This window comes from Toxotes jaculatrix, chromosome 21 (assembly GCF_017976425.1).
Source record: "Toxotes jaculatrix isolate fToxJac2 chromosome 21, fToxJac2.pri, whole genome shotgun sequence".
Taxonomy (NCBI): domain Eukaryota; kingdom Metazoa; phylum Chordata; class Actinopteri; family Toxotidae; genus Toxotes; species Toxotes jaculatrix.
The window spans coordinates 16,664,602-16,808,780 of NC_054414.1; the positions used below are offsets into that span (position 1 = coordinate 16,664,602).

The following is a 144,179-nucleotide window of genomic DNA, read 5'->3' on the forward strand; positions in this document are numbered from 1 at the left end:
CTTTCATGCCAAGCCACACGGGAGCAGGACACGTGGTCTTGGGACCCTACCTCAGCATCTTTAGGGGATTCCTTTGCTGAGTAAAAACAATCAGATCCAATCTCATGTTTGCCCTGAAATTGAGCTCTGAAGACAACAAAGGGATAAATGAGTGGGAGAGGCATACGAAGAGGGGCACAGGCATCTATGAGGGTCCCAACTCAGTGTGACATCCTTTCTAATGATCGGCATAGCAGATGGCAAGAGATAGACGCACATATGTGCCCTGTGCATCTCAGGCTTGTGTCATTGTCACCCGCTGTACCAGCGCTCTGTTGGTTGGCTTCTGAATTTATCCGCAGGATTACACCCTGTTAGGCCTGCACAACAGGAGAACACTTCCACTATCCTATCCCATAATTTTCTACTATTTAGCCGAGACTTTAAACACCTCCAGTAACCTCCATCTAAGCACGAAAAGGTGAAAAGGTATGATAGTTGGAAATAAAATAATTTAGTGTTAGAACATGGCAAAGCTCAATGCAGTGTAAATTAATCGTCGGTGAAAATGACCATTAGCTGCAGCCATAGAATCAACATCAGTTTCATCAGAATCTGAAATGAATATGTTTTGTTGTTAACGTTATTTGGTCTCTTAGGAGAATAGCTGCTGTTAAATATAAAGGGTAAGGGTTAATAGACACAACACACTCACACAAAAACCAGATAGCGCACAGAGCAAGGCACTGATTTGTTTTGGAAAGCCGACTCGTTCTTTTTTCTTTCCCAGGAGAATCCCTGCAGCACATTTGGCGAGAGGGAGGGAGTGAAAAGAGATAATTCCTGCTGAAGAAGAGTTGGGGTAAATGTGGGGAGAATGGGACGACTGTCTTTGAATGGGGAGGGTAAGAAAGGCGAAGATACAGTAGAGACAGTGAATGTACCAAAAAAACACGGTGGCCAGACCCTGCACCTGTCCCCTCTCTGCTGGCGTCCCTCTGCCACTGAGGGAACAGCAGACGGAGCCTGGAGAGCATGGGGGTAAACCCCACCAAGCCCCCACAAAACCCCAACCCCCCATACCACACACACACACACACACACACACACACACACACACACACACACACACACACACACACACACACACACTCAGACACACTGAGTGGCAGCTCCATCTGGGTCAACAGTGCACCCTTTGACATTCCAGTAGTGAGAGAGATATGGAGGTGTCAGCTCACCTGGTTTTGGCTGTGTGGCATAGCAGAGGACAGTAGGGGAGCAGTGGGGCTGTCCACAATATTTGTTTAGCTGTTCGTGGAATCAGTGATGTTTTAATTTACCCTCCTGTTTGCAGAGCCTGCAAGTCAGGCCACAGCCAGCACTGAGGGGGTAAGAGGGGGGCTGATGATGTAAGATGGGGGTAAGTGTTTTCAATCACTGACAACCTCTCCAAAAACACTCAAAAATTCTATGGATGTATTTGGAAAAGCAAGTTGTGTGTGTTAGAAATTGCGGCCTCGTGTCGACCATCAACCATGACTTTGACTCTGTCATCTTAAGTTGTAGAGTGGCTGTGGACAGAGGGTTTTACAAATCTTGATGAGTAATTTCCACATAATCTCGAGTCCTAACTCTTATGTGATCTGAACTTCCTGGTACATTGAGTTCTCTGTTATTGCTGAGTAAATAAAAAAAAAAGAAAGAAAACAGAAAAACACTTCAGAAATGGTGGAAAGCCTCTTGTTGGGGCATGACATGAAGTAGATGAACAGTCTGCACAAAATTCAAGTGTTTTTCTCCTGTACCAGTATTCAATGTGGACAACAATTTTCAGGGCATTTTAAAAGGATCTACTTTATAAAACCGTATGAGTACAGGAAATCGATTTTTTAAACAGCATTTTTAATCTGCATCGCCGTGGACATGGTTTTAAGCGCTTATATATTTGCTTCTGACAACATGTTACCCCACATATTCTGAAGTCCTTCGTAACATCAGTGGTGCTTGTCTTCAGAAATTACAGCAGCAAGTAAGCACATGAAGAGCGAGAGCAGTTCAGTGAGATCAGCTGCATAAAGTAATAGAAGGGAAACTAACAGAGGTTGTACACAATTACCCAGATACACAGAATATGATGATATTTCTGCTGTGATCTCAACATCAACACAATCATAACCTCCTCAGTGTTTAGCTCGTTCTCACTTTATCCGCCGCCCGATGTACATGTTTTAATCAGGTACGACATGTAAACATTAAAATTGTGTATATTTCCCCCTTAAATGTACACTGTTGCTGTTAAGAGTGAAAAACAAATGTGCATTTTTATTCATGGTACACTGTAGGATGGGTTCTGTTTTTTCTCCTGACATACACACATCTAACCCCTTCACGGTTCCACTATTTGCTTAAAATACACTTAGAGCTATAGTTCAGATAACTGGATGGTTGTCATGGCACCACACTCTGATCTTCTCCTCTAAAGAACGGGTTTTTGTATTAGACACGTCCCTTTGCCGGTCCCCCTCCCCCCGATTTACAGACACAAGCACTCCCAAGTTCCTCATCTTGTCACAGAGAGCTTATAGTCTGAAAGCTGAGCAGACACAGACGAGCACTGACATCAACAGAAGCCAGAGTTTATACCAAACGCTGTGCCCTTTAGTTACCCCCCCCACAAAAGTGCAATCCAGCTTTAACACCAACAGTCACGACTTTATTTGCCTTTGCATGTATCGATCTATTTATTTATTTACTTCCAACTTGATTCCTCCTCTCGCCTTCTCCGTTCTTTCTCGTCTCCTCTGCTCCTGGTCCAAGCACCCAGGGATCCCTCTCTCGGTTTAATAATTCATGAATGTTCGGGCTGCTGCCGTAATCCTGACTGACACTAAAAGTCTGTCTAGATTTAGCGTCATGAAATTTTCATCCGTAAATGTACAGTCAAGCTCCGTCTTTCGCCTCCCTCTCCTCTCTTTTAAGGGGCACTCTCGCTTTTACAGAGAGTCTCTCTCTGCCAGCGAGTTTGCAAGGCTAGCCTCATTCTCTCACTCACATACATGAGCATAAACATACACTTACACATGCATGCACACGGCGACAGGTAACACACTGACACACACACTTACAGAGCAATAAATATAGAGCCAGACAGATAGAGAGAAAAGAGAAAAGGAGAGGGAGAGTTCCATCTTGATGGGACTATTTACCGTGTTACATCTGGACTCATTTGTTCATCTCTCTAGCAGCTGAGGAGAGCCGTGGACCCCAAGAGTACAAAGTGACTTACAGAACCGCAAGTGGATGTTTAAGTGTGGATGTTCCCAGTGGAAATCAGCTGTCACGTTTTAGCCAGTGAGCAACACTGAAACACAAACCCATCCTGATTGACTCATGAATTAGCAGTCCTCTCCTTCAGAACTGTCTGAAGGACAGGATTGTCGCTGCTGTGTCAAACCATTGGCAGCATCACAGCCTGGGTTTTTGCTATTTGCAGTGTTAACAGCGATAATCACAAGCTAGTTCCTGAAATTTGCATCATATTCACGGTCGCTCTGCCACGCTGAACTTGCACTTTAAAGCAAGAAGCAGCTCTGAAACACAGCTGATCATTTTATTAGTTGGAATTTTTTTACTTAAGCCTCATAACCAACAGGCACAGTGACAAGAACTAAGAGAAGAAAATAACTTATATTGTGTATTTTTCCTTTAAGTAGTAGCACAGATATACTGTAAAACTGAGAGTGTGTGTGCACGTATCTCCAGTCTTCAGTATGTATTCATGATGTGTGCTAAGCTCACTAAAGTCTACTCGCTCCTGTGAGCACAAAACTATTGAATTTTTCACTGAAACAAATAATTGGCGTTATATAACTGTGGAACTTTACTAAAAGCCTGTGCAAGTAGAAAAAAGCTGAATAACATTTTTGGGCATTTTAGGACACAATTATCGAAAATGTCTGTCAAACGCATGTGAGAAATATGCTTTGACGTTCTTTTATTGTGCTGTTAGCATTTGGCCTGTGCCCAGTGCTCGTAGAGTTATGCACACTCCCACACACCCTTACTTCACCACAAAGAATAACTCAGAGGAAGACATTTAAGAGAAAGTCTTCAAGGAGACAGCTTGTTGAAGAATCCTGTCCTTTCCTGGAGGGAGGGAAAATCCTTCACTGTCTCTCTCACACAGACACACACACAGTGCCTTAAACTAGCCATTTGTAGGAGGGATGAGATTAAAGATCCACAACATGGTTGTTAGAATTTATGACAGGACTCGTACATTGTTCGACCGGAGCTGTTTTTATATTTCACAGTGGAAACTACTCCTTCCTTTTTCCATTAAAATTGCACTTGATGGTTTTAGTGAGTAATCAGTTGATAAGATGCCTGGAGCTTAGCCCCTCACGGTATCAGTTAATTCTCTCTTTCTGGTAAGAAAGAGCTGGAGCCCAGGGAGGAGTTGATAAACTTTCAATGCTCATCGACAGGCATTCATCGCCGGTTAAGTGCCAACCGTTGCTACAGTATTAATAGCCCTCTTATCAGGAGGAGAGAAAAGGCCCTTTAATTGGCTGCCGGGGTAATTTCGCTCTGTAAAACTTGCCAGTATCAAAAAACGGACCAGCAGGAAAGATAGACAGATAACCCTCAGATGACAGTAATGTTTCTAATTACCACCCACCTCTGCCTCCATCACTTCCATTTTCCTCTCCATCTACTGCCTTCCCCCTACTCAGGCACGCTTCAAGAGGGATAAGTCAACCTGAAGGGAGAGGTAACCACAGCGTGGAAAAGCACCACTCCCACTAATGGACAGAATATGGCAGAGTGAGGAGGGAAAAGGGTTTGCAGACTCTCTCCTCCAAACTCTCACCCCCAATTTCATATTCCTCTTTTTTTTTTGCACTCTCTTTAATGTCGTCCTTTTTCTCTTGGCTTAAGCACTTCTCATACTATCTACTTCACCCTGGAAGAAAAAAAAAAATCACGAGGCACCTCTACCACATCTTCTGACCACTTTCACCCTTGTAAACTCTGTGCACTCTCTGGCAGCTGTAAAATATTCATGGCAACGTATCTTTGCTCATTGGTGATTTTTTTTTTTTCTTCTTCTTTTTAGCCAGAGACACATTTTATGCAGGTTACAATTCCACCCTCTGACACCTATAAAAACAAAAAAGAAGATCACCCACACTTTTGCTATCTCCCCTTCACCTCTTTAGCAGTCCTGGAGGACAGTCCAATAGAAGCTGTTATATCAGCAGTCTGGCCATTTGCTTTTATTGGCACTCATTAAAAAGGACATGGACTTCAGTGGCATTGAGGTTACTGTAGCCTACTCTCCTTGGAGTCCTCTCAAAGTTTTCTGCTGAACTATCCCAATTGTTCTACCCTGTATACATTTACTATTTTATGCCAGTTTTTATTCTTTATTTACATTATTCCATAAATTATAAATGTTATACTATTAGGCTCACAAAACATTGAACCAAAGCACATACTGACATTTCGGAATTCACCGCTGCTTCATAGCAGTACCTCTGTTTCCTTTACCCAAGAAGCTACACTATATTTTCCATATCTGTTCGTTTTGCATAACCTCAGCTGTCACGCTCACATATGCACAGTGACATGATTTGATTCCCTGTGATGTTGATACTATCAAAAGCGTGCTAATCAAATGCACAATCCCCATCTGATTTCTTTTTGTCTTTGAATAAATGTGAAGAAGCCATAGCCCTGAAGACACAAAAAAAAAAAAAAAAAAACATTTTTTTTGAACCGTGCTTTTTTTGAAACTGGGGTGGATAAATTTAGTCTGGTGAACTATCCGTGACTCTCATCATTTGCTCAGAATGGTAACTAATGATACAGGGGAAGGAAGAATGGCCTTTTATCTGCGCTCTTCACATGTAGCCTGCAAGCTTCTGCTCTGAAACACTGCCTCCAGCGACCATGCAATTATAATGGCGGAGGAGAGCAGCGGAAAAATGGAGGATGGAAAAAATAGAAAAGAAAAAAAAGAGGAAATAAAATCTACCATGTAATGAAGTGATCGTGTGTTTCATATGACTTGTTGATGGTGAGTTACATGTGTGCCTCCTACAGCGAAAAAAAAAAAATGCATTAATATTCAATACCATGGGAAGAACCAGCAGTCACATGGTGACAAGACACTTAATACAGGTATGACTCGGTATGGGTGGGAAGCTGCTCAATGACACGAGCTAATGTGTTCATTTCATTCCTGTGTTCATGGTGCATTGATGGCATGCAGCCAAATACCTGTGTGTCTCACTATGTGTGTGTTGTTTGCAGAAACAATGACAAACACACACACACACACACACTCAGGGTCTCTGGCCCCCATTTGTGGAAGATGACGCTCAGTGGGCAATCTCAGCAGACAGATGTCAGTGCCTTATTAAAGAAGATGCCCACCAGCCCTTGGGGCTGGGAGAAGGCTATGAATAAATTTATTACACTAATGTACTGACCTTAAAACTGTAAGTGACGTTCAAACGCTGCAGTGATGCAGGCAATTGATGTAATAGTCATTAGGGAGAGGGGAAAATATATGCAGGAAAAACTGCCTCACTCTGAGATACGTCTCCATTCTTCTCTCACTGACCGTCTCGCTGCACACGCATCCACACTGCCACCTCGTCTGCTGCGTCCACGCGTCTCCAGAGGAAAAACCCCAAACGGGGCCCATTTCCATGCCAGAACCGGGAAGGCATGGTGGCGAAGGAGTTTCCACCACCTCCATCACCAGCAAACCACCTCAAACGGCCCCCCCCAGCCATGTAGAACACTAGGCGGTAGGCTGGGCCGCTCTCATCAGGGCCTGATTACGGCTGTGAGTGGGCCGTCGGTCATGGACCAGTGGGAGGAAGTGGCAGGGCAATGGTTTCCAGACTAAAGAGTGGTAGCGATTGACAGCGAGGCACTGGAAGCGTTACCATTGAAGTCTGAATGTGACATCACCTAAACAAAGATGAAATGTAGCTCTGTTCTCCCTGAGGCAGAGGCAGTGGTTTACGGTGATGCCAGCACGGCCGCATGTGGAAACGCTGCTGTGCGCACATACACATGTGCCCATGCGTACACACACACACACACATATGCAGACATGCCCACATTTTTTTTTCCCTCTTTTCTTTGATGCACTGACGCACACAACATGCAACCACAGTCAAGTTTGTCAAAGGAGAGAAATATCTTTCAGGAAAAATAAAATCAGCCACACAAGTTTAGCTTCAGCCACGTCTGACTTCCAAAATCTCCTTTCAAATGATTTTTATTTTCATTTTAACATCAGATAAACTCATAATTCCCGATGACAGAGTGATAACCGTTAGATATGAAAACCACTGAAGCTGAAATGATGTGTTGAAATACAGAATCTTTTTAGATTTTCTACACTCTGATCACCAACAAATCGACACCCCACATCCCTGTCTCTTTCTCTGTCTCTCTGCCTCCTCCTCTCACAGCATACTTCTCTCCCACACATTTCATGCCAACAGCTGGGCCTGGACCCCCACTGACAGACTGTGAGATATTGTCTCATTTGTTAGTGAATGCTTAAACCATTATAAAGACCCATTTCTCCAGCACAAACACCCAGGCTGTCTCATGCAGAGACCTAATGTTAATAATCAGGCATTAGAGGGGACAATCATACTTACTCATAGACTTGGGCCTGGCTAGTCTGACAATGGAGAGTTTTTTTTCTTACTTTTCTTCTTCATCAGATAGGAAATTGAAGCCATCCGTCTGTGGAGATGGAGGCTTCCAGCAGGGACAGACCAATTGTCCCTGATGATAACGCGGGTTGCTGGATCCTCCCGCCACGTGCATTATTGATGGCCGTCAGTCGGCGTGTGTCTGACCACATTTAAGTGTCTCAGCAGGGGGGTGGTGCAGTAATCAAAATACACATACACACAGCACTGTCTCCTGCTCGCTCACACCCTCTCACAGAGTCCATCATCAAGTGTGCATCGGCACATTGAAACTGGCACTCACAAGTGATGTGTTCATACAAACAAACACACAAAAGGACACAGGATACACTGTACGTAGCGCAGAGTGTTTGCTGACACACACTGTACTGTAAGCACATTATTTTTTTATAGCGAGCTAATTCTCCTTTTCCTTTTCCTTTATTTGTCCACGTGCCATCTCATGTTATGCTTCCATTAAAATGCTTAAGTCTTAAATTTCCACGACATAAAACGGAAATCAGCGCGTTCCCATCAGCTACTTCAATGCAAATATATTCCAGAGGATGTGACAGGATTACATAATTAATGTGACTCTGATGCACTGTGGCGTCTCATTGCTGCTTCCCACCTAAAATAACCTTTGTATTTCTTTTTCGTAAATAACAAATTTGTCTCATCTAATGCATGTGCACCCTGTGGAGTTTTTATCAGCAGCTGTGACGATACACACACGGATACACACAACAGTCCAGGAGCCAAAGATATTCGATTAGCAAATATATAAAACAGAGAAAAGCAGTAGACTGAGAAAGTAAAACCAGAACTAATTATCAAAGTAGTTTCCAACTGAATCAACTCAAGCTTGTTTAACTAGCCACCAAGTTCATTTATTATAGAGCACTCAGCATTAATTCGGCCTTAAACACAAAATTAAATATCATAACAATGAGACGTGACTATATTCTACAGGTTGATGAAATTTAATCTGAGTTTACTGTAATTTTCTACAGCATCAATGTTTGTGTGTTATGTGTCGAAGAGGAATTTTATAACCACACTGTAGAGATGTAGAGAGCTGCGCCATCCCCTGTATGTGCAGCATATATAAACATGAACAGTACAACAACATTACTTATGGACTTGAGCAGCACACTACAGCTGACACAAACAAGGCAGCAGCTATAAAATGCTTTAAAGGCAAATAAATCACGCATCAGAAAAAGCAATCCTTTCTCCTGGAGCTGCTGTGGTCTGCACAGTGAAGCTACACATACGAACAGGGAACTATAAAATTATTCAAACACAAATAGAAAACCCAAACACCATGAAAATCACTAGCAGTGCTGATCACTCACATACTGAGGCAGCTCTTGCAGGCGTATCAATGCCAGCCAAAACAACACACACATAAGTGTAACATACACTTATTTTTAGTCTCTATACCATTCGTTAAACCCTTTAATCAGTGGAACCCACCTGCCTTCTACTCCACCTTTACATTTCCTCATTAAAAGAAAAAAAAAGACGACGCCCCTCTTGGCCACCATGAGACAGGCAGGTGTGGGAGCCAGCTTGCTGCTTCCTGCATCTGCTGGTAATAGAGACACATCTATAGAGCCAGCGGGGGCTTCATGTGACCAGAAGGGAGGGTTTACACTTGTGCAGCACACAGTATTCCTGTCAGATATCGTGTCACGAGATGGAACAGACATCGGGCAAACATGACGCTGAATCGTGAATGAGAGGATATGACAGACTGGTACTGATGTAAGACGTGAGCAGGTTTTCAGTCTGTTCTCCTGGTCTCCCAAACACGCGAATACAAAAATCGATTTCATCAGCTCAATCTTCAGTTACTGTATTTAATATCAGTGAGCAATGTGATGTATTACAAATAACATGACACCTGAGTTTCCTGTAAACAGGTATCTAAATTCACCTTGTCTTTCTGTAAGAAAGGAGTGGGGCTGGAAAGGGGGCATAAGAGAGAGCAAGTCCAAACCTGAGCTTGGCTTGGATGAAGGCGACGGAGGTGAGGTGTAACTGACTGATCTGAGGAAAGCAAAACTGATAGGACAGCTGTATAGGGCCCTGCTGCAACACCACCTTTGTTTAACCGGTCATTACCCCCATGTAAACCAGCACGGGCTGCTCCTCAGGTGCGTCCCCTAATCTCCTTTTATACCTGCGGTGATAAGATAGACTCCCTCTTGATCCCTATGTTTCCTCCTGCCGTAACATCTCTGGGGCTTAGCCTGTCGCAGCATGTCTGACATCTGTCAGACAGAGGAAACAGTGGAAGGGGAGGAGGGGGACTGGGTGAAGGGAGGGGAAGAAAGCATGATCCAATGAGGCCCCAGATGTAGGAACTATATTTGGCATGTAGTGGTCCCTACATCCTCCTGAAATCAGTTTAGTCAACTGTTTCATTTCTGAAAGAGTTCATTTAATGTAGCACTGTATGTGTTTATGATCTAAATTCGGATTTAAGTTCAGTATGCAGCAAAAAATACGCTGATTCCTCTGAAAACTGGCTTCATATATTTTTCAGTGTAGCAGTAGGTCACTTTTTGATGTCTACCTCTGTTTTGTAGACTGTGGGGAATTCCACTGAGACGATCCTGCCTTTTAAGATGTGTGCAGGCTCCTTTTTCATCTTCCCTTCTCACCTAATTCCAATGACACGTGTATATGTGCATGTCTAAATTTACTGTATGCTACTTCTATTTTTTGAGGAAAGTCATTTATTCTTGTGCCAATGTCCCTGACCCTTTCGAATATCTGCTATAAAGGGATAATGTTGATTTAGTTTGTTCTTTGTGAATCATCATCAGTCAGATATGACCAGTAAACCAACAATAAGAAAAATACCAGAGAGGCAGCACACACACAACACAGGCAAACATCACTAATTTAAACTAAGCAACATCAGAACAGGTCCACCACACTAGGTCCAGGTCCAGCAATCATCTTAAAGAGTCAGTTCACCTAAACTATAAAAAACATTTTCTTACTTTTCTGTAATGGTTTTTGTTAATGCAGATATTTTTGTTTTCAGTATCCCTGATTTTGAGTTATCCATCCTCTGCCTGGCCCAACACGAGTCCTAGACAGACCCCAAACCAGAACACTGTTTCTGGGTGTCAAACACAATTAACCTCAGAGACCAATATCTCAACACCAGGGGAAAAAAAATCTAAAATCTCTACTGGGCCATAAACCAGTACAAGTGAGTGAGAATTAGTTTTTTAACATAGAGTTATTTTTGTATTTAGGTGGACTAACCGAACGTGCACAGGTGCAGAGTCAATACGGTCTTCGCGTGTCTAGGGCTGCCAGGTGTCTGTTCCCATCCCAAAGCCCAAAGCAGCAGCCGCCTGTACCCATAACAGCCCGGGAGGCATCTTCGATGACAATAAGACATCATCTGCAAACGCTACAATTACCCCCTGTCATTCTGCTGAGCTTCGCTGTTAATTACACAAACCATTTCCTTCAAGATGGCTCACTTGGCTGCCAGCCCGGAAATCTATCATTCCTGTATCTGCGTCTGTCAGATCTATGAACAGGTTAATCAGGTTAGTCATGAGTTAATACAGGTGGCTTGGATTCAGGGGACAAGCTGGGTGCTCGCCAAGAGAACATGCTCCACTTCAACCTGCCAAGCTGGAGCTTTTTTTTTTTTTTTTTGTCGTCATTCACACCACATCCTGTTTGTCTTGCCTCTCCGGTGTGTCTTTCAGGGCTCCAGCTGAGTAATTATCTAGCTCCAGACTTGTAAATATCAGCAATGATTTCTGATGAGAAACAAGTCACTACCTGTATGTGGACTGGGAAGGGGGCCCGGGCTAAAAAAAAAAAAAACACATGCTGCTTTACTTCAATAGATCCTGATAGCTCTGTTTGCACTGTATCATATTGTGCTGTAATACGGACCGCTGTTTACTTTGAGCAATACATTTTCCACTGAGGTTAAGTGGCTCTGTGGAGAAGCGGTGCCACTAGCATACACCTCCCCCACAGCGGTATTAGTCGATATTTCCAACTGGCAGTGTCTCAGCCGCATCTGTGTCCTTGTTTGGACATCATCATTGCCTCTTGTGGCAGACTTCATTCTTTCTCCCTGTAGAAACTCAGTTGGCATGTTGGCATACAGACAATACTAATGCCAGTTCACCCATTGCATGTTTTCAGCCTTAGATGCATCTTTATATGTAAAATTAACCACACTAACACTAGGTAGTATCAAACTAGTTTAAGTTGTGAGGACAGTTTGTTTTAAGGGAAATATTATAAAGTAATTCTTATGTGGAAATACCCCCGATACCCTTTTTTACTGTATATTAATGTCTTTAATCCCTTAGGATTATATCTGTGACTGACAGGAAGGAAATAATTTCCCCACCTTTTTATTTGCCACTACATCACAGCATGCTCACCGTGGGGATTTCTGCTATGTTCCACTCATTACAGCCCACCTCTTCCTTAGGGGTTGGAAAGCATGAACAAGACTATCTGGTGTGTTCAGCCAATACAAATTGGGATGGGAAGTTTAATTGCATTTAAAAAATGTTTTATTCCATCTGACTCTGCCCCAGTAAAGTGAATTCGGACTTGAAAGTACAGCATGCTGCTGCATATTGGTTACATTACAAAAATACTTCAACATATTAACTCCTCCTTATTTGAATAAGCCCCATTTTGAGTTGTGTGTTGCAGTGGGGATCTTTTGTTGGTTTTGTTTACACAACCTAACAAGAACACAAACAACTAGCAGGATGTGTCAGTCAGATATAGAGCATCTATACCCCAGAGAACACAAAGAGAAAACAATGATTCTGAGCTAATTTTAACTTTAGAAATCTAGATCAGTCTGAGTACCCACTACTTTAGCTGCTAGAGTAAAAATACTGTAAAATATCTGAGATACCGCTTTACAGATGCAGGTCGCAGAAAATGTTAAAATGACAATATAAAGTTTCAAATTACACTTTCAAATGTGAAAGGTTTCAATTTCCTTCCTTGTTTTGTAGGTGTGTGCCACCGTATTCTAAAAAATAAAACTGCAGCAAACAGGGAATCAATGACAAACTGCACTTTTCTCAGTAGTGTAGCACCACATGCCACAACTTGATATTAGCTGTATAAGTGTACAATCGAGTATAAAACTATGGCATAACTGATAACACAGCAGAAGTCCTCCGCACTGCACCATTTTGTTGTTGTGACTCGGTGTGATGTTTACCTGTTGAGATTTATTGCAGCATATGAATTGCCAAAATCCCCAGGACCATGAAAACTTCACCCACAATTTGCTGTGGATGTCAACATCCCTGTTTATGGACAGGTTTGTAAATACATCGCCTCTGATATTGTGAATGGGCACCCTGTTAATACACAGAGGTGTTTCAGAGCCTTGTAAATAAACAGGCCCTGGAGGTGTATCTCATTATGGGCCATAAGGAAACACTGGCTGCTTTTACAGGGAGTGAGGGTGTGGGTAGTGGGAGGAGGCATTTCCGATAGGCAGGCAGACCCACCGCTACCAGCAACCAAACCTCCCACACAGCTATGGGTCACCTGAAACCACACAGACCCCCCACTTCCATAACCACAGTGCCAGGCCAGGCAGGAGACAGAAAAACAAAAAAATTAGCCAGGACTTTTTTTTTTTTGCACCCACTCCACAGAAAGCCAGGCCTTCACATCACACACCGCCTGCCTACACCATTCACTCACTCACACCACATGTATTTAACAGGAGGTCGGCAACAAATCTTGCTTTAGTTTTTTTGCACACTTCACAAGAAGTGTAAATATTGAACTGTCAGATTGTTATACTGTTCTCACCTAAGTGTGAAACACAAGAGGCAGGATAGAAAGACAGATGCAAGTCTTACAGGACTCATTCACACTGTTAAAATTATAAGGCTCATATTCATCCAATATGAAAACCAAGCACTTTAACTAAAATCACTGTTAAATTCAAATGATAATGTATTTCACGTTGTTTACTGAGGTAGGTCTACATGTCACCTCACAGTGTGCACCATGATTCTTCCTGTTTGGTGGAAAACATACTGTATGTTTAGGGGCACTTGTTGCATCAGCATTGCACAATTTTGTGCACAAGCCACCAGCCAGGTTACTGTGTACAGCACGGAGCTGATGTTCTCATCCGCCCCAGCAAGCACAGCAGAGAACAGGGACAACAAAACTGAATAAGAAACAGAATCTGATGGCAGCCTATGAAGAGTTTAGTATGATATGGTAAGGTAAGAGAATATACTATGTACTGAACTGAGATGGAGCTTCACCTGTTGTTCAGCAACAGTCAAAGATACATTCAAAATCACAAGGATTCATTGCTTGGAGCAGACAGATGAAGTGTTGAGGACTGTACATAAAGCCACCTGACACACACAACCAGAGCATACTTAGCAACCAGCAACCTGGAGTGCAACCAGTAACCTGGAGACCCAGGTCACAACCACAACAATCAACAACAACATATGTCACACAAAACACTGCACAGCTCATAGTGTGTCATACTACTGCACATAGCTGGAGCCATGTTTCTCCCAAACAACGATACAACGCAGCCAACTCAAAACATGCGTGCTGCATGTTAGCATAAGCACTTAGCACTTAGCACTCACCTGACCCCGGGTTTACTGAGGCACCTGAAGTCTCTGGATCCCGGCCAGGAGAGGAGTAAAACCGGCCAGGAGAGGAGTAAAACCGTTTGGGAAGAGTGTCCAGGTAGCAGGCTGCAAACATCTCTGACGGAAAAGCAGCTTGATGTTTGCAGATCACCTGTGCGGCCTCACAGTAGATGCGGCTCAAAGCTGAGGAGTCTTTCTGAATCCAAGCAGCAGAAACAGCGCGTCGAAAAAACAAACACACGAATATTTCCTGCACAAACTGGTCCTGAAGCGATATAATCGGGCTGTTAACGTCCATCTAACCGCTTGTTTATCAAACGCTGGATTAGCAGAAGCAGCGAAAAGTCATGCCCTGTTTGATTGTAGCAGCTGGTGGACTGCTGACGTCCTTCTGCTAAAGGGTCATTTCACCTAAATTCTCCCTTCTAGTGGGATCTAGTCAGGCAGTTTTGGTTTTAGTTGCCAAAGTTTTAGGATATCTGTCCCTAAGCCTTATTCCTCCACCAAATGCAATGAAGGAGAACGGAATTTAGTCTCTAGTGTTTACAGCTAAAATAAATTTTAAAATGTCAGCAGCAAAGTTTCTTTCCAGAAGCTGCATCTCTTTTACACTAAATAATCCCCAGAATACTCTGTGACAGCAGATATTTCCAATAAAACTGAGTTATCCAGAAGCTGCATCTCTTTTACACTAAATAATCCCCAGAATACTCTGTGACAGCAGATATTTCCAATAAAACTGAGTTATCAGAACAATTTTAAGTCTAAATGTAATTTGGCACCACATTTGAGTGTGTTTTGTGTTATTTGTGAGAAACAAATTGAGGCAAGTAAATGGACACACTCAGGTGAATTGTTAGGTCTCAGCTCAGTGAAAGGAGGAGATGCAGTATTTTGATTTGTGTCCCTGAGCAGCTCCCTGTGAAAAAAACTGAGAATCCTAACCCAACAAAGAAACAGTTAATGCCTTCTTTAGGGAGAGTATTCATGAAAAAAATTTGAGTGTGGACTTGGATTACTTGTTGTGGATCAACCAAATAAAAGCCAGACACAAAAGGTTTTGGTAAAATATATACTTTTTTATTTATTTCTTCATACAAAGAAATATTATGAATGCTCAGTATTTAATCATCTAGAAACATCTGTTCCATTTTGCTTTTGCATTGTGTAAAATTAATTCCTTTGATGTACATACCACAAAATACTTGATTTACATGTCTTTCTCATTTTTGTACATACAGATCTGCTAGTCTAAATACATATTATATGTGGGTAAGACAAACATTTCTAACATTTTAGATCTCAAAACAGGTTGAATAAAACTCAACCATAACCGATGCAGCAACATGGAGCAAACCCATGAGTGCAAGTTTTTATTTTGATTTTTTTTTTTCAGATATTCCCTCAATTACATGAACTTGACCAAAATTCAAATGCAGTACTCCACCAGTTACAGGGAAAATGTCAGACTTTCCTTCTTCAACGCAACAGCTCACTTAGACAGGTCACCGTAAATGCTATTTATAAACAAACATTGCACTAATGAGAGAAGGGGGGATGAAGGCTTAAAATTCCCTCTGGGAGAATCATCGCTCAGGTAGAGTGAAAGGACAACATGACAAAAAGTACAGTGTAACAAGCCTCCATCTCCCCTGCTACCATTGGTCTGAGGCTAAACCAGGCAGCTGGTTTCAACGGGAAACTAAGAGAAAACTGAATTAAGGTCATTATCTGTTTTAATGACAGGAGCAGGCTAACTGTGTTGGATAGGATAGTTAAAGAGGCACAACATTTCCTTAACTTCAAAAGGAAAGAAGGACAATCAAGTTTGACTTTAACTAAAGCTGAGTGACAATCGGACCTTTGAAACTGGTTTGAGGGATTATTTTGTGTGAGGATAGGTTGTGTACATTCAGTCTGGGCCCCGCTTAAACACATGAAGCCCTCCTCTGGACGCTGATAATCGCTTCCCGTCATCCCTGCATTTTCATTATGGCCACCACATTGAGCATGCATAGCATAGAGTAGCACAGCATAACGTATCATAGCATGGCCGTCTCCCTGTGCCCTTAAAATAGCATGCCACCCGCTGCAATGAGATGGGGCAGCACATCAAAGAATGATAACTACACAATATCTCCCTCTTGCATATCAAGAATTCAAGCAGAAAGACAAAAACAAAGAAGCAGTGAAGGGGGGTAGCGAAACATGATATCAACCCAAAGGGTTTTTTTTTTTTTGGCAACAAGTTTAGAGTTGAGATCTGTTGTGGAGAGATGCGACACGTGAGGATGATGACGGTGAATAAGGCATAAAGTATATAGGCCATGGACGATGGCACATGAGGTTTTCTGATGACACTAGAGAGGTTAGACAATGAAACCCTGCCTGAGGCAATTCTTGCTGTGCTGAGAGTGCTTCACAAAAACCTTTCCTCTTCCTTTGATCTCTTTAGTCTGGGATCTAAGATGGGGCCTGGTGGACTTCTGTTTGAAGGAGCGCTATTTCAGTGAGGTGAAGCCTAGTTGTTGTTTGTCTGTCATCTTTTCTATCTTCATGCTCCATTTCTGACCGATACGCCTCTGCTACCTCACGCAAAGATTTTCCATCTTGCCATGAAAACAAGGCACATAGGCACCCTGACCTGCTGTGCTCCAGCTCTGCTCTCCACAACAAATCAGATGCCGCTCAAGGAAATTTGATTGAGACTTTGTGTGACCTTTGAACTGAATGGATAGGGCAAGAGCCTGGCTCTGAGCCAACACTGCTTCTAATGGTGAGTTAGAGAGCGGAGGCTCGATCGATCTTCCAGTTACCTTTACCCAATTAGCATAATGTTAACATGGGCCCTTATGTGGTCCGGGATAGGATTTAACATTTGATGGATGGGTCATTCATTAGAGCAGGCAGCAGGAGCACTGAGAATGAAAGGGCAGCTGTATGCTTTAAGCACGAGTGACACAATGAGGATCAATTAGGCCTATTGATCTAACTGTTATTGAGTGGAAAGGGACATGAGATCTGCAGCTTAGGCCGATGCCAGTGTATGAGGGGAAAAAAAAAAAAAACTTAAGTGGAAGGTTTGTATTTTAGTGAAACACTTTATAGAAGAATCACACTCAGAATGACAGGGTTTGAAAAAGATGAAGGTAAAGGTGTGATGCATTTAGAAATGAGGATGCACATGGATAGGTGTTCTCCACTTCTCTGTGAGGACTCTGTACCCGTAATATGGTGCTTTTACATGTTCCACGCCAGTTTCCACTTCAGTTACTGCTGATTATCTGCATTATGAAGCACCAGTAAATCCATTGAGTTTACAGGACCACGAGAGAGGAGCGACAGAATTCAAAATTAAGGAATGTTAGAGACAACATGTGGGCCAGATGTTATGTACAAATATGGTTAGGCAGCTTAGTGAATTAATTGCTTAGAAATAAAAATAAATTATTATAAAATAGATTTCTGTACATTTTACATATATATAGCAATATCTCCACATCTTGCCATTGAACTACAGAGGAAAAAAAAATAACTTCTCAACAAATTAACAAAAAAACAAAAATGTCTCTCATAATTTTCACATCAATCCCAACCAAAGTTATGTCCTGTCATCTGGTAGAACTTCATGTTGAAGGGCCTGTAGAAGTCCCGTAGCCTCTGCACCACCTCAGGGTCAATGTTCGGATGGGTCCTCCCTTTGGTTTTGCCCAGGCAGTGGGGCTTGCTGCTGCCCTCTGCCTTCTTGAGGCACGGGAAACCCTTGGTCTGGTTGAAGTAAAAGTGTTTGTCTGTGATGATCCTCTTGAGCCCCAGGAAGTCCTGCACGCGGCCCAGCTCTCCGGCCGGGTCGCTGATCAGACGCTCGCCGCTCACAAACAGGATCTGCTCCATGGGGAAGTACTGCAGCCAGTTGTCCAGGTGCTTGGCGTAGATGCCGATCTGGATGGCGCTCCATGAGGTATCGATGAGCCCCGTAGTCCTGTTTTTGAAGGTGAGGCTCTCGAAAGAGGGAATGTCAGGCTTCTTAGACAGTGTCTGTGTGTAGTCTGAGATAGCCCTGGTGACGGGGTCCCTCACTACCACGATCAGCTTGGTGGCCCGGGACATGGCGGCGATCCGGGCCGGAGCCTCTCTGGTCACAAAGTAGCTGGGTGTTTTCTCCATGGTGATCTGGCCCTCCAGGGTCTTGGGCATCAGCTCCCTAAGAAGAAAAGTGAATGAGGACACAAAAAGGAGGTTAAGAGAAGGGTAAAGTGGAGCAAGGTCTTGCATAATGTAATCAAGTTGATGGAGTGTAGTGTGTTCTGTAATCACTGACTCACTGACTGTGTTTAGCCTTATTATAGGGCTTGAAAACCTATTAGTGCAGGCAGCTCTCCAACATCAACAAGCTCACTCACTCATAAGATATCTCACCTCTGACAAAAAACCCTTATTTACTGCATAATCAAACACTGGGGAACATTTTCAGAAATTTCCAAACATGACCAACCCTGAATTTAACCATATTAGGAATTAGGAGCTGGGTTTTTCCCACCTCAGCTAAATCCCCCCCTCTTCTATTATGAGCTACCCTGCTTTGTTACCCCTTAATGATTTTCATTATGAATAATTTGCATCCTCTCTTTCAGTGCATTTTTCTATGATTTCGCTCTCAGCATGTGTGAATTCTATTATCTGATGTGTCTTCCCAGAGCTCATCTTTCCTCAAATCTCACTGCAGGATATAATGTTCCAAAGTGGTCAGACTTAATCAGAATCCACCTCCCTCTTTGTGCCATTGGAACAAAACAACAAAACCACACTCAATCTGCCTTGCTGACTCAGGCATAGCTGTGCCACGGTGCCCCGCCCCTTTATCCGACCTGCAAAAAAAAAAAAAATGCTACAGCACTGAAAGATGATGAGGCTTGTTTCCGAAAGGGAATCTGGTTTTTGACAAGAGTGGGTTTGGTTTTAGGTGATGGACCTTACACAGATATGTTACATGCAGACATATAATCAAGAAGTGCTTGAGAACAAATGGTTTTGAAGGGAAAGTAAATGCGCTCTGCGCTCTCAGTGTTCGGTTTCAGAATTGGTGGCCAACCACAGAGTCTAGATTATGGTGGAGGCGATAAGAGCGGTTTGACTGACACTGGGACGTGGATCACCTTTCCCTCTTTGGCCCCCGCACCAGGAAGAAAACTCGCCTGTGTGATGCACATGGGATCAAATGTGTTTCTGGTACTGGCTGGATGGGAAGGGTTCGGATTATGGACTAGAGAGAACTGCTCACTGCGTTTTGTTACATTAACCTTCAAATGGAAAAGAAGATTACAGACGCTGAAGAAGGAAAAATCCAAGGGAGACACTGACAAAGCAAAAAAAAAAAAGCAAATTATCAGTTTAAAGCACTAAAAGGAGGAAAAAATAAAGGAAGGGAGAGATAACCAGGAGGCACTGGTCTATCAGGGTGAACCCACTCTCACAGATAAGACTGCTGTTAGCCTGTTGTATCCTGAATCTTCCCTTTGTTGTTAAGTCTAGAGCACTGATACACCATTGTGTAGATAGTTCTATTGTAGTGGATCCCATTCAAATACTGTGTAATCCTACACAGAGTATTTACACATTGAGAAAGGTAAAAGACGTCAAAACTACAATGTTGTACACATTCTGTGCACTCAGGAGTCTGTAATTCCCGATTCTTCCCCTGAGCTTCAGCAGAATACTGTACACTCTAAAAGCTGGAATCTGGTTCATGTCCATCTAGCTCATGGCTAATTCATGTAACAGCAGCTTTCCATCAATGCACATATTTGTGTGCAAGAAACAGGGAACGGTGAAGGAAAAGAGAAAATGCCCAACGTCAGGTAACCAATAAAATGCCTTATGGAAATGGTGCTGGCAGATTTGTGTAATCCTAATGCAGTGCCAGTGATCTAATTATGATAATATCTTCTTGATTGCTTACACATCAGAAGGCTGAATGGAGTAGACGGAGGGAAAGAAAGGCTGCTTCCAAAACCTCATTAATAGCCTACTGGAATCAAAACAGATACAGCATGTGGTTTTATGCAAGAGCATGACAGATCTTTCCGCCAGCAACCCATTTCTGGAGATATGAACGCAAACAACACATTATGAGCACACGCACGTTCAAGATTCTCCGCCACAATTTAAAACTGTTTATACAGCACCTCTTGAATGTCTTCAAGGAATATAAACCGAACATGCTTGACTGAAACTGCACGCTACTCGTCATTTTCTCGATGCACAATGGTGATACTGCCTGCGAGCTTTTTGTCATTCCTTGTGCTAACAAACACAAAGAGTCCAGAGCCAACACAGAGGAGGCAAATGGCTTCCCATCTAATCCGATTTCAACATGACAATGGAGCATGGAGATAGGGAGAGGGCCTGAGTTACAATGTGCATAGTGATAGATTATGCTGATCCAAGCTCAGGGAAACCTTAAAAAAAAAAAAAAAAAATCAAGTGTTGGGGGTTGCAGGAGCATAAAACAAGGGGATGGTTGGACGGCGAGGGAGAAAGAAAGTGGTGAGGAAACCCCTAAAAAAGCGCCAAATCCGCAAGAAGAGGCCCCCCTAATAAAAAATCTCCACCTCTGACTTTGCCCACTCTTTCTGCCAAAGAAGTAAAAAAAAAAAAAGGCAGGAAGAGAGAAAAGCGAGGAGAGGAGGGGAATTTTAGTGGGACAAGTAGCTCTTGGAGAAACAATGCCTATTATGCTCTTTTTTGATTTATGAGGTGCTGCTTTTAAAGATTCTGTCAGCAAACAGGCAATTCTGTGACACTGGGCTCCTCTTTTTTCCTGCTTTTCTTTGAAAGTGAGCCATTGTCCCTGAGCGGAGGGGTGAGCAGGGCAGTGGTCAGGGCAGAGGGGGCGGGGTCGGGGGCAGAAGGAGGAGGAGGAGATGGGGGTGCCTATCGAGGGCTGTGGAGTGGAGCACTTCTCCATCTCTCTCAACCTCAAGTGAGAGAAGCCTTTTGGAGAGCTCTTAAGTAGAATGTGTGCCAAAATTGCCCTGCAAACATCACCCTCTCCCCCTTAAGCTAGTGTTATAGTTTCTGCATCCGCGAGTTTGTGAGGGTCCGCTAGGGATCAAGTGACGTAAATTTCGAAATCAGAGGGTGTACGTGAGGCTCTATGTGGACTTTTGTGTACCCACCAATTTGTTGTGACTGCACATGAACCACTACAACTCTGTGTGTGAGTCCACAAGGGAGTAAAACTGAAGCCTAAGATACCAACAGCTCCACAGACATCTGCTGTTTAATGTGGGAAGTAACAGTAAAAACTGTAAATAACTAACTTGACCTCAAATTTAATGATGCAAAACTACTTCATCGCCTCCTCGTACTTTCACAATATGTGTCTGTAGACTTTTTTTTTCTCCGTCTCTCTCTGTCTCTCTGCACCTTTGTCCATTGAGAATATTTCCAAGTTGAAAGACATGCCAAAAACAGTGATAAGACACAAAGCAGAAGCCCATGTGACATGACGGCATCAAACAGGGGCCCGACGGAGTGGCCCTTTGGCCTGTGTTTTAAAGAGCCCTCATCCTGCTGGAGATAAATGGCAGGCAGGAAAAGGGTTATTTCTGTCTGATGCGTCTGCCTCCCTCCTGTCACGTTTGATTTGATGATAACGGGCTGCCACTGAGCTGTCTGCGTCACAGCATCCCTGACAAAATGACTAGTTTGCTCATAGACAAAAGGAAAAAGCTATTTGGCATGTGTCTGTCGATTTTCTTTTTGATACAAAAGATTTTCAATTGTCTCACATGTCTGGATGCTGAAAGCATTTGAATCTCAAATTAGGGTTTGTTTATTTGAATACAGACAAATCAGAGGGCATTTTGTATCCACCGCTGTAGGGAGGGTGTGGCTTTACCCTTATGGGCATTTAAAGCTAAAGGTGTCTGGTTTCTATGGCTTGAAGACCCTGGAGCGAGTGCTATTTGCCCGTGGGAGGTAACACCATCCAAAACAACAACATACACTTAACAGTGTTGTAAGTAGCTCTAAGTAGACGATGGATTAACCTGGCTGAATAAACCAAAGGGAGAAAATCAAACAAATCAGCTCCTCTGGGAAATCACACAGACGTTCTTTATCAACAAAACACGAACTACTTGCTGAAAACCTGAGTTTGCTTTACATTAAAACTCTCCACAGTCTCCAAACTCCACTTTTCACCCCGTTCTCTTTCCCATTGATCCCCAAAGTTCCTCTGACCCCGGGCAATAAGGCCTTGAGGTCTGACAGCAAAGTGACACTTCATAAGTGGAAATGAGGAGAGGGAGCAAATAAGGGAAGAAGTACTGAAAGGCTCCCTTTCTTTTCCAAGGGCCTCTTACTAGAGCCCTTCACATGAACCAATGTGTTGGATGTGGACGCATTTTTAGGAAATACAAAGAAACATCTTTCTTCCTTATTGGATGATAAGGATCTTAGCCGCCACTTGTTCGTTCATAGCTGAACATTTTCTAAATTTGATCCTTCAACCCCTGAGCCAACAAGCACTTGAGTGTGATGTGCAAATTCAAGCAAAAGGCATGCATTTTATATTTAACAAGACAATGCATGAGGTTTGATACTGTAAAAATTCCTGGTGCTTTTAAAAAAAAACCTATGAAAAGGATGGTAGATGATGCATGCAGATACGAGAGAGTTCACTGCATAAATTAATGGATGAGTCACTGGTAAATAAAAGCAGCGTTCCCTTTCAGAGCTCTCAGCTCACAGTAGGAGAAGCCAACATGCTATGAAATGGAACTGCAGTAAGCAACATATTTATGTAACACACACACACACACACACACACACTCACACACACACTCTATGGCTACTACTGAGGGAGGCAGGCATGTGCGCCTCTGCTGGCTCACCGAGTACTTTCAAAGTAGCATTTAAGCATGTTTGAACCAGACGTTTTGAAATACACTCCACTGCGCCTGGAGTCTGACATTATATTTGACCACAGAGCATGGCTTTGGCTGTAAATTAAAAGAATAAAGAAGATGGTTTATGGCGCATTCGGTCGGGCCACTCTGATGCAGAGCGGGAGAAGAGCCCCGGCTGCAGTTACAGAAGCTTCATCTGGTCTCTCTTTCAAGCACTTGGAGCAGAGTCCAGGTGTTAGTATGTGGCCACTTAGAGCTTTTTGACAGTTCATTTCCTGGCTGAGAAGAGCCAGAGATCCCTGCTTAAAACTGAGATCTCGCAGGAGTGTGTGCTGACGGGATGTGCTGTGTGTATCTGTATCTTATATGTCTCTGGTTTTGTGCTGATATGTATCTGGGTGCCATAAAGCAGGCATACCTTTGCGCCTGCTGTTGAGTACGTCTCCATATCTGCGTGAGCTGTATCTTTCACACATGCGTGTAACTTAACACTCAAAACTTGCCTCATGATGAACCCTAAGTGATGCGACAGCTTCATCAACCCGATCAGAGTCAACTGTCAGTGCACCTCCCGAGCCAGAGGTTTCAAATTAACAGGGTCCACTGAATAATGGTGTCACTGGAAACTCAGGAAGGTGGCTGAGTGGAAGCCCCTCTGAATCATCTGTCTGCTAAAAGGATTAATAATGCAGGCTGGCCTAGTATCACACGCTCAGACCTGGATGGCGGGGCCCAGCATGGGATGGTGCATATCATGCTGCTAGAAAGACGAGGGCTAAATTCCTCCTCTAGATTACTGGGAATGCTGTTGTCAAAAGGAGCCTGTCAGTATGAACGCTTGACTAGATAAACCCTTTAGACACTGGTTAAATTTTGGCTAGTTCCCTTTTTTTTTTTTTTTTTTTGTACTGCAGTCTGGGTATTGTTTACCACGGTTCCCAGGTCAGTGTCAACCGTCTAAATTTAGTATCTTCAATAGTGCAACGTCCTTGTAAACAAAGAAGGTCGGGATAGTGAGGACTTTGGTTCAGATCAGTAGCTGTTGATCAGTGTAGCCATATCTCTGACTCTTGTATTGGATATCTGACACAGACCAGATAATCTACACATCTACTAATACGAAAAAAAAAAATGGGGACAAAGAGAGACCTAATTACCGTGTATCCACCTACTCTAAAGACAACAAATCCAAAAAGCTTGATCCATAACACAAATACAATACAGAAGGTTTCCTTTAACAGCTTTGGGTGTTGATACGGATGTAAATCATTTAATGAAGAACATTTAATAAAGTCTTTATCAAGAGGGAAATAACGGAGTCTAAGATAAATGGACAAACATTTCACAGGGTCTTAGGTCAGAGTATAATGAAGCTGCACCATTTTAAGCTTTTCCAGAGTAACATATACTGGGTGGAATGGCCAAACTGGTAGGAGCCCTTGTTTCTTGCTCAGTGACACTTTGACGCCCAAACTCTGAGCCCTGGTCTGGTTGATAAATGCAGTTCCCAGACCCTTAACTCCATCAAGAAGCTGCACTATGTCAGAGCAGCCTGGGAATCTACTGACCCTCCACGCAAACACAACAGTTAACCCGACCAATGCAACCCGTCCATTCATCATTTTTCACTGGAATCAGGGAGTCATGCCTCGGCAGAGTGGAGCATTTTTTATCGTACCGTCTCTTACAGCCTGAGTGTGTGTAAAAGCGTGTGTAGGAGAGGGAGAGTGACTGACAGAGAGAATGTGAGTCAAAGAGGGAGGAAAAGACAGAAAGAGGGAGAGAGGGGGAGTCGGCCTTGCGGTCACAGACCATCCAGATTGGTTTCGGGCTCATACCCAGTCTGGTTTTGGAGGCAACATCAGACACTAGTAAAGTAGAATAAATAAATAGAGAGCTAACCACCACATATAATGTCATGGACTACATGTCAGACACCCCAACGACATATTACCCCCAGCCACAGCTCCCCTCTGTATGTCCTGAAAATGTTTAAGTGAGGCTGAGACATTCTACTGTTCTATCATTGTGGTCGCCTTGTGATGGGCAGCATCGCGGAGGCGTGACTAGCACAAATTATTCAATTCAATAAGTAACGCTCATTTTTCCAACTGGGAAAATGTGTTTTAAAGTATATTTGTTGCTATTTGGCACCTTTGAAAAACAACGCAGGAATGTGTGGAGCCATAAGGGTTTTTCAGGCCTGGAACCGCATCGGCCTGTGGCCATAGACGACTGCCTGGAATTACCGAGTGTTAATAACCCTGCAGTGAAAGCGAGGGAGCCCACCATGTGGTATAAATAAAACAGAGGAGTTGGTGAAAGGGATGGTGGAGGGTAGAAAGTAGAAATACCTCCTCCCTTCCTCTCATGAATGTGCAACAGCATGTCTAGAGAAGTGCCGTTTTTTTTTTTTTTCTTTTCTTTTTTCAGGGATTCCAAGATGTCGCCTCATTTTTCTGGCCTAAAAGAAGTGAAAGATCCCATCGTTTTGGTAACAGTTAGCACAACATCTCAACGCTTTGTCTGACATGTGATACAAGATGAGTCACCTTACACTGCCACAGCGATCAGGCTACTCACTCTGTGTGCCTCAGCGCCAAACATGCCACACACACTCTCACCAGCAGACGCACGCACAATCTGAAATCCACCACTTGGCGATATTACCCAGAATTTGTTTAGGTTTTTGTTTCTTGGTGTTGTTGTGTGGGTGTGCAGGCAGAATCAGCCATTCTGACTGATTTCCTGACACTTGACATGCACCAAGAGGCGCATGACTCCTTGATCTAGCTACAGCGAAGATGAATAAAAGATGAAACAGACTCGAGAAGAACATACATGCCACTACCCCCACTCCCTAGACGCACAGACAGTCACAACACACACACATACAGAACGAGTGAGAGGGAGCAAGCAAGCTACTTTGCATCCTGTTTGAATCGGCTGTCATCCGTAACTGCCTGCACACCTTTTTGAAGACAGGTGAACTACAAAGTGTGTGTGAGAGAACGAGGGGAATTCCTCTCTACTGTATGTCACTCAGTGAGCAGAGAACCGTCTTCCTGTGAGTTTGGGACATTATTTAGCTTCAATTACTTCACACTGCAGCTGTTGTTGCAGGTTAATGGTTTACAAATTCCTGAAGACAGCCCGCCTCCCGAGCTAACGTATAATTAGCTAAATTGAGTAACGATAACACCAGTCGTGACAATTAACCTGCTCTATTCAGAGATGGAAAGAGTGGCAGCAGCAATCCTCAGGCAGTCCTTCAAGTTTTCTTTGGATTTCAGCCTAGATGTTGTCTCCTACATTATCTCTGAGCGCCCTGAAGACAAGATAATTGCTGTTAAGAACAACAGGCACAGATTTAACCATTTCTGCTGCGAAGCCCTGCCAAAAGCAGACATCGCAGCTCGAAGTTTGGTTTCAGGGTTCCGTTATTTCATTCAGGGAGGCGGTTGTGGAGGATGATGACAAATGTTTTCACCCCTCCGCTGTATCTCTATCAGTAAGCCTCTTGGTTATAAGTGAAACAGGATCTGCTCTAACTCTGTGCCAGGAAGACAAGCTATTTTTTGAAGGGAGTAGATAGAAAACGGAGAGAAGGCGCAAAAAAAAAAAAAAAAAAAGGTATTTGAGAAATGCCAGAGTATACTACATGTCACCCCTTGGCCAGAAGACTTCAGGGGATGTTTGTTTTTATAAACCTTTTCAACAGCTAAACAGTTTTTTTTTCTTTTTCACAAGATATCCACTCGGCTTTTTTCTTTTTTCTTGTCGGTACACATCCAGAGCTCAGACGTCTGCCAAAAAAATTGCTGTTTCGTACAATGTAAAGAGCATAAACGTAGCATCTTGATAGTAATTTTTATGCCTCCAAAGATACCGAGTGCGGTTTCCAGGACTGCTCGTGGATTCCAATCAGTTAAACAAGGGAGTGAAAAACTACACATGGTGGAACATAATTGGAGTTGAACTGAGTTTGGTCAGGTTGTCTTAGATTTGAGCTGAAGTGTTCTTACAGCTCTTATGGAAGAGCCCAGCAGCTCTGGGAGTTCATCTAAATGGAGAGAGTGACTAGTGTCGAGCAGCCATGGTGCAGAGAGACAACTCAGGGCCTCTAATGAGCTCTGCTCTTTTACTGCCAGGCTAATGGAAACCTCAGGAGACCTCAGTCGCTCTCTCTCTCTTTCTGTATGTGTGTGTGTCCTCTGCTCTCCCAGAGGCAGTCACACTCTCCAGCACCCTAATGGCTACCTCTGGGACTTAATACCTGGGACAAGTGAAGCTTTACAGGTTTACTGTCATCACTTTCTCCTCTTCCTCCACTTTCTCCCCAACTACAATTTTCGTTCTTTTCTTTGGGAAGCAGTTCGGAGTTCCCTGACTATCTTTAACAAGAGTAACAGCAAATGATTAACAAAACCATAATTCGAGTCTTTTTTTCTCTCTCTCATCCTCCAGGGGAACCTTCTTAATGTGCTAAAGAGTGTTTATTTAGCAGCGATGAATGACCATTAACTCTGGAGGGAGGATGTCTGGTTTTGTTCTGACATGTGTAACAACATCCAAATTATCACCTTGTTAAAAAAGGGCCCAATTCACACGTTGCACAGAGGGAGGGTTTGTGCGCAGCTTTCCACATCCTATGCTTCCTTTCTTCCTCCAAAACTACTCCATTAGACTTCTCTTTAAGTATTTCATTGTTGTCGATCTTGAATTGAATTGACTCCGTCCTTAGGGAGGAGAGCATAAATGAGCGCTCAGAAGCGGAGACATACTGTAACAGCAGTCACATGAGTCTTCTGCCGGGGTGAATGAGCACAAACAATAATCCACACTTTCTAAAATGAATGCGTGTGCCCGTGTTTTTCTGTTTGCGTCAACCGTGTGAATTCAGGAGTGTGTGAATGTTTGACAGCAAGTTCCTGTCAAGCTCTGTGGCTTTTATCCTCAGCTCCAGCAGGAGGTTCCTGTCTGTGGCAGCCATATTGTCCTCACTGGTGTGGGTAGTGTTCACTGGACACCATCAGGAGGAGTGGGGGGGGGGGGGGCAGGCTGCCACAGTGCAGAGCAGCCACTCCTCTATTCACAGGTCTCCTCTTTCACAATTAACCGGTCGTAATTTGGGGATGAAAGCCGCCTTTTCACTGTTTCTCCACCCCCCGGTTACTCTCTATTCTCAGATGGGCCATGCCAGCTTAGGCAGCAGGGAGAGAGGGCCTCCGTCCCTCTATGCTGACCAAAGGCTTCTGTGGGAGAGGGCCACTCGTGGTCACCGAGGCCTGCAGCGAGCCCCGCCCAGGATTGGACGAACCGAGCATGACATGTGACACTATTCTTACGCACCAGCAGCGCAAGTGCACAGCTGGAGAACGGAGAAAAGCGGTTCATAAGGGAGGGATTTGAGGATGATGTTTGGGGGAGGAACTGGGAGGGAGGAAGTTTAGCCAACACGGAGGAACAGTTTCAAACTGCTTGTTTTTATGTTGGCCGCTACAGCTGAGGACTTAAGCGGAGGATGTGAACCTGCTGTCAGCTGTACGGTTGGCTGGCCGGGCGCTCAGTCCCCGAGGAGCTGTGGAGTTCCAGGAATCAGGAAACAATCAGAGCGCCAAAGTATCTAATCATCTGAATTCAACATTGTCCTCTCCAGAACTTTAACTGAGTTAGAGTCACTTAAAGTGTCAGCGCTCAGTGATTATGTCAAGTACAGAGTTTTAAAACTAAACAAAGCCAATAAAATCATCCTCATTTACATCACCCAGCAGGCCTAAACACTGTCATACTATAGCTTTCTGCAGGGAACAGCTATAAAATCCCCAGTGGGGGCTCATGGCTTCCAGAAGCTTTCTGTAGCTCTGCAGATGGTCAACGCACAGATCCTGTCAGCAAGCAGACGTGGGTCTGACCCCAGTCACAGGCCCTTAACCCATCTCTACACATTACCTCCAATCAGGCCTGACCGATCAATACTAGCTCTCCCAGAGGAGCCAGGCCATGGCGACATTTGTGTAGCCTGTCCGAGCGTTTCATTTCTTTTGTGACACGAGATGAAAATTATTTGTGACTTCACAGCTGAGCCTGTCACAATCACACAGTGTATACATCGCACGAAGAACACTTTTCTATACCTACTGCTTTTTTCATGTACGCAAACGTCAGCAGTCGATGTTTTGTTGGTCTAATGCCTTTCACTGGCGCCCTTTAGAACCAGGCGGCCTCTTTTGCCATTGAGAGGAAGGAAGGAGGGCGAGGTCAGTGACAACAGAGAGTGGATGGGTCACCTGCATGGAAATCGGAGCACCCCTGTGGTGAGCAGATAAAAGGACGTGCACCCATCCAGAACTGTCCCTGTCATGGCCAGGAGCTGCAGTCTGACTCTGGCTAAAGAACTACCAGTGGGGGTGGACTGACCGTTAGATAATGGCTTTCAAACAGGACAGACTTCCGTAAGCATCCCAAGTCTGATAGCGGAACATGTTTGGTTTTTTTTCAGTAGCCCTCATTTCAACAATGCTCCACTTGTCCTTTTGTTCTGTAAGTAGCTTTTAGTCTGTTTACCTACACAGTGTTTTATCTCAGATTATACCAGACACACTTTTTTTTTTTACCTTGAAAATGTCCTAGTACAAAGATCAACAAATGACAGACCATCTCTGATACATTTCAGCAGAAATAAACTGCAACAACAGTACAACCATAACACCATAAACTCCATTACTATGCTCTCTCCAGCATGTTCCTAAGCTTCTTGTTTAATTCTAAAGCCAGTCCAAGGGAGGAGCAACAGCGTCAACACTGCCGGGCCCTGACAGCGAGCTAAGACCGGAGCCCACGACACGACAGCAAAACCACAGTACAGTAATTATATATCAAAGCCCCTTCATAGCCAATAGGGCTAAATGGAATATGAAGAGAGGGACATGCACCACAGACTGACAGGACGAGATGAGGGCTGCAGTCAACAAGAGTTAGGAGTAAATAAAATACCTCTCATTTGAGAAAAGGGCAGGAATGTGGACAGAGTAAACTTTTAACTTTCTGCGGTTTATTTCAAAGTGTCGTGTCATTTCAAACGTACTGAAAATACATGGTTAAACACATACAAACACTGACAATCTTAAGTGGAGCTGCTAAATTAAAACCAAAGGTAACTGAATTTTTAAAAGAAGTGAAATTATTGCACGTTTTACTTGTTTTCTTTGGCTTTTTTTTGTGATTTTAAAACTTTATATTTGGTGGTTTCTACTCTTCTTCCTTCACCTTTTATCTCCTATTTCTCTTTGTAAAACACTTTGTATCTTCTGTTTGGAAAAGTGCAAAAATGTGCTCACTTCATTAACGAACTGCCACAAGCTGCAAGGTAGCAAATTTAAAAATATACAACATGACTCATATTGTTGCTTTACAAGAGGCTCACACTGCTGACCCTGAGATATACTGTGCTCGGGTTATTTGTCTTTTTGGGAATTAACTCATTGTATTTGCCATTAATGTATGTGCTAAAGATAAGGACATTTTTTACTTATCACCACCAGATAACAGCGGTCGCACTCTCACCACGCCACCAAACAGGTGCAAACAGAAACTGAGAAATAATGAACCAATGTTCCTGTTCACATTCAGTCACACTGGCCTGTCGAGCTCTGACTCTCTCTTTCTATGTGGGTGTGTGTGTGTGTGTGTGTGTGTGTGTGTTCCTTGGGGCCAGTTCATGCATGACCTCACTGTGGAAATGTGTACCTCCTGATACAAGGACCCCTCGGTCAAAAGCATGAATCATGTGTTTGTCTTTGGCACAAATAAAAACTGTCAAAGTGCATCAGAAATCCACAATAAAACTTGTTATCGCCACCTCCATTCATTTTGAAACTCCTCTCTCTCTCTCTCTCTCTCTCTCTCTCTCTCTCTCTCTCTCTGTCTCTTTCTGTCTCTCTGTCTGTCTCTTTTCTGCTCCCTCTATGGCTGCATTTACTTGGTGGAATTCCAGCTCTGAATGCGTGTCCATTGGGAGAGGCAATGATGGTGCAAGCTAGTTACAGTATTGGATGGCAGAGAGATTGTGCAAATGAACAAACAGGGAGAGGTGAGTTGCTCAACTCACACACACACAAACACACACACACACACACACACACACACACACACACACACACACACACACACACAACCATCTATAACCGCCTCCATAAATGACCCTGACTGTGATCCGATCATATTCCCACAGAATAAATTCCAATGCCATGCAATTTTTGCCTATCTAGGACTTTCCAGTGTTGTCTTACGAGTTCTCCACAGTATCTGGTCCTAACGGGAAACTTCGGAGGATCAGCAGTGAGTGCAGTGTGATTTCCTTTCCACATCCATCCTCGCTTGAGAAAAAGAAGCACTAAAAACTTTTTTTTTTTTCTTAAACTATAGGGACTGCTTACACCAGCTGTTTCACTGAGATGTACGTTTCTTACTGCAGCTCCCTCATAAAAGTATGACAAGACAGATTTAACTGTTCTAAAACCCAGTCTGGGTGGACTTCTATGAGAGACAAACAAGTTCATGGATTTTTGCATAGCATGACCACCACCGTTTAGATTTCCTGTTGAAGCACAAAGTGCCTCATATGACAAAAAACATCTAAAATTGCAAACTGCTGAGGTTTTCACAAGTAACTTTTGTTTTCAGTGCATGATAAAAAAATAAAATAAAACACCACCATTATTCTTTATGTCCTTCTGTATGTGTGAGCTGTGAGGGGGAAAGAAATTAGTGAAACGGGATTTTAGCTTCAGACACTGTATTCAATTCTATCTCAACAGAAAAACCTTGAGTCGTGATTTCTTTACATGGCTGAAAAAGTATTAAATTTCATGGTCGAAAAACCAGCAGACAGCACTTTTCCACAAGTCCCTGTCCGGTCCAGAAAAATTGGAAACACAGTAGGTGGAAGTCGGGTTAAATAACAGCTTTCCAACAAACTCAGACCCAAAGGCCTTCAGTAAATCTTTGTTTCTATCAAAGCAGGCACACAAAACTTCGCACAAATCAAGGAGCAGCGTCTTTATTTCGAATGCTGCCAACACTTGGGTTCTCCACTCGGCTCTTTTTTTTTTCATTATGCGGATCAGTGCTGGGGCCCTCTTCGAGGTCTTGCATATTTAACGCGCAGAATAAGAGCATGAGCCAAAATCCGTTAATTCCAGACTCATTTTTAATGAATTTGTCTGATAAGTTTTTTCCGGTTTTAACTTCAGATAAATCTTTGTGAAACTTGCGCATTCACCGCACTAGAAGCTCAAGACTTGACACTTTAAAGTTTGACATGAAGGAAATGGAAGGAGGAAATCAGCCGATTTTAAGTGGAATTCCAACAGATAATCAATAAATTGATTCGGCAATTTATTAGCCATTATCTGTCCTTGGTTATTTGTAGGTTACGATGAAGAAACAATGAGCAGTCTGATTCAGCATTAATATTATTTAGATAAGATTATCGCTAAAAACAAATTTAAAAAGCAGGAGGGAGATTTGCAAAATATAATCACTTTCTTTTCGTTTTATTTTATAACAGACTGCGGGTGATCATTAACTGGTGTCCTTCAGCTCGTTAAATTAACGCTTTGTGATGTAAATGACAGGATAATGTTAGTTTGTCGACCTCTGAGGATGTTAAACGGTTTTTGCTGCTGATTTGGTTCAGAGGAGGATCCTCACTTTGTCTTGCAGATGCGTGGGCCTGCGGAGCCCATTGACATAAGAATGGTCCAAACGCCTTCAAACCTCTCAGGTTCTAAAAACGTATTAAGTTAAATATTCTACAAGAAGAAATCACTGTGATAATCTCTCTTTTAATTATCAAAAATGGTTTTACGCTGGGATCGGTCAGATTTGTGCAAACTGCGCCTTCCACCTTAATCCTTATATGACAATGCACTGCAGTTAAGTATAAAACTGTCTGCTGGGTCAGGTTTTGTCAGACAGAGTAACACTGGGTGACTGAGAGCTGAAACCAGCACAACCTGACTATAAAGCAAAGCCCTGCTCCTAATAAATGACATGTAAAACGGATCGTGTTCGTAACAAAACACACAAAACATCTAAAGTCAAATTTAACTTGACAGAAAACCCCGAGGAATCATCGCTGCGAAGGTGCAATGTTGCTCTGTGTCCAACAGAGATCACTGCACATCGCAGAAACAGGCCAGGCTGACTGTAATCTCCAAGCAGCTTCAGTGTGACACAAGTCAATACTTTAAAAAATATATATATACACGATAAAATCCGTTTGCTATCATCCCCAGAAATTAACACATGTTAATAATAAGGCATAATCTATGCGAGCCAGCAGCCTAAAGCGTAAATGGACCTAGAGCAAAGCAGAGGTCAAAGTGTTTATTTGGCTTGATAAGGTCAGTTTGGAATAAGCTCCAAAGTTACTGGATAAAGATTGTAGAGAAAAGAAAAAAAAACCATCTAAATTTGGTCTAATTTTACGGGATCCAAATGTCCCTGTAAAGCAGTTTGGGGTAAATTCGCTTGTCCGGTTGTATTAAACGGTGTTAATGTTACTGAGGGAATGAATAAAGAAACCTACAAAATTCTCTGTAAAGACAAAACACTCAAATAAATTTAAAACAATAAAGATTTGACCCGCGGTGCTGGCTTTCTGATCAATATCAGTATAACTGCTGAGGAGCTCTGCGCTGCCAATTCCTCTATAAATCTGCTTTATGGAGTAATAAAATCATCTAAAATGTCCCCAAGTCACATTTTGTTTTCTGGACACATTCAATCATCATCCAGCCGCAGCAGAGCTAAATGAACTGGTTGTACCTGTACCACTCCAGCCCGTTCTCATAGTTGCGGTCGAAGAAGTGCGGCTCCGCTCCCACGGCTCTGATGTCTGGATGCACCCGGAGAAACTCCAGCAGCGCCCGGGTCCCTCCTTTCTTCACCCCGATGATGATCGCCTGCGGCAGCTTCTTGCTCCCGGAGCCGTTGGAGAAGCTGGACAGGGCGCTGGGCTCCGGGGCTCTCTGCTGCTCGCCCCGCATCTCGTCCCACTCGTCGGCTCTGTCCGTCTCCAGCTCGTTATTGAGCAGGTCTCTGGACGCAGCGGTCCTGATGGACGGCTCCTCGTAGTCGCTCTCTATATCCTCCCACGGCTGAGGTTTGGCCAGCAGTCTGGACACCAGGTCCGTCCTGCTGCTCTCTGTCCTCTTGCCCAGCGCCGAACCAGTCTCCTTGCCCCGGTAACTGTCCACCACCAAACTTGGCATGGTGGAGCAGTACCCCACGCAGGAGTACAGCATGTATACCCAGACTAAAAACATGATGCTGAGTAGTATTAGTTTCTTCTTCACGGGGCTGGACCAGAGGGCATACAGGCTGTGACAAACCGGGCTATATTCCATAAGCCTTACGGTTGATCATATCCCAGCGGCGCATATTGCCTAACTCACTGCCCGGTGGCACCTCGGCAATCCTCGCAAAATTACGCACATGCTCACCTAAAAACTTCAAATAAATAAAACAAAAATACTAATCTAAATATAATCGAAGAAAACGGTATATCCAGGAATGAAACGGCATTGAGGAATTATTCATCATAGTTATGGCTAGAATATGGAAAGTGGTTGAGCTGCGACAGGCTCACCGGGCTGCTGCTCCGCGCTCATCTCAGGTTCGTTAAAGCTGCTGGTGGAGCAGGAGACCTTATAGAGAGAGAAGCGGGAGAGTGACAGCAGCAGCAGCCAATAAAGCTGCGAGGAAGACGAACATGCAGCCGTTTGTGGAGAGGCGCGGGCCAATCAGAGGGAGGCTTGGGTGGGCTCCTCGGTGTGTAGCTGGAGCGTGTGCACGGGACTGTGCTGAGAGTTTGGAAAACTTTCTTATTGGGCAAAAAGGCCAATTAAGTGAAGTTTCTCATGTCCGGGCGGATTATTCCTGTGATTTTAGACGACTCTGCATTTTCCTGCAAGTTTACTCTGACACGTTTTACACATTTCAGCTTATTTGTGCCAACTTTGGATTGTTCAATAAACAAAATAAATGTCCAAATAAATGCAATGATCACAGCTGTGATAAGAGAAGACGCCACGGAAAATCATTTGCTAACAGACCCGCCTACATTATCAGCAGAGGTGTTGTGATTTGAAACGGACCTAAAACGAAATGAAATAGTTTGATTTTATTACTGACGCTGAACGAGGAGCAGTGGAGAGGTCACAGTTTTCAGTGCAGACTCTTAAAATGAATCAATCCAAACATGGAAAAACAAAGTTAGAAAGATCGTTAATAATAAAAGTTCATTGTTTTATTTATGTATGTATGTAATTACTTATAATTTTGTGCACTGTGTGTAACTATTAAAACTGGAAAAAATATGCCTAAACAAACAATAACAAATTGACTTATTGCTAATGATAAATAATTCTAAATAATAATAATAATGATAATAATACCAACAATTCCTATATTACTAGTAATGCACAAGGACTACTTTATTTATTTATTTATTTATTTACTTTTACATTTTCCCTTAACTTGTCTTAACTTTCTGTAGTTGTCCAGCTTTGTTTTTGCGTATGAATCTAAACGCTGCTGAGATCGTGTCAGTCCACGGATAAAATAAAAGAAACTACGTGCTGGTGTAAAGTTGAAATCGCTTATTCAACAGGTTAAATCCATTTTCGTGCTCTTGTGAACCGCGAATCTACTTCTTTGGATATTATTAAAAAATAAATAAATAAATGGACTTCGTGGCAGTAATATCCTGCTCTCACGGCTTCGTCGTGGTGTTGTTGTCTTGTTTGCGGGATAAAGGCCTCCTTCTACACTTGAGAATCCTTGCCGCAAATTAGCAGAAAAGAGTCCAATTAATGAACAGCCCACATTTATTAATCGCTTTTTTTCTTCGTCTCAAAAACACTGAGTGAATTTTACTTCGAAAAATATGACTTTAGTCACAGCAAAGAGAGCCTGTCTCCAGAGTCTCCAGCTTTCAAACGGACCAAAACATGTCCCAAAGCTTTGATGTTTGTTTTTGATGCAGTCATCTTCCAAACGAAGGCTGTTCACTGTATTTTTTCTTTTAAAGAAAAAAAAAAAACATTTTTCCAAATATCTGAGGACACTTAAAGAACCCTGCAAACCTTCTGAATAAAAAAGCTCAGCTCTGGGAATATGCACTTAATTTCCAATTTAGAGGGAGAGAAGAAGAAGAAGAAGAAGAAGAAGAAGAAGAAAAAAAGAAAGTTGCAGCGAATATTTTTCATCTGAGACTGGAGATGACTCAAAACAGATCTGTAATTTAAACCTCGGTAACTTAAGCCGCCTATGAAACGGACCCACTGTCAGAGTGTTTTCCGTGTTTTAAAACCGACCCACAGAACAGGCTGAAATGTGTAAAACATCCACTTAGACCTATTTGTACTGCAAATGAACATGTAGGCTTTTCTGTTCTAGGTTTGGCTGCAATTAACGCAGAGAAGGTCAGGCCGAAATAAAGGCCTGAGTCAGTACATGTGGAGAGATGACCGGATCGAGACCGAGGCCAAATTCTCACGTAAAAAACGGAGAGCTTCGAAGAGGAGATCTGTCTTTTTGTGTGTTATTAAAAATGTTTATTTTCCTCATGAAAAAATCACGAGGAAAATAGAACGTGTTGCTTGTGTTTGTGGGGTTAATAACAATATTGTTTTTGTTTTTTTTGGTCTAATATTCCTACAGGGACCTGTAGTTTCACTGTGGTGGTTGTATAGTTTCAGCCAAATATTGCTTTAGGATTACTGCAGCTCTTTGGATTCTATTTTGCAACAGCCAACCTTTGAGGAGAGGCCAGAGGTCATCCGTCATCCTGAGATTTCATTGCTTGGTTTGAAGAGTCCTGGAATCCGATCTGTTGCACAGTGTTCCTCCCTGTGATGTGAGAGTCAGTGTCGATATTAAAGCTCCAGCACTGGGGCAGGCTGCAGATTGCTGTTTGGGGACTGTCTCGTGTTTACAGATGCATATTTGGCTCTTTGGTTTGTTGACTCTGGCACCAAAGCTCAGACTCACACTGAATGGGCAAATAACATAAATGATTTAATGACTGATATCAGCAAAGGGGAAGAGAGAAACCTCCATGTTTTCATGCGTGGAAAGGAGTGCAATAACGGGGAAGAGTGCTCATGAAATATTATTGTCCTATGAAATAATAATACAAAGACTTTCTGAAGTTTTTCTTCATCCTGCAGAAGAGCACAAGGGATAAATCTAAAGAACAAAATGTCTAATAATTTAGTAGTAAACTGCCATTTGTGGTCTCTGCATGATTTACCAAGTTACACAGTGAGCAAAATACTTAAAGATCGCCTCCAGACATGTTTCAAACCTACTCTGCTTTCAGTAATAATTCGTGTCTGATTTGGTTTCACCAAGTCTTAAATTTAAATCCACTTCTCCTCCCTCACTGAAAAATCAAGAATTTTGTGAACTTGCAAATAATTTCATTTGTTGGATGCAAAATGTTTCCATATCACACATGAGTAAGCTGCATCTGTGAACGGCTTCCAAACTACACACATCTTAAACTCAGATCTGAGGTGAGCACTTGAAACTTTTCTGTCCTGGGAAAATAAATTTGACAGCTGTAGAAATTCTGCTCAGCGAAGCTCAAACATCCAAGTGAAGTTACACAAAGTCGAACATAGTTTTGAGTGAAGGAGGTGGGCTTTAAAAATTCCACTTGTTGGTTTAAATTAAGTTAAATGAGTTTTTGAACAACTCCCACGTCTAAATCTGAGGATAAACCTGCCCAGCACTTTCACAGTTACATCTAAATAATGATAATTTCATTATTTAGACGTAAATAATTTCTCTTGTATCAGCGTGGGAGGAGCGCCTCCCTAAGCTGTGGCTTAGTAAATCAAGCTCCAGTTGAAAGCTGTTACAGGACATTTAATATAACTCATCTTCTCAACCATCGGCATCAGATGTAGAAATAACACCAAAAGCAAACTTCAAGTAAGACAAGACACCACCACAGCCACCACTTTACTTCTAGAAGTGGAAGTTGTAAACCATGGCAGACCATCACGCTGAGCAACGGAGGTTGGCGACGACATTCAATCTCCACACAGGTTGGATGTCTGTGTGTGTGTGTGTTTCTTTTTTCCCCACTTTTTTCCCAACTGTAACAGCTGGCTCGATCACTCCCCTTCCACCCCTCTGATATGAAACTCCGTATCCGGTCAGACACTTTACGAGGATGCCGAGCCGTTTCAGGTCTCCCGGCCTTGACTAAATCCCACAGCCCCCTTTTATGGAAGGAGGATGGCAGTGAGGGGAAGGGGCCGCTTGTTTCTCCAAGTGCAGTGGTGGAAACGTAACCAAATACCAAAACTAGGGCTAAAGGGCGGAAGGGGAGCACATGCTGACTGACAGGTGCAGAGGTGGCCTGCTAAATAGAGCTTATTGGAGGGATGGAGATTTGTGCTTAAAGCGAACATATCCACTAAGGCTATAATTGAAACTCAAATCCATATATTGTGTGAACTCTGAGTCAGCAGCACCACCTAACGAGGTGTGGCAGCGGTTTGTGTGTATTTGATAAGAGCGAGACTGCAGCGACTTCAGATACACAGCACAATTCACAACATCTAAATCGATATTTAAGTGGAAACAGTGAGCGGGTAAATGATGACACAAAAGACAGAACTGCAGTCATCACATGTTTATTGTTAGAGGACATTTACCCTTGTGTTACAGGGGTAAACTGCTCCCTTTGTTTTGGTGGAGGCGAACCGTGGTGGAAATAAAGCGCGTTGAGCAAATGAACGAAAGACCCGTCAGTGCGTTTGCTGAGTCGCAAAACACGATGAGGCTTATTAACTGTCGAGCAGCAGAGATCAAGTGAAAGTCAGAACAACAATCAACAGTATCAGGTGCGGGGCTGTAGCTGCTTCACAATAACTTTATATTTGTCCTATTTTCATTCTCTTACCGAAAATCAAATATAAATCTTTTGATTACATGATGTCTTCACATCCATCTGCTGCTCTGCATTTGTACAATGCATTGGCCAATCTGCAGACAGTGGCTGCTGTGTGGATCCACAGGAGCAATTCACACTGTACAAGATCATTTAACGTCAGTCGTGTACAACATATAGAAGAACTGGTGGGCCACTATATAAATAAATACAGAATATATACAGTACACACACATTGAAATGATTACAACCTGATGTAATTATTCAGTGTGTTTTCTGTAAATCAGCTGTTTTGATCCAAATCATTTCCAGCTCATTTCCTGATCTGCAGTGAGAACCACTGACTTCAATTAAACACACAGGTAAAATAATGTGTCCATCACCCGGGCCCCCGCCAAGCATGATGGGTGCTTGGCGGGGGCCAAGCACCCATCATGACTAATATCTCAGAGGTCTCAGAGGTGTCTGGGCATCTATGAAACTAGTTAGCTCTGCAGTGTGAGGGGTGAGGACGTGGCCGGAGGTAGAGTCACGTCCTCCTGGTCTCTGCGAGGCTTCTTGCAAGTGAGCGCCAGCAGCAGCAGCATGGGCAGGTGCCACAGGCTGCAGAAGAACAACTTGCGCGAGCTGTTGCGGTCTCCCTTGCGATAAAATCGGAAGGCCAGGTAGCTGATGTACAGGTTGATGGGTAAGGTGATGATGGGAAAGGTCCAGGTGGTGAGGTCCAGCACGGGTGCTAAGGTCGACAGGCCGATCAGACCCACGCTGTGGCGCAGGGCCACCCGCTTGCACATGCCAGGGTGGGTGACGGACATCATGCGGTAGCCGCCGCGGGAGTAGTCTTCCCTCAAGTTCCAGCTGAGGGCGTTGAAGTGGGGGAACTGCCAGCTGTACAGGAAACCACCCAGCAACAAAGCACCTGGGGGGTGAGGCGGAGGGAGAGATAAAAGAGTGAGGAGGGAGAGGATTAATGATGCAGACTGCAGAGGCTGAGGGAGTCAAACGAATGTGCTGCTTCTTTAAATCACACTCAGCTGCCAAATACCAGGAAAAGTGCTGAAATATGCTGTGATTTTCCTACCTATTATTAATCTTGCAATGGTTATAAAAGACAGCATTTCCATAACTTGAACAAATTTGTACAAGAAAACAATCACCTGTTTGGTTTTTATTCTAAAATATACGGTGTGTAGAAAGGTGCTCTGGCTTTTCCAAAAACTATTTTCCTCAGTACATTTCATCCAGAGGAACACAACAACACTTTGCCAACAAAACACCTTGAAATGCAGCAGTGTTATATTCGATGTCTTCATGTATAATCTCGTATTCAGGCTTCTGAGCTTTTCCTATGTGCTGGTTTTACAACAAAAACCAAGACAATGTTAACGTATGGTTATTAACTTACGGAGTTAGAGTGGTGAGTATTTCTCCTCCATACAGTTACGTCAGTTATTGTCTCAAACCTGACCAGCACAAAATGCTGCTCATCGTCTTTAAAGGTTCCTTTTTCCCAGTGACAGCTGCTCTCAGAAGCATTTTATTTTTTCTTAATAACTGCTGTCACTTTTAATAATATAAATGAGTCAAAACAGAAGAACGAGCGTATACAGTGACTGGAAGATATTTTTATGTTCATCAGGCTTAATCGTTTGATAACACGCAGTTCATTCAAAGGGCAAGTTCATCTCGAAGGCAGAGTTCTACACAGAATATATAAGGACTGGACTGTTTTTAAAGCTTTAATGAATGGGATGAGTTGCCATGGAATCGGCAGCCCTCTTGAAATAAACAGTACCTGGATGGAACAGAACTGCTTTCATATCATAAATGAAAAAAAGTCAGTAAATTCACTAAACATGATGTTGAAAGAGCCCAATAAATATCTGTAGAATAAATATTAACTTGCATGTTAATATTAACTCCTCAGGGACACGGCAGCAACATGATATAACACGTTTCACACAGTTGCCATAACAGAACACTTAATGTGTCCAACCAAAGCTGAATAAGCCTCACTAGTCTCTGTCACGTCACTAACTTAACATTAAATTCATTTTGCAAATGCTTTTGTCCAAAGCCACTTAAAATAAGTGCTGCAAGCTGCAAGGACAACCTAAAGGACTACAGGGCCATATGTAAATAAAGCTTTATGCAGTGTGATATCAGTCCTGGTGATACTATTATTGGAATTATTGGAAAGCCCATTTCACTTTCTCAGAGCCCTGAGTATTTGAGTCGATCGACAGTCCAAAACCCAAAGATATTTAATTTACAATAATATAAAACAGAGAAAAAGCAGCAAATCAAGCCTTTCGAGGAGCTGGATCCAGCAAATGTTTGGCTTCTTTGCTTCAGAAATGACTTCAACATGTTGAAGATGCCCCTCAACGGTTCAGAATTAGCATCTACACACGTGTATATACATGCGTGGTCTGTTAAATAGCCCATATCTCAGCTGGTGAGTTGTACCTGGCTGCAGACAACCTGTGGCAGCCGTCCAGCCCATGACAGGAGGTATCGCACCCACCACTGCCCCCACCCAGGTGTTGGTGATACTGAGCCTCTTGAGTGGTGTGTAGCAGCAGGTGTAGAGGAAGATGTTGAGGGCACCCAGGAAGCCTGTTAAGGGGTTTACAGCCAGTGTGAGCAGAGCGACTCCAGGAACTCCACAGGCCAGTGCAAAGGAAACTGCATGGAGGGGACTGATAGAAGAAAGAGGAAGACAAGAAAGAGACAGAGGGAGAGAACAGGAGAATCAGCTAGATAAGCCAGACAAAGAAAAAAAAAAATACAAAAGCAAGTTGACAAGATGAGTTTCTGATGTTTCTTTTGATAAAAGACAAGTTACAATACACACATTCAGGCGCAGACAAAAGTTCATCAGTGCCATGGGAACTACGGGATGATAAAGTTTTGTGGGCTTGGGCAGACACCAGATAGGACAACGATAGCCAAACATGTTCGACACGCACACATGCAAATACACACACACACACAGACCCACGGGGCCACACACTGACAGTCGGCAGCCGTGCATGGCTGAGCCTCAAAACGGGAGGCTTAGAAGAAGCTCATCTGATAAGAGTTTGTCAGGGATAAAAGTAGCCCTGCAAGATGAAGAGCATGTGCACACGCCAGAGATCAAAACTAGCTGAAGAAAACCACTGAGGCTCAGGCTTTTAGCCGGATGAAGATTTCCTCCTCCTCCTCCTCTCCCCATCTTTTATTGAAAGCAGTGATGGCAAGGTCTGGTTCAAATTCACCAGTAAATGCTCCATAAATTAAAGAGAGGATAGATTAAAATCTTGACCAAATGCAGGCCTTTTCTTCAAAAAGCAAACAGGGCTTTTATTTTGGTGGTGCGGCCGAGCAGGGAGATTGGTGCATTAATGTGATTAGTGGTGTTATGTCTGTTTTATGTGGGCTGAGGTGGGGCCGTGCAGGCTAGCTATGGGCTGTTGACAGTCTGGCTGTGGGCTGGCTCAGCGGGGGTCAGGGGAGGGAGTGCGTCACATGGCCTGAGGTGGGTTTACTGTCCCCTGCTTACAGTCTGACACAGCCGCAGTCATAACGTCAGGTGGGTAAAGTCAATATGGAAAGCCAAAGATGTGGGCAGCTGGTTAGACCACAACCAAGGCCATGGACCCAAATGTGAAACAAGAGGGATTTACCCATTAAGTTAAAGAAACAGGATGATTCCTCTCAAAACTTAGTTACCTGTTAAATGATGAAGTGGTGAGACAGGGCAAGGAGACAGGAAGTGCAGAGAACAAACATTTATGGACTTTCCAAATATGTAAGCCTGGCCTACAATACAGTGCCTCCAGAGATTAGTGAGAAACCGGGAACAGACTACAGATTATAGAAACCTCTGAACAGAAGAACTGGAGGAAAAATGCTAAACTTGGTTGAGATGGTAAATGAGTTGTAGGTGAGTCGATGTGTCTGCTCTCAGAGCTAAATGAAATGGATTATGAAATACTTCTCCTTCACAGCAGGCTGCACTGTTCCACAGTCATAAAAATCAAACATGATCACAAAAGTTGGGCTTTAAAGTTCAATTTTGACCTTGGAGAAAGTAGTTTGACAAAGTCATCTTCATAAAGCAATCCACTCCCGTGAAAACCGTGGTGTGGTCGAAAGCTCCATAAAGATAGTAAATGCACACTGGACTTAAGACCACATTTTCCAGAAGAACAATAAAAGGTGGGAAAGATGATACACTATTGTTGTACCAACGTGAAACGACAACTGTTTCAGATCCTGACATCATACTGAACAGACTCCCCCAGTAAGGCAGAGGAACATCATTTGGCTCATAAAAAGCCTCGTCCTGGAAACAACATGGAAAATGTGTAAAATATGGCCTTCTGATGAACTGTTTGACAGGACAGTCCAGCCTTCCATCTGCTCGCTGTCTGTATGCAAGGCCGTATGTGTGAGAGAGAATGGAGACGGGGGGAGAGACACAGAGCGAGATATAGCGTCTCTACGTGTCTCACAGATAGACAGGCGCACACACCCTCATGTCAGGGACACGCTAAAAGCCAGAGAGAAGAGGCTGTGTTTAGACAGTGAGAGAACATCTTCAATCACCAGCTCCACAGCAGGAGAGTCCACTTTTAAACAGTATGTCAACGGAGAATTCTTAAAACTGGGACGAGACAGCTTTAGGTCAAGGTCCAGTTATGATACTAACAGGCTGTTCGGTCGTAAAGTGACTATGCTGATGGTACATATAAGCAGGCAACAGAGGCATGTAGCTTAATCTTGCTGCTGCATGTGAATTGAACTGGTGGCAAAAGGCGTTTCATGCCCATCCTTTTGTCAACATGTTGTTTGCTGTTCCTCCTGAATAAAAATGAAAGGGGAGACAGGGAGCTCTTCCTGTAAGAGTGAAATGCAGCGGGGGACAATTTCCTGGCACTAACAATGGGCGAAGAGGACATGCGGTTGGTTTGTGGTTTTTTTTGGTTCATGAATCAGTGAATGTCTGAGCATCTGTCTGGTGTTCAAAGGTGGCGGTCTTCCAAAGACTTGTAGGAGCGTGGCGATGCACGCAGTTCACCGAGTGCCAATGCAGAGCTTATCTGTCATCTAATCAGTGGAAGTAGCAAAGTAGGGGTGGGTCGGGTAAACTACACCCTAACCCCAGACTCATCCCTCCACCCTCCTCCATCCCAACCTGGTAACAAGCTCACCTTACACCTGGCAGGTGTAGAGCAGAGGATCGTCACTTGCTGGCAGCTACAGTGTCTGTCTCGCACCATTTCATACACACAGCTACTGTTTTTTTCCAGTGCCATGATAACTAAGTAACTAAAGCTGGAACAGAAGTATGTAAATCAACACCTGATGTATGTTCGGTGCTGCTGTTTTATTTAAGGTTTACTCTTTATTGTAATTATGCCAACAAATACACACAGGCTTCAACACCACAAGCTGCTACGCCATGTTTGACTCCTGGAAAAATGTCCCTCAGCAAGACGAGGTAAAGATAAGGTCAGTGAGAAAGGCAACAGTGGCAGACTTTGTCATTCGCCCAGTGTGAATTGTACAAAAGGCTTTGGAAGGTTCAGTAGCTGTCATGTAGTGTTGCTGGGGCGCCTCTGCACTGAACTGAACTCCAACTCATGCTGAGCTGTTGCATCTCTCTCCCTTTGCTCACTCACCAGTTCTTCTTCACTGTCTTTTGAAAGATATAAAAAAGAAATGCAGATGGAGTTGCTGTGCCAAATATCACAAACAGAAGATCAGAAGAAAAAAATTCTATTAAATAAGCACAAAGGCAGAAAACTGTACCTGATCTGCCCTCTGACGAGTGGACGGTTCTTTGTGCGGTTCATGTTGGAGTCAAAGGGCACCTCAAAGTACTGTGGAGACAGAAGGACAAGAGGGTTAATGCAGGAGACACACAAACACATCACTTAATGTTTCAGATATCTTCAGACAAAAAAAAAAAAAAAAAAAACACAAGCACATGCACACACACACACACACACACACACACACACACACACACACACACACACACACACGTTCTATATCATGTAATGCCCCCACATACTGTGTGGTTCCTGCACACCTCCTACACTGCAGCTCAGAAGGTACAGATGTGGTTCAGAGAATTCAGATTTTGTGTTTTCAACAATGTTTAGGCGCAGAGGTTGGGCTGAGATACAGTTAGCTGACAGATGTTTATGCTGCAATAATTCTGCAGATGCAAACAAATCTAGATGTGTACAGAGAGAAACAGCCATTACGATAGATTTCTAATATATTATCTCTCTGCCTGTATGATCTCTGATGTTGGCCCGGCTAACTTTCACAGAAACGCTAGTCAACTTGGTAAATTTATCATGGCAGAGCGAAGATGGGACACTTCCACCACTGCTGCCTCTGTGAGTCTTTCTATGCAACATCTGGAGGGAAACAAAGTGAGGGGCATGGTCACAGCAAGTCTCTGAGCCAAATGCTCACCCTGCACTTCGAGAGTAAATGCACTGGAGGTGGAAGGTGGAGGCAGTGAGCTGTTGGGTGGGTGGGTGGTGGTGGTGGTGGGGGGTGTGGGATACAACTATGTGAAAAACTACTTATACTCCTGTTTTATGGGCTGCTCTGGAGGAGTATGCTTCAAAGTGCTCCCATGAGATTGGCAATGTGTGACTTAAATGCAAACACATGGGGTGCTTATAAGCAGGAACTGGCTAATCTATGTGTGTGTGTGTGTGTGTGTGTGTGTGAGTAAACTCACACAGAGGTGTGTATTTTCCTGCCTGTATAAGAGCCTTTGACTAATGAAGAAAACAGATAAAGCACTTAAGACTTCGGAATATCAAGATCCATCTCTTCTGATATATGGTTCACATAAAATGTCTAATAAACAGATAATCCATTCAATTTCTCTTCTTAAACCCCAGTCCCCTGATTTACTGCACCCATGACACTGGAAAGCCACCATATTATTAAGAAACCCCTGGTGGAATGCATCACATTTCATATTGTATAGATTTTTATTTTCAAGAACATTAGGGAGTGAGCTGTGCCATTAAGGTCTGATGCACAAGATCTCGCACATTACTCAAATGTGACTCGGAGTTGAAATCCAAATCCAAAGCACCAACAAAAAGATCAAACGTGTTCAATACTAATTTTGTCCGCTTACCTGAAGTTGCATCAGGTTTGGCCTGATCAGGCCTCTGAGATCAGAGGGTCGACTACACTACAAAATCTCTTTACGCCACATCTCACCGTGGTTCACGTCAGCCATTAATGAACATCCTCAGGATTTCAGGCTAGAAATTGGACATTTAGTCAAAGTACACTTGTGCTACTATAAAATTGGCATAAGTAATATAAGAAACAGACCCTTCTGATGGTCACGCCAACCACACACAGAAAAGCAGGGAAATATATGTCATTTGGCTCTGGTTAGGACTGAAACTGCAGCAGCACTAAAACTCCTCAACCAACCAAAGACATTAAAATTAGCAGTGGAATAGGTTCTCTTCATACACTCCAAAGAAAATCCCCTGCTTCCCTTTTTACATCTTAGCTTCAGTTGTCATGGAGTTCTAGCTAGATGGCTTTGACTGGACTGGACCAGACTAATGCACAGCTGTGTATGCGGCTGTGGGACCCCAAGGCCCAGGCTGAGGTGTTAATTCTATTTCCTGGGTCAGGAAATGCGTCAGGAGGTCAGGGGCCACATTAGAGAGAAGTGCACTTTGTGGCCAGGCCAGAGCTGAGCAGTGCTGAGCCAGGCCTCAGGCAGGCCCAGGGCCAAGCTCACTGCAACACTGCTCACATAAAATGGATCCACTTAGTTTCCAATAACTTCATCCCATGTGTCTAAAAAAAACAAAACAAAAGATCTACAGTTTTGCCATTGTCTGGGTGAACCTGTCGTGTGTGTGTCTACGGATGATTTGATGTCAAAGTGTCACAGTCAACATCAGTGTGTGTGTGTGTGCTGAGCTGTCATTTCAGTTTGTCCAGTTCCGCTCTCGTTCCTCCCTCTCTGCCTTTTAAGTCATGTGCCTCATCTGGTTTGCATCAGTGGCCCTCTCAGCCCATGTCATTATTTCCGCCCAACACTGCCATGTGTTACAGTGATGGCATTAAAATAACTGGGGCATTTGTGCCTTGTGTGCATGCATGTGTGCTGCTACAGGTAGGTCTATGGGCTGCAGTGGTTCAGAGTGCATCAGTTTCAAATTGATGGATTTTCACTGGTCGTGCACTGCACTGAGCTGATGTAACTTCACAGTGTAATTAATTAACATAACATCCAGCAGTTATGGTGTTTAGCAAGAAGCTCAGCCTCAAGCAGGGAACCTGCCTTTTTAATAAAAAATTAGACATATTCACAAAATACTCACATCAAAATAACATGAATATTGATTAAGGGGAATATTATTGTTAATAAGTGTCTCTGTTGCCTGAAATTTTTTTTTATAAAATAACTTCTCTTAATTTCAGAGTGATTACAGCGATTTTGTTTAAATATTGTAATCATATGCGTATTACAATCTTAATAAAATGTATTTTAAAAATTTGTGTTGAAACAGAATATTATATTTTTGTGTTTAGCTAAACATGCTAAATAATAAGCTAAACAAGGAATTTTTCCACACGGGGCGCACAAATAAAGGTAGAAATGGATTGATCTTGATTGAGATTGATCAAAAATTGACTGGATCAATACCAACTCCAACCCAATGGATCAGCTCAGGATATACATGGAGAGGTGGCTGGGGCGACTGAACCAGAAGTTATGGAGAATCTGGCTGCTGCTCTCAATTATGGACACAAACACACACACGCACACGCACGCACACACACACGTAAAACCCATAACTGTAGGGGCAATTATCTGCCGGATGATGAGGACTGAAAACAGGCAAGACCAACGTGAGAGGCAAAAGAGAGGGGGTGTTTAGCTGCCAGATCCTCCGAGCTATCAAAGACGGAACGTGATCCACTGCCAACCACCAAGGCTGAATTGATAACAGGCTGCAGGGAGGCATTTCCTATTCCTGTGTAGAAGCTGAGGAAGATAACTTGGCTTTGTATCACTGTGTGATTTATGATGCCCGTAAATTAAACACTGCACATTAAACACTCAGGTAGTAAGACTTTAAGGGCTATGTAGGTCTGACAAAGTGTGTAAAATGTTTTTTCCCCACTTAGTGGATGTCCTGAAGTTGGCCTGTATAACTACTTAATTCAGGAGAAGGAACAAGACTGAAAAACTGACATTCCTTTACCCTGACTGTGCACCAGCCACTCCTTGTGCTCCCCGCGAGAAAAGGGTCGTCTGACGAACCCCACGTGACAAGCGCACCTCCGATCTGCCAGCAAAAACAACAATGGGAAGTGCAGAGAAGGTTGGAGCGGAGCGATACTGTAACTACACACCGTGCATTTACTGTGTTTACTCGAGAGGCAAGAGTGTGCCTAAACACAGGCATAAGAACACACACAGCTGAGCAGCTGTATGACTTTGGCTTGCAGAAACATCAGCTGGCCTAAACAGCGTGTCTCTCTCGCTTTGCAGAGAAAAACCCAGGTGCATGGGCTAAACTCAACAATACGACCAAGTCATCACTTGTCAGAATGTCAACTGTTTGCACATGGGAATAGAATGGTAGACTCAAACTTCCACCGGGGTGGGTGGTGCTCCGGTGCATGCGAGCCAAGTCTACTTAAAAAAAGCCTGAGAGCTCTCAAAGCCCCTTCAACGCCGACTGTGAACGGTCTCTGATCAGCCACTTGACAAACAAGCTGCCGTGATTTACATAGATTAAGCTGTCCTCAGAAGTCAATGGTTCTGGCAGACATTCACAATGTTTTGATGTCAAATGAAAGGAAATAAATGGAACAAAACAGACAAGGCGAGCAACCTGACTAGTCACGACACAAAAATGCTGGTTAAGGCAGATCAGTGTTGTTCCGAGGTGTTTCTGGCTGTAGAAGCAGGGCTGCTGTTGTGTCTCTGAAATGCTGTTGATGTTTCTTGAGTTAAATGATTAGTCTTGCAGCTATGTGAGCAATGCTATGATTTTGCACCTATTCCCTGAAGAACCTGTTAAACACTTCCAAAGTACTTATTAAACTGTTAGCATCAGCCTGTGTGCTTGTCTGTGTGGATGGCAGAGGTGTTCAGAAATAAGTCAGAAAAGAATTAATGGCAAAAAGGCAAGCAAGGGAAGAAATGAGCAAGCAAGAGGGCGAACTTAAAAAGGAGGAAACATAAGATAAAAGTGTAGAAGGAGGGGGAAGCTGACGGCAGACAGTGATCAGTGACAGTGTGCGTTATAATTAGGGATGGGTGGGTGGTGGTTTATAACTGGTATAAACGGCACACCAGTGGAGATATGAACCATGATAAGAATTCAGCCACAGTGTGAGCCAGTATAGAATGGATTTTTGAGACAGACTACAAAATACCTTTAGGGGTTGCACAGGAAAACAACTAGACATTGAATTTTGGCACTGGTCAGAAAAGAAGTGCTTAGGACAGCTCGACCATTTCATTTCTGTCTCTGAGAAAATAGCAATATTTACTTCGCAGTATCTGCAGCGGAGGTGAAAGATAAAAACAGGAGGCATGCCTGGGTCTGGAATGCTGCGTATGGACAGCTGGCAGATGTTTTGGGGGTTCCTTGCCCTCTGTGAGCCTTTGATGTGATGAGATGAGATGATAGGGGATCAGCGGGGAAAGCTAAGCTTGTCTGTGCTGCTTAATTCATGAGACGAAATCGAGGAAAAACAGAGCAAACAAAATCACATAACCTCTGATCCAGACATCTTTTCACAACCGAGCAGTCCGCATTTCAGTGTCTGCACAGTGACTCATGCATGTGCACAGAATCATTACTTCTTTCTTAAGACCTTCAAAAGAATGTAACTAGCCGAGTTGAAACTCCTCATTTTTCTTGGCTTTCTAAATACCAAAACTGCACTATCCTGCGGCTATACATTTAAGTTTCTTTCCGTTCTTCCTAGGCAGCAGTGTAGAGACTGCAGTACTCTGTCTGGCCAAAGAGTGGATCATGTCCCCCTTTCGGCTGTGTGCTGGACCCGCACCTCTTCTTCCTCTCTTTATAGTGGTCTGTGTAGCGCTGTTGGCAGCAGTTCAGCTGGCACAGCTTTGCTCTTGATTAATGGCCTGAGTGTGAGACAGTGAAGTGCTAAACTGTCCTCATGTTAATCAGCCAATTAATGCCGTGCAGAGCCGCATTACCTCTGCCCTGCCGATAATCAGTCCCTTTGCCTGTGAAGATATGGGCAGGATGTGGGAGAGCTTACTGCAAGGCAGAGGCATGCTACACTCTCAGAGCCTGGGCCACAAAGAGAGGGAAGGAGCGGTGGTACAAAAAGAGGATGAAGTTTGAACTGGAGAAAAACAGAAGAGGCTAAAGGTAGAGTATTATTCTTACGATCTGCTTTTCCTCTGGCTTGTCGGATGCAAGGAGGCTTTGGCAGCTGCTGCTTTACCTTCATAAAGAAAAGCTTCTGCTGCGAAACTTAAGATAAATGAGTGTAGTCTACTTCTGCCCTGCACAGAGGACTGTAAACCAGGAATGCAGGGAGCCTTGGGGAATATGTGCCTATTGTTTATAAGTGATGCCATAGTTCACCGTGCATACCTTGTGTGTCATATCACATCACTGTTTTCATCAGTTATTGCTGCATTGTGACCAAGCCACAGTGCCTCCTAGTGTGAGGGAGGACTCCAGTTACAAGCCAGGGATGAGTGAGGATGACAGCAAACCTTCAGGTCCTACTGATCACGACATCCTCTCTTGGAAAGATATTTATTTCATTACAGGTTATGTTTATTAAATGTCACAAAGCAGAACCTTTGGACTAAACCTTGTAGCTGAATGTTTTGGTGAAATGGCTTGACTTTTGAATATTAATCTTGATTTTACAAAGCGGTTTGGTCTATTTGCCAAAAAGCCAGACACTGGGTCATGCTGGCTGACACATTCGTTTTCGTTCCACTGTAAACATATCGACTGTGCAAACAGGACAAATTCCTTTGTTGGGGAGCTGGCCAGCCATATCTCCAGTCTCAGCCTGATAAGTTAACGCTCTTACTAATGAGGGCATTTCACTCCACTTCCTGATTACCATTAACTGTGCACACACTTGAGTGCTTTCTATTGAGTCTCGCATACTGTGAGAAAACATATCAGTGAAAGCTGAATACATAGAACTGGCCCGTGTGTGTGTGTGGTCACTTGTTTAAACAGAAATAAACAGTCCTTTCCGCCATCAGTGGGCATTTGAAAATAACTGCGAGGGTGCGACTGACATGACAAGCAGTTTGAAAGCCTCTCAACAGTTTGGGCGCAGTTGAAAAAGAGGCATGTGCATGACGGTGTGTATGTCTGAGAGAATGTGAGTGTTTAGATTTTTTGTCCACAGCTGCGTCTGACCACAACGAGACAGCACTGGGTGTGAATGTGTGTGTGTGTCAGCTTTAATGCTGCTCTGATACGATGGGTCCTGAAGAAGTCAGTGGTGGTAAGGAGCGGATGCATATGAAGGCTCGCACTGTTCTCTCAAACATGACAGCAGCCATCAGCACCTCCGTAATATTTGCATTTGCAGAAGTGACCCATAGCAAAATCCACCCCTTCATCTAGACAGGCTCATTCAACAAGCCTTTCAAATCAAAATGATGAGGACCCCCACAGTGAGGTCTAGATCTGTGTGCAGCCAGTGTTTTACTGTGTACTGTAAAGAGCAAAACAGACAGCTGTGGTTCTCAATGTTTGCTTGAACAGGAAATTCATTTATTCTATTACAGTTTTTGAGATTAGACAACATGTCGTGCGGTAAAAAAGCTAAATAAATGGATTACCAAAAACACAAACCAGCTGATTCCACCACATATGAGAAACACTTCTATCCCGTTCTTTTGCCATATTATTAGTAAAATAAAACAAACCAGATTATCCAGTTTCTGTTTGTTCTTTTTTGTTTATTTATTTAATCTCTGGTTGGTTGCAAGGTTTCATACTGTCTGCCTTTCCTCCAAGTTAAAGTCATTTCTGAAAATATCCTACAGTTCCCACAAACTAAACACAGAGTAACACAGGTTTTACATTGTTCAATCAGCATCTTTGTTCTCCCTCCCTTTCTGCTCACAAACATGTTCTGTAAACAGTGATAACACACATGCAGCTCAGGAAAAGGCAAACAGAGCACAGGGATAATATCAAGGGTCTTTTCTGAACCGGCCTTAAGAAATTGAAGGGAGTTCTCTTCAACCATTAGATTGGGTTGTTAAATAAAAAATGCCCTCCAACTGTTAGATTTTCTGATTATAAACTAGAGAGAGTTGTGGTTTTCGTCCTATAAACTCAGTTTAAGACATCTCCTGGTGTGCTAACCCTCTTCTTTTCAGTTTCATGCTTTTGAGTGACAGGAAACAGAATAAGGAAAAATTTGAACTACATTTATATGGAGGCAGAACATTTGCTAATACACCCAACACAAGAGAGCAGACAGTAAACAGTGGCAAAAAGCAGCAGCACTAAATAATTTATCCACGAGTTTCAGTCTTGTTTGCTGGAGTAAATGGGAGGAGACTGAGTGAACAGGGTAACAAAGTTCCTGTCAGAGTCTGTCCTCCTCCACTGTCAGAGCTTTGCCCCCGAGACCCATCCCTCTCTCTGCCATATTCTCCGTATCCTCTTGCCTCTCTCGCCATCCCCTCAAGTGGAAAGGCAACCAGTTGGCTTTTCGACGGGCTCTAGAAGTGAGCTGTCAACAATCTGTCCCCTGAATGTAACAGCAATTCTTCCTGTCAGGATGTGGCATGACACAGATTACAGAGTGTCTGAACGGGGAGAAGTAGCCTAAGTGCTGGCACAGATCCTGAGAGAGGAGATGCAAACCGAAGAATGACGCTACTTTAGCTGAGATTATTGACACAACACCGGAGCACAATGGTAAAGTCTTCCAACTAAATACCTGAAAATGTAATTTTACAGGTTTATTTCGTTTAAAACAAAGAATGCAGCAGGCGAGGGAATAGGGCTGTGACTATCCCCAAAAAGTGTGAAGGAATATGAAAAGACACATCGGTTTGAATGAATCTGAATGTGCACAGAGGGACTGAGGGATGAATTACAACCTTCAGCCACTAATTTAGGGAATGCATAAAACAACAAAGCCTTAATGACAGAAGTCACTTCAAAGCAGAGTTAAGTTATACAGCCACACTTACAGTGGATACGTCACTTTTGTTAATGGGCTGACAATGCAGCAATGTTTCTTAAAGCTGGCTTACTGGAGCCTTAGTAATGAGAGAAAACAGTTATTAAGACATACAGCACAGAGAGTTAAGGTAATGCTATTCCATAGACATAAACAAAGAAAGAAAACAGAGTGTGGTTTTACAATCTCTCTGTGATCTCCAGGTGTGGTTAGCTACAGAGCAGAAAGAGACAGGTACAGTTAAAGGCATCAGAACCAGAGCTAGTATGTATGTTCGAGCTGCACACACCCAGTGACACACACTTTGATCTGTCTTGTGAACGGTAATCAACAGTTACTACATGACAGAGTCGGACAGACTGCCATGCCGTCATATGGCTGAAGATCCTTTTAACTATCTGCAGTGTCTGCAGTGAAATGGAGACAGACAAGGGTCCACACCCGACACAGCAGGATGACTTCCTCAGGTGAGGGAGGAATGACTGGTGGAGAAGAACAGGTGGACCAACATGTGGAAAGAACACAGGTAATTCTATACTCAAGAAGAGACACAAAGGCAGACTTAAGCAGCCTTTTGTGCCTCTGTAATGATGCCAAATATAGGAAGTTAGATGCTGTATAACACTGGCTTTAAAGGAGATGTTCAAGAATAAGATCGGTAAGCAAAAGGTAGCATTTATCAACTCAAATATTAATAATGAAGGCAAAAATTAACCCAGTTAATTTTGGAAATTCAACAAAAATAAGTTCAAACTGAAGAAAATGAAAAAAAAACAACAACAATCAAAAAAAAAAAAAAAAACAGCTCACCAACAGCCTCACAGCAAGCTGTGACTATACAAAACATCACCTTGTAAAATGTAAACTATAAAATATCAGCTTCGGTTCAGTTATTTGTGTAACCTCACCTGATAAATGAACAGACTGACTGAAACACTGGACTGAAATTAAATTAAAGTGCGAGTTTCAGTGAAGCTGGCATACTGTCCCGGCAGTGCAGTTTGCTTTATCTAATCACCTGAGGTGCACCCATAACATAAACAGTGAAACACACCTCTACCCTTTATGCATACACATTTTAGGGACGATAACACAAATAACAGGAGGAGACACAGCGTGGCTAAGAATGCATTCCACTAAATTAACCAAGGTCCACCTCTACACAGTATAAGCAGTTACAGCTGCCCAAAACGCCAGCAGTGAACAGCCTTAGCACGGTGACAATCGTCATAACAATTCAGTCTTTAAATATATTTGCTTTTAGATGAGATTATTATGAGCTTTTCACCTGTTATGCTATGTGATTACATAATGAAGGACTGAAGACGTGGGTGGCGGTTAAGATTCAGGTAATACAGTGCGCATAATAGTCACTGGAGACCAGGCCTTTTAAAAAAAAAAATGAAAGCACAGAAACAATTACTCAAACTGCAGAGATGAATGTGATGTCTTCATAATGGTCAGCCAATACAGAGCACTTTACAACAGAAAGGGCTTCTGAACACACAGTGACGGAGACAGAAAAACGTTTAAATCAGTGAAAGTTGTGGCAGATAAAAAACTAAACAGTAACATCCTCTCCATCTGTCAATTTACTGACAGAAACTTGACCATCTGACCACATAAATGCTAATCTGGGTTTAATTAATCCTGCCACTAGCAAGCCTTAAGATAATACACCCCTCTCTCAGCAAATGGCAAGAATGAATTTAACCCTTCATGTGCCGTTTAAAAGCTCATGGGGCTTTACTGTAAAGCCCTACGAGACAACCATGTGATTTTGGGCTAAATAAATAAACTTGACCGAGCTTCTGAGTATGTGAGACACACCCAAGGCACAGGGAAAGCCTTGGTGCATGTTTGTAACCATTTTGTTTTCCAGCAATGATGCCCTTGCCCCAAAAGCTTCTCGGTTTGAATCAAATTAGCATGCAGTGTTGGCTCACGGGCACGCCATAAACAGGGCTGCTTTTGTTAATTATCCACGGATCTCACTATTACAAAGAGTGTTCCCTACTTGCCTTTGGCTAAGTTACCTTCAGATACAGAGGGTAAACTTGCTTGAGTTTCATTGAAAAAAAAAAATCTGTAAACTATACACAAAGACATAAACATAATGTCTTAAAAAAGCAGATTTAGTAAACAGAATCAAAACTAAAATAGGTGCTCTAAAAAAACACACTGCTCTATAGTTGTTCACTGTTTAGCTACTGAAAAACCAGAATGTCCATACATAAATCTGTTCCCTTTATGTGTGGAAAAACGTCTAAGACCAAGAGCTTGTTCTGTATTAAAATGAAGAACACAGATATCAGCGAGCTTAGGAGCCGTCTTTGTGTCCACATGCACAGTTATCCCTCCAGCGACGAAGCAAAAGAAGGCAGGCCAGAAAGCAGGAATCTAAATAACTACTACGTTTCAGCTGAACAGAAAACAGCAGGTCATTTCATGAAATTTGTTATTCACCTCTCTGTCACTCTGATTTTAATGCATTACAGTACTGCACATCAAAACACAGTATGTATTCATCTGACTAACATTAGCATCACAAAAGACTTTCGGCATCGTTGCTAAGCCACTGCTTTTTCTGTCATAATACTTTTACTTTCTTCTTGTCATAATGGGTAATTCTGAGCTGCTCAACTAAACAAAAAACATTTGGGCTGAGGCTTGGCAACATACAGCGATATTACATCCTCTGAACAGGCATGCAAACCTCTGGGCCCAGTCTGCTTGCGTTCAGCAGTGCAAGGGGTTGATGACAAGCAGAGAGGGCCACTTCTAAAATGAGTGCATCTTCAGCAACCCATTATCACCATCCACAATCTGCTTCAGTGCGACACTAGTGCCAGAGGGACGGTTTGTCCTCTAGACATACGGGGGCCTCTACACTGACTGTCTCTGATCACCGATACCTCCGCGATGCATCCTGAAGGTGCTGACATGCCACTATCTATTTCCGTGGGAAAGCACGTCCGAAATGGTGAAAGAAAACTGAGACACTGGCAACACCAACACAGCTAAACAGAGTTCGAGTAGCTGATTTCAGTACGGGTGATTAAAAACAGTTACTCTAAGGCAAATTCTGACAGAAATAGAGTCCCAACCTGTCGACCATAAATATTCTGACTCCACTTTTTACCTGTGGGAAACTCTCCAAAAAGTAGTGATAAGTGAGGCAGAAAACAAATGCCTCAGGTAGCGTGTCCTAGCTGGGGAAACAACATTAACTCAGCTTGCATGAGGTCAGCCATTGCCTAATGCAGTGTGAGGTGTAGAAAGGTTCACTGGTGCCAGACAGCGCTGAGGTGGGTGGTTTTCAACCCTCTGACTCAACTCTCAATGGTGTTTGCATCTCGCCTTGTTGGTCACTGAAGCCCATAATCACAGTGTTTTGTCAAAAACTAAAGGCTAATCAGGGAAGTGGAGAGGAGGGGCTCCACCTGCCCATCACTCAGTCATGTCCATCCCCTCAGGCGAAGGCAACTCTTTTGTGGCGAGGTGTGTTTGCCCAAACAAGCCGTGACACTGAAAGCCGAGAGAGACACTTTGCGTGAGTACAAGAGTGTCTCTTTAGTGTGATCCTCACAAAAGATGACGACATGTTGTGGACAACTCCGATGAGAAGCCATGCTTTCCTCTCCCTTTGAAGTAGGGACAGCCTTATTTGTAAAGGCTTTAGAAAACTAGGATCAAAGGGAATATGCAGTGGAAAATGTATGCATGTTGATATATATTGTAACTTGAAAGTTGTCCTTTAAGACACAACCAAAAATTAAAACCGTATAATTTGATATATCACTGAATTTAAGAAAAACTGTTTTAAACAGCCAGGTTTTACTGACTGTATGAGGCGAGCTGGTATTATAAGGATTCACATTAGCAGGAAAAGCTGTGCTTCTTAAAATAAACACCTGACAAGTATTGCATTAGACTGCTGCTGTTGCCTGCCAACACTCTTTCTTAAATGAATTGCCTCTAGTTCCACGTCCATCTACTTTATTGAGTCTGTGCTGCTCCTTTAAATGTTTAAATCCTACATTATAGCATCTGGTTTTTTAAAACTTTCAATTGAATTTAACACTAACATCAGAACCAGAATTTTATCAGTGCTACTCTGGCACTGGTCCGTCCTTGATGCACTATGCATCAAGCACAGAAAATTTCTTGCCAAACAGCAAACAACAACATTAAGTAAGTGATATAAGAAAATGAATAAATCAGCCATTCAACTACAAAAGTGATGCCAAGTCGTCTTCTTCTAAAAAAACAAAACAAAACAAAAAAAAAAAAAAAAACAAAAGAAAGAAAAAAAACAAAAAAAAAAAAAAACGCACACACAAAACAAAAAACAATTAAAGACATTATTGGAAACCAGAATATTATTAACATCTCTGTATCTAAGCCTGCCTGGCAACAGTGTTTGCTCCTGCTTCCCCTCTGGCAGTATCTTGGGGGTATTTAATAGGTGGATTTACCCTTCATGACTTTATCAGAGGAAAGCATCTGTCTCCCATCTGAGGCTGCAAGAGACCCAGTTGTGCAGATTGAAATGGATTGGCACCCCGTGGTTGACAAAGACAAAAGGCTTTAAAGAAATTAACTATTAATCAGGGCTGTCTAGTTAAATATTCATTTTAATCCAGCACCAAAAGAGAGATACCCATCAAGTCCTTTTTGTGCCATCTTGCTAGGCAATTAAAAAGGAATTTCCATCCCTTCTCCAGCACTGAACCAACAGCTTGATAGAGACCATCAAAACAAAAACTGAGAAACGTATCAATGTCAAAGATCAGCTTGCTCTTTTGTCTTACTAAGCTCCTGGAAAACAAGATCCTAAGAGCAGCATTTGAGTTAAATCGCCCATTTGGCTAAGCCTCTGATGTGTTTGACCTTTAACTCCAAAAAGCATCCTACAGAAATACCCAGCGCACGATTCTTTGACAGCCGAAACATTTTTGAACAGTCAATTACAGGACACAGCCAGTGGAACTAATATGACAAGCGCAGAGACTTTCACAGCTCCATCTGCCTCACGATATCTTTGAAGTTTTCCACAAAATAAAAACAAATACAGTACCATCAATATAGGGGCTGTACTGAAGGTATTCACTGCAATTCATCAAATGGACTGTTGTGAGAATGGTGGGAGGTAATTTGCAAGGAGTATGAGAATAAATTGCACAAAAAAGCATAGTAATGTCATCATGCCAGAGGTATTCTACAGTGCCCATTTGAAGCCATATCTTCTGTCGCTACCTCTCAGCGGGGAACAGACACAAATCCAGTGGAAGGGTTTCACTGTCTTTGAAGAGTGCAATGGTTGGTGGGGTTTCAGTGGCCGTGAGGTCTTGTTACAACTAATGAGCCTCTCAAGAGGTTCCACGCAACGCAGAAGGAGCCCAAACAACAATGAGAGGAGCCCTATCCTTGGAAATTGTTGTGGCAGCCTTGACTGTAGAGGCCCAGCAATTCTACTGACAGCCACCACCTACTGTGCTGCCGATGGACCACTATCTACACCTTCAGTCTGTCTAAAGCGGTAACACAGAATATCTATGCAGACGGTGAAGATCACTGTAATCACAGTCAGCCATTTTAGAACTAAGTGGAGTATATCAAATGTACACTGTACCATAAAAGCCTACACAAGGCAGAGCCTAATCACTGTCTACACTACTGGTATTCTGGCTACATTTAGAAAATCTACTGGACAAGTAGAGACTCATTATAATTTGAATGAGAAACATAGGTACAAATAACCCCAGCAAAATTAATTTCCTAAAGTAGCGTGCACCTAGACATTTCTCCAAACAAGCTCACCTTGTGTCTTTGCACACTGATGCTCCATTTACATGTAAACTATATTTCTATTTGAAATTTGCATCAGTTCAAAAACCCTTACAGATTTATACATTATACTAGATATGCCTCAAGGGGGTATTTCATATGTATAATAACATTAGGGGATTTCCAGGCTTGATTCAGATCAAATTTAGGTCAAAGCACACCAATCTGACCTCCACATGCTTGGATAAATGCGATTAGCAAGATGACTGCCACTGCAAACAATATAAAGATAGAGATCAGAGATAAAGATATCAACAGAGGGAACAAGCCTGCATTGTAATAGCATATGCTTGAAATAGTAGACTGTGGTGTTAGAAGAGCTTGACAATGCTTTCAAAGTTGAAAGCATGCGCTTCCTCTGGAACTGGAGGGTTTATATAATGACACTGCAATGCGCAAACAAATTAAAACAATATCCAAGTGCTATCAATCTGAATCCATTCTCAGGATTCTGCGGATGAAAAGCATCTATAGACGCTTAATAAACCTAAGTACATGCAAAAATGTTAAAAAAAAAACGTTATCAAAACACACGATTGTCTGCATAACCTGTCCCCATGTTCAGTCATGTACCCATACACTAGAAGGTTATGACCAAGATGAACTCCGAAGGAAACGTGCAGGAGGGTAAATAATGCATGCCCGCACAGGACAAGAGAGAAGGGTGTAGCTTAAAGTGGTAGGAGTGGATGGGCTGGGGGCTTGTGGGAGCTCGCTTATGCGTGCCAGCCTCAGACAGCTCACCACAGGAGAGGCACAGACACAAAAGAAAACTCACTGCCATCGTCATGAAAACAGAAATGACACGAGGCCGCCACAAAACAAGCCAGCTTGAATTTTCATCAAAACAAACACGCGAGCTGACATGGTGTGACTTACACTATAGCCGCTGTCAAAATAGCCTAGCAGTACTTATTTGACAGTAAAAGGCCATATCAGGTCTTGTTTACACTGCCGGGGACCTCAGACTTCCCCGAGGTCTTTTAGGCTCCAGCCTGAAACTCTCATCTGACCCAATTATCCAATTAGCTGAAGTAGTGGGCAGACTGGAAGGTGATGACGGCTGGAACACCTGCAGAGACTCTGCCTGGTGTGGGGCCCAGGGGTCCTGAAGACCAGCACTTTTTCAACTAACGTTAGCTAGTTCAGGTCTATTCTGCAGGACCAGAGTGAACTCTACAACTCCACAGCTCCACTCTTCAGCTGAACACCTCCACACAGGTTTTAATGGCAGTATACGCCGCGAGATGGAAGTATAAGTTAAAAAAAAAAAAAAAAAAAAAGAAGCTAAAATGGTCTTAATTGTCAATCCATGAGACCTACTTGAACTGTAAGCTGAAATATTTACATCCCTTTGCTGTTGGACCTGATTGTCTTCTCTGTCTGTAAGAGATATGACAGCATTAAGGTTTTGGACTGTGGCGAGAAACTCTAGACATTGACATGCCATTGTTACGTGACTCCAAGTGCTTACATCTTTCCGTCAGTTTCCTAAATAGAGTAACATTTTAAAAAGAAACCACAACATTTCTGTTCGCCCTGCAGGCACTTCCCAATGGGACAAAGAGCAGCCTTGGCTTTTGACAGCTCCACTGAAGGTCTGGCTGCCACTTCCAAGAGGCAAAGTATTTTTCTCTCCCTCAAGGCATTTTCCTCTTTTCCTCAAGGTAATTCGACAGTTGTGTGGTCACATACTTGCACACTCCCCTTTAGATGCAGAGAATTAAGGGATTAGGGTGGAACAGCCGAATCCATAGGAAGTGATCTTCACAGGGGCCTTTCTTTGCTTTGATTTGTTTGTCAAGCTTTTGTTTGATTTTTCATATAAAAAGACATCAAGCTTTGATCACAACTAACCACACTAATGGTGAAGCACCCGTTTTTTTAAAGATGAAAGTGAATAAAAGGGGAAAAAAAACCCTGGCAGCAGATCTGAAGTTTGGATGTTTTTCTTCACCATTCCACTTTTTATTTTCAGGATTATGAAAAACAAATGGATGGCCCAAGTGCTGAGATCGGTTACACACAGGTGAGGGTGTGCCTTTGACAAAAAGGACTGACATACAATCCCGAGTGTGTTAGTCCATTGCAAAGAGGTGCAGAGTACCAGCACAGTGGCAGTGTAACAGGCAATTACGTGTCACACTTGACATCCCATGTGCCTCTGTGTGTATAATTACACTGAGAAAAATGACATTCTTCTCCAAACAAAGCAACACCAACAACTACTTTTACACTGTACGTAGAAAGGCATATACTTTTCATACCAGACAAGCAGAGGGAGACAAGGCACTGCCAACTATAAACAAGTTTACCTTCTTAATGATGTTTATCCTTCTAACTACCTTTTAAATGAAAAAGAGAGCCCTTGCATGACTTCAAAGTCGGCCTCACTTGAAGACATGTGGCTGATTTGTCCGAAACAATAATCCCATCTCCAACTTTTGTCAATTAAGACTATGATGACACACACGTCCTCACAGAGAACAGGGGATAAAGGAGCGGAATGAAGGCCCGGGTTCACATACCAGCTACTAGCCACAAAAAAGGGGTTCTTGGCCTCAAACAGAGTAAGCACTGATGAATTTCAGCCTAAGAGACACAAGGCCATTTGTGAAAACAGAGTTGAAGTAATATTCCACCAGGAACTCTTTAGAATTCACAGTATATTTATCTACAGAAACCATGTGAAGAATTCCAAAAATACCACACATTCTACCAAAGAACACTTTTTAACCACATGTATAATGTAAAATGAGCTCTTCAATCTTCTTAGACATACACAATCTCATCATATTGCCCCTTTCATATCAGTACAATCTGGAGGGTCTAAGGTCTACTCTGAAAAAAACGGAAATTTATATTATCACACTCACACCCACACTATTCGTGTATTCATGTATGTGTGTATATACATATATATTCATGTATTTCCTGCAGGTTTTTACACTCATCTAATTGGCAATAAAAATTTGACCCACACATGCTCTGAACTTTGCCCACGCGTCACCTTCACTGTAGGTTTGAAATTAGACCTGGATGGAGGAAACCAAGAGAGAGGCACTGAAAGGCAAATAACATTGTTTCAATGAAATACGAAGCCATGTCGTATCCTAACCTCAGGCAGAGTTAGTGGAGAAAATGAAGACTGACAGGACTAATGTGAGGGTGGGCCTGCAGATAAAGGGACACCCAGGGTACGAACAGTGGCTGCCGCCTCAGACGTCACTCAGCGCTCTGAACATCTATGAGCTTGAGTCTGGGCTGCTCTCTACAGCACGAGGAGAAGGGGACATTTTTCAAATACCTGAAGAAATATTTACACACCTGCTCAGCGTGAGGTAGAGGTGCACAGAGGAGTCAGAGCACGGCTCTGTTTAAAGACACTGAAGAGACAATACAAGTTTAACTTGAGTAATGGACTGATTGACACTATTTAGGCCCGACAACAAAAACAAAACCGAGTTCAGGTCCAGGATGGTGAGTGTTAGTACAAACTATGTTTGTGTGATTTTGTGACGCACTTCATTGTTGTTGTAAAACAATGCAGACAGCAGGTGTAACATGCCTGTTGAAGGTTGGCTTGGGCAGGGGGTGGAGGGTCTGCCCCAAGGGCAGGAACCTGCAGTGTAATCATGGCCTTTGCCAAATTACAGGCCAAGGACGCATTTAAGCAGAGTTCAGACCTGAGCTGAAGGAGAGGTCACCCATTATACTAATATTCTTAAGTCACGGAGCAAATTCCAATGTACAATGTCAACACTAGACAGAAGAGGGAGGCCCTACTTATTCTAGGTATTCTAAGTGTACAGGCACACCAGCTCCTCTTTGTTTATAGCTTCAAAAAAGCTTTCAGCAGGGAATAATAATAGCATTACAGTCAGCTCACTGCATTTTTGAATTGCGTAGCAAAAGAGGAATGTAGAGTGGTTAAAAAACTGAGATGTGCTGGCCCTTTCAACATTTTCTGGAACACAGGCAACACTAAGAAGGAGAACTGTAGATGCAGATGTCTGTCAACAAGAAATCACTCATGTTTGTAAAACATGTCAACAAAAAATCTATTATGCATTGCAAGACCAACAGATATCCTGCCAGCTCTGTGACTAGTCATCATTACTTTCTTTCCAAAAGGAAATTGGTACTTAAAAAATAAACAGATTACCAATCAGAAACATTTGTACTGTTTACTGCAATTCCTGAAACAATTACACAAGCCATGTGTTTAATATTTTTTTGCTTTATGGAATCTTCGTAGCTCGAGTATATTAGAGATGGTTAATCATTAATTTTACACAGAGCTGCCAGTTTATTAGATACGCCTGTATAATCCTACAGTAACTCCTTTGTGAAGCCTATAAATGCTCCGTTTTGGTGACAGTGTGTCGAAGAGGTGTTGAATGACATTCATTGCAAATGATCAAGTTGTACATTAATATAGCTTGTGCTGTGATTAGGCCTACGTGTGGTGTTCAACAAGCCAAAGACAAAACACGCTCGTACATGCTGAAACAGACACGCAAGGCTTCGTTTGTTTGTTCTGAGAGGAACTGACCTGGTTGATTGAATTGGCAGCACAAGAGGCAAGGCCTGTTCCCAGAGAAGACACGAAGAACATGACTGGGTCAAAGGGCACTGGAGCCAATGCATAGCCGGCTGCTGCAGTTGTAACCACCAGTGCTGAAACCACCAAGCAAGAATAACAGAAGAGGAAATTAAAAGTGTTCTTCTCTCTCCCTCTCTGTGTGTGTGTGTGTGTGTGTGTGTATATATATATATATATATATATATATATATATTTATAAATAAAACAAATCTTTGTATTTGCTTCACCTGTCTATCTTATTTACCAAGGTCTGACTTACTTACATTATATGATGTAACAAAGATGTAATGTGTACTCTACCCGTCAGTTTGATTTTGGCCAATCTGGCGTAGATATCCGGCAAGTCAGCCACATCAACCTTCAGCAGTTTCCATTGTCTGTCTAGACGTGCCTCCTTTGCCTCATCTGACTCCACCTGAACATGCGGAGTCTCACTCGAAATCGGAGGATGTTTCTGTACTGCCGTATGTGCTGCAGTGGGGTTCATTTCAGCCTGTGCCTTACTGGTGACATCCTGTGGCTGTGGCCCAGCATCTGTGGCCACAGGATCAATAGTTGGTATTCTCTGCACCTGCCTTTCAACACTGTCATCTCTCTCATCCACAATGGTCAGGACAGGTGCCTGTTTTGGGATGGCACGTTGTTGAAGCTCACCGCTGCCCTGTGCTACATACTAAAAGAAAAAGAAGGGGACAAGGTGATCCAGGGTTACAACAACAAAACTCAAGGCAGAAATGTACTACAAAAAACAAAATCAGTGCGTAGAACTAGTTATATGGTGGAGGGACATGCATTAATGACAGTAACAGGAATTTAAAAAAAAAAATGAAATAAAAAACACAATGAGATATTGGGCTCAGTAAAAGCTACCTGGCGTTTAAGAAAGTTAAGATGTTGATAAGTCCACCAGTTTGATGGATCTCTTCTGTGCAGCTGAAGAAGGCTCCGAGCAGTCTGGTTACATCGAGGAATATTTTGAACTAATTTCTGTTTCACGCTTGCACCAACAAAACCTACAAGAAACACAAGACAGGAGATTTAGTTTTCAAAATCTGTACTGTTGGTGTGGTTTGATTCAGCTGGTAAAACAATATCCGCATAACTTAATTTGCCAAAAATAAACCAACCAATGATTATTTTTACGCTGATTAATCTCTTTGAAGTGTTTAAGACATCTTAAGTATCTTGTTTATTTCGACTAGCAGACCAAAATCCAACAACATTGGCTACATTATGATATATGACATACAGAAGCAGGAAACCTGACTGGTCTGACTGATTATCAAAATCGTAGGCGATAACTGTTCTGCCAATCGGACATGAGGACTCATAGAAGATACAACCGGAGAAGCAAAATTTTCAGTAACAAGGAGGACAAGAAGTCATGCAACAGATGGTCAAGTTCCTACAGACTTATGTCGCTAAGAGATAAATAAAAAATATTAACGGAATTACTCCTGAAAGCACCATCTTAGTGGCTGAAACTTCAGCACAGTAATGTATACATACTCAAGTTAAATGACTAACAAACTTCATATACACTCAGTTGCTTGTTAATACTATATTATATATAATCTGCAATAAATCGTGTGTTCTTCAAGGTTGCAAGAAACGACCCAATTTAAGTGAAGACAAACATGACATGTATTGTTGATACCATCTTATCATACGTAATTGTCACGTAACCATCATAAATGCATTACTTTTAAGCTAGCTTCTCCTGTTGCTTGATATGCATACGGTTACGATGAAACGGCTAAAAACGTTGTCATAAAGAAATAAAGTCATTAACTATCTTATTTTGGTCTCTGCAGATGTAGTTGACTTTTATCTAAGGTCACTGCTAGCCTCCTGCCAAACATCTATCCGGCTAGCTATAAGCTAAGCTAGCCAGCTAGCTTCCGCATTAGCTTCATCGGCTGTTTTCATCGGGCGAAAATTTAAAATGACTTTGAAATGTAGCGGCGCGTTAGGCGAAATGCCACGTTTTCTCCTGCGTTACCTGACAGTCTGCTACATGGCGTTTTATACATGTTCTCGGATCATTCAGCCGGCTCCCGTTTCGACCCCTTCACATGCTGCGAGCCGCCATTTTGACCTCATTAGGTAAAGCGAAAGTACTTCCGGGGCACGGAACGTCAAGCGGTCTGCGAGCCACAGGTCCTGCGACAGTGTTATACTATTCCCAAAATATAGTACCGGATTGTGCAGCAGTGGTGGAATATAACTGTGTATTTGTCGCCTCTAAACTGCTGTATTTTAGTAGGATTTTCTTGACATCTTTTCTGTTTCTATCTCAGTACTACTTACACACACTTCACAAGCTATTTGCCTAAAAAATAGCAGCTTATAAAATGCTATACTTTTTTTTTTTTTTAATGAATTCGATTCCTGTAATATAATTCGAGGTTTAGATACTGAGTGGTTTTAAAGGTATTTCTTGCTGTTTTCTTAATTTTTTAAAAACAAAACTGTCTATAGATGATTAATAGATAATAGGTATATAATATATAATTCCATATTTAAGTGCATTATTTTCTTGTGATGGTGGGACCCCACAAGAAACCTACCTTTTCCTATTCCAAACAATTGCATCTATATAATGTTTTTTTTTTTTTTTAAAGATGAAGCATATTCAGCTTCTTTTAATCTTTTTTTTTTTTTTTTTTTTTTTTAAACCTGAAGAACTTCACACAGTTCATCAGAACTACAGCAATGTGTAACAAAATGTGTTTACTTGTAACAAACACCAGTTGGAGTTTTATGTCTTGAGAGGTCAGGTTTCCAGAAAACCTGTGTCATTGACCAATAAATCTGAGGTGAAGATGGGTTTCATTTAATTCAAAATTGCCATCTAATTCAATGTCTGGCCTTTTGCCTCCCGCCCTTGTGTGTCCTCTGACTATCCCTGCTGTTTGGCCTGTTATTTATGTGTATGATCATCTTGTTGGCCCTGGCTGCCATGGCCAACAAGATGGAAACCTTTTGATTAATACCATCTCCACAGCTTTCACTTTGCAGCCTGGCTGTATTCAAACAAACATAATAAAACAGGATTATTGTCTGTTTCAGTGGAGTGTTTCATTTCTTTGAACAATAACATTTTACTGACCCAGGAGGACAATTACTATGGTGATCTGATTGGAGAGATCATATTCAATATAAAAGAAAAACACTCTTTGTTGTTTCTCTGTTAATTAAATTTCAAGGCAATCTAATTTTGCAGTCGTCATGTACTTTTTGCGGGTCATTATTTGTTATTTAGAGTCAGAATCATATGACGTCTGATTTGTTTTTATGAATAGCCATGATGCAAATCCTTTACCGTCACAGTTGAACTCAAACCTCACAGCAATCCAAGCTGAGCATCCAATTCTCCTGATTCATCCCATTCATTCCATCTACTGCCAGCTCCTCCTTCCCCACCAAGATTACATGCTGTAATCTTCATGCACCATCAAGATGCAGGGGCTGATGAATGCCAACAATACACACAAGGCCATTCCAGATCCAACACAAGAGCACCTTTATTACACGAGATAACCATTATGTGCTGTTCTACACGATTTCATTCTGCAATGACCCGGTCAACCTCTTCAGGTTTGGTTTTGATGTGAGTGCTGAAAAGGAAGTTTATTGCTTGGTTTTACACCATATTATTTATTTAGAGGGTACTGTAATACAATTTCAATGTTCCGTGTTTGTTTCATTTTGCTTTTACAGGGCTGAGGGAATACTGTTGCTGAGGGTAGGATCAAACCTGCCAAGTTTATGGCTGTGTAAGGCACTGTGTCAAACCATAATCTTTTGTATAGCAATCTGTAGGCTACCGCTGCCGATGACTGACAACCTTAACAGAATGTCAGGGCCTCACATTAACAAACAGGCTCATTCATGAGTATGCAGCCGCCCCTCTTCCTCTGGACTGGAATGGAATAATATTTGTTTATTGCATCAAGGAATAGTTTATCCCCTGCCAGTGAGTGTGAGTTGGACCAGCACAGGGTAATGAATTCCAAGGAACCAGCCCTGCTTATCCCTATGCCTGACCATTAGTCTGACAGCTCAGGCTAATATATCATTTGTTGTTTTATTTGTGTGCACGTCGCCTGTACATCTTTAATTTAAAGGTGGAAAATACAATGTATTGTTGATAGTTTGTGGTGAAATACCATTAGGCACTTTTTTTTTTAAATCTAGGATTTTGTGAGTTGTTCTCCTAAAGTCAAGAAGCTCTACTTATTAAGGTAAATGCACAATTCACTCCATTGGGTTAAGACAAAGCCAAACAGGCCTTTAATGCCTTCTGTCCATAAGGTGGACCAAAAGACAGGACCTGGGGAACAGATGGACAAAATGGAGTGGAATGGCTCTGTAACAATAGGAGGAGTTTGTGAGGTCTGTTCACCCCAAAGGGATCTTTCAAAGGACCTTTACAGTTATTCTACCTCTAGTGGTGGTCTCAGCATGAGGGCCTTTTATCACACTGCTTTCACTGCATCTTGGGAAAATGAAAAGGCTGAAAACATCCTCTCCAGAGAGAAACAAAGACACAATAGCAGTTGAGGCTTGTATTGTGTGAGAGTGATGACATGTAGTTTATCAGAGTAAAAGTAGGCTGATGTCAGCCAGGAAATGCCAGACCAGGAGTGGTGTCTAGTGGCAGTGTGTGTCTGGAATTTTGTGCATTTAGAGTAACAGTAAAATATGACACAGAGAAAACAATGGCAGATTTTTAATATGTTTAGGCTAAGAATAGCTCTGGTAAATGAGTTTGAAATAAAAAAGTAACACTTACTGAATAATACTGCACCAGATGTGGAACTTTCTAAAAACAGGATTGAAGACTGTGGTAATAAATAGATGTGGGTCTGTGTTTTTTCTTAATAAAATAACAAGTGATCGTTTAAAATCTTTTGTTATCTTAGCCAAATTGTTTCAGAATGGCATAATTTACATTCAAGGAAAGCAAAGACAAATAATTCTGAAGTGGAGAGCAGATGTCAGTAAGATTGATGGGTTAGCACGGTGTTAGGATCTCTGGCTGTCTGGATAACTGAGAAGTTGGTGTGGCAAGAGGAAAACAGGTCTCTTTAACAATTTCAAGGGTCCAGGAATTTACTCAGTTTTCTATTTTAAACACAGCTCCTTGGCGCTTAGTGGTGAAAAGGTGACATGTTGAATCAATTGAAGGTAGCATGGGCCCCAGGTTGTGTAAGCAAAGTGCTGAAGGGTCATTAATAGACAGCAATAAGAAAGGCCCTGTTACTCCATGCAAACAGCTTGCTACCCACATATGGCCCTCACAAAATGGCCAAATCATTTTTTATTCCAGTTTTACATGTCTCGTACTGGTGAACACACTGAGCGCCTATAATGAGACACCCCCCTCCCAGGAAGCCCCAATAAATGGCCTAGTCAAATAACAGAGGCCTCCTAGGCCTGTCATCGCCCCAGTTCATCTGCTCTGATTTACAAGCACTGTCCCAGAGGCTTTAGTGCCATCACTAATCCCACAGGGATGACCATCTGAATGGCAGTGGAGTCAGACCCTCTAAAAAAACAGAAAGAGGCAGACAGCGCTGCATAACTCCAAGCAGAAACAGATGCAGAGATGCTTTCCTGTTTATAATTGATTTTCAAGGGCAACATCTTGTTGTCATAGTTTGTCTAACGAGCCCCTGCCTGGCGCCCTGTTGCTCGTCAACCACAGGGTGTCAGATGGAGCAGCCGTTCAACACCCCACCCCCCCACTGGGATGGCACCATGCTGGAGTACTGACATCACCCATGGATATTCCCTGTGGGGCAGACTCTTGTTCTTGTTCTGCCGACATCTTTTTAAAGGTATTTTGAGTCGGTGAAGCATCCAAAACCTCCAGAGAAGAACTGCTGTCCTCCCCAGCTGCCGGCCGGAGGCCTGCCCTCTTTCCACGGACAACAGGTATTCTCAGGCCCTATGGCCGCCAATGTTTATGTCTGAGATCACGGGTGTCTTTGTGGGCCTCCAAGGCTAAGCCTCTAATTGGCCATGGCTCATCAATCACACAGAGCAACCCCTTTCACCCAAAGTCTCATCCAAACAGCTAAGAGAAATGAGACCCGTGGAATGGACTCTATGCCTCCCAAAGGCCTGAAAGTAGGATCTGGGAGGGGCAAGTAGTTTGTGAGAAAGCCACACTTACTCCAAGTTTATGTCAAGCAATGTATGCGTCTCTCCTTTGTCCTCCCTGACATGCACTGACTCCTTCCTCCTAAAAAACAAAAAATGTAGATGTATCGCCCCAGTTTACAATCGGGGAACATGGAGATTTTTAACAATACTAAAGATGCCCTGACTGGCATACACTCTGTGTTAACCAAACACTGATTTTGCATCTAGATTTAATCTAATTACAATGGTTAAACATTGGTTCAAGGAAAAAAAAAAAGCAAACATCTGGCTTCACTTTGTTTCTTATTTGCTGTTTTCGCTTGAACTTGACCTCACTGTGATTTATTGAGCGGGTGAGAACAAGACCATTTCTTTCATTCAACTTTACTATCTTGGTTTGGTGGCAGTGCCTGGCAAGTGGGCGGAGAGCCACTTCATGCGGCATTGGACAAGGTGATACTGTGCATTATGCTGGTCAAGTGTGTCAGGGACTATAATCCAGAAGCATGCTCCAGACAGGGTCAGAGGGGTCATAACAACTCCTCAGCCATTATTTGGTTTGGCTGAACTCTCAAAGTCCAGGATTTGGCCACAGCGTAACGCCGAGCCCACAAATTTGTCAAGAGGAATAAAGAAAGTCCACAGCACATGCGGTTTATGGGGCTGCAGCAAAGTCTCCACATTTCTTCACATCCAGGGACAGCATGTTCAACACTCAGTGTGTTTTTTCCATTAGTCTGGGTGTGTTATTTATTTATTCCTTCATTTCCCTTTTCCTTCATTCTTTCTTCCAGTACTTTTCAATCATTCATTTTCCACAAGTCAAGTTGCCTGATGTTTGTACATGGGAAACTTGGGCAATGGAGGTCATGGAGGTTTGGTGAAGATCAAGTCTGGTGAGGACCACAAACAAATCTGGGTTAGTGTGGTTCCATTTTCCCTATCATGAACACAAATACACACTCTAAAAAGAGCTGAAGCCAGTCCATGTCCAATTCTATTCAGTAACCGAGAGTAATCAGCTGTGTCATCCTCGTCATAAATCTCCACGTACGGCGGTGGCTCCCAGCCCAGATGGGAATAGGCCTTGTTCAGTCGCACTTGCCTCCGTGTCATAAATCCATGGCCGTCTTTGCAGGATCGGTGTGGATCTCCCAACAGAGGAGTACATGGGGGAGGCGAGCATATTGCAAGACCGCAGTCTCCTGAAGGAGTCAATTTGCAAAATGGCCTGTCTCTTCCTCCCTGCTGAACTAATGATGGGTTTGGAGGCAATTTTTTACCATCAGATGCAGATTTGCAGCTTGGTCCCTGTAGCTGAAGGTCTGTGAATCAATGGGAAAAACATACCTACGTACCCCATAGGTCAACAATACTTACATTTTTAAACTAAAAACTACAAAAGAGCAAATTGAATACAACTAAAGTTTTCATTCACAAAGAAAACAAGGAAAACATGAATGCATGCTTGTATACTTTGAGCCCTTCTGGCGAACTGACTGTATAAACATGATGAATCTATGGATAGAAAACCAGACAATACCATAAAAGGCTATTTCTACTGAAGTATTGTCGTCAGTCTGTCTGACATTTATTGGTTTAGGAGAAAAATAATTTCTGATTGACCTAATCACAAACAATAACCCAGTCCAGCTCTATACTGCTGCATTCATTCTAACCCCAGTTTACATTCCTGGGAATGTAAGTCTCCTTCCATCACGACTGATTATCAAAAAGAAGAAACAAAATAAAACTAAACCTCGCCTATAAAAATCTTGAAATATTTTACAGATATATAGTAAAATCCAACTGAAATGTCTGAGTTAGTTGAAAACATGACTTTTGTCTTTTTCAGGATCGTTTTTTACAGTTTTTTTTTTTTTAAGATTCATGAAATAACTTTATCATAGTCTCTCTCTGCCTTATAAATTGGCTTGAAACCTTCAGTATATTTAACCTTTCATGTCCCTGTGTTGCAAACTCTCTGTAATGACTATGAACTTTCCCTCAGTCTCTAAGAAAATGTTCCACTCTCAGTGGGAGCCAGATCGTTTTACACACCGTGTGATAGCCTCAAGGCCAGAGGAGGACCCTCCTGACTGCAGGTCAGTGAGCATGGCTGGCTGTATATCAGAGACTTGGCAGCTGTGGTCTACGGGGTCTTGTAAGAAATATATGGAACATTCCTGGATGCTGCTCTTATCTGCGGGAACAAAGCTGTTCCACACATTACCATGACAGTCTGGGTCGCCTGGACTGTGGTGGTGGTTGCTCATCACTTCCCCAACCCCCAACCACCACCCTGACAGGGATGCAGCATAGAGAGTGACCGTTACATTACAATTGGATTACAATCTCCACTTATGAAACAGTGGTAATGACAATCACATTCATGATCAGAATTAAATTATAACCAGACTGTATCCAAATTATAACAACAACCCATTAGAATAAGGTTTTGGTCAAAATGTCTGTTTTGTAATTTGCCTGTTTTGGAAAGATAGCAAACCCAAGTTTGCAGATTCCAGTAGACTGCATTCCTGGTTGCAGAACTCCATTAATTTTTCAGAAATTACATTTTGAAAGTTAAGACAAAAGACTGAAGAAAGTAAGATTATGACCTAGAAGCTCATTCCATTGTTTCAGCAGCCCTATGATGCTGTACGCCCCCCCCCCCCCACCCCCACGTTGGAAAGTGCCAGAATGACAAAGTGCATAAGAAAAGCACAGTGGCAGAAAACGAGGGAACCCTATCAGTGCATGAATTTAATTACCACTCAGATGGCTCCACATAATGAGGAAAAGGTGGATATGTGAGAGACTTGCATAATTCATTCAGCTTTTCTCTTTTAAACCTGCCCTAGCCTCCTCACCACTCCTCTGTATTTCCTGCATTCTGCCACGTCTCTGATTTCTTTTCAACAACAACAACAAAAAAACCCAAAAACATTTGCGTTGCGGGAATTATCAGTGCACTGGGCACTGATGAGGGAGAATTTGCTCGGCCTGGGAATACAGGTGGTTGAAATCAGTTTTCATGCTGTGCTCTTTCCCCCTCTCCTAATCTTTCTTCTCCTGTTGTAATAAATGGCAGAGTAGTATCACAGCCTGCCCACCAGCGTCAAGACTTACACTATTTATAACAGCCCAGGGTGGGCAATAAAAGAGACAGAAGCCCATTTCATAATTACACACTGATGTCATAGTGGTGAACAAAAAAAAAAAAATCTGAACGGCAGCTAATTTCTGGAATCAGTTATAAATTCTATAAAATTAAACTAATTTCATTGAAGTTGATCAAGATTAGTAACAACTAATTAAATTTAAATCAGTTTTTGGATGTATCTATTTAATCAGCACAAAAAAAAACTTTCCATGCACAGATATACAACAGTGCTACGACCCTTGACACAGAGGCTGTGCAGTGGTCCATCTACCTGAAGGTCTTTGTCTTTCAAAAGACCTCTGGGTTCATTTCACCTCATATACAGAGCCTTAAAGCTTTCATTAGGCTGAATTCCTGAGTTTTTCCAATAAACTACCAATTGCCTGATGTTATGAGGCACATGTCTCCACACTAAAGACACTTTACACATGGTTTTCAGTGCAGTGTGTTTTGTGTGAATGTCCATGTTTGTGCATCTGAAGCGAAACGCATGCACATTCACTGGAAGAGTGTGCGTGTGTGAGTGTGTAGGATGGCGAGGTTGGTTGTTTGAAACTTGACCCGGGGGCCAGTTGGATTCATGAAGGGCCTCTTTCATGTCCCCTTGCCATCCGGTGTCTGACTTGAATCGTCCTGCGTGAATCAAGTGCTTCCTTATGCCAAATGTTTACCCGGCTACTTAAGAATATTAAACAGATCTTTCTGTTAAGGGGCAAACAACGCTGATGATGTGTAGCATGTATGTGTTAAGTTGTCAGTCAAACGCCTGCGGCTTTCGACAGAAAATAGACACTCTGTCATCTTGTTTTTGTTCTTCCTTCCCCAAATCTCCCCCACCTGACCACGTCCCCGTCTCCACTCAGAGGCATCAATTTAAAACTCAAGAGAAATCCATACCAAATCGCTTAATACGTGCATATGCTATATCAGTCTCGGCATAACGAATCGCACTGATTTATTTTTTTCCTTCCCAACTTGATTCTGTGTCTTTTTAGAACACTTGTGCCAGGTGGAATAGTCATTATCAGGAGTTTGCAGGACAGTTACTTGGGCGGGAGGAGGACGAGAGGAACTGATGGGCATTCTGTACTCGGGAATCCTCAGATGCTTTATAGGACATGAGAGCTATTGTGGCAGTTTCCTGTGCAACAAATATAAGTTCAACCATCAACACTCACAAAAACGGCATTCAGAAATGGACACTGTCTCCACGTTGCGGCCTTACAGCTACAGAAGGAAAAGCGAATGATGTCTACAAATTCAGATGGGGAGGGGGGAAGAAAATGTGCACCTTCAATGAGAAGCAGGAGGTGCAGGATAGAAATGTGTGTGTGCAGCTGTGTGTGTTGCAGTTAAAAATGTCTGTTGCCCAGATTCAGGTGTGTGTGTGTGTGCACTTTGAAGGGCCTATAAATACTGTAGGACTAATTTGATTTAAACTAAAATGGAAAACATGTTTTGACCCCTCTATGAAAAACAGCTGTGGTAGCCAGGTTGAGAAGCCATCTTTTCTGTGTGTGTGTGTTTATTCCCCCAGTGGCACATTATCTCCAGCTGGATACCTTTCAGCGCAATGCAGACATGTTTGATAGTCTGAGGTTTTTGTTACTCTTGCTGCTGATCATCAAAACTTAAAGAATTGCCAGTAGGTTGAGAACACCTGTGCTCACCCCGGCTTGCTGCTCCCATCCTAATGAACAAAAATAGAGCTGTGATCTATGATGGATTCCTCTTTTATCCTTCCTGTTTTTTTTTCTACATGTGATGTTATTCTGTTTTACATTCTGTATCCTTTAGATTTATGAAAGAATAATGATGAACATTTGTCTTAATCTTTGCATGTTTCCCTCTCAAAACAAGAATGATGAGCCGCTGATTGCCACTCAAAGACGAAACCAGTGTCATGCTTTTACAGTCTGAAATAGGAAACAGGAACCTACAGGATGCACTGTTACACCTCAGCTCCTTCCCAGCAGCCGAATAGCTTGAAAATGGTTGCCAATCTCCATTGTGCCATTTGAATATGCCAAATCAAATTGCCTCTCTGTCTGATAGCACCTGTGTTCAGTCCCTTTGTTCTAATCAAAAACTTAGATTTCCTTCTGCAAAATTAAATTTGCTGATAAAACTCTGCATTAGCCATGGTCATTTAACTAAACAAATGAGATTTGCCCGCATGTTCAGATCATCAAGATGAAGGCACAGTGCGTATGTACGCTCTCCTGGGACACACCAACAACATGCAGTGTGGGAAATTTTGCCCTTAGGACCTTTCCTGGCCTGTACACAACCCCTCCGGGAATGAAGCAGGAAACCACAGACAATCATTCATATTTTCTTAAGATGTGTTCTGACCTCTGCTGCTAAGTGTGAGGAATGTCAGTCAGACACTCGAAGGATTTGTTCTCCCCATGACAAGTGTTTCTAATTACATACGGAGCATCACTGTTTTTCAGCTGCAGATGTATGAGAACACATTAATTTGTTTTTCCCATGGGTCGTGTTTTTCTTTGGAGTGGAAACAGAATGTGATGCTTTTATTATCTTGTATCATCACTGCAACATTTTTTTTTTTTGTGCTGCATTTCCTGACATCAAGTGGCTCCCATTGCTTCTTCCAAGAGTTTTTTTTTCCATAAACAAACTGTTTACTGGCAGATTTTCAAGTTAAAAAGGAAAAAAAAAAAAAAAAATCCAGATGTCACACCTCTCAGCCTTGACAACAACGCAGGAAGAGATTACATGTGGTATCTCACAGAAAACAAGTGAGACGAATCAGCCTCCCATAATCACACCAGGATCACATGATATCCATTTTTGGACATTTTCGACAAGCTAACAGCGAGTGTAAGAGCAGCACAGAAAATGGATAGACGAGGTTCAGCTGAGGGCAAACTGCTTCGTGAACGGGTATCGCTGAAGCAGCTTAGTGTTTTTAATTGGAAAGTGCACTCTTTGACTGCTGCTGGAATTCCAGCCAGTTCCGGACACACTCCCATCATTAGGTGCTGGAGGAGTCTCTGCCAGTGGTTTGGATCACGTTCAAATGGAAGACTGAAGAGGTTTAGACAAGGAAATAGGGGTTTTGGGAGACAGTTATGCTGAAGTCAGGAGGGGGATGTGTTAAGGAGTTGGTCACCGCCGAACCTCCCTCCCACACTGATACCTTGCTTGCACAAAGTGTTATTGGCTTTAGGGAGGAAATCTGCTTTAAATAATAATATTGACAAGACCAGAATGGCTTTTTGAAGCTCGTGTCAGTTAGCTGGGTTTCAGCATTTACAGTACATCATTTACCAGTGTAGCAGAATAGGCTCATTTTCCAAGTACCTTCAGGCAAAGCTGAAAATTTGTGGCAAGAATTCCTTTTTTTCTTTTTTTCTTTTGCAAAGATGGCAAATCCTACCAACTTGAAAATGCATATTTATATATGAATAATTGATCAAATGACAATGTGTAATGTGAAAGGGGTTGCTCATAGTGATGAGCCCAGAGAGAATTATCCCACACAACTTCAAATGAATGGTAGTGTCACTACATTTTCATTATATGTGTAAATTAACTATTGTTCACTAACTCTGTCACCTCAACTAAACTTTTTTCTATTGTCAGCCACACATCACTCAGTAACAAGTACAGATTTTCCCCCTGAAAAGAAAAACAAACATAGACCTTGCTATTTCTGATGTCTCTCATATTCAAGATTGTATTCAGGATTCGTGCATCTGTATTTAAGCTGACTGTGTCAGATATTGATTATGCTCTAAAGCCATCACTTGCATGTTAAAGGCTCAGTACATCCTCATGCCGGTGAGTTTCAACTCACTCTTTTATAGCATCCAGCTCATGAATTACTCAGATACTTTTCTCATGTTTAATTCAGTCATAGAAAAGCTGTTGACACATGCTTTATGCCAAGTGCCCGTTGCTTTGATTACACTTTTATCACCACTTTGAGAGAAAATGAAGTTTTGCTCCATGTTCAAAGTGTGACCATTACAAAAGAGCTTTGTCAGCAATGGGAATTCCCTCTTGCTGTTTCTGCTGGCTTATAGTAATCATGCTATATTAGATCTAATTGGTTTATGCAAAAGTGCTTGTGTGAGCACAGACGCATGTTCTTGTAAAATTACCTCTCCTATTGTGTTCCTATCCATGGTACATGTCCTGTGGGAGACGGAAAGTTGAGTGAAATCCTACAGAAATGTGTTTTCCAGGCTTTATTTAAAAAAAAGGATTTTAAGATTAAATGATAGTGAATTTGTCTTCACGTGCGCTTAACTGTGTGCTGTGCTAATGTATAGATATTGTTCTGCTTGGGTGGGCTGAGGACCTCAAGGTAATCTCTGTCACGCAGCTGCCACCAGCGGCGGATAAACCAGCGCCAGTTAAACGATGGTTGAACCCCAGTGTGGGGGATTTGTCTGTGACACAGGTGTCATATTTAATACCCTCATATATCAATAATTGGCTGGAAAAGACCAGGAAGGAGCCATATGTGCAGGAAGGGCTCAGGCAGATCCCTAAAGATAATCTTGTGTACATTTAAAAGCCCATTTACCATTAGATGGTTGGTTCTCTTTGGGGCTACAGTAAAAAAGCCAACGTTACTCTGCACCACATGGAGCCATTACACTCCTCATGAGGTCAATGAGATTATTTATTACTGTTTGACCTTTTACCTAAACAGGAAAACAGGAACAACTGAAAGATCCTCTTAAATGGATGGGTTACTTTGGTGCACCCCTGCTGTGGCTGCGCTCTGACGTGTGTAGATTTCATTCAGTTACAGATATGGGAAAAAAAATGAAAGTGGGAAATAAAAAAGCTAATAGAACTGTAAATCCTTCTTGGCCATTCATTCATAATGACCTCAAAAAGACTACGAAGGAAGGGAACAGCTTCATCTCTGTTGTCATTTGATCTGATATGACATGAATATAGCAGCGTGTAACGGCGGGTTCTTCCTGAAATGCACACTGTATTTGCAGTATTCCTGGGAAAACATGATGCTTTGCTGGACACCACTTTGCTATCACTCAGAGACTAATTACACTTTCGATTCCCCTTCTACCCCTCCCCCAGCTCTTTCTTTTCCAAACCACACATCCGTCTCCTTTCCCGTGGGCAGTTTTATGCACAAGTTTACACTCACGCGCACACAGTGTTAAACACACTGTCTTATTTTCCTTATCTGTCTTCTGAGCTGAAGCCACTGCACCTCCCCAGCCACACTGCAGTCAGACGTCTGGCTGCCTCAGTTGCTCGTGCCGTTTCTCTCACTAATTTAAAGCTACTGTATGGATTCCTTCAATGTCCCCGGGCAGATTTCCCTCTTCTCGCTCTCCCCAATCAATCAATCACGCTTAATTGCTCAATTACTCTGGTGAAAAACTAAGGAAGGAGAGAAGGAGAGGACATTTTGTCAGCTTGGATTGCTTAGTCTCCTTTGGTAAACAGACACAGGCTGGAATGATAAAGTGTGTCCTCCTAGAGGACGTCAGGGGATGAGATTCCCTAATTAATCCAAACATTAGGCAAGCAGGGGCTTTCCACATGCATCAGACTCTCTCACTGTCACACAGACTCTGCTGTACAACAGACAGGATACAGCTCACTACAGGAGTACTATGATTTCAAAGTTATGATGACTTCAAGGCAGTGGAAAGAAATTCCATATTAAACAAAACTGATGTTGGAAGATGAGAAGATCGATACCCTACTACACACCGTTCTCACAAAGTATTCTCTCTTTTTCTGGTTATAACTAATACAAACTGTCTTCAGGGAGACAAATATTTTGAAACTGAAACTTGGTGCTGCACTTGAGGTTTAATGTTTATTCACTCAAACTGTCATCAGATACAAATGTTGTCGTGGAGGAGATTGAATTGAGGAACAGCTGCAAAAGCTGAGCAGCTGGGCCTCTGCCTGAGCGCAGACGTTATTGCGGGGCGTTAGCCCGGCATGTCGGGGCTGAGTCCTCCCGCAGTTTGATGACCCTGTTAGTTCTTGTGCACGGCTGCCCTCGCTCTGCCGAGCTGGCATGGGGACTGCTGGTCTAATGAGACACTGGCACTTGCCTTTATTAATGGCCGCATCCCCTCGCTCATAAAAGTGGCACTTCCAAGATAAGCATCCTCGTGGCAGCGAGGTCATTCAACTCATCAGCGACACTGTGTGTGGATCTGTGTGTGTGTGTGGCTGTGTCAGTTTGTCTTTCTCTTCTGTTAAGTGTTATGATGTTCGGTATTGCGATGAATTACACACTGTTCTGCTTTGCTTATTTAATCCCTAATTTGCATACAACACATGCTCATTTGTCATATTCCCATTAAAATCAGAAAGCATTTTCCCAATAGAACTACCACAACGAGTAAATCTAAGCGAATGCAAATGTCCTTGTCAGTTGCTCTCATCTAGATAGACGCATATTAATCCGTTGGGTGATATGATTTATTTCCCGTCTGTCCTTCACTCAATAGTAAGTGAACGACACATTACACTGAGTGTAGGATTTTAGCTGCCTTTTTCCTCAAAAGCTCTTCTCTGTTACTCCCCCAGTTCTACGTTTGTTCTCCTTGGCAAAGCAAAAGAAGGCAAAGGAGGAGAGATGATGGAGGGGAGACAGTATGAGGCATTGGAGGGACTGAAAATGTCAAGTGAGAATAGAAAGAATGGGGAAAATGAGCATGGATTAGCTCACTGGGGTGGAAGGGTCAAGAAAACATTTTGGTATACCCTGAAACCTGAAAAAAAAAAAAAGCACTGGACTACAAGCAGAGAGTAATTCTCATCCGTTCAGGAACAAATTAAGTAGCTTGGACTGCGTCCAGGAGTCTTCCTGCACGCTGCGATTGCAGTGTTTGCTAATTGATTTTCAGCCATGCACAACGTCAAGAAAACATTACGCAACAAGATTAGGGCCAAAGAGGGGCCCCGGGCCCTTGCGGTTGTAGATGGGGAGACCTCCAATTAAATCTTGGCGGGTGTTGTATTCTATAATATTTATTTTTTCAGTTTTCACAGTGGGCAAGGAGACAGCTCAGACATTTAGAGGAAAATTTCCCCTAAGATGCAGGTGCTTTATTTGCTTCCCTTAAAAAAAACAAAACAAATCAAACCTTATTCAGTGAAGCTTGTTAAATCACCATCCTGCTTATATTGCAAGAGGAAAATCTGCCTGACCAAATAATGTTTGCTCCTTACACGTTAGCACCATCAACATGTTAGATGTTAGGATGGAAGGAGAAAGAGAGGCAAGGAAAGGAAGAGAGGAGGAAAGTGAAATTGAGAAGAGGATGAGCTATGAGATGTCTTTAGTCTTGCTGCGATTATCATCATCTGTTCAGTGGTCATTACCGCCTTGGGAGTCTGCTGTCTGGACCAAACCACTGATGGAGGGCGCCAATGGAGCAGCTGCAGCCAGAGCTCATCCCACCTCTGCAAGCTGTCGCTTATCAACAGGAGGAGGAAGAGGAGGAGCGGGAAGAAATGTGAGGAAGGTGTAAAAGAGAGCGGAATCAAGAAAAACAGGCTCCCTCGCTTTTAACCAATCACACCTACATAAGCTGTCAGCACGAACGTAAGGAGGAGGACAAGGAAGAGGAAGGTAAAATTAAAGAGTCAAAACAGAGCAGGGGAGGGGAAGGAGAAAATATAGGAGGGGAGGCGAGAAAGAGAGGGAGGAACTGTGAGGAAGAAAATTACATTAGGGAATGGCTCCATTGTGTTTGAACTCATCACACCTACGCAGGCTTTTAGTCATCAACAAGAAGTAGAGCTAAATGGTTGGAGTGGAGGAGGAGAAGAAAAAATGAAAGGGGGAGAGAAGAGGCTGAGGATGAAAAAATGTCCTGGGTGTTTTCATGTTTAGCTCCGGATCCCTGGCTTTTATAAACTCTGGATGACTGTGACTGTACAAATTAAAACACTGTGATTAATATCTTCTGGTATTTGTGACACAAGATTGCCCTGTGTGACCTGCAGGTGGTTTGGCCAAGTGTAACTTCACATGGTCCTGTTCACGTGTCTTCATGAGCAGAATGAAAATGTCAGTGTGTCACTAGGCTTTTGGGTTTCACTGTAGGGAGGCAACTGAGGGGAAGTAGTTAAGGTGAGAAGAAAAGAGATTTACATGACATTTCAAGTTACACAATCAAAGAACAACAAGTTAACAAGAGAGTTTAAACTGGCAAACAGAGTGTATGACGCCGCAATACAGGCTGTATAGGATAAGAAAGAGTAGATATCTCAGATTTCTTAATCTTCTGGTATCAATTCTTTTTTCTTGGAAGTTACATGGAAGAGTCATGGCAGAAAACAAGCATGATTTCATTATCCTCTCAATTTTCTCTTCTCCTATTAGTAAGTTTGTGGAACAGACACAGACAGTTGTTCAAAGTGCAGCGCCTGGAAGGCAGCAGGCGCCACAGCAACTCAACAAGTTCAGCGACTTTTATGTATCTCCAAGACATACAGTTCTGAGTTGTTTCTTCTATATAAGCTGAAGGAAAATCCAAAAAAAGAAGAAGCTTGGATTCTACAATAAAATAGAGTGCTGATGTTGGCAGTCTTTGCTTATGGGGTACTTTGTCTCTCTTTTTCTCCTTCTCTGTCTGCTGCTTCCCTTTCTCTACCAATCTTGTTCAGTGCCTAATATTTTCACTGTCTTCCAGATTAGGTTTCACTGTAAGAGGATCGCTCTGCACGTTGTCCTTTTGGTTTAACTACTCAGAGGTGAGCAGCCCTATTCACTTCCTCACCTGAAAATTTTGATTTAAACATACACAATGGAGTTTTCTTGTACATTCAGTGCTTCTAACCTAAATGAATTGTGGGTATCCTGGAGGCCTATTAATATGTTCAATGAATTTCCTCTCTCATAAAACAAAGCCTCCTCCTTCTCCACCCTTTTGCTTCTTATCACATTACCACCAGCAACTGTCAATCATGGCATTAAACTGGGCAAATGGCTGGGCCCGGCCACTAACTGATGAACGTTGCACATGTTCATTTTTTTCCTCTCTTAATGGTTTGCGCACACTAAACATTTGTGTGAGCATCCTCTGCAATCAGCAGGAGTATGCATCAGTGTGCTGGCAGAACACAAGATACAAACAAACCAGGGTAAATTCTGGTTAATTAACTGCAAACTTGATAAACAAGATGTTAACAGACAAGGTCAAACAGTCGTGTTCACACTGCCTGATGAGGAAGACTAACCGCTAGTTCTTTCTGGGGAAACCTTCAAATAACAAAACCATTCTGACACATTCAGCTGAATTGCTGCACACTTACTAAAACACCGCCGTGGATAATTGCAGGTCAATTTCCTGAGAGTAATGCATTATTGCATGGGGTTGTGTGGAGCATCCACCATTGCACTCAGTTTATTTTCACTTTAGCTGTAGACGTTTTTGTTCCCCTGGTAATTTAAAGTATTTGTGAGGCAGTGATGCGAGGTGATGCTGTTTCTCAGTCAACAGCTGACAAAACGTTCACGCTGAAATGTACTTAAAATGGCTCTTGGCTTTATGTGCAATATGTCTTTACAAGCAGCAAAGAATATTTTCTGTATGAATCATCAGAGAGGTCAACAAATGCCGAGATGAGCTGTTAGCCACAGAATGGTTGTTTTTCTAAACTTTTTGTGAGTCATTGTAGTTTCCTGTGCAGAAACCACTTATCTGATACTCCAAACTGTGCTAAACAAATGCTAAAAACACAGTGTGATCTGAGTTTAGGGCCCACTTGCTTTCCCCTGAACTTCCTCCTGTTTCCCACCACATCAGAGCATCCCTATCTCCTTTCAGTAGATGGCATCAGCTGGTGTGTTGCATAAAGCCGACGGACATGAACACAATGTTGGTACAACGCCGTGGTCCTCAGGCAAAACAGCGTGGCATTGAGCCTAATAGAGACATTGCAGAGGCCTATTAGCACAGATGGTTGTCATATGTATGCAAATAAGGAGCAAAGTGAATCACGTAGCACCATCAGCACCACCTGTCTGCCTCACACAGCTACACCAAAAGCCCCCATCAGCATCCACACACACTTATGTACAGACTACGTATCCTCCAAATCCCTTCAGAGGTACAAGTCTGTTCTCTCCAATCTACAGCTGTATATTAATTAGAGTAAAGACATTAATCATCATTTTGTTTTTTTTCAAGAGCTGACACGAGAAGGAGGGGCCGGCAGAGCGGGATAATAGACAGATACAAGCAAAATGGCGAGGAAAAGGGCAGATCAGTTGTTCTTTGTCTTTGCTGAGGATGTGTCGAGGGTGTGTTCGGTGGGGTGAGGTGTTAAGTGTGGGTTTTGTGGTCAAGGAGCATCACGCCCGAGGGAGCTGGCGCATTGCCCATTTCTTCAGTGTGTGTGTGTTTTAGGAGGGAGTGCAAGGTTTGCATGTGTGAGACAACAACTGAAGGAGCTCTGAAAGCCCCTAATAGCACTTAAATTCATTCTCTACAGCTGCCGGCCAATATAATCAATACTATACATGACAATTAAGAGGCGATGGTAAAAAACCCAAGACTAAGAGTTTATGCAGCCAAGGTGGCGGCTTCGTTAGGTGGCACTTTGAGCTAAATAGTAACAAAACATGCTCACAACAACAATGCTAACATGATGTTCAGCAGCTACAATGTTTGTCATCTTAGTTTAGCGTGTTAAGCATGCCGACGTTTTCTAATTAGAACTAAACACAAAGTACAGCTGAAGCTGATGGGAATGCAAATCCATCACAAAGGTTTTACAGTCCATTTCCTTGTTGTTGACGTGTTTCAGTCTGGACAAAAGAGGTGGACCAACAGATGAACACGTCCATCCCTTGAGCCACTAACATGGCTGAAAATGCCTTGGTTCAGTACAGTGTTTCTTCCACCCCTTCTGTCTGTGGAGGATTTGTAATGACTGGGCATAACCCTTTGGGACCACTGTTGTGATAACACCATTTTGCTGGTATTCCTGATCAAATGCCAATGCGGCTGATGTCTTAGTATAATATTTAGACTGTGGTTTCCTGTATTCCAATGTAGTAAGTAAGATTTGAGTTGACATATTGCAGCACATTTGTATTTTCTTTTTTTTTCTATTCCTTCAAATTCCTTCCATTTTTTGATGCTGTTGTGGAAGTGACTCCGCTGTAAGACTTTGAACAGAGAGAAGTCCTAGTGGAGAATAATTACAGACAGCTACAGTATTTTCTGCTTTCTGTATTTTCAAAAAAAATCCCAGTTGCTGTCCACCGTGACAGCTTAAAGCTGATATCACAGGAATATATCTTTTGAGAATAAGTTGTAGAGGATGAAAAACAGCTCCTTCCTTGAAACTAACCTTGGCCATGTCAGCATTTTGACAAGAAAATATCTGGACAAAAATAGAAAAAGTATAACAAAAAGGTGAAATATCTTATTCCCTGTGCTGTCTGTTCGTTTTAACTTACTAAACAATCTTTGGATCTTAGGCTCTGTTAAAAAGATACAACAGAAGCAGTCCACTGTTGTCTATCACTATGACTTGAAGCATAAGTAAACTTTGTAATCCCATGGGTTTAGTAGCTTCACACTCATGTTAATCCCATGTTATACTAACAAAGAACTCGTTCTCTTAAACCTCCACAGGCACAAACTAAGCAAGGATTAGAGCAGAAAAAGAAGGGGATTTAAACGCTGCTAATACAGGGCTTAGAATTTTTTAAGTTGTGTACTCAGTGCTAACCCTTCATTTAGGTGCTAAGTGTAACACACAGTAAATATCTGATGGCGCAGTTAATTTCAAACCAGCTTCACTGACGTTCTGCTGCTGAAATGTCCTTCAGCCCAGACGGCCTCCATCGTTCAGTTTGCCCTTTTCTCACTCAGTGCCCAAAACTTGTCCCATGGGCCCTCTTCGCTTCCTTTTACAAAACACACTTCAACACTAAATTCCCTTTCCAGAGAATCATTGAGCATAAGCATATGGCCCTGAGGAGATTAGGTTAGCCAGATTAGTATCTACTTTTGAATCTCTTCTTAAAATACACTTTTTTGGAATTGCTTATGCCTAAGCCCATTTCTGCTCTCTTTCTCTCTCTCACGCTCTGAACACGCACACATATTAAAACATGGGGAGGGAATGGTGGAGACAGTGTGGGTCTCTGAGTGGTTTTGAAATGTAGTGACAGGGGTGTGTGATGAGCCCTGGGAAGTCCCTTTAAGTCCCCTTCTCCGCCACATCAAGCCGCTCACAGGCCCCATACAAACCCCAAGTTCTTTTTTTTTTCTTTACAGCCCCTGTGGACCCACTTCCATGTCACTAAACGCTGCTCTCCCCATTTATTTAATTTCACACAGTCATCAGAAGCAGATTTTAGTGCCACCAGTGGCTCAAACTACCTAGTTACTACACGTAATAATGACGGCAGGGAGAAGTGCCACCCATTGATAAGTCGCCACCTCCATAATACTGCATGGAGATCTCACCACCACTTTGCAGGTACAGCTGGAGAGGGCATCAAGTCGCCATATGTTTTTATTATAACCCAATTACCACAGCGCTTTGACTTATTCATTACTGTTCATTCTCTCTTTCTCACATGTCATTCAGGTTTTAAGGTTTAAAACTAAATTCAAACCACTAACTCATAATTGTGCTTCGGATTGCAGAGCTGGCTGGCTGTGTCTGCCCATGCATGGACTCAGTCATTGGTGTTTTATTTACGAAGCCGCTCTGGCCTAAGTTCTGTCCTATCTTTGTAAACGCATTTGAGTTCATTTTGCAATCACTGCTTCAAATCACAAGGCGTGTATTTGCTGTCTGTCCTCGATGCTCAGACGGAGATGGGAAAGAAAGCCTTCAAATTTTCTGCTCCAGCCACCTGGAGTACTTTGCAAAAAGAGATTAAACTGAGCAAACTGATAACTCCGGCCAATCTGTAGATGGGAAAGTCATTGATTTTGTGGGTATTTAGTCATTAACAAAAGTACTGGATATATTAAAATTTTCCTCAATAACCTCTTCTTTGCATTCATTTTATCTAATTTGAGAAATGCCGAGCTCGTATCTGACAAGAGTCGACCGGCAGATTGCTAAGTTATTCCTCAAAGGCAGCGGGAAACGGAAATCTGTCGATAAAAAGCAGCTTAATGCAATATTAACAGCAGTAACGGTTGTTATCCCAATCCACAAAAATGATGCAACCTTTGGAAATCTGTGCAAATATAAAGTTTCTGGTCATCTCTGGAAAAGTGATCATTATTGGTGCTCATGCCTTTACAGCTGCAATGGAGCTAATCACATAGAGTAAAACTTTTAAAAGTCAACTGTTCATTGTTAATGGTAACACTCTCACTCTCACAGGTGGGATTCCTCTCCACCTAAAGTTTACTTAGTGGAAATATTATGGAAGCCACAGCTGAAAAAACACATCAAACACATGATAAATTGAGTGTCTCATGGGCGTTTGACAGCACTGGATTTGCAAAGCACACAAAATATCCTTTGAATGGGTTATCGTAAGTATTCAGCAGTATAGACTTCAGTCCCTGACAGTTTTGGAATCGGTCCCCTTTGACGAACATTCATCATTTAATTCATGCCAAAAAAATGACCTTATATTGACTTCTCATTCATATCGGTCTCCTGCACTGGAGACAAAGCGGCACATTGTTGAGATACCTGTGTAATCATGAGAGTCTCTGGCGCCTCTTGCCTTTTGACCCTGGTTGTATTATCCACTCCACTCCCTCTCTGTCCTATCCAGGGTGTGTCCTGAGGAGGAGCGTCAGCCTGGGCTAATGGTAAAGGCACTGTAGCGAACTGAGAAGCGTGACATAATGAGCATGTAAAACTGACCTTGGCACAGGATTCCTTTCTTAACACGCAACACCTACACTATGTAGTGGGACACATCATTTAGTATTTGATCTAATTTTCAGCAGGAGACCCAAAACCGTGATGTATGGCAGACCATATGTGCTCATTCTATTTTGTTAATTGCCATTTCTAATTTTTCCTCCTGCTGTTCGACCCAAACAAAGCAATAACATAGATACTGCACAAATTCCGCCCGTGGACTTTTCAAGGCTGTGTCTTTTATTTGTCAGAGTGCTGTGACAGTTGTTTGGCACTGGGAGTTGAACTGGAGTCCTATTAGTCTCATTACATCTCTCTCTCTCTCTCTCTCTCTCTCCCTCCAACGCTTCCAACTTTACAGCAGGAGCTCCACAGAGTTAATAAAGGAGCTGGGAGCCTTCATGTAAAGCAGCTCTGTGGATGAACGACGTCTCATCACAGTATAATGGTGCCTTTGTGCGGCAGTGGCAGTAATATGGAACTTCATCGGTCTGACGTGTCTGCTGGGGCCAAATTAACTTTGTCATCCGGTCTTTGTTAGGTGCTCGCTACATTTATCACTTAGCATCAAGCACGTAAGCCAAAAATACTGTTTGCATATTGGTGTTTCACTATGAGTATATTAACATGGCTTTGATTGTGTGTGTGTTTTTTCTTTTTTTCAGAAAGAAAGCTACTGATGCAATGAGCTGAATCACATTCGTTTATTCAGCTCATGTAAAACCACACTGAGAATTCCCCTGATAGTCTCCCTGTCTGCTGAGCTCTCCAATCAGACCGCAGTGCAAACAGTGTACAAATGAATTCAGCAAGCATCTAACTTTGCCAGAGGATTTTTAACAATGAGTCAGAAAACAAGTTAATTAGTAGAAAGACAGTCTGATTTCCAGCTACTTCACTGTATCTGTTCCTCTTAAATCCCTTTTAGTGAAAGGTAAATAAACCTGGAATTGTAATTCTTCTTTTTTTTCATTCACAGTTATTGATAAGTCATTAACACACATTTCTCCAGTAAAGTTGACAGCCTGTCGTAACCTGTTGTCTTTGTAATGAAAAATGACAATCGCGCACATCCCTTTGATTGATTAGCGCATGCAATTACTGTCTGGGCCATAGAGCTGCATGAAAAACAGCTTCGCCGCGGCTCCCGTCTTCTACTCTGTGTGACATTTTAATCTACCAGCAGATTAATGGGACACTGGTAGAGTGGAGAATATTCCACTATTGACTCTTTTCTGATGAATCAAATGCCTCTGTTTTAGTGACAGGTTTACCATATATCTAGCCAGGTCTGCCAGTTTTCATGTGTGTGTGTGACAAAGAGTGAGAGAGGTGTGTATATATATATAGAAAGCAAAAGAGAAGCTACAGTGGGAATGAATGATTGTATGACTGAGTTGTTGAGTGAGTGTGTGTCCACGCATGTATGTGTGTTGGCATTCCTCACAAAGATAGGACACCCACGGCGGCGTCTACGCTCTGTAAACAGGCTCATCAGATGTCTCTTGTTCTCTGCCTTATTTCTATTAAAGCAGAGCGGGCCCTGGTCACATATTTGTTTGCGGCACAAGAGAGTCCTAAATTTTGTCAGCAATGCCCACGGAGAAAAGGAAAAAAAGAAAAAGAATAAAAGAAGTGTTCCCCGGCCCTGCTGATTTACTACTCGACTTTAATTGGGTTGTAAAATCAAATCCAGAGTTGTTTCAGGAATGCCAAAATGTGATTCCTCGGCTTGTTTACAGGAGGAGCTCAGCAGTCAAGGACACAGACAGATAGCGAGTGAGAGAAGCTAAGATAGTAAGGGAGGAGAGGCAAAGTGATAGCGGGAAAGCGGGGAAGATAAAGGGCTTGTTAAAAGAGAGCGAGCAGGCAAAAGAATGGAGACAGATGGGGAAGGAGGGAGAGGAGGGGAGGAAGCTGAACTAAGTTTGGCCCATCATTTACAGGCCTGGCCTGTGCTGCTTCACTCTGATTAAAACCGCCTGTGATTTATTTCAACCAATGTGCCCTACCATGAAACAACCAACGGTTCTGATGTGTGAGACGGAGAAAGGGGAGGCCCACACAAAAACCAGCCTGGCAGCATGAAGCCACTGTACAAACTCAGTTGTGGATACGTACGCATGTAACAAAACAGACACGCAGCCGGCTACAAGGACCCATGTTGAAGTTGGAATTAACAGCCTAGAGAAGAGGGTTTACAACCCAAACGTTGTGGGCCTTTAACACATCCACAAACACAAACAGTGCATACTTTCCTCTCGCGTAGTGAAAATAAATGACGACGGTGAGGCAGAGTTTTCCAGCGGTGCTCACCCAAGCCGCGTTAGCGGCTGGACGGGGCGGTGGAAGCCGAAAGGATTTGAGGATTTTATCGGCGACGAGGGGCTAATTTGCACACGATTAAGAAAACACACAGTGTAAAGTCTGTCAGCGACACAAGAGATTCAGAGGGGGAGTCCAGGCGTTGGAGAGGCTGACACTGAAAATGAATGGGAGAGCGAGAAGGGGGGCGGACATGGAGACAACCAACCTGCACTCAGAGACTTAAAGCGAAGTACCTTAACGCAGCCATAACTTACATTCATTATGGGTGATTACCGTGATGTAGACAGTCACAGAGGCCCCACAATTCTTTGGAATTTGTGTCTAATTTCTGTTAACATAGAGAAATAGATTAAGGTAAATATTTATCTCTATCTAATCCTGGAATCATTAAAATGTCATTAGACAAGAGCACAATATTGAAAATCAATAGGAAAGTCATTGTTCATCTGGATTGGTAGTTGCAGTATAAGCACAGAGACATTTTTATTTTCTAATGCTCCTGCTGAACTCCTGAACCCTCGTTATCCATTTCCACTCAGTCCAAAATATCATTCTTCACTCTGATCATTTACATATGCATCACGCTGTTATTATTTCTATTATGATTATGAGACCCCTGCCTCACATCCGTTCCAAAGAGCACTTAGGGGTAATTAGGTGTAAAGCTGTGCAGAAAAAAATGCCTTATATGGAGTGATACCCATTTGAGTTCTCGGTATTACACACGGTGGCATATTAGTGCGGCTTTCTCCCAGCCCTTCCCCATCACTTTCTGCATCTGCCTCCATTTCTCTGTCGCGTCTCACCCTTCCCTCGTTATTCCTCAGTCACCGAACAGCGTATTTCATTGCGTAGGCTGATTTAACCTGCCTCAAGTGACCCTCCACTGAGTGACTGAGACACAAAGACAAAGGAAAACAGTCACCACAAGTCTGAAAAAGAACAAACATTTCTCTCTGAGGGGTGGAAAAGGCTTAGTACAACTGAAAATCGACTTACTTCCCATCTCCAATGTCTCCTAATCATCCCTTGTAGCTAGATAGAGAGTAAAACAGCCTAATCTACTGTACGCCACTAATCTTTACAACATTCAACACTCTAGGAGAATTGTAGTACACAGCACAAATAAAGCCATAAAGGACAACAACCTCCCTTTGCTATGAAAGTAGAAGTAGGCCAACCATGATGTCTCCACAGTTACAGCAAACACCAGCCTGAGCTGACACTGAGGCTCGGTGATGCGCTACAAAATAGTTTATATTAGAAACATGGTGTTTCATTTAGCCAGATAAGCTCGGTTCAGAGGTCTTTGCGTGGGGCTCAGCCTCCCTTTGCTGTCAGTACAAAGCCAAGCTCAGAGGAGGAGTGGAGGAGGAGAGGAGGGGAGGGAAAAAAAAAAGGGCAAGACAGCCTCTAATTAGCTATGCAAATCCCATGCACTGCCGGATTGAGTTTTGAAACGAAATTGGTCCTTTGGATCTTCTCAGCTTTTTTTTTTTTTTTTTTTTTAATCTCTGCCAATGTGACCAGTTAAGCAGGGGTGGCTTGAAATGGTGAGCAGAGAGGATGGAGAGGTTTCTTATTAGAATCAGTCCTTCTGAGTCTGACTATAAGACCCTGGTGAGCAGTTATCTATACGCTTGCTGCACACACACACACCAACCCCCCCCCTCTTTACACAACATACACCTAAACACTGGGCTGTCAGGGAATGGAGGTTTCATCAGTTTTCTGTCCATTATAGCTCAGTGTTCCCATGGGGCTCCTAACCAAAGGTCTGAAACTGTTGCTGCTGGCTTCTGCAGAAAAACACAAAGACACTGAGGTGCGTATGGCACACATCTGTATGATCTGCTGAAAAATATCTAAGCATACTGGAATATATATGTGGTAGGCGTAGCATTTTATATTCTAGATTCTATGTGTACGCTGTTACCTGTAACATTTCAAAATGCTCGACTGCTCACATCACCAAAAATGCTAAACCTCAAACCTCAAAATTATTTTTCGAGCTGACCAAGGAATAATCTGAGTTGTTCTACAACACAATGCGTAACTCCATCATGCAGGCTGTACCTAACAACTTAATTTCACAGTCGAAACTGTTCTCTTTTGCCAAGAAATCATTTGCCTCAGACAGAATGGCTGAAATCCTAGCAGTGGCTGTGGTGAGTTTTTAGTGTCCTCAAGGGCCAGGGGTTAGAATTAAAGCATGTAACAAGCCAGAATGTGGCTGTACATTAATAAAAACTGGCCAACTCAATTTTCCCCCCTTACGTCTAATCCTTAATACTTTAGGGTGCTGTCTGAGAAACAAGCCTCACATTGTAATAATAAAAAAAAGCTTAAATCCCGGTGGTTTTGAAAGAGCACGTTGTTGCCTTCTCATAAAAGCTTGAATGTAATTGGACCAATGCGTGTCCTAACCCCAACAGATCAAGGGTTAGCAAAGCAGGTACTCATTTGGCATGTCAGGGATTAGTTGGCTCGGTACACTGGCCTGGCTCACAATATGTGTCTGGATCAAAGTTCTAATACGTGACTTGTAATTAGGTTCTCGAGAAGAGAGGAGAGGAGAGGAGAGAGGAGGAAAGGAGAGGAGAGAGGAGGCATTTTGGCTTGACGTTGATGGGTTAGAGCTGTGCGTGACACGAGGCAGCCCCAGTGGAAAGCCTTCAGGTTTGTTTAGGGAGAGCTGACATCTCTAGAAGTTGCCATATTGCAGCATTTGGAGATGTTCCATCTGTCTGCTCCACGCCACACTCATGCAAGTAATAAAGATTGATTTAAGTGTAATGTAAACTGTTATATGGCGAGGGCACAATGTAAACATTAGCGAGAAAGAAAATATATTCATGGTGTACACAGCGTATCTCAATCATAACACGCAAAGGTACACTGAAATGTGCTCTTTGCCCTTGAAGATGTTCATGCCCCACCATGCTTGTTTTACCATGTTAGAAGAAACACAGTACAAGAAAGTGCCTTTACCTTCTAAGGGGTTTGTGCTCCAGTTATCTTGTTTATTACATCAAAACAAACTGTGCATGTGAATGTTATACATGTCAGCTAAAGTTATGAGTTATATAAAATTTAGTCCAAATGGCTTCATGTGTCAGAAGAATATGGGCTTCACCGTTTTGGGCAGCTGTGTAGTAAACAGTACAAACAGCACACTAACACAGGAGAATACGGCACTGAGTAATTAGACGTTCTGTTGCATCACCAGTGCAGTTATTTTTACAATCAGAGGTGATACACGACCATCCTAAAATAAAAGCCTTACCCTTCCTTTGCCCTGCTCAGTAAGTATATGGCTGCCCACAATTTCAAAGGCAAGATGGTAAATCAGTTGTAAAGACTGTGACAGCTGAGGATGTTGTGTGTGTGTGTCTCTGTATGTGTGTACATTCATGCACTGCATACGTATGCTCATGTGCAAAGGTTCATATTTGCTCTGTGCATGTGTCTATCCGGGGCCTGGACTGGGTGTGGTGTCTGAGGCTTGCAGACGAGACAGGGATTCATCCTGTCTGACTGCAGCTTATCACCGGACTGGCTGTCACCTAATGAGATATCAGCAACCCTGCATTTAAAATGTGAAGGACAGAAAACACGTGCATACACAGCAGAATGAGCGCTGACTAACCAATGATTTGTCTAGACGGGTCTGTCATAACAATTTTTTTAGTTTTAACTGACTCACACTCTTTCCTTGTTGATTAGCATCCTCTAAAGCTGCACTAAGTAGAGTAAAAACACATAGACAGGCACATTGTCATTGTTTCTGCACTTCACTGCCTTATTTGCTTTAGATTTAGCACACTGTTGTCACAGCTTGGTACCTGATGAATCAAGAAGCAGCTGAGATCTATCATGCTGATGTTACTCTGAGCTCACTCTGAGTTCAGTCGTTTCGAAGGGAGGAAGCAGGGCTCCGAACGTTTGGAGTCCAATGAGCCATGTCCTCACGCTAATCTTTCTAATGCCACGAATGCCCGAACCACAGTGACAATGAGCGACAGTCCACATTCAGAGGATCATCCCCATTAGCCCTCATTCTGCCTGGATCCATCTTCAGATTCCTTTGCAGACTGGGTGTCAAGGGCTATGCTAAATGTGATACATTAAGTGCCAGCGGGTAAACAGAGGCTCGCAAAAATGCTATTAGTGCCCACTACAACAAGATCTAACGGGGATCCAAATAAAGAGTAAAGGCTGCAGCGTGTGTTGTTGCAGTCTTTGGATAACTACATGACGTTGAGGGGCATTCTTTCCAAAGACGAGCGGACTAAAAGAGGGATACCGCCAACTGCAGCCAGATCCCAGTTGATGCAAAAGGCCCTACAGAGTGACGAAACCTAATCGGCGCTGCTTAAAGGAACGGAAAAGCGCATGTGTGTGTGTTTGTGAAGCTGATGTTTTTCCAGCCCATCTGGAGCCGTCATAGTCCTGTCTGTTGACCTCTGTCGTGAAGTGGGTGGTTGTCTCTGTGTGACGCAATGACAGCAGACATTACGTTTTGACTGACAAGGCTGAGTGGAAGCCCGTGGCATGAAACAACAAAGTCCTAGACTTTGGGATCACACTATCTGGGTGTTTATGAGATAAATGCATAAATAGTTTCAATAATTTGTTGGATGTTTCACAGAAGAGTTGTGAAAATTTAGGGAGACTAATGTCAGTTTTGCTGTGACATAGTTTATGTAAATTCAGAAATTATTTTAGCTCCACCTTTGCTGTTGTTAATGAGCACAGCTGACAAATCAGACAGCCCTTTTCTCCTGCTAAAACCCATGTGCCCACCCATCGCCACCATTAATCATGGTTAACAAACACTAAGCCGCACCAAATGCACCAGGCATGCAAGACGCCCATGAAAAGCCTCATCCAAACAGACTCTGACATAAACTCCAGGATTTCCCAGGTGTTTCGGAGGCATGACATCACACTGCCTCCGTTTGAACACAATGAGGACTTTGAGAGGTGGCGGTCGAGAACAGTCAGCAAAACAAGCTCCGAGCCATACATCAACAAAAAGGCCCCTTCTAAATAATATGGAAAGTGGAGATGAGAGCCAAAGCAGTTTGCAAGCAGCTGAATCCAGTTAACGCCTGGAAAAAATTATAGAAACATCTGACGGGGGGGCAGGGGGGGACTGGAGGGGGGGGGGGGGTCGACGGGACACACCAATGTCTGTCAGTTCGGAGGGGTGTGTGATGACAGCTGAGGGGGGTATGCATATTCAAAGAAACAATATTCTTTCTCACAGCGTGACTCTGTGTAGAAATGGACTCAGAGCTTGTCTATTTTTTGTGTTTTTTTTTTTTTTTTACATTGGGCCTCTGGAAACAACTGGGTGTTTGTGAGCAAGCCGTAAGCTGTCAGCTTTACCTTATTAAAATGTCATTGACTCTTAAACTGCATATTTATGCAGTGTTAACCAGCGCCTGATGGCAGAGCTTGCATATAGTTTCGTTCTGGCTGGCAGGCAGAGTCAAACAGACTGTGTCACCCAGAGATAAGCTTTATTACACAATGTATGCACTGGGCCTGTTTGATTGATGCTTCTCCATTATTATTATGTTCTGGCAAGGTAATGTATTCCAGACCTCCATAAAAGACCAGTTCTAAATTAGTTGTGTCAAATTGTGGCGGCAGAGGTGTTGGCCCTATCTCTCCTATCTGTACATCGAAATGAGGTTGCGCTGACATTGTGGTGGTGGTGTTGGGGGCGGGGGGGGGCAGAGGGGATGTTCAGTGCGGTTGCAGCAGCAGGACACTCGGAAAATCTGAATTTCTTTCCCATTAAATACAAGCTTTTTCAGCCTCTATGTAAAACGCACTGTCACTCCTCGCAGTTCCAGGGTATCAATTAAAAAAGAGCGAGGTAAACAATTGGCGGCCTGCCTTTGTTGGGCTCCTCCTGACTGCAAGTTGATGTGGTAATGCTAATCTGGAAAGAGAAAGACCTGAAACATCCTTGGTATCTATTTAACTCCTTGTTTCTAGGTTCCCCAAACATGTGAATCATCTAAAATGATCACTTTCAATTTTCAAAGCAGTGGAACTGATTCCGCTTATGCATCTGCATTCCCTATCCTCATTACATGTGACAGGGAGTTGACGCAGCCTTGGCCAGACTTTCATTTTATCACTCTCTGTCATCCTACGAGTGGTAAAAGCGATATGAAAGGTTGTGTTACGACACCACGTTTTATTCTCATTTCCCCTCCTTTGGCAGCTCATCGGAGTAAGAAGGGATCTCTCCTTTTCAGTTAGACACAGAGCTTTGTGACTCTGTTTGACATTTTGACCAGTTTGAAAACTGGAAGAAAATTGAGAAAGCATGGCACCTACACACAGACACACACACACACAGATACACAACACACTGGTGCTGCATCTTTAGCCTGTGTGGGTGGAGAGAGCAATAGGCTTGAGGGGAACCCTCCTGGGAAACATCCACATACCTAACTGTTAGCCCAGATGTGGCTCTGTTTCGATTGTCAGAGCAGTCACATCTGTCCCGGCTCTGGGATCAGTGTGTGTGTGTGTGTGTGTGTGTGTGTGTGTGTGTGTGTGTGTGTGTGTGTGTGTGTGTGTGTGTGTGTGTGTGTGTGTGTGTGTGTGTGTGTGGGTGGGTGTCTCCAAGTGTATAAATATGTCTGTGTGTCAGTTTCCCAGCATATGTGGCTATGTACATGTGTCTGTCTGCGTGTACACTATTTGTCTGCATCCTCACTGGTGCTGATGGATCTCAGTTAATGTTCTGCAGCACAGGGACTCTCATCCCTTAATGGCTTTAGCAGTTTCACCCAGTGAAGAGTCCACCTGACTTCAGCAAGGCCCAGAGTAGTTACAATCCTAACAGTTGAGCAACGTTTATGGCTTTACTTACTCTGCAGTGATTAACTTTAAGTGACTTTGTTGTAAAGATAGACATTAAAGACCCAGTTTCACAGTTGCAGACTGTGCTAACCCGACACAAAAATAGTTGAAATACAGACTGAACATACAGCTTTGCCTGATTAATGCATCTGAAGTGTGCACACTGGCCACAGACACCTTCCAGCATTACCTGGCAGCACGGCATCAAGAGCAATAAGGAAACATTGTCTTGCTTGTCTTATACCGGCCGCGTACTTTGCTACAAGCAATTTGTTGCTGAATGAAATGTGGCAGCATGTGTCCAGTCGTCCCTCACTGAAATGGGACAGGTTGCTGGTTTTCAGAACTTGTTTGCTATGATGGATGATGCATCTCTTCATTGCGTTCCATATTTTAAAGGGGTACTCCGCCAGTTTCACACATCAAACTCAGCCGCACCACGACCTCAGCTCGTCAGAGTGAAAGACGCAGGAAGGGTCTAATGAAACTATGTCACTGAGATGCATCCTGGGAAGCAGAGGGACTTTTTGGAGCCATGCTATGGAATAAAAATCTGAATATCTCAGCCCCTGCTGTTTCAAACTTGATCTCTCTTTTTTTAATCAATCTATTGTGTACATCCTCGAGGTCTGACAAAAGATGAAGGCATTTCCTTCCTCAAAAACACTTACAAAGATTATTTTTCTTTAAACATGCTTTTCCAGGCATGTTACCACCACCTGTATGACAGAAAGGCTGCTCCACAGCACTGCTAGCACTCAAAAGCTTCACAGGCTTCGTTTAAGACAGTCGAAGAACAGCAACATCAGAGACCATGATCAGTACTCTCCCAAAGGACACTGCCACCTGAAAACAGCTGTGTGAAATTTCCCTGGAGGCTTCAAATCTTCTTCTTCAAACTTTTTTTTTTTTTAAGTACAAGATTCTTGGGATTTACTTAAAGTGGCCATATTGATCATGAACAGCTGAACAGTGGATTATTTGTCTTATCTTCACCAAGCTCTATTTGAAGACTCTTTTGGGGTCTGTAGTTATATGTGTAACTATATTATGTCAATGTCTAATTTCTATTGAATTTTAAAAACTACACATCTGCAGGAATGCGAATGAATGAGTCTCTTGTTCCAACCTGCAGCTGAAGTGTGAGGCGGCTAGTTGACACTACACTTAAAATACTTTATCTAACCTTTTACTTCAAACCTGTTTTAGATCAATCAGCAGTTGTGATGCATGGTGAAATTACGTCTGCTTGAAAGGGAGCAATTACAGAGTTTTCATATCCAGCATAACTGGAGGCCTGATCTGTTCAAAGTACCATGAGCAGCAATATTTTAATAGTACTGACAGACAACAACAGTTATGTTTTTCAAGCCAAAACAATCATTCTGAAGCAGTGACGGCAAAGAGACGCACAGTGGCGGGCAAACGTAAACACAACCTTTTTGTCAGTGCTTTTTGATTACGTGCCGCGGCTAACAAGGTATCATTCACGCTTCAGCTGTTATTATTGAATCATCCCGGGCAGAAATTTAATTAGACTTCTGAGGTGTCTGAAGAAACAAAAAGAAGTCAACAAATGGCCAAGGGCTCGGATTATTTCAGGAGGCACCATCGGGCCAGACGCTGACATTAACAAATAGTCTTCATTACATATTTTCCGTCCGACCAGGCGAGATCTTCTCCGATGTAAATATTGCCAGTGTGAGGTGAGAGGTTAGCTCCTCACCTACGCATGAAGGATGAAAAAAAAGCGGCCTTATCAGTGAGAGATGGCAAGTTTATTGTCCAATTGACAAAGAAAAATCACCTCAGAATATAATTTCCTTCTCATCAGCCCTGTTCAGTAATGTGATTTAAAATGAGAGTTTGTGGTTGCGAGAAATATAATCACAAAGTTCGGACACTTACCTCCCTAAACTTTAATCAACTCTAATCAATTCAATCAGACCTACTGAAACAAAATGAGAATAGTTGCCATTGAGTTATTATTTCAATCATCACCATAAAACTTTCTAAAAGATTTTAGACCCGGGGAATCACCTTGTTGCCTGTTGCTTCCAGTTATCAGCTCTGCTAACTGCCTCATGCCCCTCTGGGTGTCTGGTGGAGACATCAGATGTAATATAATCCCTGCAGACGTCATCACAAACATACTCACAGACACGCTCTTACTGCCAGTCATCCCAGTTCTCATGACCTCTCCGACGTGAAGGACCAGACTGTGTTTTCAGAGTTTGTGGTTTCCAGCCTGGGTGCACCTGAGAACAAAAAAAAACACACCTTATATCTGACAGACATAAAAGGTTTGAATTAATATCACAGCACACCTCGTAGATGGTCCAGGAAGAGATGGAATGTCTGTGGGGTAAAATGTAAGAAGATCAATCTTTTTCCAGTCACTTCAACCATCCATTTGTCATTAGCAATGGAGCCCTCTCAGGAGGTAAAGCAATATCCACCACATCCAGCACCACAGTCCAATATATCTCTGCATCTCTGCTCATATACCCTTTAGGGAGGTCATTAACAGGAAGGAGGGTGGGCTAGGATCTCCAAAAATTGTCTCTCACTGTAGATCATGCGGCAGCTGACAGCAGCTACACCCGACATCCACAGGTTTGCTTTGATGAAGAGTCATTCTAACTGTGTGCAATGCTCACACAAACTGAGGATCTTGTTTGTCCTGGATACTGTTCCAACTGTCACATGTCCAACGCTGCGGAAGGTGCAGGCTTGAGGTGTCGTGCTTGGGGTTTATATCACTTTCAAAGAAATCAGGTGAGAAGGAACAGAGCAAGGCACAACATGGTATTGCTGGTGAATGATGTGTACTAACTGTGCAATGTCACACTCTGAAAAGTTGTGTTAAATGAGTCTGATTGCTATGATGTCATCAAAGACTGATTTAGGTCCCTGTTGTGGTTGTGCAACATGCCTTAAAACCACAACATCACATACTCGGTGGTAAAGTTAATATAATTTCCATATGGTCTGTGATACTGTACTTTCTCAGTTATTTGACATGGAACATGGTCATTTGCCAAAATAAAGACTGTTGCTGCTCTGGATGTGCTGCACAACATCAGACCAGGACCAGCAGAGCACAAGGAACGTCATAACTCTGTTGCAGCCAGGCAGAAAAACACCTGATTCAACAAATGATTGCTTTAATCGATTCTGCTTGGGCTCCATCATCGCATTACGACAGCAAACAGCATGAAGATATCCTGGCCAGATTGCAGGCCCTAACCCTCAGTCCCACACAATTTCAGGCTCAGTTAGCAACATAGTTAATTCGAACTCACAGTTGGCAGATACATGCTTTGTGATTACGCTGCCCTGTGGTGGCTAAAACAACCCAAAGCCTAGCCTCTTTGGACATATGAGCAGATACTTATCTGCAGGAAATGGCAGATCAGACTTCCACATATTGCTTTTTAATGAACACAGCACGTCTCTGTCCAATGGGGCTCAAATGGGCTCAAATGTGACGCATCATCTCCACCAGTCATTTGGATGCCAATATCAATCCTTATATCACCCAACACTATCTCCACATTTTGGCCTTGCACCCGGCATGAAGCAGGGTCAAAAGGTCAACGTGGTGTTCATTTGTTCCTGGACTGTATGAAGCAGATTAGTTGTTTTTCGAGCTTTGATTGTTGCTTTGATTGTTATGAATATTTAATGTTGTAAAGAAAAGCCTGAAGATTTGAACCCGCTTTAAGTAAATATTTATCTCATGTTAAAACTATCCAGATTTTTAGCTCTCCGGTGAAATTTCCCATGTGGAGCGTTAAAAGGTTTCATACTTTGGCTTGACTCAAAGTCACCATGACATTATTCTCCTAGTGCCGAGTGCATTTGCAGATTAATTTGGTGGATTGTTCTCCTGTTGGAGATACAACATAACCTGCCATATGTGCCATTAACCTTTTTGTACCCACACCAGCTTGTGCTTAAACCTGATTACTGGCCTACAGTGATGGACACACAGCCACACAAGCTTCTAGCCTGAGCAGCACCGCACCCTCCCCCTCTTCACCCACCCCTCTTGCCTCGCTCTTAATCAGCTGCCTCCTGCTGCCTCTTGGAGGAAGGAATGTGACACAAAATGTAGCACGCCACACACAAGCCACTACATAACTCATTTCAAACACGACACATGCTTTAGCATCACACATTCTATAAAAACCTAAAAAAAAAAAAGGTTGTTTTGTCTTCACTGAATACATGTGCCTCCATGTACCATCCATAAATGAATTATGCTTTTGTTTTGAAGCGTGAGAAGTGGAATCAGATTATATCTTTCCCTTGGAAATATTGTTTTGATTTATTTACTGCATGTTTGTATTTGTAGCATATTAAAACAAACTGAATCACAACACCCTCCCGTTTAAAAAAGACAGAAAAGCCCTTATCATGTCTGTTCCCTACTTGTGGTAAACATCAGCAAACAAAACTCCGAAGATAAAGCATTGATGGATGGAGCATAATTGCTTGTGTGCTTTCTTTAAATTGGCTATGTAGACATTTTGAGACTATTTAGAGAAACAGCCCACTTCAGATGAGCATTAATCTGATTAAGAGCACGATTTATTTGGGTTTCCGTGCTCGATAGAAACCTTTCCTTTTCAGCACACGGCCTGCCAGTGAAGCAGAAGAAACCGACCTCGATGAATGGCCAACAGCTGTGTATATAGAACGAGTACATTTCCTCTCGCTGTGAAAAAAAAAAAAAAAAACACCCGCTTCAGTAAAACACTGAGTCATTGCTCATACACCATACACATATGTGCAAGTACAGTCAGAAATGTGTAATATCATAAACAGGTTGTGTAGCAAGAAAGAGATTTTACTTTTTCTACATCAGTGTAGCATGTAAGTGTAAAAAAAATTACTGAATATACAGTATTTTCAAAGGCATCTGAGTGGAAGATATTGGCTGGTATTAATTTATTTTTTAAAGTTTTCTCAGCTTCTTACGAACATACCTAATTTAGGTTTTAAGTGGGCAGTGCCATTTCAATTTTACTCAAAATGAGATCGTTTTAGGAGACGAATGTCTGGAGCCAAGGAGCTCGGCTTGTGTGGAAATCTGTGACGCTGATCACAGTTCAAGCATGGAGCATGTCATAAATTATAACCGTACAATTTCCACATGTAAATCTTTTTTTTTTTTACTAGCTGCATCTGTTTCTAACCATATTTGCCCCACGGAGTATTGCGCCTTTCTAACAACATTTCAATATCCTACATAAAGTTTTTAGCAACTTATTATATTTATATGCCATTAAAACAGGCTTGTTGTCCACAGCTGAAAATGAATATTGTCCCTAAAATAAAAAAAGGCAGGATTTTTATCGCCATAGATTTCAGGTCGAGAAACGTAAAGCCATAATATTGGCAGTAAAGATGTCTCCTCCAAACTGACAGCTCCCAAACCTCAGTTCATAAACCTGTCTAGAGATTATGTGCACGGCTGAGACACACAGTCTAACTACTTGGCCAGCTCAGCAATGGAAACAGTTTCTGCTTCACTATATTCACTCACTGTTGATGGTGCTTTTGAGAGAGCTAATGCACAAGCCTAGGTATGGTTCATACATTTCTACGAAGCAACAGTCTGACTCAGATGATTCAGTCGTTCCTTATTTGGCTTTGCCTTGGCAAACGCTTGCTTTCCCATGACATGCCCTGAGAATTTATTCAATATGCAAAGTAAATGCAACATTATATTCAAACGATAATAAACAGTTTGTGTTTGCACTCGCTTTAAACTTAAAACCCCAACTCTGCATCCAAGATTCCAAAAAGGCTGCGTCAGTGTAACCATAGTGCTGCAATTTGGATAAATGGTGAAGATGAAAGCCGAATTACGTTTTTACATGCCTTCCAGACTGCTTGCACATTTTTCTAAAAGCACCAATGTCTGGGTGTGTAATTACACACTAAATGCTGTTTTTTTTTTTTTTTTAAAGGAAGTATGTGTCGCTGCACAAACATTAAACCCAACTGAAAATGGGTACATTGCACAAGGCACACCCCCGACTGAGAGTCCCTACTCAGACGCCACTGAACACTACAGTGCTATTAAACTAATCAATGGTCTTTATCAGCAGTTTCCAACTTTTCTGGCTGACAGCGCGTCCCCTTAAAATGAAGCAATGTCTGACCCCTCGACATAAATTTAATATACCTATGAGCTGTGGGCAGTTCAGCCAAAGTGATTTTTCTTTCTCACATTGCTTCATTCAAATCGTTTGGAGGAGCCTTAAAGGGTCAGCAATAAGCAGGGGAAAGAGAATATAAATACATTTATTCAAGTACTCTACTTAAGTTCACTTCTGAGATGCTTGATTCAAGTATTTAGATTTTATGCTCTTTACACTTCTATTCAAAAACACTTCAGAGGTAAATCAGTGAAACCAACTATAGTTACTTTGCAAGTTTTTCTTTCAAAACCGATAATCGTTCTGGGAAATATGATACTGCTTAAAGATGAAAGCATCCAACAATATGTAAAGTAATTAAAATCAGCTCCACCTCAACCAGCTACCAAATGCTGCTTACACATTTATGACAATAATCTGATAATATAATAAATAACAGTATAACTCACACAGAGGTAGTTTTTCTGCATAAAAAACTGCCAAAATAAATAAATAAAGTGTGCTAACAGCAATTCTAGAAATTTTCAGCATTTAATTTGTTATGAAAAAGAGAACATGACTTTTTTTTAAAACATTATTATTCAGCAGCATGATAAGAAGGAGTGTGAAGCCATTTGACCTCTGTGAGGGAATGGTGGGTGTCCTCACGGTTGTTTGAGAGGGCTGAGCATCTCTCCAGTGTCAGGGAGACAGAGAAAAGACACGGGGTGTGATTTGTTAAATGCGGGACACCCCAGTGTATTGTTTCGACAACACGGGGGGACATCTGGCACCGGCAATACGGCCCAGTGTTGAGGTCTCCATCCTCTTTCTCGAGCAGTGAGCTGTGCAGCATTGAAGCACTGCCTGCATATTCTCATGCTAATGCCCAAAAGGCAGGAGCAGATGTGAAACATTTGGTTTGTGTTCTTGTTCACTTGTAAAGAAATAATGTGCCCCGTTATCATTATTTCACTTTTTTTGTTCTTCTTGGTGTCATAAAAAAAAAAAAAAGAGTTCATGGCAGAGGCCGTCTTCTTTGGTGGCCTGGTTTAAGCTGCATGTGGTCGCTCTCAGTGGCAGAAAGTGGTTTCGAGAGTGTTTTGAAGACCTGAGGAATAATTCTGGCATCTCAAAACAAGCTGCTGCAGTGGAAAATTTAGGGGACGATGTGACGACGCACTCAACAAACATAGCTCCAAAATTACCCCTGTAAGCACGCCAGCACAGTTTGTGTGTATGTGCGTCTGTAATGTCTATAATGTTGAATTTCACTGTATTTATTTGTGCTCATCCTGCATATGTTCAATCTTGTGCAGAGGTTTTGGTTGAAAAAAAAAAAACAACTCAAGGAGGATACCATTTAAATAAAGGATTAAATAAATAAATAAATAAAAATGCAACGAAAGTATTTACAAGTTTGCAAATGTGTTTGTGACACGTTTCTTTCTTACTGTAATGTATAATTTAGTTTGTGAAGCATTTTTTCCACTTGACAGATAATTGCAGCTTTATCTTGTACAGGAAGATTCCCTCTAATTTGGCTGAGATGGGCTGTGTACCAGCCTCCCCGCCTACCTGGGAAATCATTGGCTCCCGTCTGCCTCTCTCTTCATCTCATTGGCCAGAGAGGTGCCCGTCAAGCGACCTGACGGGCGAGACAAGTTTACAACTCTATACACGTGCGGCTGGTACATCAGGGCCAGTGGTGGCATCCTGCACAGAGCAAGTAGAGAAGAGAGTTTATCACCTGAGTGCATAAATCTGTGCGCACCTGTGCGCTGTTACTGTGGCTGTTTCCGGTCAGTTTGGGCTTAGCTCGTGCTCACCTGTGCTCAGCAGGTATCATCTGGCTTTTCTTTTTTTCTTTTGGTGGAGACAGAGTGTTTTCCCCAGCGCACTGTGGATGAAGACTCACTCTTTTGATTTCTCCATGGCAAGAAGACGCAGCAATGTGTGCCTAGCATGGCTGTGGCTCCTGCACCGACCACCCAGGGACCGGTATGGCTTTTAGCCGCGTCAGTAAACTGGACCCACCATCCCGAGGCATCTTCAGGAAAGCGGTGGTCATGCTGTGCTCCCTCCTCACCTCTGTCTTCCTCCTGCACTGCCTCGCCGACCGCTGCGGCACCACCTCGCCCTCACCGGTCAAAGCCTCCTCCGGCCGGGCTGCCGGGCTTTTCGAGGACCTGAGGACGCTGAGGACTAAGAGGCTGGTGTACGAATGGACCGCCGGGTCGGAGATGATGGGCTACGGAGCCGCCAGGCGGTCCTCGCTGGTCCTCGCGGATGAGCGCGCGAGGCAGGTTGTGGATCTGCCCGAGGAGTCTCTCATCCTGCCCCCTCCGGATTTAGTTGCTTCCAGGAAAGTGTCGCCGAGGTTCGCAGGTAAACTCAGTCCGCTCGGGGAGGGGAGCAAGAAGCTGCCCCAGGCTCTCATCATCGGCGTGAAGAAAGGAGGCACCCGGGCTCTGCTGGAGTTCCTCCGGGTGCATCCAGACATCAGAGCCGTGGGAGCGGAGCCGCACTTCTTCGACCGCAACTATGGGAACGGGCTGGAGTGGTACAGGTGAACATTTCATAACCTGATTATGTGAGAGAAATCCCACCGGAAGTCAGAGTTTAAACACTTTTTTAATGACCACCGAACATAAATCTTTTACATAAATTCAAATTCATATTTCAAACTCAGGCTACTGCAGAGATAAGGTATTAAATATGCATTAATTGATGGCTCTCTTAAAATCCTGGCTTAACTTCTGTGTATTGTTATTAGTCATTAAATTGCCACGATGATAGATTGTGTTTTTCCAACTTTTTACTAAGCCAACTACTACATCACTGATAAAGACTGGTCTACATAACCCAGAAATCTTTATTTAACATCTCAACTTTTATAGAAGTAGCCTAATTGCTGCTGGAAGACGCACTGTGGACAGCCTGTTGATTTATTACGCTACATTAGGCCTGCTTTCATTAGATGTTATCGGGCTGCTCATTTTGTTGCACATTTTAGGGTTGACTGGCTTTCAGACGCTGTGGTCACAGCCATAGTGGAATCTCGGTTTACAGCTTGATTAGTCTGAAAAATAAGACAAGGATAAATCAGAGCATTTAAAATTTTTAACAAGTTGCAATTTAAATTTTCTCTTTTGAAGATTTATTGCCTTATATAACATCTGCCTGTGAAAGTTGTTTAACAGGTTTCTGTGCAGTTTTTTCCTCAACAGTTTTTCAATTTCAACTGTATTTCAGGTTTAGTACTTTGCTAAAGAAAAGTGTATTGTCTGTGAAAAGCACTCGCTCACTTTTTACATGACTTTCAAAAGCTTTTGTAAGATTTAATGCATTTTATTTTACTCAGGAGTTTCATTAAAGTGCGACCTTAATCACATTTTGCTGCTATAAATTAATTACTTGATTATTAATATAGTTTATGTACATTTGTCCTGCTGCAAATCTGGAATCTATTAAGAAAGTACAAAACACTTGACATAAGTTGAAATAGGAATATTTTACTGCAGATAAATTAGTATAGATTTTCCACTGTTTATGGCATCAACAGTAAATTGTTATGAAATTATAAATTTAATTCATCAAACTTTTTATCACTTCAAAAAGAGTGTTTTTTTTTTTTTAATTAGCTCTGAACGCGTTTCACAGCCTTGTTGAACTGAATTTGTTTATATGGAATCAGTTTTCCTGCTGACGAAAGTGAAACTTTAGAGAAACTGTTTCCCACATAAACACACATTTACTCTCCTTCAAACTGTCCATGTCCTTATGGAGGAGTGTGCGGCGTTTTCCTCGCTCAAGTCGAATTTGTGATTGATTTCATCTGTCACCGCGAGTGTGTGAGTGAGTGTTGTGTGTTCACATTTCCACAGGCCTGTGGGGAATAATGGCTCTCCCTCTCAGTGGTTCTCTGTCTAATGGGGCATTGCCGACATTGCAGCTCTGTTATTAAGAAGGATTAGGGCCATAATGAAAGGTTACCTGAGTGTCTCAGGAGGTATAATTCACCTTTTGATTGAGTTAACACTACACGCAGCACCCACTAAAAGCCTGGAGACAAAACTTTTACTCTCGCTCACCGACAACTCCCTTCAGACCCTGACTCACCCCCTCTCTTCCCCCAAGCACTCTGGCTCTCTCCCATCTCCCACTCACACACCTCCCTCTTTGTGCCTCTCTGAGAGTGAACATTCTCTTTTCGCCATCACTCTTTCACACCCTTCTGTTTACCTATTCATCCATTGTGGGGTTTTATATCCATGAGGGTCCCATCTATCCCGAGGAGTTGCCAAGATTCTCTGGAATTTGGACCGTGCCTCCAAGGACAGACCTTAGTGCCGGTTCCTCTTAATGCCGTCCATTTAAAACAGAAGGACCTTTGAATTGAAAAGAGGAATAAATAACTGTTAAAACAGCGTGGGCCACTCTGCAGGAGTTCATCTTGTCAGTTCTCCTCGACAACGTCTGAGAGTCTTCCTGTTGATAGCGTTTGTGTTTTTGTGGAAGCTGTGGATTGAGTTGCATTCATTTGAAGTTGCTGGCTCGAGGTCATGTAGATGCGTTTTGTTTTTTTTTTTCAAAAGTGCTCATCCAAACCAGGAAATTAGTCTGATTGCACTCCTGAACTTTGCCGGCCCCTCAAAATCATCACAATCTTTTATCTCGGGGCCACAGTTACTGTACTGACTGCTTCAAAGCTGCAAGAGTGTGTAAAACCTGTCTGACACGTGACAGTTTAAAGGCTAATATGTTGAGGTTGAGGAGCAAACTCCAAAATACTAAGAAGCAGGTCCACACTCAATAATACTGCCCCATAAAATAAAATAAACAATCTGTTGGTGTTTGTGCAAAACAAGGGCCAGATTTTCTGTGACTAATCACTGTGTCCAATTTACTTGAATTATGCAATTCCTTTCATTAGCTATACTGAATAGTTAAAACATAGAAGCTTCCGTCTCAGGAGACTCTTTGTTTATTGTCAAGGCTGATATGTGTCCCCTGCATGAATCACTCGTCTCTGTCCCTATGGGAATGTGTGGAACATACTTTAACACCTCTGAGCTCTTAATGTGACATGGCAACTTCTCCAACCTCCTTTTCCAACTCTCCCAGAATTATACTCGTCTGGCTTGTTGTGGGAATTTCCATCAACTGCCCTAAATAGTCAGTCGCACACCCGAAGCTACGATGCAAAAATCTGTAATTTACGGTGAAGTTGCAGTTTTGACAGCATGGCTGACAGAGCATGAAACACTGGTTAAACTTTTAACACCACTTTTATGTTTCCATCTGCACCATCTTGGATCTTGGTAAAAAGCTTATAGATTGATTTTTTTTACATTTCAGTAGGGTTTCTTTTCCCGTTAACATATCCAAGAAAACAAAATTTTAGCTTTTCGTGCTGAGGCAAATTCCAGAAGTCCCAGTTGTGTGCTCTTGGTAAATTCAGGCCTTTTGTTGAACAGGAAACCAACACCCGGCCCAATCGCCCAGTCAGTCAGTGTTACATTTCACTACACATTTCTCGGCTGTGTATCTGTATAATCACACACAACCTGTTAGGCTTTTGTTGTGGAAATGGACACTCAGTGTGAACAAGGAGGTCAAGCACAAACACAGTAAACTAAAGCAGAGGTCCATGCCATAGAGTAGTCACTATTATGTTTTAGGCCTACTTGGGTTACTACACGCCCAGCTTTCACCTGTCTAGACCCAGCCGCCGCAGTTCCTGTCTGATGTCTGCAGACCGGTTGGATCAGGCTTCACCCGATCCCGTAATGGGTTAATTACTCTTAAAAAAAACACATGATCTGTTAAACACAAGGGCAATGTGCATATTTATCTAGATACAAACAAAACAACGGTACTCAGTGGAGGAATACACACACTCTTTCTTTTGTGTACACACCACATGCAGAGACACACCAACAACCGAGTGTGTGTGTGTGTGTGTGTGGCGCACAGGAATGTGCCACAAACACTTGGTTGTGTGTGGCGCACCTCTCTGCTCAGACAGGCCTGAAACAGACAGGAACTTTAAAAAAAAAAAAACATAAATATCCAGGAAATAAACAGGTGTATGGGAGACTATGTATCAGCAAATCTTTTGTGTAAAGAGTGTAAAGAGTCAGTGTATTCGCTTCAGGTTCTCTAATGTTTTCCTTTACGTATGCATTATTTGAAACCATGAGAAAGCAAATGAAAGGAATATGCTCAGCTAGAAAAGCTGAAAAATCACATTAAATTAGGGGTTTCCCTGTTCATAAAACTGGCCTCATTTGAAAGGGCGTTCTGTAATGGTAATAAAAAAGGGTCTTAATCATAAAAGCAGTGACCCAGTGGGGACTTGTGTCAGAAAGCGGTAGTGTTGTGTTGCCTGATCTGTATTTCTGTGCTGCACAGTGGTCTGTGTGGGAAGGCAGCTTCAGATGTGGATATACACTGAACAAATCAAAGATTTTAGATCTGTTTTTCAAATTCAATTTAAAACCCAAATGTGTGGAATAATAATCTGTGCCCTGTCTCTGTTTAAATTCCTTAAATGCCAGTTTTCTTTTCTATTTGGTTAGTGATTAGCATTTTCCTACATGAGCCTACTCGGTTGGGTTTGTTGACACAATTAAAAAAAAAAAAATCAAATCACATTTGTCAAGTGCTGACAGTGAAAAGCTGTTGAATTCCCAGCATTTGAAATGAGGCTGACTTCCAAGTTTCTCAATGCTGGCTGTGTTTACAGTGGGTGTCAATTAATTGGGTGGCAGAGTTTAAACTCTGGCCTTGTTTGCTGCTGCCTGACATTTTACTTGTCATTCTGAGTGTGGAGAGGTTTAGAGGACCAGTGGAAAGCATGACACAACTCTAAATGGGAGAGGCTCGATGTGAACAGTGAAAAAGAAAATAAAAAAAATACTGACGACCTCTCCAGTTGTACGTCTCATAGGATTGTAAAGTTGTTGTAGCAGTCACTCTAACACAGCCAGTCCCATATACCTCTAAACTTTAAGTTCATATAATTTAATTCATTCACAAATACACTGGTGGTTTGTCGAAAACTGCACAGCATAAAAAATAAGTTCTAACTTGTGTGTACATGAAAAAAGTCACACACCAGCTGGAACGTGAGGCCAAATTTAACAGTGTGTGTGTGTGTGTGTACTATAAGTCTGTATTTATGTCTGCATACAAACTGTAAGCACCTCCAGCGTACTTTTGGCGCTCGGTGCGGCTCTTGGATCTAACCCGGCCAGGAACACAGGACATGTTCCTCAGTTGTAAATAGAGGGAGCGACTTGAAAATAGTTTGGTCTTCACCACCCGCTCCCTTTGCACTACTCTATATACCAACTCTAAAATATCTCACTTGCCTATCTGGATTTATGTAACCATATTAGCCAAAGCCATGAAGAACATACTGGAATGTTTTTTTCTTTTTTCTGGTGTTATTTATCTGTGTGTGCAAACCCTTAAAAATGTATCTCCATGGTCTCGTTATAGAGGCTTTGAAAGGGGCTATTTGTTTTAGCATTTCTCCATCGCGCAGTTGAGATTTTAAAAACAGATTTAACCCATTTCCCCTGATTGATTTATCCTGTTTTGCTACTACACTGGAAAATACTAAGCAGTAATGAAATAATACTTAAAGGTCCCTAGAAATGACTTTGGATGGTAATTTTCTAATGTAGTTTGACATGTTTGGTCATGAAACAGGATGTTGGAATAGGGCTTATTTTGGAAGGGAAAGTTTTTTTTTCTAGTGGGAGGAGATTTTCATTATATAAAACCTGCCGGTCTACCCTCAAGTTTAAATTTAAGTTCTTTCCACAATAAACCATTTGTATCTTGTTAACTCCAAAATCCATGTACTAATATTCACTAAAGTGCTTGCATTTTGCAACGATAACGAAATAGTGACTGCATCTGCTAGCATAGGAGCAGGTTTGAGGAAGGCAGGTGTAGTGGAGAGGACTGGCAGAGGTGGAGGGGTCGTGGTTGGGGTTGTAGAGGGCGCACACACAGCAGACGTAACGTGATCACCTGAGACCTCCTGAGCATGAGCTCTGAGCTGCCTTTGGATTGTGAAAGTGATTATCGTGGGGTATAATTGTAAAACCGGGACGCTCACCTCCTGCTGAAGGCATGCAACCCGCTAACGACTGTACTCCCCCCTCCACGCCAACTCCTTGACCTCCGCCACCCCCACTCACATCTTAGCATGCCCTTAGCAGCTGACCCTAAGAGGCCCCATGCAGGGGAGAAAGATAGAAGTGAGGGAACTATCCAAAGTAGTGCCTGTCAGCAGCTGCCCTCTGGCATGCTGGGAATCTGCCCCCCGATGGGTGGGTGAGGACAGGCAGCAGGTGCAGGGCGCTCTGTAGACACCACCTGGATCTCCACCAGATGCTCACACCTGATGTATTCACCTGACACACCTAAAATAAGAGCTGTTTGTTGTCTTCATGCAGCCCAGCAAGATGAAGTAACCCTGGCGTTTACTTTGGCGCAAATATTTCAGGTGTCAGAGATCAGGAGCTCCAGGAGCTTTGATGAACATGTGCAGAAAGGGAGCGTGATTGATCACGGTCAGGAGGGTCACCTAGAGGGCTGCCTCAGAATGTGCCACCCTCAGAGTTCACAATGCCGACAGATGGTACTGTAACATTAAGATCAGGTTACATTGTTTCTAGGATTTGGTTGTTTATTCACTTTTGGGTTTCTGTGTACTCTAGTCAGCAACCTGTTTGACCCCGTCGTATCTCAGGCCCATTCAGCTTAGCAGCTGTTGGTCCTTTTATGAGGTATTAGCCCGTACATTATGAAGCATTTATTCTGGGATTCATATTTCAAAAGGAGCACTTGAGGTCACTTTTTTTATTGTCCTTGACTGTACAAAAATACATTGCTCTGTAAAGCTACAGCGCACTGTAATAATTTTCTATCGTATTATTGTTTCTGAAACTGAGACGTTTGACCTTTTCAAGACGCGAGTCTTACCTCTGCAGCTCACTGTTCTACTGTCAGGTGATATACCTGAAGAGCTTTACTAGTTTAGCGGTTTTCAAGCAATGCCCATGAACGTCAGTGATTTATTTTCCTTGAACTTCATGGAAACATGCCAGGTAATGTTTTCTAATATCGCAGCAGTTGTGCCTTCAGGCACTTTACAAGCAGAAAGGCTGAAATGAGAAAAAAAAAGGGAAAGAATCATGTTTGCAATTTTCTTTCTGTACTACATTTCTGTTCCTCTATGTTTCATTTTTTTTTCTTCTTGGCAGCCCAAGGTTGATGGAAGTTAAGTGTTATCCTTCCACAAACAAAGAGAGACTGTAACCCTATCATTTGGCACTGGAGAGTCAAGGGGCTTTAGACCAGACTGTTTCAGCTCTCTTCGTAGAAGCGAACTAAACAAAACCGCAAAACAACCTCCAGAATTCATGCATATCAAAACTTTCAGAGGATTTGCCAGAGTGCTTTAGGATTTCAGAAACATGCAGCCAAACCCATGTTATTTGGGTACAGAAGGGCTTGGTAAATGATGCATGGATGGAGCATGTACGTGTTACAGCCCTCAGTGGTGCGGATTGGCAGGGTAAACCAACGCCTCAGCGTGATGGATCTCTCTTTCCCATCTCACAGGCAACAGCTTTATCACAGGACAGGGAGCCCTCCATATTTTCCACCAGAGAGAAACAGACAGAGACAGACAGAAGGAGAAGGAGAACCAGAACTATGGAAAGCCTGGGAACCAATAAAAAGAAGGAAGCCCTCTCCTCTTGGGTCCTCCAATTTCCATTCCAACTGTAGTGTTTTCTTTAAAATACTTTTACCACATATTTATTTTTTTTCTGGCACACATCTCCATCCTGTATTTCAAGTCCCTGTAAAATTAAAAAACATTTAAGTGTTTACTATTCAAGGAAGTTGGAGGTTCGTCTTTCAAGACTTTTACTTCCACTGACTTAGCAGGAAAGTCTCTCACTCCTAAGCCATTTCCACATTTGAACTCCAGACAACATCTGGGGAGTCAGGTCTGGACATTGTCCAGAGTTGCCCTTTCATTCATGAAGCCGGAGATTGTCCGTGTTGGACGCGTTCTCACCTACTGGAAATACTTTGTTTGGTTTGATGAGGGGTGGCGCCTGGACAAAGCGTGTAGGAGGCAGGATGGAGACGTCATCAACAAACCCACTCACTTGCTGTAAATTCTCTGACAATGACCGGCTGTATTCACACATTGACTCAATCAGTACGTGGACACTGTATTAGGGAGCTGGCAGGATAAAGTCCGTTTAATGTCCGGTTTAACTGATTTGGACATTCACGTTCACACATGCAGCTCCTCCAAGTAATATCTAGAAAATTTCAGGGTAGCAGTGCATGTATGAAAGCAGCTTCACTCCTATTTTTTTAGGCTTTCTGGACAAACATGGAATTGTTTTCCTCTCTGCCTGTGTGCTTAAAGGCATGGACTTTGACACACTTGCCATGTGTGCTATCTGCAGCTGCCTGGGTGGTGATAGGATGGCACCAAACATCCTTTTTCTGTTGCTCCGTTGGGGTATGGCCAGTGCCAGTCGCCTTGGCAGAGTCCGCCCAGCAGACATCGGCAGAGGCTATGCCAGACGGCACCTCAGGCACAAGCTCTATTTGACTGCCCAACCTCTGTCTCCATGCAAAACACAGAGTTATACTGTCGCTAAGCTTCAGGCTCAAGTGTGTGTGTGTGTGTGGCTCTTGGAGTCCATCTGAAATGAGGGACTGGCATTTTTTTGGCACGGCTGACAAAGAGACCAACACATTATTTCCTTCAGATGTTATTTTCGAGCTTTCAGCACTTCCACATCCAGTGTATTCTGTATATTCCTCCTAGATGATGAACAAAGGGTCGCATGGTGGTGATGAGTGAAATAAAACATGCTGAAGATTAGGGTTTGGCAGTACTATAGACCATGACCAGAAATCCTGCACAATTTTTAAAACAGCTAATAATGGAGGTGGTGAATGGAGAGAGAATGACAGAGTGGCATTTAATCTGCCTGGAGAGCTATTTTATTCAAACAGAAGCGCTACGGATCCGTTGCATGTGCGGTTTTGAAAAGCTACCTGGTTCCTCAAGTAGAAGTCCAGCTGTTCAAACAAATGCTCCTCATAATGTCTATTGTATTTCAAATACGAAAGGTTGCATAGCACAAAAGAGCCATTCACAGTGTTATGTAGCAGGATTTCTCTTTGTAAACTATCAATTAAAATGTATCACAAATTTTCTATGAACTCATACAGAGCGCTGATATACCCACTATTTCTCTCTCATAAAGTCGCATAAGAGTCTTTAGAGCCCCGGCTGCTCTAATTTTAATTTCCAGTATCATTTTGTTCGTTTGGAGAAAAGGTGGTGTACATGTTTTACTAACTACCCCCCCCCCCCCCAAACGTCAGGCTGCTTGATTAAAGAGAGGAATCTGTTAGAAAATGAGTTTGCCACCCCAGACCCGTTTATTGATAGATGGAGTGCAACAGCACAGTCTGCGTCTTTTTACATAAAGATGGAAGAGGGTGATAAAGGGTCTGTGTAGCGCAGAGGCTATGATTGATATGCCCACAGAGGAGAGCAGGGAAGCCACCCAGTAATTCAATTAATCTTAACCTGAACACTAGTAATTGCTACTGTAACTAGGTCTGACTGTACATTAGACAGGAGGGAGATTGCTGTCAAAGGAACATGTCCTGCTAATAGAAGTAGGAAGGAACATCCTCAGTGCTCTGGAGTTGCACAAAAGGGCTTCTCCTTTTTCACTATTATCCTTTCTCCTAAAGATGAGGATTTGCATGTTAATGAGAGGAGCAGGGAACAGATTTCCTCCATTAGGGACCGGTATGGGAGAAGTGAGAGATGAACTATGGCAGGGAAATTATGGATGCAAAATCCAGGAGAAGCTTTTCACTGTCTTTCAGTAAGCGTGTTCACGCAATAAAGTTACGCAATCAACTGTGAAGAAAATATCCATTTATCAGAATTGTACTACATTTTATGAAATAACGTTGATTCGCTTTCTTGCTGAGGGTAAGATTAGAAGATCCATACCAATATATAGACAGACATATCCGCCTGTTAAATATGAAGCTACAGCCAGCTGCTGGTTATCTATCTTGGCTCAGCATATGGACTGGAAACAGGGAAAAACAGCTACGCTGCCTCTATCTAAAATGAACAGAGTCTCTCAGCGCTACTGAGGTAAAAATCACAATTTGTGGTTTTAAGGGGGGTTATGGTGTGTGACTGTTTTTTGTTTTTTTTTGTAGAGATGAAACAAACAAGATCTATGACCCCGGTCTTTATGCTAAGATAAGCTAACCTGCTGGAGTGGTATCAAGCTTCTCATGGAACTCTTGGCAAGGAAGCAAATTAACGCGTTTTGCAAAATGTGGATCGGCTGAAAGTTTTTGCTGTGAAGGTACATGATTTGTGCTTGGACATTCACAGCAGAGCTAACAGCCAAATATTTCCATATTTCCAAATTCTCAGCTTCACCGTGTGCCTTTCTGCATTGCTTCTCGTCAAACAAACACAGGTGTATTCTTAATTGGCTTCAGCGATGGGAGCGGGTCATTGTTTTTCTGTTCTTTTGTGTCGGTTTCCTATTGAACTCTATAACAAACGCTTTTGGATTGTCAGAAATCCTTTGAACACACCCTGAGATATTGATCCTATTGTCTCCTGTAGGATCACAGCAGTGGTTTGAGGGTGTTGACCGGTAGAGACAGGAAGACAAGACATTTTTTATGAGTTGGTTTTATGCATTCTCTGGAAACCGGACACCTTGAGAACAGCGGATAAATCAAGTTTACAGTAAAATCTATTTTTCCCACTCTCCTATGTCCCATTATTTTGTCACACCTATTTCTTCTCATCAACTTGTGTCCTGCTTGCTTCTGAAAAAAAATTGTAAAATGCCTCATGTTTAATTTGTGAATTATTTCAGTAATTTTTATTTACGCAGCTGGCTTGTTCTGGGCCAGCCTCGGTCAGTTTGGACTAAAGGGTGTATCAACATTGTGGAGCCTGTGGGACTTGACATGAGCCCAAGTCATTTTAACCGTCAAACATGTGGCGGGGCTGGGGCTCATTATATCATTATGTTGTCAGGGCGATTGCTTATTCTGACATCTTCGATTCACACAGTCACATCCTCCCCTGCAGTCACATCATCAATAGGGGGAGGAAGCTGGTTATTTAGAGCCAACCACCAGTGTGGACTGCTGTACAAGATATTCAAAAACGGCTGTATGTGCTCTATCCTCCGCAGCTCCCTCTGCCACCTCCGCGAGCACACCCCCATCAATTATTAATCCAGCCAATTAGCAGGGCTGCATTATTCACCAGGAAGCTGTGATCACATCCATTATCAGCACTGCCTCGCCTCATTGTGGCTCTGCCGTGCAGCACTCCAACAGTCACTTCACCCAGTGTACATATTTGACCACCAAATTGTTTCCTGCTTGTTCACGTAGTGCTTCACAATAATTTTCTTTTACTTTTCCAGTTGCTGCGTGTACAGAATATGCTTGACACAGTATAACTAGCCATAACTAACCATCAGTCTTCAATGCACTCGTCAGAATCGTGCAGCTAAGTAACGTGCAGTTTCAGACAGTAATGTTAGCTAACACTTGCAGTTCTTGGAGAGAAAAAGAAACAGATTTATGGATTAAACGCATCCACAGTCCCACTGAAAATGTAGGCTGTCAACCACCTTAATCTTCCTCTAGATATTCTGTTAAAACAATTTTACTGTGTCAACGCAACCCAGCGTTTAAGCCGCTCATCTCACGCTAAGTCCAGACAGTGAAAGGTGTTAACAGTGAATACATCACAGTGAGAGAATACAGCTTCTGAATGGTCATGCTGCTCAGCCATGGACAGCGCAGGTAGCTGCAACGATGCCAAGTGAGCAAGAGTGAGCGACCTGCTGTGTTAAAACAGCCAGAGTGACTGGATTTACAAAGGAGAGTGAGTCTATCAGCGCACGGACCGACATGGACACTGTGTGCAGCTGCTTTTTATGCTAACCTCACGGTAGTCAACAGGGATGCAGACTGAAATTATACAGACCGACTGAAATACAGACTAAATTAACGCCATATCACGTCGTACAAAGGAAAATCCACACATTATCATGCCCTCCATCTTTAGCTCTGAAGAGGAAGTAATGTTTTTGTTGTCCTCCCACGGTTTCCCAGAGCTCTGTGAACGCAGCAGCGATCCTGATTGCTTGTCACTGGGATTTATGGACCCTCAAATCACTGAACAGAATCACTTCCTGTTTTTCCTGTGTTTACCGGACACACGGGCGGGCGGCCGCGCATTCGATAAAAAGTGATTTATTTTCATTTGCTTATCTGCTTAATTGATGTCCCCCAGGCCTCCCTGACAGCCATAATTTCATTATACAAACAATTTAGAGAAGTTTGATTAACACAAATGAGAGTTCAGGGCCCCCCCACCGGTTTACATGTTGTTCCTACACATTTGGAGTCACGCTTTTCTTCACATTGACTCTCTCTGGCTCAGCCCTTGTACCACAGTCATTAATAACCACTCTCTATCACAATAGGCAGTAGCAAGAAAAAAAAATTAATTATTACTCTATTAATCACAGCAAAATGCTGCTGTGCTGTTTTACTTTGATTACAAAACTGCCTCATGTGAGAATTACGCATTCAAAATGTCAGAATGCCTGTTTTGTTTTAATCATCATAGCGTAATTTAACATGCGTTTCACAGCTTGCTGAACTTCAGCTCACAGGAATGAGCCAATATGTGGCTGATTTAAAATCCTTACCTTCAACCAGATTCTCATTATGGCCATTGAGACGCAACTGTATTGATCTTGTTGCTTAGGATTCACTACGAGCACTGATTTATGGCCCTTCTGAGACAACTGTGTGTAATTAGGCTCATATTGTCAAGGGTTCACCCCACTATCACCTCAGCTGTAGTGGTCCTCATTGACGATTCTGTGCTTTGTTTGCCCCCGCCAAATGTTATGTGAGCGCTAATGGAGAGGCTTAAATACACACGCACATAAACATGCATTATAAAGCAGATATGCACTCACACACAGGCTCACACAGACTTAGTGGCTGTCGTGGGCAGGTCTGTTTCTGACATACCATTTATTACATCATATTATTTTCCACTCAGCCCAGCGGCAGCGGTGAATACTCTCTTTCGCCGCCCTGTTTTTGCTCTTATGTTTCATTTCTCTTTCTTGTCTCCAACTGGCATTTAAACGGGGTCGGTTCTGGCAAGGCGTAAATCCAGCAGGAGGGATTTCCCCCTCACCCGCAAAGCTTTTACTTCTGGCAATTGAGTGCCAGTGCGCGTTTCTAGCTCTCCCTGATGAACCCTTGGATGCACATTACAACAAAAATGGCCCCTCAGAACAGCTCTTATGAACCTCTCGGTGAACGTACAACCACGCACATTCAGACATGATCAATCACATACCATCACATACATATGCTTGTACCTAACACAGAACACACTGTGTGATACTTTTTGTACATACACACATATACAGGTATTCATTAGAGCAAGCACTCTCATAAAGGACTGTATTAAACCCACTCTGCTGTAGTTGTTTGCAACACTTTTACTTCGCCACCACGTATTCTATAGGTTTATTATTGCATTACAGGCCCATAATGTAAATGCAAATGTGATTGAAAGTGGTTCATAATAGCCTCCATTCGACTGTCATGAATATGAATGGCGTTAATATGCATTTCGTTTTGGTTTGCTTCTTTTCTCCGTAAATGTGTTCTCTTGAATGATCGTGCACGCCCAGCCCCTCCTCACCATTGTCTTTACACCCTATTTATTTATTTTCTAATTGTGATTTGGACGGACCGTATTTATCCATGCCACAGCCTCTCTCCGTATGTAAGGCGCATTTGTCATTCAAGCCTGGCAGAGTTTGACTCAATAACAGCGCAAATATCCAGCCATTATCTCTCTGTGGAGCACTCCCTCAATGTTAATGTGTTTTTAGGACGATTACATCAATGTGAAATATTGAAAAATAACCCTCTGATTGATAAGATGAATCGTCAAGCCTGTGTCCCCTCCCCCCTTGAACACCTCATTTGCCATATCCATGCCAATGTACTGGGGAACTGCCTGCATGCAATCACCTGCTCACATGAGATTGGGTTATGGCGCTGGCTTAGTAATCAGACGGGGCCTCGGTGGTGAGAATTAGAACATTCGTTATTAGAATGATACGGGAAAACAGCCACGTAGGCCCTGCCTCCGTAATGCCGTACATAAATACACCACAGGCCTGCTCGTAAAAGAATGAAGTGCAACATCCCTCATGGAGATAACTGTTAATCTATAGCTGTTGTAGTGTAAGAGCCTTTCAGTCAGTCTCCTAGCTCAGCTCCAAGGCTTAACCATTTGAGCTCTGGAGGTAAAGTATTAAAATGAAGCATAAATTCTGCAGAATAACCAGTTCATCTGGATACCGTGGCAGCAGGCTTAGAGCCATTACTATGTATCATGGTTTCTCTCTCTTCTTCCCTGTCACTCACGATTAGGACCGAGCGATGTAGTTGAAATCCAAGTCATGGTATTAATATGGGAAATTTTGATATCAATGTGTGTAAAACAAAACCTATGCGTGGGGCATCCTGGTGATTGAGTGGGTTATCACCAAATATAACCACAACATTCCCAATTCCATTCTGGCTGGGAACCTTTGCCACATGTCTTAGCCCCCTGAGTTTCCCATCTGTCTCTATGCTGCTATACCTTACTGAACACACCATAATGTCAAAATAAAGAAGACTGGAAGCACGAGTTAATAGGTGGGAAACCAGTAAGGGATCAATACTTTCTTTCCGCACCGGCAATTCATACTGGTTTGTTTGGATACCTGCACGAAGGGCGGGTGGCATCAGGGGGACCACTCCTGGGTAAGTCTGGCAAGTGAAAAGGCGATGACTTGATGTGTCGAAGTGGCCTTACCAAACTGGGGAAGATGACAATAGAAAACTAAAATAAAAATAAAAAAGAGGACACACAAATGATCCAAATCTGATCTGATTTCAAAAAGGCACATCATTTGCGTTGGTGGTTTTGTGTTAGTTTTGCTTCTCTGCTCAAACTCACTTTCCAGTTTCAACACAGCGCCCTTTTTAGCAGGGAGAAAAATGAAACCTCCACTACACTATATGCATGGTCCTAAGCCTGACAATGAGGTTTTGCCCTGTAATTACTTTCTATTTCTAAAACCATCCGTCTTTGCTCGCACAGAGCTGACAGGCTAAAACATTAGCACGTTGTCAGCGGCCCGTCAGACGCCGCTGTTCTCCATTACACTTCATATTATCTTGCAGCTTCAATCTAGCTTCCCAGATGGGGTTACCTCTCTGCAGTCTGGGGAGGAAGAGGAGGTGTTTTCCTGTTGTGTGGCCAGTTTAGTTCTACCAAGATGGGGCCTCCTGGTTTCTCACTGGGGGTCTGTTGAATTCTGGGTCACAGCCCAGCCCCAGGCAACCGCTGGCCCCACTTTAGCCATTCTGTGTCGTTTTAGCTCCTGCGACATTCCACAGTGGGTAATTTTTCACCTTTTCTTTTCCTCGTCCTGCCCCACCTCACCGGCACTGCTTACAGTCACCATCAGCTTGTGCAACTGGTGCTGATACCTTCACGACCTCACACACCTCAGCATCACCTGTTCGTTATGCATGGCCCTGCTGCCTCAACAGAAATGATCTGCATGAAGTTCCATTTTCCCCAGGCTATTTATTTAATGGATGATGCAAGGGACGCAAAATGGAAATCGTGCATTCCACCATGTCTTTAAGCCCGACTCCTCCCTGCCTGCTTTCCCCAACTGCATTCATTCTCATCTCCGGTGAGCATAAATCATTTTGGTAACTCGTTATTACCAAACTCATTATTTATTCTCCAGGATGTTTAAGGAGAAGCAAAAAAAAAAAATCCTATCAAATATTTAAAGCTCCTAGATGTGAGTAAGCGAGCATAATCTTCATCTGCCTCTGTCTGTGTCTCTGTGGTGCTCCAATCTAGGGGAAAAATAAGCCAGAGAGATTGTGTGAACCCGTTTGTAATGAGTTTATGTCAAAAGAAGCGATAAGAGGGAGCGTTCATACATGCTAATCTCTGCCCCTCTCTGCTTCTTCTGTGGTGGCAGGACGGCGCAGAGGGTGCGAGCTCAGTGGCGTGCTCTTCGCTGTGGCTTGGCACCAAGATGAGGAAAGCGATGTGACGGTGCCAGGCGCTTTGTATTCTGAGCTTGGGAGTAGAAGGATGGAGGAAGGGAAGCAGGAGGAGGGAGAAAATGAAATGGGGAAAGGCAGTAGACAGAGAGGAAGAGAGCTTGGAGACAGTGTAATCACTTTTACACTCCACCATACTGTTGTCTGCCTGACGCCTGACTCTTATCCCCCAGCATTCACCACACTCCCCTCTCCCAGTATCTCACAACGTCTATCTGCCTTTCCATTTCTTCTCCCCCTCAGTCTAAACAGAAACTTGAGCTTGCAGGTTTCGTATGTGTTGCATACGTGCAGCACTGTTTTGCTATCTTGTTAACTTTTTGTTCGGCTAGGTAAGCTTAGACTCTTGACTCCATGTGCACCTAAAACTGTTTAAAGTTAACTGTCAAATATTTGGCTTTCATTATGTTACAGCTATTGAATTTCATGTGGAAATTATGTTTTACTGCCTCTTGCCCTGTGCTGCCTACAGGTCCTGAGACAAAGTACTGTACGAATGTAAAAACTGTAACGCAATTCAGCGCGATGGCAGCTGAAACCGACACCAGCTCTCTGCTGTGAGGTAGTCCACGATGTCTGTGTGAGAGTAAAACAGAGTGATGTTCTGAGTTCACAGTGAGACGATCTGCCAGCACGTCTACTCCAGCTCTGTTGGCTAAGATACTACCTGACTAATTTTGGCATCTCTATATGCTTGTATTTGAACAGAACAATGACTCCTTTTCAGAAGTTGTTCTATTTTAGAAAATCCCAGGCGGTTTACAGTCAGCGCTCTCTGAAGTACGCCAACAAGACTCAGACTTGGGCTTTCAACCTGTCAGGTACTTATTTTAATTGTGTGTGTGTCTGTGTGTGTGTGTATGTGTGTGGTACAGTAACGTATGATTTGGAAAGCAGTGATGTCACTGCATTATTATCATATGCTTATTTGTTTTGTGGGTATGAGGTAGGAACATTGTGGAAGATCAAAGCGGACGTTCTGTAATATTCTATATTTCTTCTTATTGTCAACAAATCTCATGAAAAGAGCAAAGCCAGCAATGAACTGAGCCCATTAAGTTCTGTGTGTAAGCCTGGTACAGCTCATCCCTCTGTGTTATAGACCTCCAATGCTGTTCAGAATCTATTAGAAACACATTTATGAGCCACACTATTACACTGGATGACATGTTCCTGCATTACCATGAACACAGGGAATGTGAGTTATCTTTAATCAATCTCCCATACACCATCCTCCTGCCATAAACGCTCACTAGTGCATCAGACTGGCTGAAAATAGTCCCCAATAAATGTACCGTTCTCACAGGTTTGAGTAACTTTTGGGGAAAAAAAAGTCGATAGTGTCATCGCCTTTACTTTCAACGCTACGCAACAGTGAGACCCACTCCAATGCTCCTCCCTATAGGTAACCATGACACTAATTCACTCATTTTACAGGCGCTCCCCACTGGTTGTTACTCATCTGTTCTGGTGAAACACAAACCGTTGCACGTCTTACTGCTGCGTCTCTTACAGTGTAATGGAAAACAGATGCAGGGAGAAACTGCTCAGGATTAAAGATGGCTAAGAACTGTTGATTGTTCATGTACCAAGAGTCTGAAATAAGCTACAGTTCATCAATGTTCCCACTGTGTCAGGGTGTTTATAGCAGGACAGGTTAATGGAGCAGCACTTGATAAGGATATGCTATATGATACAGGTTTTTACTTAACGTGATAACAGACACACTTTTTGCTGCATGATTAATACTGTATTGCACTAGATGCATTTTTGGCTGGGCCCATATTTTGAACAAACTGCTGCTCAGTGAATAAACAGAACCAGTCTGATGTCCACGTGCTCTTTGGGACGTCCGTTTGAGTCCACTAACGTTTCCTTTCACCGATAACTACAATGGAACCATCGTCTCTGATTTTACAGGACTGTGCTTAATAAGCTGCATTTTGGAATACTTATTAGATCATAGAGGGAGGGCTGAGGACTAAAGCAGCGCAGAACAATCTCCCCTCCTCCAAACAACTGAGCAGAATATTAGAGAATATCTAAGAACGGCAGCATGTTCTCATGAAACTGTTCCTAGACTTTAACAGAAAAAGTGAAAGTACACCAGCGTGCACAAAAGACTGAGTGTTCACCCCAATGAAAAGAGACAGTGTGCGATGGTTTAATTGTTTGTTGGTGAAATCAATACACTGAAAAGGAGAAATGTTCAGGAATGTTAGTGCCAGTGTGTCTGTCAGTCAGAGAGAAGGGGGAGGGGATTGTCTTTTTTCCAGTCCATCATTTTACAGCTGTGTTCGTAGAATGATCTGAAACTGGGCTTAAGTTATCAGACTTTAGCCTTTATATATATATATATATATATATATATATATATATATTTTAAATCACAAGCTTTTACGTCTTTTTCTGAGCACTAATATTTGAGTTGCTTCTCCTCTCAACAAGGGCAACAGCAGCAGCAGCAGTGCAGCCACACACGCAGGACGTGTGCCAGCAGAAATCTGGCTCATAAGAGATATCTTTTTAGTGACAGTCTATATGGCACATTCAGCAGACTGAAATGTTTATATTGAATGTTTCAGCAGCTTGAAAATCACCATGGTAATGGTCCCAAAGACAAAAGCCCTCGCCTTTTGTCATGGGTAATTATCGCAGAGCAGTCCCCTCAAAGCCTTCCATTTGGCTCTGAACAAATTCACATTTAATTTTGCTCTCGTGCATTTGACTCAGGGCTTTTTATTTTTTTGTATTCAAATCAGGCTTAAATGTAGAATTTAAATACCCACTGAAATGGTTTCCGTTTGAGGCAAGTGGTTCTCTGTGAATATTTTTTTTCCCTCGGATTATTTCAATGCAAGAAACTATAGAGGAAGGATAAGGAGAGCTATAGAAAGACCACTTGAAATTTCTTAATGAAGCCACCTTCACTGAATAAGTGAACATTCAGGAAACACAATACCTTGAAAATGAGCTTTGGTATTAAGCCCAAGTTTAGGTGTCTTATCTCCCACAAGCTGCTGAAACCTTAAAAACTGACTTGGCAGAAAGAAAAATGGCAGTGAGCCGTTGCCAAAGCTGATCCCACTGAAGAGTCATCTCCACATGCTCTGTCTCACACTCCACGTAACTCTGAACAAGTGGGTCAGAGAAATATGAAAAAGTAATGTGAGCGCTGTGTCTGTGAATCCACTCGTGGAGCAGACACATACACCCATGTGATGACATTAGATACAATACAGAGCTCCTCTTTGGGTTATATTTAGTGGTTAGGTCTTATAGTAATTTGGTTTAATGGAACATGAATCACTAAATGCAAAATATAGCCTCGTCTCTGCTGGCTGCTTTCAGTTTGTGTGGGTTTTTCAGACTCTCCAGGCAATAATCACAATCGGTTCCACATCTCAGCTAATTCGGACACAGGCTTTTACTTGGCTCACTCTCACCGCATTTTACACCCACCACTGAAATACATCAAAGTGCTCACGTGCCGGTGTAATTGCACCCATCCGCATGAAAATTCAGGTATAAATGCACCAAAGCAGCAGTTGCTCAAACCACCAGGGGAGGTGTACATAGATCAATTTCAAGCCACGTATTCGTTTTTATACTTCACTCAAATCACTTCACTGCATCGCCAACAATGTCACAGATGCTACAGTCTTAAACTGAGCGGTACTGAGAGAAAATAAACAGCTTCAGGCCACAAGAGAAACCTATACAGACTTAGAGCTGAAGAACAAATGAAAAATCACTGAATATGTACAAATATGTGTGTTTTCTTTTTTTTTTTTATCCGTACTGGTGGAATGGCTCCAGGGATGTCATTGGTTCACCCCTGTGGTCCAGGCTGAAATGGCATTGCCACGAAATTTATTACAGACGTTTGTGGTCTCCACAGGATGAAGCCTAAGGACTATGGCGACCCCCTGACTTTTCCTCTTGTGCCACCATGAAGCTGACATTTGTGGTTTTTGAGTGAAACGTCTCAACAACTATTGGATGGATTGTCATGAAATTTACACACTCATGTCCCCCTCACGATGAACTGTAATAACTTTGGTGATTGACTGTCACCGTCCCATTTGGGCCATAATTCATATTGATTATGTTGACGTTGTTCTCACCAAAGTCATTTCTGAGATCTGGGAACTGAGCAACATCATTACAGCAAAGTCAGACAGTGCAAGACATGCGAGCACATGATCAGACAGGTTGTAAACAAGTTAGATTATCTGAACCACTTTATTTGTGGAAAAAAAACTTGGAATGAAGGTAAAAGCCCCTAATTGGACATGAAAACTGTTTGCGCACAAAGATGATAACTTCAGTAAGTCATGGCTGAACCAGGAAGTCCGTCTGTAAACTGTGATTGATGTTTACAACAGATAATTTAGGTAGTAATTTTACCAACTGGCTTCATTTTCCCGTCCAAATGCTGTATGTTTGGCTAAGTTGGGGGTTCGTTGTACAGCTGTGTGACTGTCTGAGCACTTATGCTTCTTGCCAGAATTAGTCCACTTTTGGAGAAAATTATATAATCATATAAAATGGCAGTTGTAAATTGAATATTTCTGACTTTCTCTGTCTCTCTTCGCTCTCACCCATCTCACCCACTCCACTCCTCACCTCAACCCCTCTTCTCTGTGCTGAAACGCAGCCTGGCTCTACAAGCCAGCGGACTCTGCTGCTTTATGTCTAAAAGGCTTCAGATGGCTTGAATGTGTCCTGCATCCTTTTTACTACCCTCAGTCACTCTTCTACCACAGTTAGTGAGGGTGAATAATTCACAAGCAAGTTGCCATAAAGATAAAGCTTATTTTTCCCCCCCTTATGCAATAAACCGGGGACTTACACTCAGCACAGAGGAAAAAAGAAGGATTCTGTTAAAAACACTGCTGATAAATTTATAAGAACATCCTGCAAAGCTAACTCTATAAATGTTTTACTAAATCGCATAGAGGTTGTTGTATAGAAAAAAAAAACTGAGGTTCAGTGGTAAGGCGGGTGTCCAGCAGGGGGATTTATTTATACAAGATTTTATGTAAAAAATGTTTTTACTACAGTGTATGATACAATATTATTCTTGTGCTCCATTTATAATCAAGTTCACCCAGTAACAAATCGCATTGGTCTGATTATTTTTTCTGTCCAGACATTATTTATGAGCTCTCTAATATTTGAGTGCATATGAAAAAATAGAAATTTTCCAAGTGCAGCCAGACTTTCAGCTGAGATAAATTGCAATGGCAGCAGGCCAGCACTATTTTTTCAAACCTCGTGTTTGAGGTTAGAAGTGTGTGTTTCACCATCGAGTAGCTGGACTGGACCTTAAGACAAATGAGAATAGACAACACAACTTTGTGAGGCTGTACAATTTCCTTTGTTGACTTTTTCTGGTCTGCTCTTGTGTTGTTGATTAACTTTCCTCTAGCGTTTTCTGTCCGTCTCGCCCTGAAGAAGGACAGCAGACTTTATCCTCCACAAAGTTTCCCACTTGTCTTTTCCTTTTAATATCGCCGGGAAGTTTGGAATGAAGTTGTTTTATTAATGACTCTGAGGTTTAATTTTAAATTAAATTTCAATCTAATTTCCAGTTCTCCTCCCACACTGAACTACCACAAGCTTTTGAAACTCATTCACATCCTTGTCTTCTAATGAGAAACTTACCTAGTCATGAGTCTGGATTTTTCCGTTATTTAAAAGCTGACATTTTAAAAGTTTTTCATCCACAGTGACATTATCTCATGTGTCCCCAGCGTCATGCAGGGTTTCCTACTTACTCTTTATCAAAACCTTGTCATTTCCCAGAGGAAAACAGGAGACCCTGTCCTCCCATGTTTTTCTTTTTTTTCCCCAAGAATAGACCACTCTCTTATCTAGTAATTGTACGTCTCACAAAATTGCTTCCTACCTCCGACCGACAGTTCCCATGTACCATTCCAGTTTCACTCTGTATTTCCAAGAATGCACGCAGGATAATTTCTTCTTAACTTAGAGAACAAATTGCTGGAGAGTTTGCTTTTCATTCATGAATAAAAGAAAGATGTTCTGCATTCTTAACAAAGCGTGACTCCATCTATTTTTAGCTAATGTCCTCGGCTTCATCATACCAAACGATTTTGATCAAGATGGGAGTGAATCACTGGGACCAAAACCTAAAACAGTGGCCGAGGTTGTATCGAAGCCATCTGAGAAACCCAAGATAGTTTTTAGAAAATATATCTGACAACAAAACGAGCATTTTTGCACGTCATTTTTTCAGCGTTCATTGGACCAGTTAGCCACATATGAATCAAGTCTTATCATTAAGATGAAATGAGAATTGGGTCAGAATCACTGTGATGAAAAGTAATTTAAAAATACAGTTTGAAGTTTTCCTTTCACACAGAGCTCTCCAACCATGTAAAAAGGGAAGCAGAGAGAATGCAAACTTTCATTAGAATCAAAGGCGAAATCATTTGGTTTCTGTGATTCACACATCGTCAGCCAGCAGACATTTTGGCTTGTCACAGCACAGTGACACAGTGCATAAGGATTATAAATCCAGTTGGGGGGGGGTCAGGTGGGCTGATCCTGGAGGACAGAGACCGTCGGGGTCATAAGATGAATGGTTATCCTGATCGGGACTGTCTGCTGCTGGGAAGCTCACATCTCTAATCCCTGAATTATAAATAGTTGGATCTCTCATCATCCAGCCTCAGATGATGAAGCTGGCCACACTGCAGTACTCTCTGCCCACCCCTAAAAATGTGATTATTACTAAGGGAGGTGAATTAGAGTTTATGGCAGACATGTCATTTTGTCATTCATTACCGTTTTCATGGGAATCCCTGAGTAATTTGCTGAGGCTGTTACACATCAAGATCCCACTTCATATGTTTCCTCTTGTGTACCCTTATGTGCAGCAGAGCTGCTGGCGATTACAGCCCACAGGGCAGGTAAAGGGCTGTGTTGTTGCACAAGCTTGACAGAGCAGTAAAGCTCCTAGTTCAGAGGAGTGGGCTTTCCCCTCAATGCACAGCAGCCATTACTCTAAATCACCCCCCCCACCCTTTTCTCTGTGACCTCTGCTAGCATCCACTGACCTGGAAAATATCTGGTGAGTTCAAGCCACCAAGAGCGGTGCTGGCGGTGCTTCGCCTGCAAACAGCAGAAATATTGAGCCAATTACAAGATTATTATCTGGTGGTAAGGGCAGGGGAACACTGTGGGAGTGTATTTATGCCTGCCAGGGCTCCCTGCTGGAAGAGGAAAAATGAATCAAAGGCTTGTGGGGGAGAAGTGGACAGAACTCATGCCCACTCTGCGTCTTTACAACTCTCGTCAATTGACAGATATTGGCCCCAGTCCAGGGCCCTTTCTAAAAAGGTCCAGGATAACACCAGGAAAAGGCCCATTCGGAGCTGATCGCTTGTTAGTTTTTTTACTCCTCACTAATTCATATGTCATGCTGTCATGTTATGTGTGCACCCAATTTACAGTCAATAAGACCTTACGGCTCATTCATACTTTTTTAGCATTTATATAACAGGCAGACATGAGTCACGGCCTGTATACAGGGGCAGAGCTGAGGTGGTTTGCGAGTGAAATTCATTCAGCAGGGAAACGAAAGCAGTGATGCGTCAGGCCCTTTATTCCGACGTGGTTACTTTATAGACAACCCTACAAAGGACGCTTTGAGTGATGTACTGCATGTTACTGTGTACATTGGAGTTGGTTTTTTAATAGGTAGTAGAGCTGCCTGATTGAGTCCTGGCGTCTCTTTCCAGCTAGTTAGTTCCATATGAGAGGAATGACGTACAATTACAACATGTGTACATAAGCTGTTTGTTTGTTATGTTCTGAACTTCTTAGTCATCCAAAATATTTTTTTTTCTTGTTTCTTTCCAGCACTTAAATGCATGCCAAAGCAGGGAGTTTGATTTAAAGGTAGGCCAGGGTTCATGTGCTGTGTTTCTTATTTCGGTTTGGGTCTGTGTCGTGTTTCATGAGTGGATACCGCTGCCTGTGTTTCATGCATCAGTGTGCTTAGGGAGTCGTATTTTACCAGCACGATGAAGACATCAAAGCGGAATCTGGAACTGCAGTAAATCTCAAGCACTTGGACGGTTTGTCATCTGTTACATCACCTACCCTGCCAATAAAGTTTCATTAGAAAGCACTGCGTGCTTTTGTTGTAGAATGGAAAGAAATACCCTAGTGTAGTTCACTTACTTTAAAACCAAGTGTTTCTTGTGCCTTTGCCCAACTAAACTAAAATCTGAGAACTGAAGTTCTTTGCTTGTATAACATGTGCATTAGTCATTTTAATGTTTCTTAGATGGACAGAAATTATTTTCATTATTGATTAATCTGCTGCTGTTTTTTTATTTTTTGTCATTTAGTCTGTGAAATTTCAAAAACTAGTGAAAAGAAAACCTTTTCAAGAGCCCAGAGTGACTTCCTCAATATGCTGGTCCAGTCCAAAACCAAGGTGGTTTTGGACTGGACTGGTTTTGGACCTTGCCTAAGGGCATTTTCACTAACTAACATTGTGTCCATTGTTCGTTGCTTTTACACATTAAAGTCTGTTTACAGGTCTTGGGGAGTTGTACTGCATGGATGGAAAAAGTTGCGTGAAAACTTTTGTGGGAGCTGCATGAAGTGATGTGAGTTGAAGCAGCGCCGGTGGAGCCTAAAGACTACAAATTTGAAAATGAAAAATAAAAAATAAAAATGGGGGCTTGTAGCCAGATAGAAATAAGTGATCCATCCAATAATGTTATGGGATTGCAATACTACATCAGCTGAATACATACTTAATCAAGAATAAAAAGTAATTCATTGAAGGCCTAGTATGCACGTTTAAATTTAAGAAACAGAACAGTATCTTTTTCATATGACCACACTCCACAGATGCACCTGAAACCATTCTCCCAATAACTAAAAAATTTACATCAACCTGAATACATGAGTGCTTCATGACTTCCATACTTTGACTTCCAAACATGGCTGTCTTCCACATGACATACCTCACTGACCATGACCCCCCCCAATTCCTACCCCTAGGACTATCCTCACACCACCACACCACCGCTGTGAGTGCCTCAGCCACAGAACAAGCTCTACACATGCCATCAAATATGGATGCTTTCTTTAGTACAGGCTCATTTCTTTTTCATAACAAAATAACGTTCTCCTTTGCATCATAAAGTTGGTGCTGTAAGGGATGTTTCAGGAGTCTAGTGTTTCCCAAATCAGCATGTTGCCAATATAGGCAGGAAGACATGCAGGAAGACTACCTGCATGCCCGCGTCAGGGATCCCCCATTTATCAATAATTAGTCTCCATGTTCTTATTGACTTGTCAGCTAAAGTAGCCGTTGCTTTCCCAAATGACATTGGGTTTGTTTTAAAGCACCGTTGTAGAACCCCACTCTGGACTCTCAGGGCAGTGGGGCAGAGCTAATGTGAGAGGAAAGGAGCCTTGTCCATGTTCTTACACAGCTGTAGGAGAGGTCGCTGATACCGAGAGGACCCGGGGGGTCAGGTTCTGGTCAATGTTGCCAGCGGATGTCGAGACATGAGTGCACCTGTGTTGCCGCTCTTGCTCTTATCGACCACTTCCTGCGTGCCCCCCCCTCTTGTGCTGACCCTGTGATCTGTTCCTCACAGAGAAAACCCACTCAGGATACTCAACCACAGAAACTCGATGTGTTTTGACATTGCCCTGAAGGTATCGACTTATAGCTTTTAGATCGGTTTCACTTCATATGCTGAGCTCAACCCGCAGCTGTTTTTAAGCCTGAGTCAATCACACGGAAAGCTGGCAAAGACACACTTGTGCTGCTGCCTCAGTAATTGTGACTCTGACATGGTTTTAGTTTAAGTGTCATATAAAAATATTTTGGAATAAAGTTGTTTTCGGGCCTAAACCTAACCCGACCTTAATCACAGCAGTGTCACGTCAGAGAATGCTTTCATTTTTGCAACAGTGATTTGTCGGATGTTGTCCTCTCAATGAGGGAAGCTTTTTTTTTACAAATAATGTATTTTGTTGTTAAGTTGTTTAGGACTTGCTGGAGAAAAGCCCTCAGTGAAGCCAGCCATCACATTCATCATGACAGCTGGTGTCTTTTAGAAATGTGCTCTGTTTGTGTAAAGCTTGGCCCCAGCAAGCATCTCTGTGCCCTCTGTCTCATTTCAGTCTGCGCATGTTAAACGGAGCATGATTGTTTACCAGCATTTTTGCAAGGCAGAAAAATGGTGCCCATCACATCAGGGAAAAAAAAAAAAAAAAAAAAAAAAAACACTCGCTGGCAGGCAGAAGCTGCGCTTTGATCTATGCGCTAGTGCTTGACACTTCATGATCATAAACACAGATTGAAGTCTAGAGCACTCTCCAGTCTTCAGAAATTTCTGAGGATGTCCCTCTATTATGGTTTCAGTCGCTGTGTCACCCTGGGAGCAGCCTGGGCCACTTTGTCAGCGCCAGTCCTCGCTTTAAGCAGCACCAGCCAAGCAGATGAATAATTGACGCTTGCATTCTGTACTTTGGTGAATTTTAAAGCTGTATTCTGCAGAGGCTCTAAATGGCAGGGGGAGGGCGCGTTATTCATTCATGAGCTGCTTTTACCCGCTTTGCTTAGAGTCACTGTCCTGAAGGCGGGTGGGCAGAAGGCAAGTGGAGAAAGAGGAGTGGGAGCAGAGGGGAGGCATGGCCGAATGGATTAGCTTGCTTCCCATCCCTTGTGTGAGTTTGTAGAAGAAAAAAAAAAAAAAAAGACTCAGAGACGCAGAGATGAGGAGATTTTTGCCAAATAAAATCTTCCATCAAACGTTATAATCTCCGGGTTTGCCTAGTTAAACTTTTGTGCTCTAAATAAACTTTCATCACTAAGATTTAATTTCATGGAGGTGAACACATTGTGAATACTAGTCTAATTACAAATGTGCTCACATTACTCAAGTAGAAAGGTTTATAACACCTACAAACAGGGCAAGCCCCCAAATCAAGTTTCAAATAAACACAATTTTAAACCACATGTAAAGCTACAGGAAAACTTCAGGAGAGCCAGGTTTGTGATGTTTTTCCACCATTTGTTGCAAACAGCGAAAGACAAGAAGGTGATCAATTATGCTGAGAGGGCCTTTCGGCTCAAGTATCAATATTTCATTGCCAGCACTACCTTAGTATGGATATAGAGATTGACATTCTTCTTTTCGCGCCACGTGAGAGTGAAGAACATTCCCTTTCAAATGCACCCAGGGGAGTCCCATTCTTGATTTCATAAGCCCTCAGGCTACATTAAGGAACACTTGAGGTAGCATCTGCATACGATCACCGCAAGAATGTCTGTACATCCAGAGACGAGCCTGAGCGTGGTGCTGCGCCAAAACTGCAAATCGACATTTGGTCACACCTGATAGAGATCAAATAAATATACTACTGCAAACAAACTGTTCCCAGTGTTATTCTTGATTGATTGGATTCTGAGTTTTTGCTGACTTAGCCTGAGTTCATACAGCTGTAATGTTTATTGAAATAAGAGAGGTTGTACAACTGTGTCAGTTACTCAGTGCACGTCAGTCAGAGGTGTAGGTCAAACAAATATCTCACTTCCTTTTTTCCTCCATGTCCTACTTTTTTCTTCTTAGGGAGCTGATGCCCAAGACCCTGGAGGGCCAGATCACCATGGAGAAAACACCCAGCTACTTTGTGACCAGAGAGGCTCCGGCCCGGATCGCCGCCATGTCCCGGGCCACCAAGCTGATCGTGGTAGTGAGGGACCCGGTCACCAGGGCTATCTCAGACTACACACAGACACTGTCTAAGAAGCCTGACATTCCCTCTTTCGAGAGCCTCACCTTCAAAAACAGGACTACGGGGCTCATCGATACCTCATGGAGCGCCATCCAGATCGGCATCTACGCCAAGCACCTGGACAACTGGCTGCAGTACTTCCCCATGGAGCAGATCCTGTTTGTGAGCGGCGAGCGTCTGATCAGCGACCCGGCCGGAGAGCTGGGCCGCGTGCAGGACTTCCTGGGGCTCAAGAGGATCATCACAGACAAACACTTTTACTTCAACCAGACCAAGGGTTTCCCGTGCCTCAAGAAGGCAGAGGGCAGCAGCAAGCCCCACTGCCTGGGCAAAACCAAAGGGAGGACCCATCCGAACATTGACCCTGAGGTGGTGCAGAGGCTACGGGACTTCTACAGGCCCTTCAACATGAAGTTCTACCAGATGACAGGGCGTTTTTTTGGCTGGGATGACTGAATGTGTTCTCTGTGACACTGAGAACACTACGGCGGACTATTAGGACCACTCTGGGAGGAAAAAACAGAGATTTTGAGAAAAAAGTCATAGTATTTCAGGGAATGATTTATAATTTTACAAGACTAATTTACAAAAAAGAATTCATTTTAGTTAAAAATATTTTATATGTATGTATTTATCGACAGTCAGGCAATGCTAAAATATGCATCTAATCTAATCTAGCCTATTGAATAATGTTTTGGTTGTTATAGTCTCAAACCTATAAAAAATTATAACTTTATTCTCATAATATTATGATGTCTTCTAATAGATTTTTGATTCCATTCTGAGGCTTTATTCTGGTATATGCCAAGAAAATAAGAGAATAAGGGGCAAGTATTTGGTTGTTATCAAAATAGGAAGAGTGTTGTTTTATTATTTGGAGTTTTGTTTTTGTTTTTCAAAATATGGTATTGTTTTCATGTAAAACCATGACTTTATTCTTGTAATGTGACTTAACTTTAACAGCCTTTTTAGAAATATTACAACTTGCTTCTCAAAATCTTATATATGTTTCTCCCCAACAGTGTCCATATTACTCTGTCATAGAAATCTGTCATGGCCTCAGCACTAACCCTAAGCAATATGTGGCTGTTACAGGAGAGAAACAGGCCCAATCTCTCTTCGGTGGCACCCAAGATATGCAATCTTTCACTGTTACATTTTTCATCAACAGGGCTGCCTCTAATCCACAATCATGGAGATGTTTTCCTCTCAGAAAAGATGATTGAGTTGTTGAAGGATTTGCGTCATGTTTCCCTGCACTATCTGAAGAAACAGTTTTGGGTTGTTTTTTTTTTAAGTTTGAAGTCCTTGGCTGTGAGACAGTACTATTGTATGCAGTGCTTCTTTAAGAAGATGGGTGAAATCACATTGTGTTCAGGGGCTTTTGATAAAAGCTCTTCCTGAGTGATTTAATGCCATATTTTAAACATACATAGCTGCTTTCAAATTTTCTAGCAAAAATAATATGAAAAGATAAAAATATATGTATTTTTGAAATGTATTTATTCAAGAAGTACAGAAGCAGTATGTATGTATTTTGAATAATTTGCTCTTTTATTATTATGCTCCCCATGCCTTTAGAGTTTTGTTTGTTTTATACTGAACACTAAAAACATGTCATCCTCATTTTAATTTCAGGTCATCCGTTCTAATATGTATTTACTATACGTGGACAAGTGTGGTAACACTAGTCTCCACTTAGCTTTCAGTTCCAGAGCTGTGACTTTGTTATTTCAAGGGATGTTTCCCCACATTCAGTTAATGAAGTTACAGGCAAAGATAGCACTCGCTATTATTCAAGCAACAGCGACTCCGGTGGAGGGAAGAGACCTCCAGAGGGCCTTCCCCAAACCGTGACTCAAATTTCCTCAACATGCCTCCTTGTGAACTGAATACACTTGATGTCACTGGCCTTCCTTGCCTCGAGGCAATGTGTGTGTGGAAGTCTTTTTAAACCCAGGGAGCATGAGAACAATGGCTGAGTTGTGTTCCTAATTTCTGTCTACTTGTATTGTGAGCCACTTTCTGAAAGCAGATGTTCCTCAAAAGACACAAAATCAACAGTGTTTTTTGGTGTGGGCATCAGTAAAGAGCCTAATATAGATTTTTTGGGTTGTTTCCAATCTAACTGTGCTGTTGTTTGCTTCATGTTGTTGGGATTTTTAAGGCACTAGAATAAAAAAAAAATGTTATATGTAAATATTTTATTTACACTGGCCTGTATCTATTTTTTTCTATCTTTCATAGCAATGATTCAAAATGGCTCAAGAATGGATGCAGAAGTGTAACAGGATATCATATTCACCACATTAAAGTCATTGCAATGCAACTCACGCATCTAACAAGCTCAGCTTCCTGCAGAATCGGAACAGCTCTCCCGTGCTCCTTTCCTATCTCCACTGTTACACCTTCACGTATTGTCTCTGCTTATCTCCATGCAGCCTCCAGGGCAGAGTGTCAAAGGAGGCCTCGAGGATTTTGAAAGATACTTGCAATCTGAAAGCCTTATTTTGGATCTCCTGGCAGCTCCATGGCAGCTTGAAGACTCAGAGGTACAAGCTTTTTGGGGGACAATGTCAAGGAAGTTGGACTAGAATGCCTGGGTCTTTTGGCTTCAAAATGTGGGTGACACACAGAAGATGTTGACCAAATGCAAGAGAGGCAACATCACTTTGTGAGAAAAGATAAGATGGAAAAAACGAATGTGCCCCCACAGACAGGTGACGCGAACAGCACAATCTTTTTTTGGTTTTATTTCATTAGCAGTCCAGTTTCTGTCAACATCAACTTCAACAGTATTAAAACTAGACCAGTGGATTTTATGAAGGATCTTCTGACAGCAGCCAAGTGGGTAAAGGGTCTTGAATCTGCTCCAGCTGTCCAACATTTCTAAGAAGAAATCATTCAAAACATCAGATCATTGCTGATGGTGGTTTTAAATTCAAACTGAAAGCTTAAAACAGCAAGCATGCCTCTGCCACTGCAGTCTTAATGTAATAGTTTGTATAGAGTATATCAATCAGCTGTGCCTGAAGGGATAAGCTGTGAGTTTGTCTTTTCTGTAAAGATGTCTCTGTTCCATCTCCAGCTTTTCTTTCCTCCTCCACAGCACCTGTATGTTTTTCTTTGCTGAAGGAATCCCCTGGCCTTTTCCTCCTGCAGTCTGCTGCCTGATTTGAAAAATTGCACTGACAGGCACTAAGTAGATGAACCACGACGAGAGGAGGAAACCTGTTGAAAGTCTACGAATTTTTAAAGCTTGTGTGTGCAAGTCGTCAGCATGCTAAAATAATACGACCTTAACAACCTGCGCAGAGTCGTGCGGGAGCAGAGGGAAGCGGAGGCTGATGTCCATTTGTTGACTTGTTCAACTTGCTTGTTATTCCTTCCTGAGTGGGTCAGCAGGGTCTCTTCAGTGACAGTTACACACAGTAATAAACAGAGACAGTTTTCAGTTCTCTGAAGGGCAGCAAACTATAAAAGAGGAAGTGGAATGGCAACATCTGCTGCGGGACAGCGTACAGACCACCCCTGTCAGAGAGCATTCAGCTCAGTGTCAATGGCACAGACCTGGGAGAACTTGAAGTCTATCTATTGAAAAACAGCTTACCGCATGTGGTAGGTTTTTTTGAGGGTGTGGCGAACTGCTACAGAAAGACAGGCATTTCTGGCAGACTTGCAAATCTCTTTGATCTGATTTTCGTTTTTCTTATAGTCCCCTTTTTGCTTCTTTTACTCATTCCATTAGTGTGGCATCCCTCCCTCTCCCAAACACACACACACGCAGACATATATATAGACACAAGAGCACCTGTATAAAGTCACATGTGCACAATTAGCCTGCATCCACCCCCTTTAACTCTAACTAAGCTCCGCTCATCCAGACCCCCCTCTCCATACACGCAACTCTGAGCCTGTTTTTGCACACAGGCGTTACAGAGGTGCAGCAAAAGATGGGTGGGCTGTGCGATAACAACTGCCAGCGCTTTAGAAAAACACAGCTCTGAGGATGTGTGTGTGCGTGTTTGTGTGCCTGCATGCGCAGTGCCCTGGGCATCATAAAGGCCATGTAAAACGATGAAGTAAAGGGATCAGAGAGATTTCTGTGAAGAGGAAGGCAGCAGTGAGAGCATTTGCGCACGCTTAGAATCGTCTGTGCATCTTTTCCTAATCGCACACACATGCATACAGTATGTGGCTACACACTGTCATGTAAATACAAAATCGCTCACACACACACGCACACTGACCCTCTGGTTTCCACACACGAAGGCAGACGCCACCCACTTCTGCCCCGCAGAGGGACATGGAGGGGATCAGACCTCTGTTTTCTCTGGATCCCAGAAGAGAAGCCCTTAATCCCTGGCCTAGTCTGAGCAAATATCTCCGCCAGGCACACTCCACACACAGCCTTAATCAAAACAGCCGAGGGGGTGACTGAGTCGCACTTTCAATTTCAAGTTTGCTTCATCTATCGTGTTCTCCGTATCTTAAGGAGAGATCTTCAAACTTCAAAGCAGCATTTCAAGTCTTATCTGAGGCACTATGGCCAGATGCAACCAAGATACACGTGTTTTATACTTAAGTCTCCAGGCAGGTAAACACAAAGGCACTGACATTAAACATAAAGCATAGCACGCATTAGCCATCAGCAAATTCATCATCCAGATTCAAATTGGGAAAGAAAGACTTGTTATTCTCTGTGGAGGATTCATATTCTGAGAGTTTTCATTTCTATATTTCATTTTGAACCACACAGCAGATTTTCCTCATTGTGACAGAACAGAGAGACTGTGGCCTGCGAAAGACGTACAGAAAGAAATGTTCAGCTATGCTGCAGCTATTGTTGGTTTTAAGTTTAAAGACGTTCTCATGAAAATGACCAATTGTTTGTTCATGATGAAAAGGCATTTCACCAATGGATTGCATGCTAGCAATAAAACGAGGGGACTGCTCTTTGAACTGTCACTTCTGTGCCCAGAGTACAGCAGACAACACACAAAATTAGCAATTAAGATTGTCTGGGAGCAGGACTCTTTCCAGACATGTGTGTTTTGACTTCGAACTTTTCACGCATCTCTCCTCAAGAGAACCTTCTTCAAAAGAGCTGCTGCTTTTCAAAGGGTGATAATTGATCCTGACACATGATTAAAGACGTGTTCATGTTAAGCTCAAATTTTCCTTCCCCTGGATGAAAAGCAGGGTGACAGAACTCTAAACAAGACGCCCAGATCGTCTGAGTCCAAACGTCCTCAAGGGAGGAGAAGCTTGCCCCTGTTAGTGGAAGGCTCTGTAAGTCCTGCCACTCAGCCCTGGAACCTTTTAGTCACAATCACAGAGTGCATTTTCATGGATTCTGGTATCGGGTTTTTTAAGGTTTTGGAGAATTGTTTAAATGTGTTTCGTGCATGTAAACAAAGTAGCCTTTACTCTGGTTATCTGAAACCAAAATATGTTAGCAAGGTTTCTTCTAAATGAGCTGTGGCACATAAGTGGCGACAAAACTATTAGTTTTTCAGTCGATTCACAGTTAATCAACAAGAATTTTTGTAAATGAGTCACTGGTATGGCGCTGTCTGTTGTCTGTTGTGAGTTTAGCTAACCTGGCTCTATCTGAAGTTTGGAAATCCACCTACCAACAGGTCTAAAGCTCACAAATTTAAAGTATGGTTGGGCATTTTGGGAAATTTGCTTATTCCTTTCCACAAGAAGAAGCTGGAGGTAATTAGCTTGGCTTCACATAAAGAGTGGAAGCAGGAGGAAACGGCGAGTCTGACTGTCCAAAATTTAAAAAATCCTCTCACCAACAGCTCTAAAGCACATTAGTTTAATCACGGATAATCTGTTGTTTGTCAAGAAACAGTGACGGCACATAACTCCCCCTGAAACCACAAATTGTCATTTCAACTGCAATTTGTGGTTTTAGAGAGAATAAGCATGTAATGTTACATTCGCCAAAATGTCTATTCTTTTAATATTTTTATCCTTGGGCTGTGGCGAATTGTGATTTTCACATTTTTTTCATATTTGTAAACCATAATAATAACAAAATGCCTTCCTATGTTTTGTTTTTCACTTTCTCGCCTTCTACTTTTTGTTATTAATTGATTTTCTGGGTCATTTTGCAGTAGTTCTTCCTCACACAGTGTGTAAATTACATTTATAAAATGGCAGCAGGATGAGACAGTTAGAAAGGTCTTAAAAGGAGTTCATCAAGAGACGGAGGGGGACGGAGTTGGATAAAGAGCACTAGTTGTTTTAGAGGTAAATTAGCCTGTGTGGCCTGAAACAAATAGCTCTAAATAAATCATCACACACTTATTCCCATTCACTGCACAGTCTCTGTTTGCCTTATGAATAAATGAGAACTCGCCCCTGTTTACCTCCTACTCATTACAGTCATTGGCCCATCATGCTCAGAGGTCCTCACGCACACATCGGCTGCATAATTGCTTAAAACCTCACAAACCTCTTTAAACCTTGGCTCACTTCAAGCCCCGTTCCTTGCCCACAAACACACCCGCTGACACTCAGACACACAGACGCGCAAACTCATACACTTCAGACTAATAACAAACAGAAACACATTCAAGGACAATCATTTGTCAACTCACATTCACGCATGCAACCTAAAGTTTTTTCTGTTTTTTTTTTTTTTTCTTGTGGTATTATTCACACAGAAACAACACTAAATTCCAAACACACAGGACACACACTGAAGCAAAAAGAGCTTGTTAATAATTGACGCTGTCGGAGTGCCACAGTGCTGAGCGAAGGGACAGCATGCAAACACCACAGAAGAAAAGTCAAGGCTCTAACAAGTAATTATTTATCACCCAAGGCTATAGCTGTGCAGGCAAAGTGTTACTGGAGAGAGTCAACATGATGAACTAACCTTGAGGAGAGCACTATGTTACAGACGGATTCAATATCACATCTCAGACTGTATATTTTGGTGGAGCAGGTCATGGCACGCTTGGGATTGATGTGGAGATAGAGAGCAGGCAATGGGAAATATGAGCTGTTGGTCTCCACTGCAGTGAACGAGGCGAATTTGTCCCTTTGGTGAAATGAATTAGATTTAGTCAGTCGCTTTTCAACCTGTTTTGGGAACGGTGGAGAGGTTGTTCACACTCAGAGCCCTATGACATATAACACTGTGTGTGTTTATCCAGCGTCACTCCCCATACTGTCACTCCACCCAGTTTTGGGGGGGTCGGGGGGAGGTTCTCCGCTCCTTCATTTAGCCTTTTAGTTAAGGTTTGCCTTGCTCTGACAAATGCGAGTGCCACAGGGGTCACTGTGTGAAGTATGTATGAGCTCTGGCTGCTACAAACAGTGGCCCTTGCACTCATAAATATGACAGCTATGGCAGTGTGTTACTCTTTTCCAAAGGAATGTGTTGCCTCAGAGGTTTGGGTATAATCAGGTGACGGATTTGTTTCCAGGGATGCCACAGTAATCAGGGAGGTTGTATGGACGATCACACATGCTGTCAAGTATTTCGCCACACAATGACTGTTGTAAGGTATGCTTGAGCGTGATGTATTGCCGCCCATAATGCCGTCTGGCCTTTAAAAAACAGTCATATACCTTGTGGACGTTTCTTGACACGGGGCTCTTTTCTCAGCATGCTTTGTGGTCATGCTGGTGCTTGGTATTTATTTAACAAGGAAAACCTCAATGGGATTAAAACGCTTTTTCAAGCACATCCTGGCCACAACACCAAGTTACTGACAAGTACAAAACACAAAATACACATTACAAGACCAGAATTAGTGTCTTACAAAAATCATATAAATTTGCAAAAGTTAAAATGCTTTTTGTCCACTATCGCAAAAACCAGAGATGCCAATATAGCACCAGTAGTGGTATCACTGGTTTGGCAACAACATTCACGTTATCACCTCAACAATTTCCTCTATTTTAAGCAACAGCTCGCTCTGCTTGGCTACATCATGGGCTTAGGGAAGGTAAATATCTGCAGCCTGCAGTGTATGGTACAGGACTCCAGTAGGATCAGGGGTAGGGGTGGAGCTACAGCGAGGCAGTTGTGCCCTGTTGTTGCCCATTCAAAATATAGAATATCGCCGGGCAGCATGAACGGCCTATGCATGTTTACCTCCTGGTGTAGCTCATCACTGGAAAAGAAGCGGCGGGCGGCAACACGTGTCATGGAGGTAGCACGTGGCACATGTGGATGCCCCCAGGCCGACAGCAGAGCTAGCTGTGAAAAGCAGTGCGCTGCTGAATAGAGCATGGAACTTTTCAAATTGGGAGAAATCACAGCCAAAGAAGGTCAGACTTTAATAACAACCTTTGAGACAGCCTGAAACTCCAAAGCACCGGCAGCCACATGAGACTGCATTCAGCTTCAAAAGCAATTTATGTTCCCTGAGTGATAGCGATGTGTGCATGACTATACTGTAAAGTAGGAGTAAGAAAGGGATATCACTGGCATTTACATCTGTATCCGTGTGTGTATGCTGCATAGAGTGTGTGTGTGTGTGTGTGTGTCAGGTAAGTGATCCAGGTGAATGGCAGCAGTGGGGCTCGGGTGTCCCGTTTCAGGCAGCAGCTGGTGAGCGAAGCCTGGCCGAGGTCACCCTCAGGGACCCTGCCCCCTCGTCACCTACTCCCGGGCTCCGCTCCACGCTCGCCCTGTCATCGTCATCTGATCTCAGCTCTGCATGCATGGGAACAGCAGCTCTGCCGCATGACAATGGAGCTCTTTTAATTATCAGGGGCTGTGTCCTCGCTCAAGTGATGACGGCTAAAATGTGTTCGCCCCAGTCATGAGACGAGCAGTTCAGGCATTCAGGCATGTAGCTTCAGTGGCACGGTGATAATTGATCACATTGTAGAGGCGTGTACACAATACAAAGGCCATGTAGGTGAGCGGTGTTACTTTTAGCCCAGATTACCACAATGTCAAAGCCTCATGCAGTGGGCATATTTAAAATAACTACAGATAAAATACATCCACAGACATGAGTTGAGACCGTGGACAAACACAACTATACAAAAGTGGGATGTGTGGCACCAAGACATAAAATAAAAAGGTCCTAATTAATGCACAGGCATGAAACTGTTATTGTCTTTTCTAGTTCTTGGGAAAAAAATAAAAAATAAAAACAGCTAGCAAATGTATTTCCCAAAATATAGAATTATACATTTAAGTTACAGGAAGTGGATTTTTTCGACAGCTGATACAGTCCACAATGGGAAACTAATTAAACTAAGAAAGACAAATTATAAAAAGAAGAACATTCAAATAATTCAGTACAAAATGCACATCCCCTGGGGTTTGCTGTGCTCTTTGTTTACTTAACCACCTTCTCTTGTGTGTGTTACGGAGCTATTGTTTTCAGAATGACCAACATGCAGAGGTTTCTTTCAATAGAGGAAGCCTGGTTAACCTCATTCTCCATGTTCCTCTCTCTGCTGCAAAATATGAACCTAGGCCTCATATCTGGTCTCATAGACGCCTGTAACTAATCACTTTACATCCAGGGCCCCTGAGGAGAGGACACAGCCACAACAGAACCCTGTCAGCTAGGAGGAGGTTTACACTAAAGTAGACAGAGCAACAGTTTCTGTCATTTTGGACGGTCCAGATCTCCTTCTGCTCAAAAGTCAGCATAGTAAAGACGGTTTGCAACTGGTCAGCGGTGCAAATTTTAATGTCAGATTTGTCAAGTTCAACTCTACATCGAGTTTACTTCATCTACATGAGTAAATGAAATGAAAAGAATAGATTTTTCTCAGAAACTTAATTATAACTTTCAGTGAAACCGAGACAGTTTTCTGTTAGCAGGAGTTTCTGGTTTCTTTCTTCTTTGTTTTTGTTATTTTTGGCTTCACGCTCTGACTCCTTTGACCTTATACAAAAATTTTACGGCATGTACCATGAAACAGTGCATGTATCGGAACTGCTGTCATGCAGAATAACAATCGGGGACATGTTGTAGTTGCAAATAAAAGAAACAGGGTTAATTTGTTTGACCTCATTTCCTTTGCTGACAAATTTTCCACATTAAGATAACAACATAAAGACAGTATGACAGACGCATGGAAGAATTCAGAGTTTGTTATTATTATAGCTACAAAGGGTCAAGACTTGGAGAAAAAAAAATGGCTGGAGAGAGACACTCTTTTACTGCTGGTTCCTCAACTTGCGCAATCAGGACCTGGCCTGTCCATCCCTGAGCGAGAGGTTCAGGAGGATACTGTATGTGGGACAAATTAAACAGACTTTATGCTCTGGGTTTTAAAGCATGGCCTCTTCAGCTCACCAAGGAAATTGAGTTTGTGACCGAAAAAATGCACTTTCCTCTTAACCCCCTGACCAGCCGTCACAGACACACAAACTTTCTCTTTGAAGGCTAAACGGGCAGAAACGAGGGAGGATTGGCTGTTCTGGGGAGTTATGGAAGCCCTGATCCTATTACCCGCCCCCCTGAAAAATGTGTCTGAAGGGCCCAGGAGCTTTTAACCTTTCGCTGCTCTGCGCTTTGATTCATGGGGGCGGCGGTGCTCTTGTGTGAGTGTTGCTTTTTTTTTTTTTTTTTTTCCAGGGCTGCACTGGCCACTGGAAAATGTGGAGTCTGTGCTTTTTGGCCAGGAGGTAAGTCTGATGCTGTCTTCCTGTAAGTGGAGGGATTCCCTTTGTCCAGAGAAAAGGAAGGAGAAATGAATCAGGGAGTTCCATTTACAGCAAGTAAATAGAAGAGGAAAGCCTGTAGTGTTATTCTGGCCAAAGTACTGTATGTCAACAACTGCAGTAGGATGCGTGTGTTTGCATTAAGTCATATTATGGTTTGCAAAAGAAGGGTTCAGCTGTACAAATTAGTCAGGATGCTCAGCGCTACAGGCAATTTGCTCGACTGTGTAAACTAAAAATTGCATTTGTTTTAATTAGCAAGTCTCTCGCACCTGCATAATATGTTTTTTAATCACGGTTAGCTGTGGGAGTGTCAAAACATTACGGAGGCAAATATTCCCGAACGACCTGCATGAAAGTGGTCGGCTGGAATTCTGAGACAAAGAGTTTCAGACAGAAGCAACAACAAGTCTCGATTCAGACGTCAAACTGGGATTCTGCAACGTCTCATACAATTACGAAACAAGGACAGACACACACGAGTATACATGCAGACATCGACACACTCACAAACATGTTTATTTGATAAGATTTCAAAATGGTTCATTTCACTCAGGACTTGGGAGAATAGGAGACTGTTTCCAAACAAAGATGTCTCATCCGTCAGTAATCTGGCACAAAAATGGGACATGGTCACTGGAAACGAGGCATGTTTGTGGGACGCAGACATATTTGTCTGTATTTACTGTATCAAGCGTGTAAACCCTACATCTTTCAGATAAACACTCCAAATCAAGAAAATTAACGCAGCTAGATAAGAAGCATACCTCCAAGCTGCTTAATTTCAGATCATACTATTATACAGCAGGAAGAAGAATAAACGTTACTTAGAGAATGTATTGGGGTCATTTGTGATGCTTAGCTAAAACACAAAATTAGTCCAACAACACAACTCC

The 144,179-nt window shown here is 42.6% G+C and overlaps 3 protein-coding genes across 3 annotated transcripts; 1 reads left to right on the forward strand and 2 right to left on the reverse strand.

Moving 5' to 3' along the window:
- Nucleotides 1-15,499: 15,499 nt before the first annotated feature.
- hs3st3b1b (heparan sulfate (glucosamine) 3-O-sulfotransferase 3B1b) lies at nt 15,500-34,962 on the reverse strand. The gene is made up of 2 exons (XM_041029333.1): nt 34,126-34,962; nt 15,500-18,581 (listed from the first exon to the last, which is right to left on the reverse strand). Exons 1-2 carry the CDS (start codon nt 34,704-34,706, stop codon nt 17,963-17,965), a joined length of 1,200 nt encoding a protein of 399 aa, XP_040885267.1. The 5' UTR covers nt 34,707-34,962; the 3' UTR covers nt 15,500-17,962.
- A 4,033-nt stretch (nt 34,963-38,995) lies between these two features.
- On the reverse strand, nt 38,996-66,088 carry LOC121175462 (protoheme IX farnesyltransferase, mitochondrial). Its single transcript, XM_041029229.1, has 7 exons — nt 65,965-66,088; nt 64,833-64,975; nt 64,263-64,635; nt 63,912-64,036; nt 45,071-45,141; nt 41,738-41,970; nt 38,996-40,187 (listed from the first exon to the last, which is right to left on the reverse strand). Exons 1-7 carry the CDS (start codon nt 65,993-65,995, stop codon nt 39,754-39,756), a joined length of 1,410 nt encoding a protein of 469 aa, XP_040885163.1. The 5' UTR covers nt 65,996-66,088; the 3' UTR covers nt 38,996-39,753.
- A 38,125-nt stretch (nt 66,089-104,213) lies between these two features.
- On the forward strand, nt 104,214-133,925 carry si:ch211-216b21.2 (heparan sulfate glucosamine 3-O-sulfotransferase 3A1). Its single transcript, XM_041066421.1, has 2 exons — nt 104,214-105,066; nt 132,455-133,925. Exons 1-2 carry the CDS (start codon nt 104,501-104,503, stop codon nt 133,074-133,076), a joined length of 1,188 nt encoding a protein of 395 aa, XP_040922355.1. The 5' UTR covers nt 104,214-104,500; the 3' UTR covers nt 133,077-133,925.
- The last annotated feature ends 10,254 nt before the right edge of the window (nt 133,926-144,179 follow it).

Bases quoted from the DNA above. Each gene is read 5' to 3' on its own strand.
- hs3st3b1b (XM_041029333.1), bottom strand. From the start codon at position 34,706: ATGGAATATAGCCCGGTTTGTCACAGCCTGTATGCCCTCTGGTCCAGC. The intron at 18,582-34,125 runs GTACAACCAGTT...TTTTCTTCTTAG, and splicing joins AACGGGCTGGAGTGGTACAG to GGAGCTGATGCCCAAGACCC.
- LOC121175462 (XM_041029229.1), bottom strand. From the start codon at position 65,995: ATGTATAAAACGCCATGTAGCAGACTGTCAG. The intron at 64,636-64,832 runs GTAGCTTTTACT...TTTTTCTTTTAG, and splicing joins TTAACTTTCTTAAACGCCAG to TATGTAGCACAGGGCAGCGG. The intron at 41,971-45,070 runs GTACAGTTTTCT...TTCTTCTATCAG, and splicing joins CTCGTCAGAGGGCAGATCAG to TCCCCTCCATGCAGTTTCCT.
- si:ch211-216b21.2 (XM_041066421.1), top strand. From the start codon at position 104,501: ATGGCTTTTAGCCGCGTCAGTAAACTGGACCCACCATCCCGAGGCATC. The intron at 105,067-132,454 runs GTGAACATTTCA...TTTTCTTCTTAG, and splicing joins AACGGGCTGGAGTGGTACAG to GGAGCTGATGCCCAAGACCC.